The sequence below is a fragment of the Scatophagus argus genome, chromosome 22 (genome assembly GCF_020382885.2).
Source record: "Scatophagus argus isolate fScaArg1 chromosome 22, fScaArg1.pri, whole genome shotgun sequence".
NCBI lineage: Eukaryota > Metazoa > Chordata > Actinopteri > Scatophagidae > Scatophagus > Scatophagus argus.
In genome coordinates, this window is record NC_058514.1 from 13,284,768 (window position 1) to 13,404,485 (window position 119,718).

At 39.7% G+C, this 119,718-nt stretch overlaps 6 protein-coding genes across 17 annotated transcripts; 4 read left to right on the plus strand and 2 right to left on the minus strand.

Moving 5' to 3' along the window:
- Positions 1-2,388: 2,388 nt before the first annotated feature.
- cdc123 (cell division cycle 123 homolog (S. cerevisiae)) lies at positions 2,389-8,707 on the minus strand. Its single transcript, XM_046379228.1, has 13 exons — positions 8,532-8,707; positions 8,210-8,281; positions 7,969-8,032; positions 6,798-6,830; positions 6,440-6,535; positions 6,046-6,152; positions 5,603-5,654; positions 5,261-5,336; positions 4,821-4,943; positions 4,533-4,561; positions 4,345-4,446; positions 4,104-4,241; positions 2,389-3,170 (listed from the first exon to the last, which is right to left on the minus strand). The coding sequence occupies exons 1-13, from the start codon at positions 8,603-8,605 to the stop codon at positions 3,114-3,116; spliced, it is 1,023 nt and encodes a 340-aa protein (XP_046235184.1). The 5' UTR covers positions 8,606-8,707; the 3' UTR covers positions 2,389-3,113.
- A 383-nt stretch (positions 8,708-9,090) lies between these two features.
- nudt5 (nudix (nucleoside diphosphate linked moiety X)-type motif 5) lies at positions 9,091-13,478 on the plus strand. 3 transcript variants are annotated; one of them, XM_046379229.1, is made up of 10 exons: positions 9,091-9,183; positions 9,495-9,568; positions 10,161-10,228; positions 10,306-10,358; positions 10,434-10,541; positions 10,718-10,813; positions 10,938-11,039; positions 12,075-12,083; positions 12,173-12,226; positions 12,303-13,478. In XM_046379229.1, the coding sequence occupies exons 2-10, from the start codon at positions 9,512-9,514 to the stop codon at positions 12,410-12,412; spliced, it is 657 nt and encodes a 218-aa protein (XP_046235185.1). In that variant the 5' UTR covers positions 9,091-9,183; positions 9,495-9,511; the 3' UTR covers positions 12,413-13,478. The 3 variants fall into 3 exon arrangements, with proteins under 3 accessions (XP_046235185.1, XP_046235187.1, XP_046235186.1); XM_046379231.1 differs by having other exon boundaries at positions 9,114-9,216; XM_046379230.1 differs by lacking the exon at positions 9,091-9,183 and adding an exon at positions 9,224-9,390.
- Positions 13,479-13,932: 454 nt separating this feature from the next.
- fbxo18 (F-box DNA helicase 1) lies at positions 13,933-26,385 on the plus strand. Of its 2 annotated transcripts, XM_046378590.1 has the most exons (22): positions 13,933-14,110; positions 14,313-14,331; positions 14,599-14,751; positions 14,951-15,537; positions 15,792-15,928; positions 16,431-16,578; positions 16,653-16,834; positions 16,908-16,982; positions 17,130-17,221; positions 17,742-17,910; positions 19,457-19,676; positions 19,805-19,892; positions 19,969-20,064; positions 20,160-20,296; positions 20,707-20,803; positions 20,901-21,067; positions 21,424-21,520; positions 21,626-21,820; positions 22,611-22,730; positions 22,952-23,058; positions 25,569-25,703; positions 25,925-26,385. In XM_046378590.1, exons 2-22 carry the CDS (start codon positions 14,313-14,315, stop codon positions 26,057-26,059), a joined length of 3,156 nt encoding a protein of 1,051 aa, XP_046234546.1. In that variant the 5' UTR covers positions 13,933-14,110; the 3' UTR covers positions 26,060-26,385. The 2 variants fall into 2 exon arrangements, with proteins under 2 accessions (XP_046234546.1, XP_046234545.1); XM_046378589.1 differs by having other exon boundaries at positions 13,933-14,331.
- On the minus strand, positions 26,295-37,331 carry il15ra (interleukin 15 receptor subunit alpha). 7 transcript variants are annotated; one of them, XR_006842152.1, is made up of 9 exons: positions 37,080-37,306; positions 36,255-36,458; positions 34,629-34,676; positions 33,554-33,601; positions 30,924-31,046; positions 29,060-29,155; positions 28,858-28,948; positions 28,570-28,727; positions 26,295-26,360 (listed from the first exon to the last, which is right to left on the minus strand). XR_006842152.1 is itself a non-coding variant. In XM_046378592.1 (9 exons), the coding sequence occupies exons 2-9, from the start codon at positions 37,156-37,158 to the stop codon at positions 28,652-28,654; spliced, it is 765 nt and encodes a 254-aa protein (XP_046234548.1). In that variant the 5' UTR covers positions 37,159-37,167; positions 37,248-37,331; the 3' UTR covers positions 27,325-28,651. The 7 variants fall into 7 exon arrangements, 5 of the variants coding, with proteins under 5 accessions (XP_046234548.1, XP_046234550.1, XP_046234552.1 ...); XR_006842151.1 differs by lacking the exon at positions 26,295-26,360 and adding an exon at positions 26,528-27,093; XM_046378592.1 differs by lacking the exon at positions 26,295-26,360 and having other exon boundaries at positions 27,325-28,727; positions 37,080-37,167; positions 37,248-37,331.
- Positions 37,332-37,773: 442 nt separating this feature from the next.
- Positions 37,774-46,533, plus strand: rbm17 (RNA binding motif protein 17). The gene is made up of 13 exons (XM_046378591.1): positions 37,774-37,935; positions 38,287-38,432; positions 38,571-38,687; positions 38,965-39,131; positions 39,477-39,589; positions 40,061-40,111; positions 40,700-40,838; positions 40,972-41,123; positions 41,520-41,570; positions 43,772-43,848; positions 43,994-44,092; positions 44,175-44,247; positions 46,250-46,533. Exons 2-13 carry the CDS (start codon positions 38,310-38,312, stop codon positions 46,351-46,353), a joined length of 1,266 nt encoding a protein of 421 aa, XP_046234547.1. The 5' UTR covers positions 37,774-37,935; positions 38,287-38,309; the 3' UTR covers positions 46,354-46,533.
- Positions 46,534-51,512: 4,979 nt separating this feature from the next.
- pfkfb3 (6-phosphofructo-2-kinase/fructose-2,6-biphosphatase 3) lies at positions 51,513-59,847 on the plus strand. 3 transcript variants are annotated; one of them, XM_046378720.1, is made up of 15 exons: positions 51,513-51,762; positions 53,582-53,710; positions 53,892-53,988; positions 54,090-54,156; positions 54,264-54,338; positions 54,428-54,484; positions 54,606-54,730; positions 54,830-55,037; positions 55,133-55,279; positions 55,367-55,471; positions 55,635-55,764; positions 55,887-56,014; positions 56,162-56,350; positions 56,739-56,761; positions 58,387-58,520. In XM_046378720.1, exons 1-15 carry the CDS (start codon positions 51,684-51,686, stop codon positions 58,391-58,393), a joined length of 1,566 nt encoding a protein of 521 aa, XP_046234676.1. In that variant the 5' UTR covers positions 51,513-51,683; the 3' UTR covers positions 58,394-58,520. The 3 variants fall into 3 exon arrangements, with proteins under 3 accessions (XP_046234676.1, XP_046234674.1, XP_046234675.1); XM_046378718.1 differs by lacking the exon at positions 56,739-56,761 and having other exon boundaries at positions 51,514-51,762; positions 58,387-59,847; XM_046378719.1 differs by lacking the exon at positions 56,739-56,761 and having other exon boundaries at positions 51,514-51,762; positions 53,585-53,710; positions 58,387-59,847.
- Positions 59,848-119,718: the final 59,871 nt, after the last annotated feature.

Genomic DNA, 119,718 nt, shown 5'->3' on the forward strand with positions numbered 1-119,718 from the left:
ACTCCAACAATTTGACAATGAGACAAACTAATATTATCATATCATTTCTAAAATAATTTGTAATTTCAGTTGTGCGTTTATTTTGAAGGCAGTATCCCACAATTTCCTGTATCACACTAGATGCGCAAGTCTAGCTTGACCGCGGACCCGCTGCCACCTGCAATTGTTTAAGCGCCGTTAATTGCAACACTTTCGGTCTCAAACTTGCCCATTTACAATGCTATGCTTAGAATCTTTCATTTCCACTCGTCATGTCTTTAAATGCTTTTTATAATAACCCTCAAACCGAGTCTTATTGTGGCATAACATGGTGTTACGGCACTGTGCACATGCTGCCCGTGCACCCTGTCCGACACACAGAGAGATGTGTGTATGTGTATGAGTGTACTCAGGACGTGGCAGCAATAAATTCGCAATGCGCCAACTTGCTGATAGCAGCCATCATGCTGCCATCACTATTTGGAATCCCCTAAAGGCGGCGGTATGGCTTGTCACAGCCGCCCCGGGGATCAACAGAGAGCTGCACGTTCACCTGGATTTAAATGGCCCGCATAACACCTGGATTACAAAGTTTCTGTTTGGAGAGGGGCACTGATCCCCTCGGACGCTGACAGCTGCAGGCGCTGAGGTCAGCTCAGGCCGGGTTACTGCTTACAACACACAAACACACACACACGCGCGCGCGCGGGCGCATAAACATGAACTAGTCCGGACTTTTGGCCTTGTTACTTATGTCTGTGTGATGCTGTAGGGAGACACACGAGGGAGGGGGTGAGGACAATGTGTTACAGCCTCAGCTGCTCATGAGTATTCCGGCTGCAAACTACTGCAGCTCTTCCTCAGCAGCAGCAGCCGCGGAAAACTCCTAAACCCCCCCCCCCCATCCTCCTTCATCCCCCTCTCATCCTCATCCTTTGCTCTGAGTCAGCAAATGTGACCTCTTCCTGATGAAAGGTGATTACCCGGCTGCAAAAAGGAGGACAGAGGAGAGGAGGACATCAGAGGGATGGTTAAAAAGAGGCATGAAGGTCAAAGGAGCAGACTCCCTGGATGCAGCTTAAACACTATCATAAATTTTAGCCGACCTGTTTGTACAGAAATAATCTCATTGGCTGGGCTAATATAAAAAAAAATGCTGTCTACATCAAAAATTTATCCACTGCAGCTTTTTTCAGACAATTTAATCCATATGCTGTTTTGTCATTAGTTTCAGTCTTATTGCTAAGAACACAAGGGACCAAGGGACATTTATTATCAGGCATACTTTGTTTTTGTAGCAGTCTGTGCAAGCAGAAGGCAGCTGAAGACCAACTGTAGATGATGCTTGTCTGCAGATTTGGAAAGAACGACTTGTGATGCACTGCAGTATGTCAGCCCCTATCAGCTAATTACTCTGTTATCCTTTAGACACATGGGATATTGTCAGTTTCATTACTACAAGCAAAGGGGGAGCTAATTTCATCCCATTAACTCATCTATGTGTAGCTCAGGTTAAAGCCACAGATCATGGTTGTTGCCATTTATATGTCCAACAGAGCAACAGTAGCATTTGTATCCACCAGGAGACAAGAATTCAATCCATTTAAGCTCTGTTCTGGTCTCCACCAAATCCCGAGGGAAATCCTGAGCCAAAATGCTCATCGCTAACTTTACCTGTCTCCTGGGTATGTAGCATACATTTGGTCAATTCTAGCTTTCATGTTGCAAAAGCTAGCTGGTTGTGGGCTGTAAAAGGATGCTCTGTAGTAGGGAAGGAAACCAAGCTGGGTGCTGTTTTTCTGGGAATTTGTCACTGGGAACTACTTTTTTTTGTACTTGTGGTGATCTGATCCATTGTTATAATAGACACTGATTAGGACAGCTTTAAGTTACATGAAAACACTCTCACTTTCAGGTTTATATGGTACACTTCAGTCCAATACAACAGTGTTTCTAATATTTTGCCTGTTGTTGTGCTTCTTATCCATCTAGATTGTTTAAATATGAGTTGCAGACATCTGCCTTCTCTCAACAGCAATGTCTCTTTCCAGAAATCAGGATCTTTTTACTGGATGGTACATTTACAGCCAGGTTTCATGTTTATACTGTAATGATGATTAATGGGCAGCTTTCTCCATAATATGCATCTAGTATACCGTTTCTCGTCCACGGCATGTCACTGGGGAAGCTGTAACTCTCATCACAGCAGCTCTTTCCATCCCCCTGTAATTGCTCTATCAATCCAGTGAAGGGAAAAAAAAAAAAAACCCAAAACAACAAAATGAACTACCCTGCGTCCTGCACACACAGCTCATTTAGCTCCCAGCGTAATGAGAGCTGTGGCGTAAATGCACAATCAATTTCTAATGTGCTGGTTTACAGCGCCCACCAGACTGACAGCCGAGCCAATACACGACAAGAAGTTTAATGGTGTTTTTTTGGAGCAACAGTCTACAGCAATGCATGATGGGAAAACAGGACTCTAAAAGAGCGCCCGGAGCGGCTCGGAGCAATGAGTGTGTCAAAACTGCTCAGAGGAAATTGGCAGGGAGAGATGGAGGAGCAGGGATGGCTGGACAGAAGAAAATTAAAGGTGACTTAGTAATGAACTGCTTTAGTGTTAAATAAAGAAGTCTGTCACAGAAACACACATACAATGGAGTTTGAAATTCAGAGACACTATTTGCACCGTAATAAAGACAGACTGACTGTATAAAAGCAGGCATTTTTACAGTGTTAATGAACACGTCCCATTCTCCCATTAAAAAAAAAAAAAATCTTTCATCAAAAACCAAAAAACACCACAGAGGCTTCCCTCCCCTCGCTGAGCCTTTACGATCTGCAATCGGCACTGAGCAGCGTCTGAGGCAAAGAACAACTCAACACAAAATGAACCCTCAAGGAGTCGTTAACATGATCTGCTAATTTCACATGTTTCGTTGGACTAACACAGGAGCTGTTCGGGGAAACTCAAAGTACACGGCGTACCGTTTACAGAGGGGCGTGAGAGAGAACAGGCTGAAATAAAAAATAAGCTTGAAACAGGACAGAGGGTCAAGAGTCACTTCATGCAGGAAACATTAAATACAGAGCTGTTGACAGCAGCTTCTTCAGGTTTCAGTGGAGCCACTGTGTCACTGCGGAGCATTTTCCTCCTCCTCCTCCTCCGAATCTTCCTGTTGGCTTTTCTTCTGTGGAGAACACAAAGAGCAAGAGTACAGATTAAACCTCAACATATATCCCTGTTCCCGATGTTCGTCGGGTATAATTCTGTCCATGTAATGTGTGTCTAGTGGATTCACACTGGAGAACAGGACTTTTGAATTTAGATTTGTGATGATGGTGTCATACAACCAATCCCATTTCCACACAAAAATGTCAATAAAGCAAAATTCTTGTAAAAAATTGTGTCCTTGCAAAATAAAGATAAACAGCTCATTTAAGTTCTTCCCATTAGCTACCAAGTTACAGTTAGGATAACATGCCATTTTAGGCAACATACATATAGTCAAAGGGTGGAGAACGCTGACTGAAATTGTCAGCCTATGGTGCAATACACCGCTCGACAGTCTGCATCCAGCCAATCAGACTAGTGCTGACACATATAGTATGTCTCCTCTTCAAAATGCCCCGAATTTCCAGATTAAGTCATTATGTAATTACATCATTTTCATTTTGTACATCATTTAAAAATGAGGCACAATGAAATCTAAATGCCATCCGGTATGTAGATGCATCGTTTCCTGTGAATCCCCTGTGCATCTCCTGTTTGTCTTGATCAAAAAGGCCTCAACTTTAAGGTTAGAGAGATGACAAATTAACTATGTTTAAGCTTTGGTTAAACGTCAGGCCAGCGATCAATAAACAGGCAAACATTAAGTGCAAGTCTGCGATGGGACATGAACTTCAGTCTCCTGCCCATCCGCCGCCCTCACCTGATGAGAACCAATACTGACTAGTTTCTCTCTCAGGGTCCCTCTGTCCTACATGTCTCTTCGCATTTCTGGAGCTGATTCTGATGCTGGACACACAAAGTTAGCACCCCAGAATTTTGTGCTTTTGTAAAGCAACAAAACAAGCTAACTCAATGCACTTATGAAGAAACACGTGTGACAACAGCCTACCAGTTTGAGGAAGTCAATGAGTTTGTAGGCGTCTTCTCCGGTGGACAGGTCAACAAAGTCCCTTGGGATTCTGTAGCTCAGACAGGGACTGGGCTGCACTGTCACCTCGCTGGTGGTGTAGCGGAACGCCGGGCTTTCCTGCACATAAAGAGAAACCACATAATTACCATAAAAGTGTTTGTCATGTTCCAAATGCTGAAATATATATTTGCAGTAGAACATGTGTGCGATAATGGCTGACCTGCTGCTGGGTGATTTCTCCGGATGTCAGCTCCTCCCAGCTGAACAGCAGCGAGTCGGTCACCTCTCCGAAAGGGTTCAGGTCTATCAGCCACACCCTCCCCTGCAACACGCAGAACACGCATAAGTAAGTGAGTGCAACTCCCTTTGGATGATGAAAACTGGCTCCATTAAAATCAGTGAGCTTACCTGGCTATCCCTGTAGACATCAAACACAACTGAAACAAGAAAAACAACCATAAAGATCGCCATAGTCATTTAACATTTAGAGTATATACACATATCTGCTAGCCTCACAAAGTCAAAAGTTACACAATTAATTATCAAATGACACATATGATCAATATTTCCCTGCGTTTTTTTTTTTTCCCGTCCCAAAGTATTTATTGACTGGCAGAAGCAGAGCAGAGCTGAAGGGGGTGCAGAGCTTTACAGTGACAGAGTGAGAGGAAAGAAAAACATGACGCTGATGCTCACAGTCTTCGTCCAGGAAGTTGTACTGGATGTGCTGGTTGAAGAATTCCTGTATGGCCTGACAGATCTGCTCCTCCTGCTTCAAGATGTGCTGGTAATACTGAGTGTAGTCTCTCTGGGAGATAGCTGGGAACAGACAGAAAGACCATCGGCGAAGCTCAAATTGAATTTTGTAATTGTTTCTAAATTAGCCTGCCGAGTAGATTACAGCTCCAGCATCATTATGACACTGTTACATCACATCAGACGTATTCAGCTCAGTCTGCTGTGTAAAACCGGTGCCCTCTTGCCGTTTTGTGTTGTAAAGCAATCCCAGTGTGTTTCCTTCCGCCTTGATGGCCCACAATAGAGATCTGAGGGTCTCTTTAATTAACAATGACTATTAACATTCAAAAGTGTCGAAGATTTCAGATGATCTGAGGTGAGTGCAGAGATTTTTTTACCGATCAGTTTGTTCTCTTTGACGAAGCAGCGAAACTCTCCACCAGGGATCAGCTCGCTCCACTTTCTCAGGACCAGCTGAGGACAGAAGACGACACAAATCCATCAAGGTGTGAGGGTGTGTAGACACTTATGTACACAGTGAGCATTAGACCACCTACAACATGGAGGAGGCAGTCAAGTTTGGCTAAATTTGACTGAAAAAAAAAGAGCCAAACAGAATGCTCCTCGAAGAAGAGACCAAAAACTTTTACTGCATGATGGCCTGGGTGAACTTGTATGAAACACATATGACATTAATATATGTCATACTGAACACCCTTTGTCCTTTGAAGGTTAAATACCTCATAGTTTATAGCTGGATCTGGGGAGTCCTGGTCACTACACACAAGGAATCTGCACAAAAGAGATGAACGGTGGTTACAATCACTAAACAAATTAAAAACTAAATAAATGTTCTGTAGCATCCCAAGTGTTTGTGCTTTATAATTCGTATTTTTGTTGTCAATATAATTGGAACAGCAAGTTTAACAAACAAATGACACAACAAACAAAGCACATATCATAAAAACAGTCTGTGCGCTGCAGCGAATCCCTCGCTGCACTAAATGTTTGTAAGGCAAAGCAGAAAAGCGTGAGGTATAAATCTAAATCACAGCTTGTGCTTTACTGCAGATTGAAAGCCACCCATGCACACCAAACCTTGTCCTTTTGTTTGATAGTGGTCGTGATCTACATGCAAAATGTGTGTGTGTGTGTGATGATGTTGTCGGACAACGAGGCTTACGGCTGCGTGAGGTCGTGAGTAATGAAGTCGGAACTTTTGAAGAGCAGGAATATATCACTGAGGCTATGACACTGCAGGGAACTGTTCAGAGCAATCCAGTTAGCATCCTGAAAGGGACACGCACACACAAACACACCCACACACACATACACACACTCACTAAGCTTTGCCTCAATTCTTCATGCTGGCAGTGTTACAACAGGCAGTTCTAATTCTCCAATGCACTGGAAAGTACAAGGGCCTTTTGCCAAAAAATTATGTGCTTAAACGACAAATAAAAAGAAGTAAGATGGACACACTCTTTCTAATGTATTTAACTCTCTGCTACCTTAAAATAAAGCAGTCAAACAGGTTTTTTCATTTTTGAGAAAGACAGCTGAGCGCAGTGTTTTACCCGTGGGGCGCTCCAGTTGAGTTTGGGAAAGACGCGTCCACCCAGAGCGTTTATGGCCTCCAACACTTTAGAGGTGAATTCAGGGAACTCAGGAGCCTGTCAGACACAAGGCCGCATTGTCACATGGTGCTTATAATTACTGCATTATTAAATATCTACATCCCACAAGTACTGGGATGCTTGATAAACATTTCTGTAAAATGCAGTATTGCACCATAAAAGTAAGGAAGTATATTTCAAGCTGATGTAAATGCAGCTTTCAGACAGTAAATAAAAAAGGTGCTAAATAAATTCATCAAGTTTATTTTGACCTTGAGAAATGCAGTACATTTGGGCGAGAAACATTGAATGTGCTTACAGTGACAGTGGAGGTTGTTTCATCATCTGACCACTAGAGGGGAGCAGAGGACAAGATGGTTAAAAAAAATAACATTAAATATAGCTTTAACTACCATTTAACCTTTGTTGATGGGATAAGGTTGTGTGTCCACCGAACAAATATTAATGCAGTAATGTAAGTAATGTAACGAGATGATGATAATCCTCCCTGACAGAAGCCCCTGGAAATAGATAAATCTTTAAAACATTTGATTTTCATTCGTCCTGTACTGTTCATTACTGTAAAAGTGAACAGGGCGAGCAAAATGGTGGAGTTTAGTTTTGATAGTTTGATACAGTTTCAGTGCCCCATGATCTGCCTTTTAAGATTCTGAGGCTGTTCCACATTACACACTGTGACTGAAGGAATTATGAAGTCATGTTGTTCAGATTCTTGTGAACATGACATCTCAGGAACACATGGAGGGAATTCAAATTTGGAACAAATGCTCCCTTGGACCCAAGGACGAACTGATTAGATTTTGGTGGTAAAAATCACTGTGACCTCACATAACGCATTTTTGGACACAACTGAAGAGTTCATATGTCAAATGTTTAATAGAATAAATTAATGAAGTGATGAGATTTAACATCCGAAAGGTCAACTTCACTGTGACATCATAAAGTTTTCTGTCCATTTTGGAACACCACAACAGAAGAGCAAATTGTGACCACATTTCACTTTTGTTTACTCTAATCTTGGGTGTCCATCTTGAAACTGAGCTGTTTGTATGGCTCTTCTGTGCTGTGGGGTTGAAGATGTGTGTAAATCACCCACATCTTAGAATTTGTAGCTTCTTTGCAGCTACAACCATATTTGCATTGCAGTCCACAAACTCATCGGATTTGACAATACTGAGCTTCAGAAAATCATCACTGCACCGTGTGTTGAACCTCTCTTTCACTACAGACATTGCATTGAGTCTGGACAGAGGCGGTAATTCCAATACAGTGACTATCTTGAACAGCATTAGCCTTTCATCAAATTAATCAGTCATAAATAATTTCACAAATAACTAGTGTATATTAAAGAAAAAGTGAATTACTCAAACAAAGACTCATTCCCTATCAAAGACATGAGACTAAACAAGAGGACGAGCAGTGAAAAGAGCCTCTCAGTGGACAAACAACCTTAGTCTCTGTTATCGTACCTGAATGTCTTCCTCTGCATTTGAGTCGCTGTTGTTAGTGTGTGTCTGCTGTGTGTTGTGGTCGCTGAAGACAAGAAAAACAACATCAGTATGTGAACATAACAACAGGTTCAACCTGTAACATGGGCTACAAACAAACCCTTTGTCTTTACATCAACAGACTGAACGCAGCAGGTCAAACTTACTGCGAATCACATACTTAAGGAAGTGTGTGTGAGCGAGTTAGTGAGTGGCCTCATACCTTCCAGAGACTACCAGTGTCCCATCGTCCAGTAAATAGTCTATTACATTCTGAGGCAGTGGCAGAATCTGACTGGAATAGAGATAATGGTACATTAAGAGTCAGAGATGGAGGGAAGACTAACACTGAAAGAAGTCGCTCTGAAAACAGTTTACACACAATTACAATACAATAAAAGCTAAACATAAGCAAGGAGATGAAGATGACAGTTATCTGCATCAGACTGGCAGCTAGCGTTAGCTGTTGGCTAAAGGGACATTGTTTTGTGGCAACAACAATGAAAACATTTTCTGGAATAATTGTATAAATGTCAGCCGTCTACCTTTTAATTGTATGTTTCTTGAATATCGGATACCAAACCGAAAACTGACAGTTGACAACTTGCTCCTTCTTCATGCTGCAATATCCTGTACCGGAAATATGTCCATCAGTAAATATCTGCCGAATCCCTCGTGTTTGGGGTCCGCATTATCACGCAATTTCCCAGTGTTTTGAGGGAATATTGCTCTCTATTTGAAGTATTATGAATTCGTTTTAATTAATTTAAACCATTCAAAATTTTATTGCAGAATGTTTATTTTAACAGATTTACGTTTTCATAAAGGGAAATCTTTTAGAGGCGCACATGTAGGCGGGGTCGATGTAAAACCCGCTGACTTGCGCTCTAGATCGTTTATTAACACCAGCAATCACTCTATAGGCTACCTTAATAAACTACAGGCACATTTTTTACTTTTTAGTAAAATACTACTAAATATGACATTACATTTCTTGTTCGTGCTTTGTTAAATTTTCTTTTTAAACGTGTGGTAAAAGTGAGTCCCAAAGCCTTAATAAAAAGTAAAAGTAACTTTCACCTTTCTAAAGACTAAAAAGACTTTTGGGAATTTTACAGAACCCGGAAATAGTGACAGAGTGACTCCTCTTTGCTATTATACATCTCTGCTACTAGTTACACACCGTTGGGATTTCACGTGAGCCAAGTTTAATTTTTATACATTCGAAATGTTTGTTTAAAATGTAAAATACACGAGTGCCGAACCTTTGTGAGACTGTTAAGCGTACAGCAGCTAGCCACCGTAAAATAAACAAAGAAACGAACAGAGAAGCTAAATGTGAAAATGTACAGCTAATTGAGCAACTCATGATCAGAAACGGCTGGTCTCGTCAGCACTGAGATGGTGGTTCTGTGTATTTCGCTTTAATTCTCAACTGAGCTCGTAATGAACTATGGTAAAAACAATTTATAAAAAAGCTTTTTGACACGACTTTCTTCCACTTTAAGTGTTCCGGATATCGAAAATGAGCAACACCGACGAACACAAAGTGACCACCACGCCACATATAGTGAAAGAAGAGGTACGTTTATTTGCGTTTTACAGGCGATCTGTCTGACAAAACCCTGTGACGGCTATCTTAAAATACTCAATTAACTCAAACTTGCAGCTGTAATGCACAAAAATGTAATCCAATTTAAATGAATATCACCTCAGTAAATTAAATCTTCGTATGAGCCTCACAAAGATATTTTTACTGCAGGGTTTTGGATTGGATTGCTTTGGGTTGTGCAGGTCTGCCTCATCACCTGATATCAAGTTTATCATCACCAAGATAAACTAGATGATGATACAAAGCCATACCCTGTTACAATCAACTTGTTATTTATTATTATTATTATTATTAAATATTCTTTGACAAATAAGCTTTAGTTTAGCAGGTTCTGGTTATTGCATTTCATTCATTTCTTGTGAGAACTCTTTTTCAGAACATAATCACACCAAAGCTCCTGTGTTGCTTGTAGTTGGGTAAGATTAGTGGAGCAGTAGTTCACATTGCAACATCAGGGTTTTGTTTACTTGGTGAATTGTTTAGCTGTGAAGTCCTGTGCTTACAGAGCAGCATGTTGGTGCCACATAATCTCAGCTTGGTGCCTTTATTTTCTGTGTTGCAGCTCATTGCGGCGGGAAAATGGGTGAAGCTGGAGAAGACGACATACGTGGACCCTGCCGGAAACACCAGGTACGGTCCTGTCTTCCACTGACACGGCTTCACGGGTTTCCTATGCACAGTTTCAATTCCCGTTTTCATCCCACCAGAACCTGGGAGACTGCGAAAAGGACAACAAGAAGTGCCAACACAGCAGCGGATGGTGAGCATCTTGAGTGTTTCCGTGTTCCATTTATCTGATCAGTGGAGTTTGCACTGTAACCCTCGTTTCCTGCAGGTGTGGGAATCATCGCCCTGCTGAAACGGACGCTCCACAAAGACTGCGTGGTGATGGTGAAGCAGTTTCGTCCTCCCATGGGATGCTACACCCTGGAGTTTCCTGCAGGTCAGGTGGCAGACATCATGCCTCAAAATTTTCCAGTTTTGTTCTAAATTTCACCAAAACCTACTTCGATTTGAGATCGTCTTTCACGTCTCTCATACTTTTTCACACACATCTGGGCTGTCGGTTGCCATGTGTGTGTTTTCTGATACTTAGAATATTGTCTATGCTGTGCTCAGGGTTGATTGACGAGGGGGAAAGTGCGGAAGTCGCCGCGCTGAGGGAGCTAAAAGAAGAAACCGGCTACAAAGGGGAAGTGGTCGGGGTCACTCCAGGTATCGTCGCACAAAGAAACATGGGATATTTGATTGCTTGTGTCGGAGGGGTTCAGGGGGTGCGGTAGCTCATTTTTTTTGTCAATGCACAATGCAAATAGCAATGTTATTGCTTGGATCGCAGTGACCTGTCTGGACCCTGGTCTGTCAAACTGCACCACCGAGATCGTCCTGGTCAACATCAATGGAGATGAAATGGAGAATATCAACCCAACACAACAGCTTGGTGAGCAGACTGATTCTTTTATACACCTAAAAGTTTGTTTATTTTTTTACTCATTTAATTATTAACTCTCCAATCCATAATAGCCAGTCAATTAATTCATTTTTTTTAGAGATAGAGAGTTAAAAATAAACTTTATGAGACCATGAAATAGACTGTTGTTATTTATGATACAGGTGAAGCTCTCTTTGCATGCCTACCCTTTATGTATGGCCACACAGATTTAAAAAACTATGTGTGTTAAACACAGTTTTAGATACCCGTCTCTTTCTTGCTGTACAAACAGCCTTATCAGCATGCAAACAGACAACTTGAGTAATTTGCTGCTGTGTGTCAGTAATTAAATTACAGCTATTACTAGTTGATAAGAATAATATTAAAAAAAGATACCAAGCCCACAGCTGTAATATTAACCCTGTCTGAATGGGGCTTCAGTTGTAAGAGTTATAATGCCTCAGTCTGAATTGATGTTGAGCTTGAATATGTCACTGAAATCTGAAATGAAACTACAATAAAAATAAAGTACATGAAAAGTTAAAGGTGCAATTTGTAAGATATGTCCACAATTTAGTTTAAAGCACTAAAAAAATGAACTAACATTATCAACAGAATGTGAAGAAGCAACCTCAGATCCTCAGTTCCAGTCAGCTACATGGCCACTATCTCGACAGCTAAATGAGCTAATGGTGGCTATAGCTACAGCCAAACATACCTACAGAAAACAGTGTAGAGGGCGATGATATGCTACCCACTATATTTTTGGAGCTATCTGTTAAAATTAACAGCTGCATTCGTTCTGTTCTCATCTGCTGACTTCTCACAGAAGGACATGATGGTCGGTACTGTGAAATTCTTCTTTTTGCTCACTGCTAAAATGTTTGTAGGTAGCCTCAACCTAAGGCTCTTTTCCTGACGCGCGTAAGGCTAATGATCAGATCGGACAGCCTTAGGCCCACTGTACTGTATTTTATGAAAACAGTGTTATTAACATAAAAAGCCTGTTGGATAATCTTGTCCTCTTTTTTTTTTCTTCCACAGGTGATGGAGGTGAGTTATGATCCTTATTTTGTCAGAAATAATCCCCTTCTTCTCCCATAGAGCAAACCATCACACAAGTCTTCCTTTTTTCTTTACAGAATTTGTTGAAGTCGTTCTTTTGCCTCTGGATGAATTCCAGCTGAAAATAGATGGTAAGGTTTCATGACAGAGTGATGTGCACACATTCAGACCACATAGTGACTAACTGATACCCCCAACCGCCCACAGATCTGCTGAAGAAAGAAAATATTGTGGTGGACGCTAAAGTGTACATCTTTGCCATGGGGATGGTTCAGGCCTTCTTTAAGCCGAAGGAGCTCCCTGTGCTGAAGCAGTGAAGCAAAATAAGAGTGAGAGCAACAAATAGTGTTAGCTGTTACGTTGTGTCTCGGGAAAATTCAGAAATGTATTCTATGAGGAAATTGTATGAAAAGCTGTTGAGACCCCACGTAACCTGATATTTTATTATTAGTTTCTATGAAGTTCAGTGACCATCCATAGAGCAAAATAGCAGTTAGAATACAACTGTGTGAATGTGAACAATACACAGAAAGATCGTAGTATGAACAGAAAAATCATGAAATCAAAGCCCTGAAAAAGATTTAGAAACTGATGAAGGAGCTATGTTCATACTACTGGACCAGTTTCTGTTCTCAGTGTGACGAGGACCGAAACATCTGATGGCCACTTGACAATTCTTTGTACACTTAATGCATTGCATGTGACAAATATGTAAGTGGCAAATATTCATTTCCATTTTTTAAAATGAAACTAGAAGTAGTTGCATGAGATGGAATTTCCTGTAATTTTACATAGTGATTATAAGACATTTCTTTATGTGTGTTAACATGCTGTTTGACTGATTTAATAGGAGAAAAAAACGACCTCAACTTCTGTCAAAAACTGGCTGTTACTGAATTAAGTTTTGTTTTATTTTAGTTTGGTGTGATTTTCTCTTGGTTAACTTCAGCTGTGAGTTTGGTGACAGTCAGTTAGAATTTTTGCACTAACATTTAATGCTATACAGAGACATTAGACAGCCCTCGGAAAACAAGAGCAGCTTCTCTGGATTTTTTCTGAAAGCATTCACATGAATCCACCTCCTAACTTTAGCTATTAATCACTGAATAACTCGTGATGGTGATAATAGGTATGGGCTGTGTTTAGTTGGTGTATTAACAACAGTTTTAACAATATGGATGGGGGAGGCGGTGATCTCTTGCATGCTTCCACTGTAATGTACAACAGAGGTACTGTATTGATAAAGAAATTATTAACAGAAAAGAATCCATTTTTTTGCCTCCAACCTCCTTATGGTGCAAATGACATTGGTCCTCTACTTCTTTACTTACCCTAGCACCTACAGATTACTGACCAATAAATACATGTGATAATACCATTGTTCTTACCTGTGTCTATGTTTCTGTCTCAAACTAACAACAGCAACTGCTGAACATACCCATACTGTTTGAATAATATGTAAAAATATATTATAAATATAAGAATTACTGTATCCAGAGAATAAAGAATAAAACCACAGGTAGAACAGTTACACATGAAATCAATACAACCAATATCGGTGTATCTAGTTTTAGTTTACACTGTAAGCTGTTTCAGATAAATGGGACAAAATATCTGATAACTGTCTTTCAGAGATTAGTGCTTACTGCAGAGACAGTGTAGTGTGAGTGTTTTGTAACTTTGAAATGATTGTTTTCTGTAATAAAACTAAAAAGTATTGTTTTAAAAATATGTAAAATACATTGCTACGCGCTCTAGTTCAGTTGGCGGCAGTAACGCACCCCTAAGTTAGTTTGCCAACCGCCAACAGTTTCAAGGAAGAAGAAGAGCTGACCAATCACGTGGTGACAACATTAATTCACCCATTGCTAGCTATTTGGAAAGAATGGTTCATAGTTTTCTCTATGGAAAGCACAACAGAAACTCAGTATTAATGCTAGTTAGTTGGTTGACATTAACGGTAGTGGCACATTTAAGTTTTTGAACAAGTTGATGGATGGGAACTTACGGGAAAAGTATGCAACAGTCGTTGTTTACTAATGTTTACGTTAGCCCTATCTATGGCTGATCGATCTTGTATTTATGTGCAAGTTAAGACAGTGGCCTTTCTGCCCTGATAAGCTTATCTTGGCTTCAGTAAAACATAATCTCCATTCTTAACGTCAAGTTGACTCAATGTAACTTTGTTACTAAAACCCTTATGCGCCGGTCACGAAGATGGAGGTGGCTGTTAAGGGTAAGTTCACTGTCAATAAGGCCTGTAGTAAAAGACACCAGGTTTGCAGCGAGAGAAGAAGGCTAAAATCACAAACTGTTAACTGCTACATTCCTAAAAAGAAATCGTAATAAAGTCAACTGACTAAGCGAATATCACACTCAGTAGGTTCGTTGTTGACTTGGCACCTGAATAAGTGTACATGTAAATATATGTAGGAAAACTAAAGGACAGTTACAGTACAGTTGTTTGTGTTGTGCTGACATGAATAAATGTGTGGTTTTCTAGGGAAGGTCAAAAGGAGGCACCTGAATGCGGCAGAGTGTGATGAACTGAGACGAAATACACTCAACCAGCCCCTCACCGTCAGCCGCACGCAGGACAGCCACGACCCCAACCGAGGGCTTTACCCAAGGACACCCACCAAGCGACGGAAGTGTGGTAATTTGCTTTAAATCTGCTACAAACTCTTTGACAAATGAAAACAGACAGGCCATCATCTGTGCATGCAAATACATAGTTATTATTCTGTCTCATACAAGTCTGAGCTGGCCCATGTTTGCTGATCAGCCTTTGGTAGAAGTCATTAAAATTAATGTCAGACTCTGAATCTTACCTCTCTCACTCCCTATACTACCAGCGTCTGCATCAGGAAGTCCCTCTGGGCAACAGAAGGGCATCAACGACTTCTTCTCCGTGACAGGAGTCATCAGATCCAGTCCGCGCCAGTCTTTCCAGCCCTGCTCCTCCACATGCACAAATGGACTCAGTAGACAGCTTTATTCCAAAGAAGAGCCAAAGCCTGTGAAAGAAGAGGAGGAGGAGGATGATGATGATGATGATGATGATGATGTCAGCCTGTTATCTGCTGTACTGGTGCCAGAACCTGAACCAGCAGAGGAGGAGGTTGATGATGTTAGCCTGCTAACAGCCACAATGGTGCCAGAGGCTGATTATTTGGAGGGGATGACAGCTGAGATGTTTGGGGATGATTATGAATTTGACCAGTGCGACAGTAACAGCGAGCATGAGGAAGTGGAGGCCCTCCCTGATGTCCACTATGGACTCCTAGGTAGCGGCAAGGACCTGCTGCTGCCTCAGGGCTGCATAGATGACCTTCCCGAAGAGCTGCTGAGTCAAGTACTGTGCCAGGTCCCAGCACAGGACCTCTACCGCAGTGTCAGTCTTGTCTGCCATCGCTGGAGGAACATCGTTCTAGACCCCAAGGTTAAGTAAACCGCAGCGTTATATTAAGTTATATATTGGCAGCTGATGTTAAAGTTAAGTTAATGAGTAGAGTTAAAGTGGAGGTAATCTTACAAAAGCAACAGGGTTTTATGTGGGGAAAAAATACAAGTTTGAGAGTGTTTTCAGCGAGTATGTCATCCTTTTCTTTTGTTTGAACGTTGTTCTAATTATCCTTCTCAAACTCAGCACATTGCAATAGTTGTTGTGTTGTTGTTTTTTTTTCCATTATGCAGTTTGTCCCCTGCAAAAAACAATACTACCGCTACATGATGAAGGAGAAGGCTACAGAGCTGGAGATCTGCTGCCTCCTGAAGAACAGTCGCATAACAAGTCCAACATCCTCAGAGCATAGCGTACGACACCTTGTTGTGTAAGTCTGGCAATTAATATAAATGTTTAGACTGACAACTTGATTTTTCAGGCACATCAATGTGTAGAGAGCCGTCCCAATTCCTACAATAAACAAAGCATCCATGTACTTTAAATTTGTTTGTAATAACTTTATTTTTTAAAATATGAGGACTAATTTATATTCTGTTGAATGGATTAATGTTTACCAAAAGCTCTTGTACTCCACAGTTTCTAAAGTGTGTAAATAAGGCTGGGTGGTTTGTCAAAAAAATGTGATTGTGATAATTATTTTTTTTGTATTGATTAATTATTTCCGTATTTTCTGTGCTTTGTATTTAGATCAAGTGCAAAGTCATGCCAACTTGATTATTTCATTTGTAATTTGAAGCCTTTTTCTGATTATGAGGCACTTTGATCAGAACTCTGTTTGGATGACGATTATATAAAATGACCAGTAATAAAAGTACAGGAAGCTGGTGTGCATAGATTCTTAAATCATTTTGTCTGTGTGTTCTTGTCAGCTTAATGGCCCAGTATAAGGTGGGAGAGCGGGTGAGGCCGGAGGACGTTCTGGAGTGTGTTAAGAAACATCGCCTTTTTCCTCAGGCTGAGGCCTCCATCAGATTACGTATTCCTGACATTCAGACGAGCTTTAGCCTTGGCCTAGAGGTATGACTGATACACACAAAGAAAATGGGTTTACATTATGGAATTTAAAGTTTACACATAATTCATTTCTGCAGGGTCCTAACCCGTACGCGGCCATGGCTGTCATACTGATCCTCAGTGAGAGCGTTGGTGACGTGCAGGCCTTGGTGTCTCTGCTCACCAGCTGCATGTCAGACACCGCCATCACGGAGTACCTCAGCTACATGGCCATGATGTCGCTCGCCTTAAAGAGGAGCAATATCCAGATTAGTAACAGGTAAGAGCTTCACATGTCAACATAATCATCATCAGCCTCCCACCCTATAATTTATTCTCTTTGGCTTCTCCAGGTTGCATTACAACATCTACTACGTACTTCACTTGATGGAGAACGGCCCCTTTTCTGTGCACTCCGGTCAGAGCAGGTAAGGGTTATTATTATCACATTATTATCCTTAATTTCTTCATAAGATCAGATCCACCTAAGGGTCTGTTTGGCAAAAGAGATCAAGGACTGCAGACTGCGTACGTCGACTTCCATGTGTGCGTGTATGTGCATGTGTTTCTGCCAGACGGCCTCAGATCCATCTCACACGTGAACAGCAGCAGATCCTCGGCCACGACATCCAGCACGACCATGTGGTCAAGATCGTGGCTTTTGCAGGTACAGTGGCAGCTATCAGTGCGTACAGCAACATAGCAAAATCATTTTTCTTAGTTTGGAACACAGTCACAGCATTTACTCTGGAGCATAAAAATGCTGTTTTAGCTGTTGAACTGTAGCGCTCTGCCACATGCTGTGGATGTTTGTAAAGGTGACACTAGTTTAAATGTAATGTTTCTGAATCACCACTAGGGGACATTCTTTTGCTAGATAATTATTTTCAAGACTTTTTTTGGGGGGGGGTACATTATCATCTGTTCTCCAGCTTTTTGTTGCAGTTCGCCTCTAAAGTTGAGTACGTTAAGTAACACAATGTGAGACAGTGTTTTTGTCATAACATTTTGTTGTTTTCCTTTAAACTCTACTCACTCTTCAATGGTGCAATAAAATATGTGAATGAAAAGTTTCATTTTGAAACTTGAAGGCAGCCTGTTAATGTTGAAGTTCATTCTAATCAGTGTTGCCACTCAGATCGGGGCTTATCGTGTCATGGCTGACGGCTTTGTGCTATCTGCCACAGGTACGGGCAAGACGACCACGTTGGTGAAGTACGCCGAGCGGCGGCCACACCTCCGCTTCCTTTATGTGGCCTTCAACAAGTCAGTGGCCAGTGAGGCGCAGCGCCGATTCCCAAGCAATGTGGACTGCAAGACCGTCCACTCATTGGCCTTCAATGACATTGGGAGGAGGTGAGAGCCTTTGTTTGCCCTTAGCCGTGTTCATAAATACGGACTGTGGACAAAAAAGGTTTTTCTTCCGTGTGTTCTCTGTAGACGGTATATTATGAAACTTTAGCGTGTTATTTAACTTTAAGTGTTATTGAAGCAAGTGAGCATAAAGGCCACAACAGAATGTACATGTGGAGCAACAAAAGGTAACATGAACTCGGTATTTTCCGCTTACTGCATTCCTCTCACTTTATACTTTTTTCATTTTATGCATGCACAAATTTGAATACTCACTTGTTTTCGAGGTGGGGGTGTGGGTGTTTGACAACTCATAGGAAGTTTGGGGTCATTTCCTTTCCTTTTCCAGTCCTTCGCACAGCATCCTACACACTGAGGAGGGAAATTTTTAGCATGTTTAAAAAAAACATACATGTTAATTAATTGCCATGGAAATCAGGACATTGTAAACGATAGAAGGGTGAAAAACAAACAAACAAGAAGTGCTATAAGTCTTGACTTTGAGTTTGTTTAGTATGTCCAACTTATTTCTATTTCTGTTACTCTGACTTGTAGTAATTCTGAATGATATATTTTGTAACATTTAGCTGTAGTTTTTTTTGTGTATGTGTAATTTTATTATTTATCATATCAGGTTTGAACCCTCACTGCTCCGACGCCATTGCATTTTGGAGCAAATCAAAGGGTGGAATTATTTTTTCACTCTCATTAACATTTGACCTTCACAGAATGAACAGCACACATTTTAAAATCCAGCAGACGGTAGTGAAATTCAGTAGTGACAAACCATGGGCAATTATAGATATACAATGACTCCCACACAGACAGGTTTGTTTTTTCCCTATCATAGCATAACAATGTTCTTTTTCTTTTTGAGAATGTATGTATGGAAACATACATACACACTTATCATACAACTATTTTTACTGTACTCATATCCAAATGTGAATTGTCTGAGGGCCATTCTAGTTCTAGTTCTGGCTCCTACTCTCTTCTATCTAAAAATGTATCCAAAGTGACTACCTAAAATATGAAGTGAAAATTTAAGAAAGATTTGGAGCATGTGCTAATAATTCATCACATTTCAAATGCAGACATAAGCAGACATAATCTTAAATCTTAATATTAAGATTAAGATTAATCTAATCTTAAATTAATGTTATGGATGTCAGTTTTGTGGTCTAAAGGGAAACAGGAGGGACCAAGGTTAACAGAGATACACATTTGATTCATTAATTCAAAATATGTATCAAACTTGTGTGAAATGTTCACAATACTGTGATATCTGAGCCTGAGTCTTAAGCTTTAGAAGTAAATGAAACGTCTCCTGTCAGACAAGGCTTTAAACGCATGTTGACTTGGTTTGACTACCGAAAGAACAAGCCGCGCTTCACTTTAATGTATGAACCATCTCTGATTATATCCAGGATGTTTTCAGTATAATAACCTTTACCTCGGCTAGTCATTTCTGCCGAACTCCTCTTTCTTTAGGTGTTCATCGAGTGTTTTTCATTTTAAAACCACAAACCTTGTTGCTCTTGTGTGGCAGCTACCAGAATCGTCAGAAGCTGACCTTCAACCTGAAACCATTTGCCCTCAACTCTGTTCTGCCGGAAGGCCGTGGTGGCTTCATCAAAGCCAAAGTGGTAGCCACAACTCTCAACACCTTCATGGCTTCAACAGACCAGACTATCACTAAAAGACATGTCCCCAGCTACCGGGTAACCAGGAAGGGCCAAAGGGAGGAGACGGACGAAAGTGAAAAACCGGTATGGACACGTTAATATATACCATTGACCCACTGCATACTTCTAGTGTGAGCAAATAATAGAGCACGAGCATTTGCCTGCAACGTTGCCTTTAAAGTAATGTTTTTTTTTTTATTTTGAACTCCTAGTTGTTTGTCCATGACGCACAGACGATCTGGAACAAAATGAAGGACCTCAATGAAAGAAAACACGAGGCCTACTACATGACTCATGATGGTACACCAACAATGAATGAACATGAGTAATTCTAATGTTAGAAACAATGCTGCACAGGTGAACTTTTCATTCCCAGGTTACCTTAAGTTATGGCAGCTCCAAATTCCACCGCCTCAGTTGTCTGACCAGTATGATGTCATCTTCATCGATGAGGCCCAGGACTGCACTCCAGGTAATGATACTGTAACTGTCCTCCAGCATAATTGTGATTATTTTTGCTTAACTATGCGATGGTGATTGCATCCTCCGTCCTTCCCTTCCTCCCAGCTGTCATGGACGTACTCCTGTCTCAGCGCTGTGGGAAAATCCTGACTGGAGATCCTCATCAGCAGATCTACACCTTCAGAGGAGCTGTCAATGCCCTGAACACAGTGGACCACACCCACATCTACTACCTGACACAGGTATACGCAGTTACACACAAACAGAGGTAACACTCCTATCCAGAGAATTCTGATTTATATCATATGTTCTTTCAAATCCAATAGTACAGGTTGCTCTATTTAAATATTTGTCTTCACACTTCATGAATTATGAACATCCCAACTCAAACAAATATATAAAAAAGTGTTCCATGTTTCATTACAGCTCTGCAGGGGGAGGCCACATTTGACTATATTTTCTGCTTTCTTGCAGTAATTTTGCTCCACCTCATTGGAACCATTTAAATTATACATATTACAACTATTATTTGTGCATAATATTCTAAAAATGATGGCGACAATAGTGATTGGTTATCTTAATTGTAAATCTGTGTATTCCTTTGCCTCTGGCTGTATTAATCATACACTCTGCTACTGATGTCTTTGTCCAGAGCTTTCGGTTCGGTGCTGAAATCGCTTATGTGGGTGCCACCATCCTCAGTGAGTGCAAGAATGTGGAGAAGATTCTAGTGGGAGGAAAGCAAAAAGGTGAACTACCGCAAGCAGTTTCATTTTTTATCATGCTGTCTACTTAGAAAGTTCTTGCAAAATATACATGTTATGATGTAATACGTCTGTTCTCTAGGCGGTGTGTGTGACGACACTGCAGACAATATTAGAGCAGCTATTAAGACGGGTGTCAGTCATTGTCGGGGGAAGACGGCCATCTTGTCAAGATGCAATCTCAGTGTGTTCAGCGAAGCCGTGAGGCTCACCGACGCCAACCCGCAATGCCGGGTCCACTTTGTCGGAGTGAGTGTACACACGTAATATATTCTTACAAGGCACACGCAAAGCCAAGGCGAGCTGTCTGCTAGCTGTATCATTCATATTCAGCTGACAAAAATAAGAGTGAACTATTGTTAAATTTAAAGTTCAGTCGGTGGTGTGTAGCAGAATTTCCTTTTCATTAAATAACTGTCTCATCCTGCCTTTAAGAGCTGCTTACTGTTAGTGTCCAGTGGATTTCCACCTAGATATGAGGAAGTGTGGGAAGAACATTAAATCACAATAGTAGGCACTAGCAAACTTAAGTTCAAAATTGACTAGCTTTAAAAAAAAAAAAAATCAAATTGATCAGACACTTACAGGTATCCTTTTTCCTGTAGGGTCTTGGAAGTATCGGCCTGAATAGGATCCTGGACATCTGGCATCTGATGCAAGACTCAAGAGAGGCAAAAAGTGGGCCAGACCAAACAATAAAATGTGAGATTCTTACAAATCCATGCATATTTTATCCTGTGAGTTATTTCCTTTAAAAACAAAACAAACTTTTCCTTGGACGTTATGTTGAATTTGCCCTGCCTTTAGTCATCAGGGATCCTCTTATTCGCTCCTTCGCCAAGACAAATTCACGTCCTTTCTGGGCCCTGAAGATGTACGTCACACAGACTGAGGACAGGGAGCTGGAGGCTAAACTCTGCATCGTTGAAAAATACAGAAGTCGCATCCCTGAACTTGTGAAACGCCTGGAAAGCTGCTTTGAAAATGACTTTAACAACGCAGGTATGTGGAATATTCTCAAATTGATTGCTTAAATGAAGGCCTTAGCAAGTTATTTGGCTTTTGTTCAGAAGTGACAAACATATAAAATGACATTTTAAATATCAAACAATTAAGATCACCTTCTAAAATGATACAGTGTAGCTTTGCCTATATACCATTATCTACAACCTACAAATATGCTGGGATTTTTCTAAAGCAGAATATCACCCGCCACTTCATTGGAAGCACCTGTACAGTTTAAGCTCTTCCAGAAATCCTACCTTTCCCAAGATAAGATGTTCAGTTTTTATTGACACTGTCAGTTACATGTTTATTACTGAAGCTGTAGTTTGCAGTGGCGTTGAACTGGACTGGATTATATTGAGACTGACATACATGTTAACGGGCAGAATATTAGAAACAGCTTTCAATAAAATGCAGTCTAGTACACCAACTATGACCTCAGTGATAAACATGAAGTAGAATTATTAGCTTTCTGACAGTGCCAACAAAAACAGAAAAATTCTCAGCTTCCAACCGGTCAAGGCAGATGGCCGCCCACCCAGAGCTGGGGTCTGCTCCGAGGTTTCTGCCTTCTCGCCACTGTCACTAAGTGCTTACTCATGGGGGAATGTTGGGTTCTCTGTATTACAAAGTTTAATTAAAGAGCTTGGTCTAGACCTGCTCTAATTGGACCTTGCTCTAAGTGTCATGAGATAACTTTTGTTGTGAATTGGCGCTATATGAATGAACTGAATTGAATTGAATTGAATAAAAGTCATCCTTTGTTACTGATTGATTGCTTTTCCAGACTTCATAGTTGGAACAGTCCACAAGGCTAAAGGCCTGGAGTTCAACACTGTGATGGTCACTGATGACTTTGCCAAAGTTCCCTGTTCGAGACACAACCTCAGTCCCAACTTCTCATTCGGTGTGTTTCAAACCTTTTTGTATACATTTTATATTGTAGCTTTTTGGTTTACACCTTTATGCTATCCTTTACAACAGATACTTCATCTGTCTCGGGGGTTGCTTTCCTGTTTGCTAGTCAGTTCTGTTGTTAGAGAGCAGAGCTGAGGAGAATTTTTCAGTGAACTGAAGGCAGTCTCAAAAGTTGTTAATATATGAACGCTTCTCTTCACTGCTGCTCAGCTAACATTCCTGATGACGAGTGGAACCTGCTGTATGTGGCGGTGACCCGTGCCAAGACCACACTGATCATCACTGAGACCATCTTTCGCATCCTCACAGTGGCTGGGGTAAGACACGCCTCTGCAGGTTCAGTTATATTCACATATTTAAAGACACTGGTGTATTGGATATTGCTGGAATGCAGGAGGAGGAGGAGCAGCCCTCTGCACATCCATAACAGCTAGCGCAACATATTAAAGCCTTTCTCTCGTTTTATTCGGTCTTTCCGCTTGCACAGGCATAGCGTATAGTTACATGTACATGGCGCAACTGTTTTTAGGGCATGTCAAGCTCCCTTTTAATCTATTTAATCTCAACTTTGACTGACTATCTAAATTGCAATCTATTTAAAATATTGGTGCAGTCACTCATATGCAGTCAAATGATGTTGATGTTGGTGTTGTTGTAGGTATTGATGGGATAGCTTAGTCTGATGATTTTAGATCGTGATCAGTCTTGAAGTGTCCACAGTCTGCTTTTTTAGGCAATTGCAGAGATTGCCATATGTTCTCTGACTTCTGTTTCCAAACGTCGCATAATTTTAGTGACTCCGACAGATCCGCACAACGTGAACCGACCGGTAGAGTTATGTAGCCAATGAGATGGCTATGCTGATTGGATGAATTACTTCACGAGCCTCCTCTTGGGTGACTTAAATAACGCAACATGAGTTACAGCCAGCCAGCAGCATGTCGAATGTGGCGTCGAAAAAGATCTATCGTTAATTCTCATATTGTGTTTTAATGGTGAAGATGGAGAAATTCTTAGGCTGACTAGTTAGCTTGGCCTTCTGGTGTAAGAAAGTCACGACCACCTCCATCACTCTTCTTTTATTTATTTATTTTTTTTTGCCATCTTCTCTTGTTGCTGTCAGAATGTTGTGGTGTTAATGACGAACAGGGTGACTGCACTTTCATGTCTCACTTGTGTACAGCAATATGATGTAGATGATGTCATTGGCAGTTTCACTTCCTCCACTTAACATGTGTTAAGTTCTTGGTGGGGGAAGGAAAAAAAGGAGGATTCATTATGTCATATCAGCATTCATGCTGCTCCATTTGGAATAATCACTGAGCTGTCTGTTTTGTTTTGTTTGGTTGAGGCATTTCTTCATCAGGTCTTATGACTTGGGTATGTCAACTTAATGAGCCTTCCTTCCTTCCTTTTTCTTGGGTAGGGTCGGGGATTTTTCTCACTGTGACATCTTCCTACTTTTAAAACATAGCATATTTGTAGTGATCAATGATTAAATTAAAGAGAAGGAAAATGTTAATGGGGTGATGCTCTGTGATCCTAATAACACCATTTTCCCCCAGGAAGTAAGTTAAACACGATTTCTCAACCAAGAGATGCAACCTTGGCCCAATCTGGTGTCCAGCCTTTTCAGAATTATCAGGAAACAGTGAGCATGCAGACTGATGGTGACATCGTGGTTAACTAATGTGGTTGACCTTTTTTTTAGGTTCAAGGTTTTTTCCTCACCACGTACAACATTGTGTTAAGACGTATATATCCTTGACGTGTATAGCTTGTTGTTGCCCACTGTTGTGGTTTGCGTGGGCTCTAATGGAAGATTGTTAATATTATTAGTAACACATGTGCCTATGCTACTATGACAAGTGAAAATTCTAAAAAATAATATTAATTGTAATAATAAAATAATTCACTTGACCATCATGCCCTTACTATCAAAACTATCTAAATAGTTGCTTGATAAATTTGTCACTGGAAAGAGCTCACCCGGGTCAAAGCCTTTGGTGTCTGTCTCCAGCTGTCCATTTAAATAAAGCAAAAATGCGCCCCTGCCAAAACAAAAGCAACTGGACTGGTCACTTAATCAGCTTATCATTGCAGCTCTGCTCGGAAAGAAAATGGACTTCATTCATACTGACGTGGAACATTACTGTTGATTAATGATTGTTTTTGTTTCTTAACTAGGATCTTTGCATGACTTAAGCAGACACTGATAATGTAACTCTGTGTGGGAATGTTTTTTTTTTCAATATACTTTGTAAAACTAAATATGTGAAGTTGGCTAAATCTGGCTTCGAGTAATATGCTGCCAAGGTTTGTTTGAAATGATCCAGGGAGACCTATCTTTAAACTACTCTTGAGAATGGCTTCTGTTTCATGTTTTATGCATTTAGAAAAATATGTTGATTACATCCATGCCTTCTTTTCCCACCATATCTAGGCTTGTTAAATATGGGTAGGGTAGCTAAAGGGTAGCTTTTGTTGTGTATTCCTGTATTAGGGTTTCACTGCACAGTGCAACCCTAATACAGGAATACACACTTGTATACACACTTACACACTTGCACTTGCAATGATTCATACATTCTCTATTTTGTGCTGTAAAGCAGTCCGACAAACCGTGTCTGATAGGCATTTTGATTGTCTTGTTTGTTTTAAGTTCAGAAGAATACACTAAAGTAGTGGTCCTCTGGGTGCACTTCTTGAAATTTTATGAATAAGTGCACTAAGGACATAAACTAAATTATCTTTAAATCTGTGCCAAAACTGAATTGTCCCCCATTTCCTCTCTCCACCACATCATCAATTTCCTGTCATTTTTCAGGAATGCTTTCTGAAATCGGAGATGCCCAGCTCCTCGCTGAAGATGGGCGAACCCATCCCGTGCACCATCACGGACTGTCCCAATTGCATCACGCCCAGTTCGGCCTTCATCATGTGCAAACGACAGATGAATTACGTAAGAACATACCATACGCCTGCTAAGATACAATAAATCAATCTTCTAATGCCTCCAAGTGCTGTTTTGTCTTTCAGTTGTGGATAGTGGAGCACAGTTGTTGACGTGCCATATTTTCAGGGTGACAGAACGCTTGCAGCTCAGAATCAGGGGTCTGTAATACCGTTTAAGACTTTGCTTGCTCTGACAGTTAAGCCCTCCCCTCTTCTGTCCTTGTCCAGACTGATGGTGTGTCTGCTGGAGGCCCGTTGTGTGAGAGGTGCGTGTGGACTCGCATCGGGCCAACTGCCTTCCTTATGACTGATGATGTGCTCTCAATGGCCGAAATCCCACAAAGGCTCGGCCCAGTTTTCTAATGCTGCTTGTCTTGAAATGACCTGAAATAAGACTTTCTTCTTTTGTGCCTTGCTGGAAAAGAGGAATGTCAGCTCTCCAGTCAGCCAGAGACACTGAAACAGACTAAACACAGGTGTTTTTTAGCGTGTTTGTTTGTTTTTTGTAATTGAAATCACATGATTGCAATGTGCTTGTATTGTTTTAATGTTTTTGATATTTTAAAGAGAATTGGATGTTGTAATTACTTACTGAGATGTCTTTTTGAAAGGTATTTAGCAGCACAGTGGGAAGGAGTGCTGTTGAGCAGCTTGTCTCGTTTTACTTGAAAGGAAACAACAAAACCACATTTTCTGAGTGTCTTTCTTCTTTAACCAAACCTTCTAACACTAGCTAAGTGTTAGAAGCTAACACTAACTAGATAAAACTAACCTTTCTTTTCAGGTCATAAATAATTTTGGTTGCAGCATTAACAGTTCTTCATATTGTGTGCAAATCAGATAATCTACTCATGGCTGCACTGGAGTTTACAGAGTTCTGTTCACATTCTCCCTGCCAAACAGCTGTAACTTATCACTCTCATAGGAAGACTGTGAAACGGGACTTTTCACAACAGCGCAATGCTTTTCTGTGGGGAGTCAGCCTACACTGGTGTACATGAGCAGCTGTAAGTATCAGTCTGCAGAACAGAAGAGAACAGGAACTTTGTTGGCAGGACTTGTTGCTGAGCAAGCTTTTCTGTACTTCATTATCGAGTTTATTTAGGATGTGGAGCAGTCCAGGAGAGATGACCAACAAAAAAGTGATAATGTTATGTAACCATAGAAATCACTGATTTCACTGCAACATGTGACTATTTGTTTTTTTAATACAAGTACTTTTAATTATATAAATTGACAGAGGAGAGCAACAAGAAATGCAAAAGAAAAAGGCCATTAAATAAGTGATTTCCCTTAAAAAAAAAAAAAAACTCTTCTGATCCATGACATGTTTCATGAGCTGAGAATCATTCATCATGGTCTTTGATGAGGTATTTTTCACACTGGCCATTATAAAACTATAAAAATGGAGAGTAAAGTTCATTAGTAAGTGCAAAGAATTGATGAAAAACAACCGAATTTTTAAAAAGCATGCATTTGTTCACAACTATCAGGTGTCTTGGCAAAAGAGTTCAGTAATATAGTTATACAGACAAACTTTAAAACAATACAGGTATAATACAGTAGTATATTCTGCATACAGTTAGTTGTTAAAACTCTTGACTTGTGATCAAGGTATACATTTTACATTATGGGAAAACTGATGAGAAGAAGAGGATTTTTTTTTTTTATGCTCAGTGTGCGACAGTATCCACAACAAAGACAAAGTGAATCATTTAGATTTCGTCTGGGGAAGTGTGGTAATTAATGAGTGTGCATTGTGTTCGCTCTAACCACAAGCATAGGCAGTTCTATTGAAGAGATCACTTCTTTAATTCGTTAGTATTCTTTTTTTGCCTATGGTGAAGAGGCAGATAGAAAACATGGTAGAGCGAAGGGTAAGACGTAACAACCCACAAGGAAGTGACTTAGAAATGTATGTGCTGTAACCTTTTGGCAACCAAGGTGCTAAAGCACAGTTTATATTCTGTAAACTTGTCCTTTAAAATATTTTTCTACACTTATTCCAGTAATTTACACCAGGGTGGTTATCATTGGCCCTGCTGGCCAGTAAGCTTATCAGCTGCAAACACACCATCAACCACTGAACACGTCACAGAGAATGTGATAAGCAGAAAACTGATACTGTCAACCACGGAAACTTTTCCAGTGAAAACAATTAACAGCAAAGTGTGGGTCTGTCAACTACATGAGGCGTGTGAAAAGTCAATTTTATTTTTAGCTCTTCATATGTAATTTTTTTTTCTTTTTTAGTGCTTTTAACAGCACACGCAAAATTCCATTCACTCCCACCGAATTGAAGTGGTGGCAAAATTTGATCTCAAGAGATAACATTAACTATCTGCATGGCTAAACTCTGATCAGATGAGCTAAACTCTGATGTGAGTGAACTAACCCTTCCACAAGACAAAGTTGGACCATTGTCTGTATATCTTTATGTATGTCAGTGGGCTGGACACACATAAGTACTGGCAAACACGTTGGTGTTCCTGGCTTACTGCTAACCCGTTGCTTCAGCATATATTTCTTATTTTATTTCTGTAGCAGCTAATCAAACACCAGCTTGACAAATACTTAGCTCTGCAGTGAAGTTAGACAATCTCAGTAAAAAAATAAATAGAGGATATTATGAAGCCTGGCATTAACATATATATACATATATATACTGCATATATACTTTTTTTGACAACAGTTTAATATGTGTCGTATATTCATATTTTAAGGGATATATTTTTAGGAGTGTTAAGATCTGCCCAGAAAAAGGTTGTGAATTCAAATTCTAGTTGCATCATGCCAGCCCTTATGTTTTCCAGTAACGCTCACAGTACTTCAAAAGCGCTGTTGAACAGAGACGTCCTGTATGGAGGAAATACCTCATTCTTCAGTGCGTTGACATGATTAAATGACCTTCAGCATGGCTGCTGCTCCCCGGCAGGAAGTCGCAGGGAATAATCTCTACAACTGTTTAGGTTGAACATGATTCATTGGCATCAGTTCTTCTGGCTCCTGTACAACCCTGTTTGTTGACCTCCTACAGCGTAAAAGAAACAGCAATGAAAATACAAGCAGTAAAATGTTGGGTGGGTACTCACACAGATACTTTTTCAACACAGAACTATTATCGCTGATGGATAAAAAGTGCTTTTGCAAAATTGTCTTACCTTCTATAAAATAAGAAGCTGATACCACTGAAAGCACAGATGATCACCAGTGAAGCACAGATAATCACCGGTATTGTCGTGCTGTTAAGTTCTGCCAACAAGAGATAAATACTCAATACAAAATGTTCCCCCTGTATGCGCTTAATTGTCTTGTGGTTGGAGATTTGGTACAGTTAGGCACAATGACAGTGTCAAGGCTTACCAAATACACGAAGATTAGCTGTACTGTTGTTTGAAGGTTCAGCGGTGGTTGAGGTTGATGTTGTCCCATCCGTTGCTCCTGTCCTCCTCACAAAATCTACAGCATCAGCAGGGAGAAAAAAGCAGGTTGCATAAGATTTTCCTATAGGCCAATAATTCAAATACAGCTACAATTAACCACAACCCTTATGATATTTCCAGTGTCAGCCAGGTTTCTGTGTTGTTCTGGCTGTGCATTTAGAACCCATGTGTTAAAACAACTCATTCCATTTATGTGCAGCTCTCTTTGTATCTGTATTAAATATTATCAAATATAAATGAAAGGAGCAAAAGTGGGACCAGTAGACAAAATATGGACGAGGTCTTATTAGGTGACTGCAGGACTGATTCATATGAAGCTGCTCAGAGTCAAATTAGGTCTTAAGTATGTCAAAATTTGAAAAAAAATCACCTAATTTTTCTCTTAGAGTCAAGAATCGGAGTGTTAAGACTTTATGTCGGCTCTCAAATCATCATCGTTCTCTGACATCATCGCCAGACACAATAATGATGCATGTGCCTTATTTCCTACAGCTGACAGACAGACAAACCTTCCTGTGTCTGCAGCCCCTGAACTTTCATAGATTAAAAGTCATGTAATGAATTTTCCTCCTTCGCTGATAAAATTCAGAAAATTAGACAAGCTCAGTTCATCAGTTTTGAAATAAGACAAGGGGTCTGTTATCCTTTTATTCACCTTTAAATTAGGATGATACCATTTTGTCTATGAACATCTGTCTATCAGCTATGAAAACTTTGTGCAACATCTGAAATCCTCCTCCTGCGGTCTTGACATTCTGCCTGCAGGCTTTCTCAAACATGCAAACAATGAACTGTTCTCTCCGCTCAGGCCATTTCCAACGTGCCCTGAAAACTCAGTTATTAAGTCACTCTCTGAAGAACGAGCCAGACACCTCACTAACAAATGATTAGAAACCCGTATCAAACCTCCCACGTGAAAAGGTAACTGAAAAGGACTGTTTTTCAACAATATAAAAACATCTTGGCCCTAAGCAATTGGCCCTGTTTTCCAGTCAGAACCACAACACCAAGACTGCTCTTGTTAATGTCTTCAATCACATTCACTTAAAACACAGACAGTGGAAATTTTTCAGTCTTGATATTATTAAATGTGCTGCAATTGACCCTGTCAACCTCAAAGCATAACCAGATAAACTGGAAAACTGGGTGAGACCTTCTGGTACAGTGTCAAACTGGTTTGAATCCCATTTGAAGAACAGGGTCTACTTTGTGTCAACTGATAATTACACATCTGAACAAAGAAAAATAGCTCCCCAAGGCTCCACTCTTGAGGCTCTTTTATTCTACATCAACATGCTCCAAACAATGCACATTATGAAAAACAACAAAACACCATGTGACTTTGGTCCCATACAAACACTGTACGACAAGTGCCTTTAACAAATCAGTGACTGAATGTGCAAAAATGCTCCTTCCAGTTAAACAAAGATAAATCTGAAATTACTGTCTTTGGACCCAACGAAGAACCATTAAAAGTCAGCCCAGTATAGCCCAGAACTCTTTATGTTGTATGGACTCAGACCTAATGTTTTACCTTCCTGTGTCATAGAACTGACTTTAAAATTCTTTGGTTGGTTTATGAAGCTTAAAGTTTGCTACCACTCTCAGTTTTTTAAAGTCGTGACTAAAGACTTTTCCGTTTGCCACTGCATTTATATTTAGGACAATTCACTTGTTGCACTTCACTGAAATCATCAGACTGGATAAAGATCAGCTTTCAGCAACAATATGGTGAAGGACCGTTGGGAAAATCCTTGCTGCGTGTTTAACCGTATGGTATTTACCATGTGAGTGATCTGACGGGACCCACAGAACACTTGAGGTTGGTTCTGTGCTGTGTGATTCTGCAGTAACTGAAGCTGAGATATTGATATGCTGGGTCATCTGTAGGCTGGTGGAGGCTGCTGCTGATGAAAAAAAAAAGAAATTTACTTCTTCTTGTATTGTTAAAGAGCATGACTAAATGTACCACAGCAAATACTAGTTTTATTAAAAACACTACCTCTGTTGCGTCTTCTATCTTTACTGCTATTTGTAAAACTACCGTTGAAGAAAACAAATTCATACTGTGATTTGGAGAGTCCAGGTGAATGGATGTCTTTACTTGCGCATGACTGTGTGGTAAAGAAGTACTGTAAGTACACTGTAGACACCGGTTATGATTCTCTGATTGATGAGCATGACACATAATAATAAAAGAACATGCAAGGTTTTGTGTTAGTTTCTTCAGTATTGTTATGACTGATACAACTGCTGTTAATGCATCACCTAACAGTACTAGTGCCACTCCTATAACCACAACTACAAACACCAACAGTCACCAGAACAACTGCTATTCTTCTTCTACTTATATCACTATTACTACCTTTATTACTCCCACTACTATTACTATAAAGTGAAGAATTAATAAACAGAATAGTCTATTTATTCCATTTTCAATTTAGATGTGCCAGTTATTAATGCAGTGACTAAAATGCAGCATTTATTAAAATGAATATTTACAGTAGTGCTTTTCTGAGTGTGGCATGCCAAAATGTCTGCCATGAGGTGACCCTAACATTATTCACATCAATGCAACACAGTACTATTTTGTATAGACTTCTTTTAAGGTAGCATTAAATGTTTTTGCAAGCTGAGGACAGAAAAACAAACTAGTTAAAAAACACAATGATTTATCACCAGCTTATGAAGTTGAGAATGTAAACCTGTCAGCAAACAGAAGCCTGGCAGAGCTAAATAAGCATTTGGTTGGAGTTACGTTTAATGTCATGTTACAAATTATGTTAAGGTCTAGTAGTCACTCTCAATTTACCTCTGTTTTGGTCTCCACCAATTCCTGAGGGAAATATTTGTCTCTTTACCTATGCTTCACTATGCTCACTGGCTAGATGCTAACTTTGATTGTATGTACTGTATTTCTCTGTTGGTTTGTCAGTGTAAGTCACTCCTTCCATGTTTTATGCTATCATTTGCGCCATTGTGAATAAGAAATATTGATCAGAGCAACTTTGTCGTTAGAGTATGTTTATCCTCATTCATACCACAGGTGCATGCGGTCAGTATAATAAAATCATTGCATCCATTGAGTCTGGTTCCACAATAGCTAAATGACCGACAGGACTAGATGATTTGTTTAAGCAGTAAATATAGACCAGTTTCAGATGTCAGTTTCAGTTTCAGGTGTAACTAATAACATGAATAACAGCTGAATTTCATTTCGGTTTTCTGTGGAACAGTCCATCACTATTATTAGTTACACCTGTGTTTTTCCGGCTGCGAGCAGTCAAAGGGATGAAATGAACACACATACATGATAATAGTTAAATGGATCCTATATATTATTTTGTTATCCTCCCATATGGGGACAAAGAATATAACAAAGTAACTTTTACTCACAGACCATTTGAATGAGTTATGTTTCGTAAGGAGAAAAAGTAAGAGGAGTTTTAGTTGAGTGAAATTTTGCTACTCCTTTTCCCCTAACTCCGATTACCGCTGCTTCTACTTGTACATTGAAGTTACCGGTACAACTACAGATACCATTGCTGCAAGTGCTGCTTTTAATCGTTACAGTACTGCTGCTGCCATTACTACAATGCTAATAATCATGCGCACAAACGAGAAGGTGAGAGAGAGTTTAGTCTAGACCAGGCATGTCCAAAGTCCGGCCCGGGGGCCAATCACCACATGAACGTAACAGAGGAGCCGGATAAAAGCAGGTTTGGCTAAGAAAATGCTGAGCTTATTCGATTCCACATATTTGTGTGAGCAGACATTCTCCGTCATGAATTTAAACAAGGTCAAGACTAAGTGGCTCCCACTTACGTGACATTTTACGCATTTCAACCACTGCCCTCAAACCAGACCTGGCCTCTTTACTGAAATCCAGATCTCAGTATCACACTTCTCTCAGCCTGAAATAGAGTGTTTTGATCTGTAACATTTGTCACCATTAACAGTAAAAAGCCAAAAGCACACTTACGCACTTATGGCACTTATTTTATTAAACTCTTGAATAAGATTTAGTAATAACTTTTGATGTTGTGTACTGTTACTGTTACTATAGACGTAACACAGACTATTACTTTCTGAAAGATCTTGTAAAAGACAAGAGCAAAATTCACTTGTTCACATCTGCCTGAGTGGCTTATATTTGGTTACATTGCCATTTGAAAAATAAAAATAATTGTGACAATAAAAATTGTTTCATAACAGTGTGTATTTGCATGCAACTTTTGTGGTTTAAGAAAATAACAAGAAACTATTGGCTCCCGGGCATCTTCATTTTATCAAATCTGGCCCTCTTTGCAAAAAGTTTGGACACGCCTGTGCTACACAGTTAGGTTTTGTTTTTTCGTTTCAGCGTTAGTACTTCTTTATTAGTATTCAAAATTCATGCAAATACAGAACTCACTGACTGCGGTGGTAATGGTGGAGTCGTGGGGAATATCAGTGTGACCCTCTGCAAGATCAGACCAACATTCATCGTAAATGTGACAAAAATACTTCTCTCTGCCTCATAGTTAACACTAAACATCACAGTAATCACTTTTGTCTGGAGAAATAATGTCCCAGGAATAACTGAAACATACAACATACATTTCAAGACCACTTTACACCATCAATATCATGATAATATAACAACATTATAATTCAAGCACACCCATGACATATTAACTGTTAATTCTTCTTGGAATTGGAATATAAAAAATATTAAAATATCCACGATAAATAAAAGCACACAACCAAAAAACAAACGTAATAAATAAAATGAACTCTTATGCTGCGCTAACAAAAATTTGTATTTAAAATAAATATTAAACAGATGGCTAGAGAGTCATTAACAACAGGCAATATACCGCTGCTCCAATTTCTCAATGGTGCTTTGTTAACAAAGAGTGCAAAGTTGACAAGCCACTTTTTGTTGCAACTGTTCTCGAACTCAGCTGACATTTTTCCCATGACTTAACCCCAAAATGTTCCCACACTGGAGCTGTAGAGTTCAGCTTTGAAATTAGGTCCAATTAGAGCTTATCTTTTACATCCTTCTTTCTGGAACTGTGCAGTCATTTGTATCGTCACCTGGTTTTCTGTCGCTGTGTGTGTGTGTGTGTGTGTGTGTGTGTGTGTGTGTGTGTGTGTGTGTGTGTGTGTGTGTGTGTGTGTGTGTGTGTGTGTGGAGGACCACCCACAGGGAAACTCTGATGTAAAGTCAGAAATGACAGCAAAACATGTCCCAGCATAGTTTCCCCCCATTTTCCCTTCTTCTTTCTTCATTCTACTGAGGCACTGATTTTTTTCTGACATTGTGTTGACTAAAATTCTTATGTAAATAAAAACACATGTAGAAACAAAAGGAAATATCGAGGTCAGTAAAAATGACCAAGGTCCATTGTCCATTTATCGTACAGTGTGTCAGTAACGTAATAAGAGTGAAAGGCCTAGCTAACACGATTCCCCCCAAAATTCATACATAAAGATACACTTACTTGTTACTGTCACTCTTGGTAGCTGTATTACGGTTCTTTTTGGGTCAGCTGAAAGACAACAAATTGTTTGAAAAACAATTGTTAATCATCTGTCTGAGATAATATAATAGATAATATAAGCAACCCCCTGTACAGTGTTAGCCTTATAAAAGCAATCATGTAACACAAATTATAATTCACATTACACAGTCAATCTTGAACTTCGGCACATATTACCGAGGTTATCAGTCCTGTATCTTAATTAATATAGTTTTGGACATTATTATATGTTTATTTAGGTGAGTGTAGGACATAAAACGTGGCTATAAACTACAACTGATGTTGGGGAAAGTTGAGTCAATGGCTGAATGTACCCCCAGAAGTTTACATAGGCCACATTTGTGCAGAATAACCTTTGCATTTACGTACTGTTTTCGGATATTCTCCAGATAAGATCAACATGGCAAAGTAGCACAAACAATAGAGGCTGAGCTTTGTAAGATGATCTAAAGAGAGCAGCAAGGTAAGAGGGGACGTTAACGCCGAGGTAAAACAACAACACTGAAGAAGAAGTTCCCAGAACAAGTTATGCCAGACGAGCAAAAGCTCATCAAATTTTTGAAGATAACATGCAGTTTGGGCTTTCCAGCCAGTCAGGATACTTGCAGACCAGTTTCCTGGACTAGAGCCAAATGGGTGGTCCAGCTCCACTTCTCTGGATCCAAAAGTTCCAGTTATGGTTAGGGAATGGGGCTGGACTTAAACTGGGCTGTTTCTGGACCTAGAGGTGGAGCTAAACTAGGCCAGGCTCTGCGGTGAGCAGCCCCTCAGCAAAAATAACATTTCTGTTTATGAACCGAGCAAAAGAGAACACGTTGGTTCTTATTAAATAAGTAATTTTTATTACACAGTCACACTTTTTTGGCACTTTGTATCTGGTATATTTGTCCTGTCACCCAGCAGATACACAAAGCACAAATATAGGTTTGCTGACATGCTTGGAGTTACACAAGTTACTTGCTGCGTATATTGGCTACTTGTGCAGAAAAAAAAATACAAAATGCAAAGATATAATATTGTATCAGACCAGTTCATAGACTTGCATGCTTGCTCATACTGGATCCAGCATTGTAACCAGTATTTCACCAGTATTTCAGCATCTGAAATACTGCTGTCAGAATCTGAACAATTTACATGTTCAATTCAGTGGACCTTCCACTATCAAAGGCCAAGATTTCCCTTTGGATTGTGGATGTTACGGACCATTGCTGCTTATTAAAGGCTCTTGGCAGTATTAGAGTGCATATATAGAGTGCAATGCCATGTGGTTTCCTGTGCTGCAGATCACTTGTGCTGCAGCTCTACAGGCACAAGCGCTTGTGTTTTCTTTGAAGTACTCACTAGTTTCAGAGAGATTGCATGAATCTGTGCTCTCAATTTACACTGCTGGGTGACAGCACTGCTCTGACAGCTATGACACTGTCTTAAAGGGTTTTTTTTCTGCCTGTAGATTATGTTACAGAGGGGGAAGATAGTCCTGAGCTCTATGGATACTGAGTGGAGACGTATACTGCTTCACTCACAGATTTCCCTTGTCTCATAGAGTAGTTGGAAGTGATATAAAGACCAACAACAAACAAATCTTACGTATACACTGGAGTGAGGGCTCTGTCCACTGTGGTGCAGCACTGTTAATTTGTTTGCACTTGATGAGATCTGAGGTTCCCGCCTTCCTCACATAACCGTCTAAACACTTGTAACGAAAGATGTGAGTAATATTGTAGCAGGTCTTTGGTGGAAGTTCAGTTAGATTCCTGAGAGGAATATCTGTGCATGAGCAGTTAATTTTCCCTAAAAGAAAAGAAAAGAAAAGAAAAGAACATAATGTGGCAAAATTAATGTATGGATGCAGATATTCATACAGAGATGGCAACAAGAGAAATTTAAATTGACTGATCTCAGATTGTTTTTTTATTAGTTAGTTTCAAACGTCAAAAGAAAAAACTTTGCTATTTGAAACTACAAAACAATTGAAAATGAATCATCTTGGAATTTTGCAAGTTTTTTTTTTTTTTTTTTCTGAGGAAACTCTACTCATAACAGTTTTCTTTTTCACTTTTTGTTTTACTGTAAATCCATAACCTGTTCTATGAAACATGCTTGGATTTATCAGTAACACGTGGACACAGGTGAACAAAGCAGTTCTCACTTCAAACTCAGTTTACCAAGATTCAAACGGATCCATACTGTTCTGCATACTGTTTGTTCAATAAAAAATAAAAGAAGACGCTCGTCTCAAGGTTTAGCTCTCATGCTGAAAACTCACGGTGCAAAAATGAATCTGAAAGTATTATTCACTGTAGAAGTAAGGTTCGCCTAAGTCTCATAACCTAAAGTAAAACTCAAGATTCTTCAAAGGGAGTTCTGAACATAAGTTTACGCGTAATGTGAGGTGAATTTATTTGCACTTACCGCCGTTGGAGTTACGCGTAGCTCCGAGTAGACAGATCATAATAAAGCAGACAGACAATAGTGGGGAACCGAGCTCCATCTGACAGCTCTGTGGAGATCATTAAATCATGTTAGCTAAATAAACAGCGACCGGTAAGGTCATCATCGGTATACGAGATCCCACTCTACCTGTGGTTCTGTTACTAACTTTCACTTTCACTGACAGTCATACTATTAATGATATGCAGAGAGTGGTTCATGGTAAATCACATGGTCTGTCTTCTGGGCGTTATTTCTTTTCCCACCCATATTCCACGCAGACGCACTTCTACTCTGACTCTGATTGGCTCCGACCCTGATAGTTTTCTGACCATTTGCAAGCAAGCAACCCAGATGCTGTCCAGGCCATAGACATAATAAAGATCTCACAGGCATCTCATAGACATAAAAAGATAATCTCTTTATTATGTCTATGGTCCAAGCGACAACAACACTAGCAAATCCGGGAAGAGTCTTCTCGAGTACGGGTTTCTGAAGACACCATGTATTACGTTGGCTTAACAATTTCTTCTTTCAGTTGAACATACATTTCTATTATACATTACATGATACACGGCGGAACAAAACTGCCATTAAAGGGCATTATTCTTGTGTGTTTTTATGGTAAGAGGAATAGTAATTGTGACGATAAAGTCATCCAGACGCTAGGCGGCGTAAGAACGAAAAACGTAGCTGAATGTTGTTGACTGTCGCGCTTAATTTTGTTGTTGTGCTGCCTTCCGTCTCGCACAGCGAGGAGCTACTATCAAATGTGCTGTTAAACCTTTTTACTTTATAGACACTTATATTTAGTTAATATCCAAGTATTTTTTAAACGGTGGGTTGAAAACAAGCTTAAATAATATGCATGTTTTTTCATGACTGGTTTATAAGTAACCGCTTAGCGGTTATGTTAGCATTAGATAGCGTTAGCCAAATTACTAACCAGATTTTCCTGGCTTCCTCGGGATTTCAATAAGTTTGCTTGCCTAAATATTCCTCGGAGACAAAGGTTGTCACATGTCATTGCATTTAATGAATAAAACATTGGCTTAGAAAAAAGTGGCCCAGCTTTTCAGTGAGGTTGCTTCCAAGTTACAACAACCTCGTCAATATGTGTTGCAGAACGAACTGATGCTCTTGAAGGCATTTAGATTGTATCAAATGTAACTTGTCTGTGTGTCAACAGGAAACAAGCGCTGACGGGCAGCAATGTCGCTGTATGATGACCTCGGTGTGGCTGCCAGTGACACCAAGACCGAAGGCTGGTCAAAGAACTTCAAGCTACTGCAGTCCCAATTGAAGGTGAAGAAGGCGGCTCTGACCCAGGCCAAGGTACGCACTTCCAATACAAGTACAGTACACAAGCATATTAGGTACATTACGAAAGTTACAGAGAAGATAATTACAACTGGGAACAGTTTAAACCTAATGGGTTTAATATACTCTATAATTTTGTTAATATTTGTGTAGACCCAGCGGATGAAGCAGACCACTGTCTTGGCTCCGGTTATTGATCTGAAGAGAGGGGGCTCCAGCGATGAGAGACAGATCACAGACACTCCACCACATGCTGCAGCTGGACTCAAGGTCTGTCTCATCCAGTGAACTGGTCATCAGTGCTTATGAAGTCCAGGTCTTCTAACTTTAGAAAATGCTTGAGTTTTTTTCTTGTGATTTGATTCGACTGGGATATACTGTGAAAGTGTTGGTACGTAATGCTAATAATGTGATACAGAGCAGTGTGTGCAGGGTTGTGATTTCATCTGCTGCAAATACATGTAACTATGCTGATTAACACCTCTCTATATACCATCTCTAATTCACTCTCTGATTTTGGGTTTGTCTTGTTTATATTTGGCTTCAGGACACTGTGCCCAGTGGTTTCTCCTCAGGCGATGTGCTGATCCCCTTGGCAGACGAGTACGATCCAATGTTCCCCAACGACTATGAGAAGGTTGTGAAGCGGCACAGAGAAGAACGACAGCGTCAGAGGGAGCAGGAGCGGCAGAAGGAGATCGAGGAGAGAGAAAAGTAATGCCCGGCTCTTTAAGAGCTTAAAAAGGGATGTGGAATTAAACATAAGAGACTGTAATCTATTTTATAAAAGTGACAAACATGCTGATAAATACTTAAAATTATATAGCCAATTTACTCTTTATGTTTTTATTTTTATGGCTATCTGGAATCTTGGGGGATCTTGATGCATCTGTAATTGCATGCTTGTAGCTGTAATGTGCCACCAAACCCAGAAAAATGCTGTAGGCTTTTAGCTTTCCTCATGTAATACAAATGCGGGAGAAAGTAAGTAGAGTATGTACCACACTGGATAGTTACAGAAACACGGGGCTGATGTTTAAATTTTGAACTTGGTTGCAGGAAGAGGAAAGACAGGCATGAAGGTGGAGCTCCAAGTGGTTTCTCTCGTTTCCCCGCAGCAGAGGGCGATTCAGATGAAGAAGAGGAGTATGAAAAAGAACGCAGGAAACGAAGTAAGTATTTTACCCTGCTTGAGTGCCTGTAAAATAATCACCTGTCTCTGTATGTTCATATTTTCTTCATTCCTGCTTTGAGTCAGAGCTGTAGCCTGAAGGCCAATAAATGTCATGATAAGTCATCATGTGATGTTAATGATCCACTTTTAGGAAAAAAATTAGTTTTAGTATACAAATACGTGCTCATCCTTCCTTGTGGATTTTCTGTGTGAGCTTTACATGCTTTTGGTTGGTATCATGTTGAGAGTTTGGTCAACTGCAGGAGAATAATGCACCACTCAGGGACTTAAAGGAGAAATAAAACTACATCAGACATGTTAGCATTGATGAATAACATGACAACATGGAAACATAGAAGCATACATTAAAATCATCAGCTGTGTATGACACTCATCACATTTCAGCCAAAATAAATTAAAAAATAATACTAATACCATGACGCATCAGATCTCTTTCTCTCTCTCCCAGGCATGGGGGGAGCAGCTATCGCACCTCCTTCATCACTTGTGGACAGGGATGGTAAGTCTCATGCCTGCTTTATGGTAATCCTTGATGAAAAGATGGGGAGACAAATTATCCTTTGACATCGCTGTCTTCCTGAAATCGCAATCTCGTTTCCCAGAGCGGCCTGTTACAACACCAACAAAAGAAAAATACAATTTAGACTCATGTAATACATGGTGTTCTCAATTAAGAAAGATAATTACAAGTGTGATGCTTGTAGCTATAACATGTTCAAATGAAATAAGAGAATGCAACATCAGATATTTCAGTGCTTGTTTCATTCATAATATGTATTTGAACCTACTTTTGTAGATGTTAGTGTTCTGTTCAGCTAACAGCAGGGGGCAGCATTGTCTGTAACATCAGAGTTTGAGGTGTCTTTATAGCAAGGAAGGACAATCGAATCCAGGCTTTCACAGTCAAGGTGTTGCGTTGCAGAGCTGCTGTGTTACAGCAATAAAAATAAACTATGAAACTGAAGAGATTACAGCATAAAATTACAGTCTATGAAAATATGAATTTTGTTCTGGCTGACAGCAGTGAATATCTTGTTGTGCCCTTTAGTGCATATCGAGAGTAGTGGTGTTTTTCTGTGTTTCTTAGGCTCATCTTCGTTTTCCTACGAGGATGAAGGTCGTCCTGCCAGAGGCACAAAGGCAGCCATCCCTCCTCCTATGTATGAGGACTCAGACCGGCCACGTTCACCGCCCGGACCAACCAGCTCCTTCCTGGCCAACATGGGGTAAGTGGGACACACACACAGACAACAGGCAGGCAGTTTATGTTTTTGTTTTACAAGTTAAACTGATTTCAAGTGGAATTTAAAAAAGGTACAGTCTGTTTTCAAATTGCTTTCTCCATATCCACTATTACAGAGGTACGGTGGCCCATAAGATCATGCAGAAGTATGGCTTCAAAGAAGGTCAGGGCCTGGGGAAGCACGAGCAGGGGCTCAGCACCGCGCTGTCTGTGGAGAAGACCAGCAAGAGAGGTGGAAAGATCATCATAGGTGACGCTGCTGAAAAACGTAAGTTACCTACCTACCTTTGTCTGTTGTCTTTGTCTAGGAAATATTTTTTGCATGATCATGCTGCATATATGTCACAATCTTGACTTTCTTCCTCTGCTTTTTTAATTTTTCATTTCACTTTTCTTTGAGTCTTTTCTACCTGTCAGGTGCATGACTTGACCTTTGCTTGTATCTATTGTTTGGTCCCGGTCTGTGTCTAAACTGCTTTGGCTTTTATTTGCGGCAGAAGCTTTTGGTTTCATATTTGAGCTTTAAATGTGCACTTTAATTCATGGTATCATTCCAGGATCAGTTTGATGTTTTACTGTGACTTTGTGTGCATGTCTTTGTTCTTTTTCATTTTGTGTGTGTGTGTGTGTGCGTGCGTGTGTGAATGTGTGTGTGACTGAGCAGCAGGGTCCAGCCAGTCAGGTGCTCCTGAGACTTCATGCGGAGGCTTTGCAGGTTGGCCTCCTCTCCCATTTTCTCTCTGCCATTACACAAAGTGTATTGTCCAACTTGTCTTATTCTAGAACTTATTCTAGAAGTGTGTGTGTTTGTGTGTCTGCATGTGTTTTATCCATGCATGTGTTCATCTACTGTCGCACACTGTCACCAAATTGAAAGCTCTGACGCTTTGTGTCTGGTAAAAGTTAAGCAGTTCCAAAACCTTGCAGTCCAAAAGAGTCCAGTAGTAAGATATGATTTGGCAGTGAACAGAATAGTTTGCATCGATTAATGGTTTAGCATAAGAAGTGTCGACAAATGTAAAGAAATTTTCATCACAATTTTCCCAAAGTCTCTTCATTTACTATCATAGATGACTTTAGGAAGCTGGAACCAGCAGTAGTCTAAATAGTTGGTATTTAATATTCTTTCAAACAACTAACTGACTAATTATGGCAGCGTTAGTTTTGTGCTGGATGTGTGCTCGAAACATCCACCCTTTTTGCTCATTTTGTAATTTTGTTCTTTCATATCAGTCTTCTTTGAATCGCTGATCTGACTGGCCTGCACTTTATATTTCTGATTCTTTTAACCATTTCTGGTAACTCTGAGGCAATATTGAAATCAAGCAAAATTCACAAAATCAACACAATTGTAATAATCTTAATTGCCACTGTACATGATTTGATTGTCTCGTACCGTGTAACCTTTAGCCAAGTGAACCCTGGCCCATAAGATTGCTCATAAAGTGTTCACGGAGTAAACTGTTCAGAGTCCTGTTCAGGGGTCATCAGTGCAGGAAAATGTAACACTTTTGTCAGGTAGTGAAACAGGAGATCAAGGTGTCTCTGATCGAATCAGTTCACGAGGAACAAATTGAACCTGTGGGAGTACTGGGAGATGACTGCTAATTGGTAACAGCCAGAAAAAGCAGAACAGACAGTTTGTAGGACGGTACTCCTTTTTGTGGCCAGGCACAAAAACTCCCTGGGTTCAACATAAGACTGTGATGTCTGAATGATATCACTGACAAATTTAGCCTGATAAAATGTTATGTCTGTTTGTTCTCTGTGCATCTTCACTGTTTGTAGCATGTCTTTACTATATGTATCTGCTACTAATACAACCCAATACAATCTGGATGATTCAAAAACTCTCAAGCGCCAACGTTACTCAAGAATAGCTGAATGCAAGCTTTGGCCAAAAAAATTTACAGCTGAGTCTGCTTGTTAAGTGACGTTGCCTTCACTATATTTACCCTGAACCTAAAAAAGTGCCATTGTTTTTTTAACACTGTGTGCCAATCTATGCTAAGCTAAATCAAGCAGCTGCCGTAGCTGTAGCTCCACAATTACAGCATGCAAATGAATGCGTTACCCATCTACTCATTTAACTGTCTACCAGAAAGCAAATACATGTGTTTTCCCAAATCACAAAGTTCGGCTGTTCATTACTGGCACCGACTGTGAGAACAGAGATGAAGTTGCTTAACAATAGGGGCTTTTTGTTTTTAAAGGTTTGAAATGAAATCCGTTTACTTTTGGCCACTTGATATCAGAGTTGGATGTTGGGTTCATCGCTGCTCTGTTTTCACTGCTGTGGTTGTATGAGTTCTTTGTTGAAGGTGTAATACTGTACTACTATATACTGTGTACTTTACTGAATATGTTAAGAATTGGACAACAACTCACACTGAGACATCCTCTCCCTATTGTTAAATGGGAGTAGAGACCAGGACGCCAGGTACCAGGAACACTTTATGGCCCTGGTTTGGGCCCAAAGTGGTCTTACTATCAGAGTTTAACTGAGAACTGTTCGAAAAGTTCTTCTGTAATATACACTGTGGATGTATATGCATACATTTGCAGTGTTCTTTTGAGCTGACATCTATCCCTCTGCGGCTTACTAACAACAGTGTTGCACGAGTGACCCTTTTAGAGTGTTTTGTCGGAAGCATGTGTCACACAATAAAATCAGTGTTCAAATGTGGCGAAAACAGCCAGACGTGACAGAAATAAAGTGAATATCACATCAGCTCGGCAAACACAGAACAGTTTTTTTTTTTTAGGAGCTTTTGAACAAAACATTTGCTGAATTGTTTCATTTATCACTCTTATTGAATCGCGCTCAATACAATACGATAACACTTTCTGTTATACACTGTTGTTAGTTGCTCCATCAGGCTTCTTTGACCTTTGTTTCTGTTTCAATCCAACCAGCGGACGCTTCCAAGAAATCGGAGGCCAACCCGCTCACTGAGATTCTCAAAAACCCAACCAAAGTGGTCCTGCTGAGGGTATGTGTGTGTATATCTGTGTCTGTCTTCAGCTCATTAAAAACATCCAGTTCAATATCAAGCATTATCCATATTCAGCAGAAGACAATATAAGACCTTCTAATGCAGTTTGAGTGCAAACTTACAGTCTGTGTTTGCCTTGTAGAACATGGTGGGCCGGGGAGAGGTGGACGAAGACCTGGAGGGGGAGACGAAAGAAGAATGCGAGAAATATGGCAAAGTGGTTAAATGTGTGATTTTTGAGGTGAGAGGAGAGGGTTGCACAGTGTGAATTGAATGTTTTAATCAAACGGGACAGTCACAAAACTAACCCTTGCTTTTCTCAGATTGCAGATGTGCCAGATGATGAAGCTGTCAGGATATTTCTGGAGTTTGAGAGGGTGGAGTCAGCCATCAAAGGTCAGTATTCAGCCGTCGTATGGGCACAAAACCTGAAAGAGAACTTATTGGCGCACAGGAAAACGTAATCGACGCAGGTCTCATGACAGTTAAATCTTCATCTCTGCCATAATTCCTGCATTGGGTCATGTTGCCTCTTTACAAAAAAGTCAAATGTCAGTTTTTGTGAGCTGCTGAAGCTCACAAAAACTGTGGACCTTTTGTTGACGCAACAAACTCGAGCATGCATTTGTTGTCAGTGACTGAAAACCGTCGTCTTCCACATTTCCGCTGAGATTCTGCTTGCATACAATCATTTTGCAGTCAGAATGGCATTTTAGTGTGTGTAAGAAGCTGTTTTTTGGGGGGGGGCGGTTGGCCATAAACTTTATGTAATAGCATCAATTTCTTCCTACTTGTATAACTGCTCTAATAATTTGGGTGAAAGTGTGTCCCATTCTAAATGGGTTGGCCCAGATCAGAAACCAGGTGAGACTCGGCTCCCTGCGGTGTTACATCACACGTGGCCCAGCAACCCAGCCGCCTCCCTGCGGCACCAGCGGCACCGCCCTTACATCACAGCTCCCAGAAAGCGGGACAGACGCTCAAAGAATGATATGGGGAGCCTCAGTCTTGAGTGCCGTAGCGCATGATCTATTTCTAATAATGATGAAACATTTTATTGGCTCCAGAGGGTAAAGTCAGAGTTCACAGGTCGGATGTGACCATGCAGCTGCCAACACAAGGGTTTGAACCCGGATTCCACCTGATTTCCTTCTGTTACTGTGTCACTTTTCACTCTCAGGTTGACATTTGGTCATGTTAGCTAAGAATTAAAGTTTCTCTTTTTTGCTATGATCACTCCAGTGCTGACAGGATATCAGTGTAACAGCTGACCTTGGCCTTGTTTGAGGAATCCTTTGCTGTAATGGTGGTGAACAAGACTCAATTTGCTGTTTAAATCATTAGCTTAGCTTAGCTTGGCTTCTCCACTGGTTTCCTGGCTAAGTGGCTCCTGGCTGTAGTTTTATATTAATCTTGCAGAAGCTTACAGACATGAGAGGGGTATTGAGCATCTTATCTAACCTTTGCCAAGAAATGTATTTCCCAAAACTGAACTGAAGGATATATTGTCCCGCTTTACTATCTTTGCCTGTCTAATCTTTGCAACATAACACACTTTGTGTCGAACATCAAGTGTCAGCACACTGGAGCTGATGCGTACACACATAAATGAAAAGTATGGTAGGAAGTGTGCCGACTTAGGGGATCGTTACGAGGACAAGTGGACTGGACGTGTTAGCTGACAGAAGCAATATGAGTTAATTTTATTGATATAGCTAAGACCACAGAGGACAGAATGAACACTGTGTCTCTCAGCTGTCCTTTCAAATGGAAGGTTACCTTAGTGTGTGTGTGTGTGTGTGTGTGTGTGTGTTGGAGAGAGATAGAGAGCAAGAGCTTTAGCACAGGATGGATGTCATATTTTTCCTTTTTTTCCCAGAAGTGTGAGAGCCAAAGTACAGTTGTTTTTCTTTCTGGGGCTTTTATCACTGGCACTTAGGCCACACTGTCAGCATCAGTCAGCTGCTTGCCACAACAGTTTGTTCCACACAAATCAAATCATTGCTTTTGAGAACAAGAGGCCAACCACAGAGGTTAAAGGAAAATCTACCATGAAACAACTGAACTTTCCATTTTCAAGCTTCACATACTCCAGGCTATGGCGGCCATGCCAGTGCTACAAAATGAAGTCAAAGGAACAAGAAACTAAGCCCTTTACTGAATTACTGCATGTGTGCAAGAGTTAACAGAGAACACTTCCATATTAAGAGGCATTCTGGGACACTGGGGGAACACCAGCTCAAATGAATACTAACACTTTGTTATGTAATGTCTTACCACGTTTATGTATCTGAAGGCAGATTTAGTGGTTTTCTGTAATATGGCAGCACTAATGATGCCATTGAAAGGTTTATGTACTCTGGTACAGCCTGACCTAAACTGTCTCTGTCCTCTGCAGCCGTGGTGGATCTGAACGGACGTTATTTCGGTGGGCGAGTCGTCAAGGCCTGCTTCTACAATCTAGACAAGTTTCGGGTTTTGGACCTCGGCGAGCAGGTCTGACGTCTCCATTGAGCACACATCATCTCCCCACTTGTACATAAGAAACCTTTTATATATTTCCAGAGCAGCAGTGAAATGTCTGTATGTAGTGATGAGTCCATCTTGTAGATTTTTGAAGTTTTTTTTTTCCTGTGATCAAATATACCTTTATGTCGAGACTAAATAAAGGATATGAGGTTATCTCCTTCTGTTTGTCCTTCTGTCTGTCAGTGCAACAGGAACACCTTGAGGTAATTTCTTCAAATTTTAGCACAGACACCAGCTGATAGTATAGATCTTCTGTGTTGCTGGGTTGAAGATGTATGTGAAGCATACATGTTTTAGAATCTGTAGATTCTTTGCAGCAAAATGAAGATCTGAAGCTTTGTCCACTACAAGCTCATTGGTTTTGCTGATGCTGAGCTTCAGGTGAATGTCATTTTAATTAAATAACAATTAAATAAATAATTCCCTAGAAATCAGTTGAGTCATGCTGACTACACTAGAGATGTTTTTCAGCTCCAAATCAACAAAATATTTCATCATGATATAAATATTTTCCAGCAAAGTCATAAATTGAACTCCAAACTTGCACACATCGTGTCATGCAGCAGCTCCTCTTATCCAAGGAGCCTACTTTTCCTCTGAATTTTCTCTGACATAACTCTGGTTCCTCAGTAGTGTTAACACATCCCCAGAGCCCCACTGTCTTAACTTAGCCCTGATGGATTATGAGAAGGGGACTGGGACGGTGAAGGCAGCTCTAGCCTCGTTCAGAACTTATGTAAGTGAGCCCAAAGGGCCCTGGAGGTTCCAGTGTAAAGCGTCAGAAGGAAGGATCCCACCGGGGCAGGTTTAATTCAGATCAGGGAAAAAGGTTGGCTATGGAAACAGAAATGACAAGAGAGACTTGTTTGAAAGATCTCATTCCTTCATTTACAGTATAGGTTTGCAGGGGTTAAAGGTAGAGGGAATACAGATAGAAAACTGACCGATGCACGTTTCCATGCTGGCTTTCAGGGTCAGCAGCAGGTTTGTTTTGGACCAAGTCTGGCTAGCAATATGTGTAGTGTAAATGTAAGAACCAGGTGTGACACTGATGGTTAGAGCGTATGCTGCACATGCAAAGCAAAGCAGAGCGATGTGATTGGCTGATGTCAGCGGCCTATTAACCCTGACCTAAATACCAGTGGGTGTGGCATGTGACGGGGTCAAGAGGTCACAATGTGTGTGGCCTAAAGTGGCTGAAGGGTTACTGAGTGTGTGTGTGTGTGTGTCTGTATGCGGTGACTGTAGGTTGACCTGGATATGGTGTGTCCACAGATTAATGGTTTGGTATATGAAAAGTGAAACATGGCTGTCACAGTCTACTGGGGCCCAAAGAGATGTCAGCAAATTGCTTCCTTTGACCAGCCAACAACAGTACAACAAAACCAGCAAATCGTTACATTTAAGAAGCTGGAACAGCAAATGTTTGACGTGCTTGGCAACGATTAATCGATTATCACAGTGGTTGGCAACTAACTAACCAATCGTGGAAGCTCAACTACTTCACATACAGTTTGCCTCCGAAGGGTCGCATGATAACTCTGAGGGATCCTGAGCTGATTCATGGAGTTAAACTGCACAGATCTTTAGGTTTTATGTTTGGGGCTTTTCTGTACCTAATAATTAGTAATTGTATTTATTATGAAATAACTGATAATTGTACCTCTTTGGATGTGGAACAGCAGCTCAACCAGGAGCGCCAATCACACTCAGCTTTTTTTGTAAAATGCCACTGGTTTAATCTTCAACAACATATTTAATTGCTTATAATTTTTTATGTAAAAAAAAAAAAATAAAAAAACATTCTGAAAAGAAACCATAACCATAAATGCAGTGGGGTACACAATACAATATTTTCTTCTGAGATGAGACGTGATGGAGTAGAAGTAGAAAATAAAATGGAAATACTCAATTTAAATACAAGTACTTCTTCACAATTGTACTTAGGCTTAGTAGATGAAGTGCATGATTAAAAATTATGGCACTACAGCATCAGGAAATAAATTCATGACTATCCATCCATCCATTTTCTATACCGCTATTCCGTCAGGGTCGCGGGGGAGCTGGAGCCTATCCCAGCTGACTACGGGCGAGAGGCAGGGTACACCCTGGACTGGTCGCCAGTCAATCGCAGGGCCAACACACAAAGACAAACAACCACACACTCTCACACTCACACCTAGGGGCAATTTAGAATAGCCAATTAACCTAATGTGCATGTTTTTGGTATTGTGGGAGGAAGCCGGAGTACCCGGAGAAAACCCACGCAGGCACAGGGAGAACATGCAAACTCCACATAGAAGGGCCCAGACCAGGATTCGAACCTGGGACCCTCTTGCTATGAGGTGACAGCGCTAACCACTGCACCACCGTGCCGCCCAAATTCATGACTAAAGAACTATAAACTATAAAACAATATATCCTGTAACTTACAGCAAACCTAAATACTGTATATTTGAAGAGGGAAATTTGTTGGGGCCCTTTATCTGTTTCCATGTACTCTGTTCTGAGCAAACCAGGAAGAATCAACCGTTTTGTGTTGTCAGTCAAGTACATTTTATTACAGACTAAAGACTTAATCAAGTGTTTTCTTCACTAATATTTTAATTACCTTAAACTCCGCCTAGCCCCATTTGGATTCACAGCTATTTTTATAGAAATTCGGCCAAGACAGACTAGCAGTTTGTCCTCCTGAGACAAAATACATTCTAAATAACCCTCATACTCTGCATTGGTGGTAAAAGTAATAAAGTAAGCCAATGCAATCTTTTATGTGCTTGGAACAGTAATACATTTCAATAAAATTGCAACAGCCTTTACTGAAACGCCAGCAGGAATTGTTCCTGCTGTGAAAATAAGAGTTGTACTGTAAGTTAAAGGAAGGTGATAATCTTATCCTCTAAAACCCCTGTAAACTTTATCGTTCCCTCTCTCTTTTTCTAAGAAAAAGTTTAATAAGAATTTCACTATCAGGACAAACAGCTGATACAAACCAAGTACAGTTTCACAACCACAGTTTCTCTGCACGAACACTTTGACTTCAGACTGTGACACGTCTGGATCCTTCGGTCACATAGAAAGATCACGACCCGACCTTGTACGACTTTCTTTACAGCCTGCTCGTGTTTAATAAAATAACTGCCGTTGTTGCTTTTAATGTTTAAGGAGGATGTTTGGACACATAAATATCACAGCGGTTCTCTTCCGTCTCAATGCTGCCCTTTGTTCAGGTGCTCAACGGGAAACTGTGATGAATAAACTCCATTAAATAAACAGGAAATGGCGGGTTATACAGAATGAGGTTTTGGGGGGAAAGGTTGGAGAGGGGTCAGAGGGATTTAAAGTCCAAAGTGAGGCAACCGAGGAAGTGCAGTGTGTAGAAATGCAGTGGCTGGTGAAGTCCTTACACTGCAGGAAATATTATACTACTGATGTAGACAGAAGAGTACGTAAGTCATGTAGGGTTTAATGAGTAAATCTTCCTCTGTACAGTATAAAACGTTATGAAAAGAGATTACAAAGAATTAACAGCCAGTGGTGGAAAGTAACTAAGTACATTTATTATTTAGCACTGTACAATGAGGTACTTGTACTTTACCCGGGTATTTCAGTTCTCTGCTACTTCATACTTCCAATCCACTAGAGTTCCATGTTTAAAATTGTACTTTTTACTCATCTATATTTGTTTGACAGTTTTAGTTAATAGTTACTTTTCCACAAATTATATAACACACTTTTAGAATAAAAACAGTTAACGATTAAAGTAGAAGTTTCCAATGATTATGGTTTACAAAGTCTTACAAAAAGCAAGGTCACATTTCAGATGGTAAATAGTAATTTTTCCCTCTAACCATCACACATGATTTCATTTCAATAAATGTTAAAATGACCAGTACTTTTACTTTAATACTTGAACCACATTTTACTTATGCACTTTTTCAGAAGTAGGATTTTTCATGCAAGACTCTTACTTGTAATATGGAATGGAATATTTTTACAGCGCTGTATTAGTACTTTTACTCAAGTACACGATAGTAGTAGTAGTTCTTGCAGTGATAGGAAAAAAAAGAAGTAAAAACTCCAATTGCGAACAGAATGAAGTCATGACAAAGACGGTAATGATCATCACAAACACAAGAGCTGACAGCAAAACATTATGATTCACTGAATGTCTGAAAGCTTAAAGTTTGTTCTTTAACTTTGAGTTTGAAAAACATTACAGGCAAATAGTGTGATGGGATTGTTTGTGTGTGTGTGTGCATCTCCCTACCTAAACTCTGCAGCCGGGTGTCACAGGGGTCAGGCTGAAACTTAAACCCAGCATAAACTAGCTGTTATATTTAGTCTCTCCTCAGATGCTGTGGTGAGCTGCACGCACTGCACGCACCCTGTAAATGAAAAAGAATTACATACACACAACTAATTTATCAACTGTGATGTCATGATTTCTGAGATCTGCTTTTACTGAGCAAGTGGAGTTCAGAAAAGCTTTCCAGGTCTGGGAAAAAAAAAAGGAAATTAGTAATTCTGAGCTTATTTTTAATTTATCAAGGGAGTCTGGCTCTCTTACATCATTTCCCCTTAAAATTCTTTTCTGCGCTTGTGCCGAAAGATGTTTAGCCAATGTGGGCTTTTTGATGTTGATGGCAAATCACTATGCAGGCTAATCATACCCACCATGACTCAATGGGACAGCCCAGTATTAAGAGGAAGAGAGGTGATGTGAGACTCTGCACGTTCCCTCCAGGTTTCAGCTCAGCCTCACACTGAACACACAACAGCGTGTTTCACATGTTGCAACCGTACAAGAAACGATGTCAACTTGTCTAAAGTGGAAGGAAGCAAATAACTCTTTAAAAATAATAAATATAACCAAAAAAAAAAAACCAAACAGAAAGTGCAATGACACTCAGAAAAAATCAGAAAAGATAAGTGACATCAATTAAGATAAGTATTGTTGCGTATGTTTTAAGATCGAAATACATGTAATAATAGGCGTGTAAAATTATCATCCCATTTAACAGAATCTACCACAGGGTGGCGCTGCGGACGCCTCCTTGTATGTACGCGTGTGTCTGTCTGTTTCTCTGTGCGCGTATTTGTATTTCGTCACCGCAGTCACGTTGCTTCCCGGCCGGGTGGGGTTAAATAGCGGATGTGTGTCGCAGACCGGCAGATTAGCTCGGCTCAAGGCGTTCTGCATACGTTGTGAATAAGACCGGTTACCGAACGAAAGAGGCTCCTGCTCAAATAAACTTTGTACTTTCTTCTCGGAATCTGAGCGGCTCTTTACTCTCTAAGGAATGCCCAGAGAGCTGACCCAGAACAGGATCCAAAAGATCTGGATTCCCACCAAGGATGACAAGCCGGTATCCCGCAGAGGTAAAAAACCTGTAATATTTCTGTAGTACTTCTACAGGATCACAGTCATTGTATTAGCAAGTATGTGTGTCTGTCGTTGTCTATCCTTACAGTACCTATAAATGAACTTTAAGTGTTGGTAATTTGACATGGCAGTGGACTCATTTTATCTCATGGCTTATGGCGTTCGGTACTAGTCTGTTGGTGCTTGTAGCAACACTAGGCTACTTCCTATAACCATAGCCTATTGTCAGTAGAGATTTAACAGAAACATTTTCACTCGAGTATTGCTGCTATAGCTGTAAAGTTAGCTACATAAGCTAAAGCTCTGCTGTGAGGTATCAGTCTTCGCTGCACCTGTCCTACACGGCTCTTCTGACTCATGATTGAACTGACTGGTGGTCCTCATCAGCACGCGCGGCACGTCACATCCTTTCAACTAAAGCATATCGAGACTGGGGTCTCCATGGTTACAGTACTGCTCCACAGCTTGTGTGTGACGTTTTTAAAGCAGTACAGTTTTCCAATTGGTGGGCCGGCAGCGCGTGTGCATGGCGCGATCCCGCTGTTGGCTTTATACCATAGAGACCACTACGGGAAAGACATTATTGATGAGGAATGTGTGCTCAGAATACAGGGGCTATAAAGTTTGTTTGCCTTATTTTTGTTTTTTACGGTTTATTAAATCTGCTATTAAGGTGGACAGAGGTCAAACATCTGCAAATTTAAACCAGGAAAGAAAAATAACAGCTTCGTAGCTCCATCCGTCTCAGATGTGCCCAAATTGTAACAGCAGAGGAAGATTTTAGCGGCTTGTTTTTGTTGTTTTTTTTTTTAGCGCTGAGTATTTTAATGTTACACCTAGAGAGGATTTAAATCTAATGAGGAATATCAGATCAATTATATGAAGACATGAGACAGAAGGAATTTTTCTGTCTCTGAAAGAATTCCATTCAGACAGAGTAGATACGCTTCTGGATTCACTTGGCTAATGACTGAGGTCTGATTCAGGATTTTGATCAGACTTTTACCAGATGTGTTGCTAGTATTTTTAGATGCGGAGTCTAGTTTAAAAAAGAAACTACAGGTTGGATGAGATGCTGTACAGTAGGTGAGATGGATAGAGTGGGGAATATTGAGCCAGATGTGTAAGTGATGTGACCTTTGTGGTATGAAAAGAAGATCAGCAACATTGTGAGGAAGTATGAATTCGCTCTCAGGCATGAGCATCATGAGTAATCACTGCTGATCCTTTCTCCAGCAGTAAAAAGAATCCTCCACACCCTTAAAAGACATGAGCAGTACTATCTGCTACAGTAATTTATTCACAATTACAGAATACATTTTCCTTGCAGAATTATCACCCCGCGCCCCCCCTGCCCATCCACCCCCTGTGTGATTCCAGGGTAGCCTGCAGCGACACTCTGTATAATATACAGTAACCCCAGCCCTGAGGACATCTCAGGGCTGGGGTTACTGTGTATGGCATTTGAGCAAGTGAAAACAACTCATCCTGGCTCGCGTAAGCCGGTTCAGAGCACGCAGAACTGGGTCAGTGTGCAGTGAGGTGGAAGTAAAAAGAGAGTCTGGTGGCAGCAGTGTGTCAGCACGGAGAGAAATTAAAATCATCATCATCATAGTTACTGAGGTGGTATCAATAAATAATTAAGGCGGGTTGCAGGTCTTGGTGAGCAGTCCTTTATTGGTGCCTTATGGGCTGCTGCTTATGAACCTCTCAGGTTGCAGAGCACAAGATGTGAATTCAAGATGTTAATTCTGTCCTTGTTGCAGTTTTATAAACAAGCAGAATTTTAATAACATATGTCCCCCCCCTCCTCAGCAGCTGGCGCCCCCCACTTTGCCAACCCTCCCACAGTCATCGTGATGGTGGGTCTTCCAGCTCGAGGCAAGACATACATGTCCAAGAAACTCACCCGATACCTCAACTGGATCGGCATGCCCACCAAAGGTGCACAGCACTCACAAACACGCACCTAAATGCTACCATAACTTATTCAGAACCCATTAGTGACAGGATGACATGGCGCTTTCTTGAAATGTTTTGCCTGGCAGCGTCAACTCATGTTTCTGCCTCCACAACAGCGTTTCATGCTTCTTGCTTCTTCTCCTCGTTTGTTTTTGTGTTGTAGTCTTTAACGTTGGAGAGTACCGCAGGGAGGCGGTCAAAAACTACAGCTCCTATGACTTCTTCAAGCCTGATAACGAGTGTGCCGTGAAAATCAGGCAGTAAGTTCTGCACAGATACTTATGCACAATTACAGTCGTCTACTGTTTATGTTTTAGTGATAACCCGAAATGAACATCTCCACTGTCTTCATCTTCTTTAGGCAATGTGCCTTAGCAGCTTTGAGGGATGTCAAGTCCTATCTGAAGGATGAAGGAGGCCAAGTAGCGGTGAGTTTGCCATCATGCCCATCATGTGCTTTTCTAAAACTTTTGGCCAATGTGGGACATGACAATTAGCTTCACTCTCTTACAAAGCTGCTTCCTGTTTGTTTTAGGTCTTCGATGCCACAAACACAACAAGAGAGAGGCGAGAGATGATCCTCAAATTTGGCAATGAGAATGGCTTCAAGGTAAGTGTTACTATGGTGACCCGAGGAGTCAAGGTACGACCTCGCTGACAGAGCAGCGAACTTGAACTACTCTTCCTTTTTGTGTGCAGATCTTTTTCATCGAGTCCGTGTGCGACGACCCCAGTGTCATTGCGTCGAACATCATGGTGAGTTGCGAGTATGACATCATAATGTTTTCTGATACTGTGTGAAACAACACTAAATGTTCATAACCCTCTGGCATCAGGCGTGTTTTTTGCCGTCTGACAATCTTCCCTCCCCCATCAGGAAGTGAAGGTGTCGTGTCCAGATTACCGGGACTGTAACAAGACTGATGCCATGCTGGATTTCCAGAAGAGAATTGAGTGCTACAAAACCAGCTACGAACCTCTGGATCCTGATCAGCATGACAGGTAAATATTCAGCATTGATTTTATCAGGACATCTATCAATTTCCGATGCAAACCGCCACAGTAATTGCTCATCCCATCCTGTTTGCTCTCTGCCTCCAGGGACCTCTCCTTCATCAAGGTGATAGATGTGGGTCGGCGTTACCTTGTGAACCGCATCCAGGATCACATCCAGAGCAAAATTGTGTACTACCTGATGAACATCCATGTCCAGCCTCGAACCATCTACCTGTGTCGGCATGGGGAGACCACAGACAACCTGGAGGGACGGCTGGGCGGCGATGCAGGCCTCTCGCCGCGAGGCCGGCAGGTACGAACAGCCACTGATAGAACCAAGGTGACAAGACTATCACCACCATAATGGATCAGCTTCAGGTGCTGAATCCTGTTCCCTTCCTGCTGTAGTTTTCGACTGCCCTGGCTCGTTTCGTGGAGGAGCAGCAGCTGAAGGATCTGAAGGTTTGGACCAGCCAGCTGTGTTCCAGCATCCAAACAGCTGAGCACCTGGGAGTCCCCTACGAACAGTGGAAGGCTCTCAACGAGATAGACACTGTGAGTATCAGTATAGTACGTCCCATCACACAGTTATATTTGTTGTTGCCAAACTCAAGTATTATGCTTTGGTTGTGTTCTTCTTAGGGAGTGTGTGAAGAGATGACGTATGATGAGGTGAAGGAGAAATTCCCGGAGGAGTTTGCGTTGAGGGATGAAGATAAATTCTACTATCGCTACCCTGCTGGAGAGGTACACTTACACACTATAGCCACTGGATCTAGTAAATCTAGCCCTAAAACTAACCCAGATGATCATTGCAGATAAAAGTATGCAAGCCTACCTCAGATGTATTTGATATAATTACAGTCAAGTTAAATAACAATAACAAACAACCCCACCCTCCTGACTGCAGTCCTACCAGGACCTGGTCCAGCGGGTGGAGCCAGTCATCATGGAGCTGGAGAGGCAGGAGAATGTCCTCGTTGTCTGCCACCAAGCTGTCATGCGCTGCCTGCTGGCCTTCTTCCTGGACAAGAGTGCAGGTTGGTACTACAACTCACAAAAACCTTTTGTGTCATAATAATAATAATAGATAAATACCAAGTTATAATACTCCATTCTGATGCAAATGAATTTATATTTTTCCTTGGATTGCTTGTTCCAGATGAGATGCCCTACCTGAAGTGTCCCCTCCACACCGTGCTGAAGCTCACCCCAGTCGCCTATGGGTGCAAAGTGGAATCCATCTATCTAAATGTGGAGGCAGTGAACACCCACAGAGATAGGCCAGAGGTAATGCTTGATAAATTGGAATTTTCTGCTTTGCCCTACGGAACTGATGCCAGTGCCCCATCCTGTGTACTATTGTGTGACAGTTCATCACAACTGCTTGATTTCTCAGTCTAAAGTGCTGAATGTATGACATTTCTTACCCTGCAGGAGGTGAAGAGGGGTCCTGGCACATTGATCAGGAGGAACAGTGTGACTCCTCTGACCAGCCCCGAGTCAAATATCAAGAAACCCCGCATTGATGACCTAGACGAGGCTCCCATCCAAGAGCTGCCTCCTTCGGTTGCCTCTCTTGCACTATGCAGTCCCTCACACCTCCCTCTCTCACTGGCAGGACAGGTAGGTGTCTCCTAAACACGCATAAACACCCTTTAAAACTTAAAGCATTATAGATTTAGAGCCACTAGGATTCAGCTCACATGGATTTCATCAGGTCAGAACCAAATTATTTAGACTCAAGTCACAAGAAGCCGATGTCTCATACTGAATAAGACAATTGTTATTCTAAGGGTGTGTGTATTCTCGTGTTTCTGCAAAGAATTCTCTTCTTATCAGGATGATAACTAGACCTCCCTGAACAGCATTTAGGACATTAAGAGACAAACAAAACATGTCCTTCATGTGTTTCCTTTCTGACAGCCTATGTACAGACTTCATGTGTGTTTGCTCTCTTGTTTCCCGTCCTCTTTTCCTCTGCTGCCTTCCCTTCTTCCTCTGCACCTTACAGCACTGGCTGGGCAAAGTGTGCCTGTAAGTATTTGCTCAGTTCACTATCTCTGTCGGCTGTTGCACTCTTTTTATCTCACCTCTCCACTCTCTTTGTGTTGCTGTATCTTTGTTTACGTTGTGTTCAGTGCTGGCATTTCTTTTCCCTTCCACAGTACTGAAACAAGAACAGAAAAAAAGTACATTTTACTAGTCTATTGGGTCTAATCTCATTTATGAGTATTTATTATAATAAATGCAACAGTTAACTGACATTTTATGCCAGAATATGTTATATTAAGTTTTTATTGATTAAGACACACACATGAAATGATACTTTGTACTGAGAAGGAGGAGGAGAGCTGTTTCCTCTCAGGGAGGGAAAGGAAAACAAGTTTTTTTCATAGGAAACTTTCACTGTCTGGTTTACATTCCTGTGATTCCTGTCTGCTGTCGTCTTTGTGGTCGTCAACATACGTTGCTTGTTGTACTGTTCTAATTCACGCTGACTGTCATGTTCTTGTCTCTGTGTTTGGTTTATTTTTGGCCTGTCTTTTCCCGCCTTAAGACGAACCATCCTCCAATATCTGAAAGTGATTTCACTCTTAGTCTTTCAAAGGTAAACGCACTGTAGAGGCCTTGCAGTTGCTTCATAGTTTTGCTAGCAGCCCACATATGACATGATCAACCTCACATAAATATCTGTCAACTATTCACTAGCCAGCAGTGTCATTGAGCAAAAACAAACAAACAAAAAAGAAATCAGTGATATAGGATATTTATTCATTCAATAAAAGACAGGAATGTTAGTCTTTTTACAATGAAAAATTAAAGTATTTTAAGGAGCCAAATTATTAACTAGATAACTAGCTAGCAGGCTCATTTAGCCAAGACACAAATGTAACACATGCTAACACACAGAAATGTTTGGTTTGGTTTTTGAGATGGATAGGGGTTTAGAAGAGCAGCTGTTCACTGCTACCAAATATTCTCCTAAATGGCTGCCAAAGTGTGAATTGGGCCCACAGTGAAGCTCTGTGGAAACCACATCAGATAGCCACTTTTCTCTGAGTTTCTCCCCTGTTTCGGTTTACCATTAGTTTAACATCCACCTCTTTGTTAAACTCACTGGGCTACTTCTTGTGAGAGTGACGTCGGATTCGACCAAAGTTGGGTCACTGCTGTAAACCATCAAATAGTTTTCAAATACGCAGTTAAATGAGAGCAAACCTTCTTAACTACATGAGGGAAAATGGCATGTCTGTGCTAGTATTGCTGGCGCAGTGGAAAAGGGTGGATAACCATGTTGTGTGTGTGTGTGTGTGTGTGAGAGACGATCCTGTCAGCTTCATTCATGATCACCTGAGGATTAAGTCGGTGCAGGCAGACACACTCAGCAGCAGTAACCTATTCATATACTCATGAACTCATTGCTAGTTTGCACGGCCTCTAAAAATATCAGGAAAGGAAATCAGGGCCTGAGAAAATGCAGGTGATGTAACTTGTAGTTTAGGGATTGCACTAGACGAGACAGTATCATTTGGCCAAACGATATATATATTGATTTATTTTTTAATGATAGTCCACCGTCTTTTATGTTCATGTACTTCTGCATAGATAATATTTTTTACAGGAGATGTTTTAACGTTATCGGGGCATTCTGTTTACAGAACCTGAGGAGAAACTCATCTGGCCGCCATGATGTCCTGCAGCCCTGCCAGTGAAACTGCACCAAAGCGTCACAGGGATCGCTGACTGAAACAGCAAGGAAAATAATTTTTCAAAAAAAAACAACATTTATCAGTCTGTCAGATGTGAAGGATCAATTCTGTAAATGTTGTATCTTTTTGTCAGCTGAGGACCCAAGTTATTGTACTTTTATTGTTCAAAAAGGACTGAAGTTATTTATTTGTTGTCCTATCAGATATTTATTTTCAAAGGTATGTCATTTCAAATTAAGACTCCTGTTTTTGCTACTGTTAGACATTTTCTTTCTCGGACTGATTTATCTTTGTTTTCTGAGAATAACATTGTGTAATTTATTCAGACTGAAGGAGGCAAACTATGACTCATTTAAATCAACAGTCGTTCCTGTTACATCTCACAGCTCAGATGGATGGGAAACCAGGTTCATCTGGTCCATTGTGTTTTTTGCGACCAGCCCTCATGCCTCGATAAAACTTACAACTCATCCTTCTTTTCAACTCATGGTTGCACTGTTAATTTAAAAAAAAAAGGATGTAGTATTAAGTTTACATTGTAAACTCTTTGGCACTTCTTTGGAAGCACGCTAAACAATAAGCACTTATTTTGCACAGTGGGAATACATTTTTACTTTTGTTTGTTTTTTGTGTCACTATGTATTTTCCATGTCACGTTACTTCACAGTAATGGAGGTGATTTTTGCCGTAGAGTGCCTGTAGTGCTTGTTTTGCAAGCCTGACGCCGCTTCTCTTGCTATTTCTCTGGAGCTGATTGCTGGAGGAGAGGCACCACATTTCACATAATAAGTCCACATATCATTTCAATTTTACTTTTTACAGTTTGAATATTTATTTTTCATTGTGTTTAGTTTTGTTAATACAGTGTCTGCTGTTCATTCAATAGTGGTCTCTAAACTGATCGGAAACATAATTTTCCTTGACTTCCTTTTTGCTGTCGTTGTCTGCTACGCACAAATGTAAGCACCTATATTTTTATGATAACAATGCGTGCTGTTAATAATATCTTTGTAAATGATAGTGTATATACAGTATAACTGGATATCTATGGGAGATGACTTGGGAGTCTTTTAATGAAAATGTGTGTGTAAGTGTTTTTGTACTGATGTGTTTGGACCGAATGGAAAGCATGAACTGTTGGGAAAGAGGCTGCCACTTACCTCTCTCAGTAAAATTTTTGTTAACATGTTTGATTGAGATACTTGAAATATGTTTTTTGTAAAAAAAAAAAAAAAAAAAAAAGAAAAGAAAAAAGGTTTTATTATATCCTTTATTTATTTTTATGTAGTTTTGGGTGACTGCTTGGTGGAAAGGCACTTTGTTTTAATCAGAGGACTGTGCATGAGAGGACAGTATGTTGTATAGTTGATTTTGCATCTGCTGGACCAATAAATTAACTCCAGGAAAATATAAAGTTTGCTGTTTGTATTTCCATTTATGGTGCTAATCTACAGTGTACACAGCCTTCTCTGGCAAGCCTGCTTTCACTGTCTCACCCATTCACAAAATTCATGAGTCATGCCTGCTGCTTATCTCACCAGTTGTGACTGTTGCTGTGAAATTGCATCAGAGTGGATAATAAAAGGGTCCTCTCCAACAAGATTGAGCACAAAATGAGGTTATTGTAGTGGTGAAGAATTCAAGTTCTGTGACAGATAAGAAACACTGTTCAGGACAGAGTGGTGAAAATGTTGACAGATGATAACTAAGTTATTTAAAAGAACTATATCTACATTGTGTGTTTGAAATGACTCAAAGGTGCAAAAAAAATCTGGCTGCCAACGTGTTAAAAGCAGCACTGCAGGTATACATCTCTAAAACGATATATATATATATATTAAATTAAAGTAGCAACAGCAAAAAGCAGTAGCACATGGTTTGATTGTCTGATTTATTGTATTCGAGGACTGCTATGGAATTTTGTACCTCAGGGTTGACTGAGGTACAAAGTACCTCAGGTTTATACCTCAGGGTTGTCCATATTTGTACCCGCTTCAACGTGCTAAACTACACTGTAATGCTGCTACTTTCAACATTTTTGAATAAATGATGAATATACATAATGTAGTTTGAGATCACCACAAATCTGACCATAGAGTTGATACTATCGTATTTAAAGCAGTGTGGAAACAGATGGACCTTCGACCTTCATAAGTATACGGAATGATATAACGTCATAAGCGTTCTGTGGGTGCTCTCAATCTCAACGTCTACAAGCCACTCGTGCTGTCTGGTGTCTAAACCATACAGATGAACAAACTACATGAAGATGTTGGTTTAGTGTTTAGAATTGGGCCCTGAGATGTATTGTGCTAATAGCACATTGATGTCAGTCAGGATCATTCAGGAAACTCCTTAAAGGAGTTTTACTCTGTCAGTACCAGTGTCTGTTTTTCAGTCCTGTCTGTTATTATCATTTTAACAGTTTGCATGTTGGCACACATGCTAACACGTTATTGTAGTTAAAAAAAAAACAGCTGGGTCAAACATACCCATGCTATTAAAATACAAAAATATTTGATGATGTTTTCCATAACTAAGTGATATGTTTTCACTGCTTCCTGCTTTGCAAATGAAAGCATTAAAAATTTTTGCTTAACTGTTACTGCTGCAGAGAAGACTAATACAATGAAGACTGATGCAGGGTGGGGGGGCAAACTTGGCTGGTGGGCCCCACTTTGGACAGCCCAGGATTAGCTGACCTGCAACATCCTCTCCCTGTCTGATTACTCACTCACTCAATAACTCACTCTCTCATACATAGACACTCAGCATTAGCAAGTTGAATGTGGCATTTCTTCAAGTCTGAATCATGGGCATACTGAGTGCCTTGGCTCAGACTGGTCATCGTGTGGGCAGATTGGTTATGTGACTGCGGTCAGGTTCACCACTGACTGCTAGGAGTTCCTCTCTCTCTCTTCCCACACACACACACACACACACACACACACACACACACACACACACACACACACACGTGTATGTGACTGCTCACAGGTCTACTTTTTCCTCCTCACTCCCAGCATCAGCGAACCTCTGAAACCTACTTTGCATCCCATCTTTGTATACTGTCATTGATACTGGGCCAATTTCCCTATGTGAGTGTCTCATTGTGAGTATACAGAATGTACTGTACTGTGCAAATACAGTATTCTATTGACATTTATATTTTACTTGCTTTTATCTTTATCTTGCTTCATTCTGAGATATGAGTTTAATAAAAAGCAGCTCAGCTGTCTAAATACTTTGTGTTACGTGTGCTCAGCCTAAAGTAGACTTGCATATGGTCTGGTGTTGGTAAGGTGGTTAGGCTTGTGTGTATGCATGTATGTGTGTGTAATCTCTGTGGGAGAGAAGAGATGCTGTGTCAGGCATATGAATAGTACGTGGACTTGTTAACAGGCAGCGTTAAGCCAGCAGCTCCACAAATAGCTGTCTAATACCGTGTTGACGAAGAATTGCGCAGACTTGCAGTCATTCAGGTTAAAGGCATACAAAGACAGCAACAGGGACTGGCCCAGTATCAGGTCTACCTTGCTTCAGCATGTGGTAGTTGTGATTAGTATGAAAATAAGGTTGTCTACACACCACGTTTCAGACAATGATTCACCTTCACCAGGTGACTGGGAATCATGTCTCACGCTCTATTTCTGTTGCTCCTTTATCACAACTTATCATGACTCAGCAGCTCGTCCTCCTCTACCTGCTTATCTCTTCCTTATTAGCCGGTCATGTGTCCCTGTCTCATTTGAGCTCAGAGTAATCTTGGCTAATTGTACCCGTCACATACAGAATATACTGTGTACACACATGTACAGCCATGTACACAGACACGTACACTCAGACATAAACTCTTTGACCCATACGGATCCTACTCACATTCACGACAATCTACATCACTAATGAGAAAAAAGGAAAGGATGAAATTATTAAGCTAAAAGCAACAGATAAAAGGTTGAAGTGGTTGTTGTATGAAAGCAAATTTGATCAAAATTGTCTTAACATTACCAGTTAAAGTATTTCAATAATATCTAGCCTATGCTTATATTATTCATGCTTAATAGTATATTATATTCAGAGGTTCATGTTTGGAACTTGATGGGTGGTGATGAAGAGATACTTTTTAAAAAAGGGTTACAAAAGATGAACCTACATACAAAGATGAACACCTTGACGCCTCCATTGTGTCACTACCAGTAAACACACATTTATGTCTTTATGGCTGCTGGACATCAGTAATTATGTGTCTTTGTCAAACATGCCCATTTCCTATTAGGGACACAGCAACGTCACACATTCCTCTCAGCCTCGTGAGTGGAAGTTTACTGGGCCAAACCCCTGGAAATCCAAAAGACCAACTCGCTGCCCACCAGAGACACTGTTGGTCTTTGCTTCCAGATGACTCCACCTCTCTGAACCAGTAAAACAGTGCTATGGTATTTATAAACTTAAATTTAATATGTAAATTGACAAAGCAGCTATGGTTAAAGGATAAACCTTTTAATGCTGGTAACTTATGATTCAATATTTTAAAATATTGAATCATAAGTGCTGTGCACTGTTTTGTTGCCTAAAGGGGCCAAAGTCAAACTATATCCTAAATGGAATGTGATATGTCATTGGCCTTTTTTTTGGTTAAGTTTCACCGTCAAAAGGAATACTACAGGCTGTGAAACTGTCAAAAGTCTATTCTGTATATGAACATGACGCAGAGCATTACAACAAAATAGTATACGCACATGCTCAAACTGACCCTGTGTTTTTTTATTTCTGTGTGGTGGAGTGAAAACTCATCCCTCTGTCTTTGTGTAGAGGCCATTGATGGGGAGATTTTGCACTGAATGGACAGGATAAGTCATTCAGCGCGCCTTGAATGGAACAGAGCAGATTAAATAGACCATGTGTTACCCCTGATTACACTAGTGCTAACATAAAAGCTCTTTTACGTGAGCCTCTGCACAGCTCCATCATTGTTCACAAAATTCTCTTAACATAGTGTGAGTCATCCTAACATTTTAGTTTGTGTCACACTAAATTGGTAGATTATGGATTTCATAGACATAATCTGTTTTCCGGTGCTTTGATTCTAATGCAAAGTTATGTTTAGTTAACAGGGCTCAGAAAAAAGATCTGGTTCAGACCCTTTTAACTTTATTTTGTAAAAAATACTATTTGATGTCATTTGCATTAAACAGTTGTTTTTTATGTTTGAAATACCAATAAGTAAATATGCTGGTTCTACATGGGCAGTCTGTGTGCTAAGGCATGCTGAGCTCTGGTGAAACTTGAGGGTTTGCTTTGCAAGTGTGTCATCAGACCAGAAGCTATAAACCAGGAAGTCACAAAGAAATCTAGAAACAAACAAACAAAAATAATCTTAGGCACTGGGAAACAGAGGTTGATACTTTTGTTACCTTAATTGTGCTCTTTAAACCTGAGCATAACTTCTGATCTAGTTTGGGAGGCAGACACTCTTTGCATTTAAGAGTAGGCTTAAACATTTCCTTTTATGATAAAGCTTATAGTTAGGGTTGACTTGGTCCAGCCTTTAATTATACTGCTATAGGCTTAAAGTGCTGGGGGGTTGGGGGGAATTCCCATGATAAACTAAACTCCTCTCTTCTCTTCTTCTGTACACATTCATGTCCTATTACTGCATGATACTAACTTCGCATCTTCCCCGTAGTCTTTGTGTCGTCTCATCTTGAAGGTTCCCACATATATGGTAGTTGGACATCCTGTTGCGGTCTTGCTTGTTGGTACTATTATTACATTAAACAGTATGGTCTAGATTTGGCTCTGTTTGGAAAATATCATTGGTTCTGTTCTTATTTGTTGCTATATTCATAAAGTTTACTTGATTGACTTCACCTAAAGCATAAGTAAACATATGACTAATATCACTAGAATCATGAAGAAAGAGCTTTAGGAGGAACTCTTGGTTGTTCTTTTTGGCTGTGGTGTACAGTCAAGATCAACAGGAAGTGTATTGAAGGATAGAAAGATGAAAGGTGACAAAGGTCCTTGGCTGGATTTGAAGGATGTTGCGGTTACATGGAATGTGCTTTACACTGCGGGGAGCCCAGGACGCCCCCACCAGAAAGAATTTCAAACAAACACTGGTCTGGGTGCAATGGAAGGAGAAAATTCTATCAACTGGGTTTAAAAAACAAAACTAACTGCTGTTCTGTTTTAGCTTTAACTATTAATGTTGCAATGTACATATAAGTTATTAACTGATTATGTACTCTGAGTTAGTCCCCCTTCATTTGTGCTAGTTTGTGAAACTAAACTTATGCGGAGACTTGCGTGACACTGTTATGCCTCAAGACACAAATTTGCTGAGGCTGCTGCTTGTGTTTATCACCCATCTGTAGTGGAAAGAAGAACTGAATCACATAGCAACAAGCTTCATCACAGTGTGATTTCTCATTGCCTGTGTGTCCATATCCAAGTCCCTAAACCTATTTCTGATGGACTGCTGTGACTACTGCGAACACCACACAATCTTGTCTAAATTAGACAAGCAGCTAGGTCAGATGTTGGTGCCAACTGCTAAATCGCCAAAGAAGGAAATTCGCCAAGGTGGCTAGAGAGCACTCTTGACGTTATTAGACAACAGTGGCTTACTTCCTGTTATACCGGACTCCTGACTCTTGCTAATTCCACGTCCCGTTAATGGGTTAGAGATAGCTCGCTAATGGGATAGTTCCGAGCTGCAGACACGGCAACATTGGGGCAGAGGGGAGGAGGTGAGACAGGAGAGAGGAAAGGGAGGGAAGGAGGGAAGGAAGAAGGAGGTATGAAGAGGTGAGAAAAGATGAAATGTTACTGGGGGAAAAAAAGATGGGTTGCATATGAAAAGGATAGAAAGAAGAAAAAAATGGCGTTTGTTCAGCGTGAGCAAAGTCACGTCCACCTGAACTCGTCTGCTCTCTCCTCCTTCTACCCATCTCTTCATGCCTCTCTCCTCCTTCTCCTCCCCTTTTTCTTTTCCCCTCTACATGAATAATTGAGAGAGTGATGTGTGAAGGCTCACGTAGTCCCAGCATGACAGAGAGAGAGAGAGAGAGAGAAAAAAAAAACCTTCAGGGCAGAGAAGTACCGCTGGTGGGGACGGAACTACAAACAGCAGCAGAGATGGAGTTGCTGGGCAGCTACATGTTGATACATCTGCTTTTTCCACTCTGAAGTCAGAATTCTGAGGAGAGATGACGAAAACACATGAGGTTTCAACATGCATGGTAATGATGTACAAAGACAAACTACTCAGAAGCCGTTGCTATGTTATTGTGGTTTCTCCTCATTTATGTGACAAATTGATACAAAATGGTGTCATCCAGTGGGAACAAGCTACTCAAAAAGTCCATGGAATCATTTAGAATAAGTTAAAGCTCTTTGATAGGAATGATCTTATTGATCCAGTGAAGTGGTTTGGTGTACTTAATACCGTTTTGCAGTGAAGATGGACAATAACTAATTTGTAAGTTTTGTACACTTTGTACACTTTCTGCTCCTATACAAATTTCCATTCAGTGGCACCACATGCAGCTTCTGGTCTGGTTAGCAAGTTCAACCCAGCGCCAGTATATTTATGAGCTAATGTTGGATCAGAAAATAATATTACAGTACACCAGAGTGCCAGAGTGCTTATTTGAGATTATTTCTGCCTTGGGAAAAGTTTGCATATGAAATTACAACCGGTAGTCAAATGGCAAATGTTCCACTGTCACCAGATATTTTACTGCGGTTTTTATATAAAGGCACTGATGGACAACCTTAACCTCCTCCATGCCACACTGTCCACTCAGTTCCACTTGATGCATACTTTTATTAATTAAATGTATGCAGCAGTGTGTCTGGACAGGACTCGGTGTGTGCTCAGTTAGAGGAAAAACACTGGAATGAACTGAATTTGCCTCGTTTGGTGACCCAGACAAACGTGTTGGCTCAATGCACCAAGAGCTCATTGATTCTGAGTGGCCTCCAGCTATTGTGTCTGTATCTGTGTGTGTGTGTGTATGTGTGTATGTGTTGTATTCCAGTGGCAAGTGCAGGAGGAGGCCAAGTCCATGGATAACATGACATGCAGGTTAAAAAAACAGAAGAAAATAACATTTTCACAACCAGTAATTAAAGCATTAAAACATGATTGGAACTGCAGTGAAATCAGTTTAAAATTTATTACAATGGCCTTGTAAAAATGTAATTAAACATTATCAAATTCATGTGTGTTTATGGAACATTATGTGTACATAACTAAATGAACTCCTTGCCATAGACTGCCCATCATCTCACAACTTCTTTCCCATAATCTACAACAAATCCTCCTCATTTTCCTTGCCTTATTGCTTCGACTTTCTCAGTCGGATCTTTTTGTTGACGTGTGCTCGCTTTCCCACATGAACCAATAACAGATGGAAATCAATCCAAAACAAACAGCTCATCCTCCCCTACACACACACACACACACACACACACACACACACACACACACACACAATGCAACATGGGTTTTCACACGGGTTTTACTGAAAGGACACAAAAATTCGTACAGTGGTGTTAGGGAGGGATGTAACATTTCTTGTCACCATAGTTGCTCTAACCCGATCTATAAATACACAAGAGGGTGAGGAGCACCCTGGGGTGAGGCTGGCTGGCTTATGTCACAGGTCCAAAGCACCCATGGAGCCAATCGTGCCACCCGGTCGTTCTGTGTACCAACAAAGGCAGGCTGTTTACACTCCAGGCTTTTAGTTAATGATCTTATGCAACTATAGAGTGACAGGAGGTTCCAACTGTGAGAGTCCGTGGGGTCACTCTTTGACATTACTGGTAGGACGTGCACTTAGACAGTATAGAACTACAGCTAAGATTGGACAGGCAAATCAAGTGTTCTCCAGGTGCTGCCTGTCCTACACCATTTTGTCAAATTAACATAGCAGGCAAGCATTAAATCTCAACGCATAAAACCTTCAATAAATAACAAAACTTCTGAGCACTGACTGCCGTCATTTAAACAAACTTTACTTCTAAGACTTGAAATCTTGCTGTGTTGAGACACTAGGGAAATGTTGAATGTGTAATCAACTTCTTTATTTTAAGATTGCTGTAATTGGATTTTGAAACACCGTTTGGTAAACGTGATCAAACTGTAGTTCACAGGGCCCTTAATTAAGCAACACTTGTCCATGTCATATGTGAGGAAGAAATGCATTGTAGAAAACATAAACACGGTGATGTATGGTACAACTGCTGTGAAGTTCCATTCAGTCCTGCAGCCCAACATTTGTAATGCATACAAGAAACTGCAAAGCAACGTGGATCAACCTTTTTTTTTTGTCTGATATGCTCCCACAGCGCTACTTTTAGCCAACTATTACAACCATCTATTGCCATTTATCAGTTATTTTTGGTTAACTGTTGCAACCCCTATCCAGACTAGATCAAGTCAACTAGATTTCATACACGTGTCAAACATTAATTTTTCAAATTAGCCTCAAGTTTCCAAACAATCTTGACTTCTCAATCATTCCAGTGCTCCTTGGCAGCTGCAGAAATACCCCATGTGGTACACTCTGGTTTGGTATCACTGTTGTAGATAACTGTGCCCAACAAGGGTTCAAGATAGGTCAAAACATCATTCACGGAATGAATATTTGATGAGCGATACAACAGCATTCAGACTGAGGGAAGACAAATGGCAAAGATGAGCACTTATCCACCACAAGATTAAGCTGCATTCGTGAATTGTTTTAATTGTAGGATTCAGTGGAGGAGTCAGTGGAGCTACACAAAACAGGTTCAGGGTCAGAAATGCTTTACTGCCAGAACTGTTTGTCCCAAACATTCAGTGATTTGTCAAATTGAATTTCTCATGTCTGGCGCCACAATACCTGATACCTAACTTGACCTTCAGTTTGTTGTCGCTGCCTGCGTCACACGGCACAAATCCCCAAATCAATCTGATTCATTACAAAGGAGATGCATTGTTCTCAAATACAATGCGGCATTAATAAGTGTAAGCACTTCATCTGAAGCCCTGAGAAATGCAACAGTCATACTGCACAGGAAATATTCCTCTGAAATCATTTGTTCCTTGAAATATGTTTGCAAAAGTACAGTTTCTTTTTATAAACAGAATGACAGAAATGAGTGTCTCCAGTTGCTCTGCCAAGTTCCCAGTTTTGCAACAACTCACTTCTGCAAATGTAATGTTTGTAGAAGCCCTACACTCATTGTGACGCCTTTCACTTCACAGCCACCTATCACCCCAAATTTTCTTGAGAAAATGTATGTCACGCAGTTTTATCAAACCATTCCAAAGATAGAGTGTATTGTGAAAGTACTGGACTAATGACATCTATAATAACTGTAGGCATATCAATACAATTCCTGACATAGCTCCATCTTTAACAGATTATTTGGCTTGTTAGGCTGGTTGGTTGGTTGATATCAAACTGCTTCAGCGTCACAGCAGGTAAATATTTCCAGGAAGCATTTAAACTCTCTGATCCTCTGTCCTCTCAGCTGTAAGGCAGCTCTAATGGTCTTACCCAGGATCCTTTACAAACCTGCTCTCTATCTGCATGTCTCCGCTTCGCCATCTCAACCACGGAAATCAGCAGTCTGTGAAAATTACTTCTGGCTTTGCAGACCAAAACATCTTTTTTATTCACAATATCTGTATTTCTTTTTTAATTATCTGCAGCAGTGATTTATCCCGTATCCAGTTAATGAAGGCAATTTAGTGATCTAAATATTTCTCTGACAATGACGTACTGGTAGTTTGAGCCAGCGTGGACACTGAGAGTAAAATACCAAACCAATTGTAGGTCTGTGGCTCTGCAGTTAACTGCTTCTTAATCCATCAAAGCACTGTGTGAGAGCAGGTTTAGTACTGAACATATCATCAAGAGTATCTGCTCTTAGCCGCTGCATATCCTCTTAACTTTCAGGATGCATGGCCCACTAACATAACTCTGATCTCTACACGAAGCATTAAGTACAACATACAGTGCATGTCGCCATATAAATATCTCAGTAAGCTTTAATTTTTTGTGCTGCAATCACTGCTCTAAAGTTATAAAGTGGCACAGTTTTAGTGTCACAGCAAAGACCTTAAAAGTCTCTCAGACATCCAACTTACAAAGGCCCAGTCTTTTAGGATTTTAAATTCATGGGACAACTGTTTGTATATCCAGATACTGCAAAAATATATTTCTCATTAACGTAACACATAACATTTTTGTACAATTTGCAAATGTAAAAAGGGCTAAGTCAGTTCATCTAGAAAATAACACACAACATTGATTTCAACTTAAAGTTTGGGCATAAAGGTGGAGTTTGTGTCCTCTGTGAATTACTGACATTTCATAGAAATTGTTGCTAACTTTCAAAAACATCACATACTTTGAGTGTAAACCTTTACGCTCTAAATCTCCATCCTGGTAAGACAGGAACTCTGCACTGCACTGTGGTACGTCTCCTGTGCAGTATGAACCCAGAGTTCTCGTCTGCATGTGGCTACATAAGAGGAAAGCACCTCATGCTTTTCTTCAGTAAGTAAATAAAAGTAGTAACAGAGTTTGACTTAAATCAGCACTGGCAACAAGGCTGATTTTCAAAAAAAGAGCTGCAGGAGTCATTAATAATTACCTGACTAGTTACATTTTTGCCCATACATCCACTGTTATTGCAGATGTACTGAGGCATCCGGGGAAATAAAGTAGACAAAGCAGGTTGAGTGGGTTCACTATGTCACATTAAAAAATGCACTGATTGTTCCATATATAACAATGCTAACACAACGTGAGGACAATTTTACATTTGATACTTTGCCAGGCATTATCAAACTGACCAGCCACCGTCCCCTGGTCTCTTTTGCATTACATTTGTTTTTTTTAAACATTATATAACTGTTTGTCTGGGAGTGGTAGTGATGAAGAAACACCAGCTCTTGGAAGCTGACATAGTGCTCTTCATTATGTGGTACGTGATAGTCAGGCTGCTGTGTGGGATGATTGAAGGTGTGTGTGATAAACACATGAGAGTTTGAATGACCAAACGTGATTGATGAGTCATGCAAGTCCTCCAGCGTCACTTCTACATCCTTCATAAAATTTAGATTTCAGTTCCTTCTCATTTATTTCTTTTATGTCCTGGTCAGTAAAGTAAGATGCTTTGAAGTTAATAATACTGAGAAACACTTATATGACTCTCATTTAACTCTTGCAAGAAAGCAAAAAAAGCACAATTCCCAAATTGTTGAAATATTCCTTTTTTGAGACAGTGTGTGCTTGGATTCTTTAAATTTACTGTTAAAGATAAAACCTTATGAATCCAATTTATGGCATTTCACAGGCCTAATAGTTCAGCTTCCACCTTCTGAAAAGAAGTGACTCTAAATCCAGAGCAAGCTTATTTGCGGAAAAACTATGTAATTTGGTACTAATTACAGGGAAAATGGAGACAGTGTTAGCACATGTCCAACTAAATTGTTAGTGTGTATTGTGCTGAGCATGCAAACAAGATGAACTGTCAGTAGCCAAGCATACAATTCAAGAAATATGGAGTATAAGGTTACAAATAATATGAGAATAATGACAACTGCAGCTGGACAGACAGAAGCACGTTCAACCTGCTGCTCAAAATCACACATCCACATCGTCTACCGTGCTGGCACTTTACACTACGCTGTGGGTCAATGTGCACACCAATGATTTGTGTGTATGTGGGTGTGTGTGCGTCTGGAGCGGTTATGGTTAATCTGTCTGTCTGACTGTCTGGTGGTCTGTCTGTGTTGGGATCACTGTGTCCTGTTAAATTCATAAAACTGTCTAATCTGAGCCTTCCCTCACATTTGCTAAACTCTGAGTTCATAAAGGTGGAAAAGTTAAATCAAATAATGTAAAAAACAAACAAAAAAAACAACAACCCACTAAACACACACACACACAAAAAAAATGTTGGAAAGATTCCCGGCATGACGGCATCACTGACCACACAGATGAGTGAGTCAGAAGATCATGTGACATGTGAAAAAAGAAAATCAAGCCTTCCCCACATTTCCCCTGAACTTTGCATGAACTGATATGAAGAGAATGTGCGCCCTCTTCAGGAGAGAGGCTGTAAAAACACATCAAAAAAATAATATCTGACATCATGATCTGCCAAACATTGCTAATCCACCGATGGCAGCATCCAAAAAGCGCAAAAATCCAAACCATATGTTACAATTTATTCAAACTAATAAAACAAATGTGTATACTGACACTAAAATTTACTGCAGCATGTTTTAATTGCTGAGCTTAATAGAGCTGTGGGTGATCCAGTGAGTTTAACAAAGTGCTTTCCAAGCTGCAGCATGATAACAAACTGTTCATTTTCTGTTACAGCGTGAACGTCACATTTAGTCAATAACTAACGTGAACATTCTGCTGAGAACTGAAAAGAAATCAGATATTACATTTAACTGAAACAACAGTGTCATGCGATGACCTTCAAGTAGAGCACGTCAGTGAACACAACCTCATTTGAGAATGAGGCAACATCCTGCAAAGCTGCCGTTGCTGTGGCAGTATGAACTCAGTACCAAGGTGACTGTGCTGTACTTGGGACACAGACAGAAATGTAAACAGGAAATGTGCTAATTAATAGGATTATGAGTCAGCTGCATGGAGGAGTGCAGTGCGTGTGGCTGTTTCATTCCTGTTACTTTGGGCCTAACACTTTCAGCACGAGAATATGTTATCAACATTTACCCGTAATTTAGAATGACAGAAAATAACTGTAAAAACTGCTCTGTTACTATGCCTCCATTGCTTTTATGTGCATTTCTACAGTTACACACAGACACTGCATAGCAGATTATGAAAGAAGAGAATGAACATTTGTTTCCATAATATCTGCAGAGGCACTTCGCCGGAGCTGTTTAATATGAGTGTGCTGCTGCTGCTGCATTTGAACTCAGTAACCTTCCCTGCTGTGTGAAACAGTCCAGCTGTACAGCAATCATGCCATCTACTGGACATAGAAAGTAATACTACTTCTGATAAATCACATCTGAGGCAGCAGAATTTTTTCACTGAGGACGTTTTGACATGTCACAGTAGAAAAAGCACAGGTGTAAATAATATTATTTACCAGATCCAGAGCCCTTGCATTGTGCAGGCTTAATGGCACGGCTAGAACAGACTCATATTTAACTTAGTTACAGTTGGAGTCTGCTGTAAAATAACTGCACTGAAGAAGGTGTTTTACTTGCAGTCCGGCATGGTTTTCACAAACTTAAAAGTGTGGTGTGTTATGTTACATGTGAAATATATAGATCATATTAAAGGGATAGTCCACCCAAAGACGATCTTTTCAGTGTGGAAAACTTAGTTTCTGTAGGCTGCAGCAGGAAGTGGCTGCACAAAGTTTAGTTTAGTTTTTTTTTCACAGAACAAAAAAATGCACAGAAACTTCTATAAATATATGTCTAAATAAACAATGTTCATAACTACCAAATATGAATAGGACTGATGTTTAGATGGAGTTAACTGATGAACCAACTGGTGAACCAAATCTTGCACAACTGGATGCTTGGGAGAAGGACACATTTGTTTTGGTGATGTGTATGTAATGTGCATAGCATATGATCTCATTTATAGTTGGAATGTTGAAATAAAGTCATAAAAACTCATAGAAACGGAACACACAGACTCACCTAAATCAACTTAAACATAATCATATCCACTAATATTCCAGTGAAATTCTACTTAGAAGTAAACGTACATAAATATTAACAACAAAATGTGTTTATAGAGTCAACAGAATACACTTTACATTTCTCTGTGACTTTATATTTTATTCTGAATGATTTTCATAGATTATTTACCAGTTGTCTCATCTGAAAGGTGATCAAAAGCTCCAACCAAAAGTCACAAGTCAAAAAGGTTGGAAAGCACTGATTTAATCACATTTTGAAGCTCATCACATGCTCTTTAAATGAAATTTAATATGCAAAGTGACTTGTAACTGTAGCTGACAAATAAGTATATTGAAATAAATCATTTTCATTTTCAATTTTACTTCCCTCTGATATGTAGTTGATTAGAAGCAAAATTGAATTTATTTTCTGTGCAGATTAATATTGATATTTATGGAAAAGTTTTAATTATCCTGTTATGTGACATCATCAACTTCTTCACTCTGCAATATAAAACTAATTACACTGTTAATAATATTCATCTGATAAAAAAAAAACAAAATCCCCAAATTTTCAAGGGATGGGAAAGAGAAAAATGAGTAATTATTGTAAGTATACACTAGATGGTGCTATAGGACTTGAAATATGAGCCAGAAAAGGTTTACATGAAAGAGAACACAGCTACACACAGATAATGATTAAAAAGACACACACATAAAAATAAAAATGTCATTTAAAACATCTCACTTTAACAGACAAGGTGCCACAAACAAATGAGGTAATTCTGTGTTATGCTGAAATTAAGGTAAGAGTAGCATTCGGAAAAGTCCTGAATTTAGAATTTTACTTAAATATGAGTACGTACAAATGTTGGCAGCAAAATAAACTAAAACTGCCAAAAGTAAAAGTACTCATCATGAAAAACTGCCCATTTCAAAATAATAAATTTTAAGTTATAACATCATTGCAATAATGTGAATATTATCAGAATGACTGTTCTTACCATTTACTCAGCAATCTGTAGACAGTAAATGTAGATCGGTACAAATCAATAGAAAATAATCTGACATCTCAAATAAGGAGAAAATTATTATTTGTTAAAGATTCCAGCCCTTTGTTTTTTGAGTTTTACATTTAAGACAACTGAACCAAACTAAGTGAGGTGACTTGGACTTGATTTCTCATATAAACACAATGAATTTTACAGCTTCATGATGGTATCAAGAAAACTCTGATGCCAAAACGAAACGCTGTTTAATTCCTATTCCTCTGCAACCTTTAAATCAATGTGGTGCGATCAAGAGGTTTACTTCCAGGAGGACAGATGAGAGGGTCAAAAACATTGTTCTGGCTGTCAGCAGAATTAATGTGCTTTCTATTTCCAATATGATGAGAGCACATTAGTTTAAGGTTGTGAGAACAATTTTGAAAGTTCAAGTGATGCTTACTGTATTTTAAAGTGATGTTTTGATATTCTCTCTTTCTGTCTGTAGGGCAGGTGTGGTCAGTGCTGTGTAAAGAGGTGAAGTAGCTGAAAGCTGGCATGTACATTTATTTATATGTACATGAGGACACTGGCTCTTTGTGACAGGAAGATACATGCAGTCTAACTGGTTATATATAATATATGTTATAATAATCATACTCTACTGTTAAAGAAATACTGGTGTGAATATGTATACTGTGTGATAAATACATCGTCACAAAGCTGAAAACAGGGCAGTTTCTCTGAGCTCACAAAAAGTCGACTTTTTAGAGATACGTGGTTTTCACATGATGATTAACATTAACATAAGTCAACTTCAGCGCTGCAAAACACTTTATTTTATATAATTTTTGAGAATCATGTGAATTTTGTATCAGATCTCTATAACGTTAACAAAACCTGAAACATCTTAAATAAATCTCTAAAATTTTTCTTCCTGACTTTCCAAGCCACAGTAGGGTGGGTACTGTGGGTCATTGCTTGTAATGTGCTTACATTCTCTGGACATTAAATGTGAATGTATATCATGTCACTTTTACAGTGGACTTTATAAACCTGTCAGTACTCGCTGTTGTGTCTTCTATACTAAGGATCGTGTTTATTGATATAACCCTGGGAATTTAGTACCTTCGCTTGGATCACTGCTCACTGTAAAACAGTAATGGGCCTCTGGAAAAGCTTAAGTCAGTGTTTTAAATGTACATATGGTGCTGGGAAATGAGGGGCCTCTTCCGTCCCAGACACTGATGTTTAAAGACTACTGAAGTTGCCAGCTTGAGACCCCTGAAAATGGTGTAAAACTATTCACTTTCCACCCTGCTGAATATGTGGTGGCATATATACAAACATTCAAACATACATTTAAAGGGATACTTAGTTAACTTGACAAGAGGTAGATGAGAAGATCAGTATCTCTCACATTTAAACATGCTATAACAAGCAGTTGGTTAGCTTTACTTGGCATAAAAACTGGAAAGTGGGAGAAACAACTAACCTGATGCCAAACCTACCACTCAGCGGGAAATACAGTCCCATACATGTAGCGGTAAAATCAAGAATCATCATTTACAGGTGCTAGTAGTTGTCAGTGTCAGGCTAGCTATTTTATCCTGTTGATAATGGGAGAGCACAGCGTATTAAGAGAGGCTTCTGAGTCTAAAAAGTGAAGTGAAAGTGAATCTAATATGGAAGTGACTTAAACAGACATTCTTTAATGTCCAGCCGGGGCAGACTTTGCTGGTATGAAAAGAAAGCAGATTGCAGACTATTACAATACATGCAGCGTTTATTATGTCTAGTTTTGGCCCAAAAGGTAGTAACAACACTTTGTTTTGTTGTTGTTATCTATCTAACTATATCTATGTATCTAATCTATATCTATATCTATATCTATTAATCTTTTGATAGATAGATAGATAGATAGATATTGAATGTTGACTGTGTGCATGTATCTGGTTTGATCTGGAACAGTAGTTAAATCTTACATGATCCTGTACTTTCCGCCCAAACAATTTAAACTAGATTTTGTTTAGGTAGCATTTTTCATAGTCATAAACATTCTAAAAGTTGAATTTCACTCTAATTTCCCAAGACCCAAATCTTCAACAATCTTAGTAAAGATTGAAAACCCCTGTTGGGCCTGCCTCAAGTCAAATGCAGCATTTTAAAAAAAATCTTTTCTTCATGTACTGCTGCACAGAACAAGTGGCAGGGTGAGCTTGCATTGCTGACAGATATATTGCCTTTGGCTCTGAGCCCACAGCTTCCTACTGTATTTCTGTTGGGTAGTAATGACTCAGAAATAGTTGAATGATGTCCAGTAGAAATACGTAAATGACTTAGTCCCTTCCTGTCTCTTCCCATCTCTTCACATCAATTCCAAGAAAAAAAAATGGGGGAAATAAAGCAGTCTGTTATTTTCATTATTTTTCTCTGTGTACAGAGGACCAAAAAAAGATATTTTCCATAACTAGGCCTTAGGATCATAAAGCAGTAAATAAAGCACATCAGGAATAGCAACAATGTGAAATGTGAACATGGCAGAGGATAAAGTTAAATAAAGAGATAGTTCACTATAATTGGAAAAAGGTCGTAGAAACTCATCACCTTTTCGATTAGTTTATGTTTGCTTTCATCAGAAAGGTCGAAGGCTGTTGTGTTCACATGATGTGGAGGGAGGAGTCGTGTCATTTAGTTTAAGATGATGTGACTGGTATGAAAACAAATGACTGTTTAAAGCACTGATGCCTCGGCTTGTTGTCTTGGGGAAAAACACACTGGCACAGAGCTGCATGAAATGCATGCATCAACAAGCATTGTACTGACGGCTCTGTCACACAGCCACATGCTGCACCCATGACATCAACAGCATATTCATGATCACTCTGTAGCACAGTGACTAGTTCAAGTGGTTCTACTCATATTTTATTGAACCTGAACCCTCTCATAGCATCTTGTTACACATTTCCTTTCTACAAACTCATTAGTGAAGCCCCCTGTGCCAGTGGACCTCCACTCACTGTTTACTCTCTATGTATTAGTGATGGGTAATATGCTCGTGGTTAAGCACAGTTTTATTTAGAAAAATGCTCAATGCAAGCACTGCATAATAAATATTTACTAGGCACTCCTCTACAAGATGATGCAATAATGCAGAATCCACTCGTTTCAGGGTTTCCAGATAATCCAATGAAAAGGATAATTGCTGTATGTTTAAACAGGAAAGCACTCCAGTAAAATTTGGAGATTTGCAAATCAAAACATCCAAGTTAAAAAAGTGGGCAGCATTTGGTTGAAAAGTGAAACTTTTTTAGATTTTTAAGTTACATAATACTGTTTAACTTACTTTTCAATGACTGTGGTAACACTGTAGCGACCCAGTGTCTGGATTTATTAATAAAAGGATTACTATCACTTGGAAAACCCCTTTCAACAAAGGCAGTCTTTCTATCCACTTTAACTTTTCCCCTGGACCACAGCTGTCTCCTAAAGGGTACCACTGTAATATTAACTACACCTAAAAGCAGTTTGGAGAGATGAGCCATAAATAAAAGTGACTTGTTGGTCAGCCGGTTTAACCACCAAGCCTCAATGCACATTTTAATGAAACACTCTTTATTACCAAGTGTAACCTTAGTTATGTAACTTGCAGTCTTTGTGAACAGTGACCGTTTAACCAGTCTGGACCACAAGACAAATGTGGGAGAAACTTAGCATCTAATCTGGACCAAGTCTAAGGCCAAGCAATTACAGCTCTTTCTGTTATCGAATCGACTGCAAAGCAAATACTCGCCAACCTGAACAACAAGTGAGAAATGAAAAAGAAATCTTTCCTTCTGACTCCTGCAGAATTTCAACAACAGTAAACCACCTTCAAATTAGACTGACACATTCAAATTACATCTACATCTATGACTGGGAAATATATTTTTAAGTGTGAATTACTCAAACAAGCTTTGCTAATGGATGCGCGGGCTAGCATGTGAGTTGTTGCAGGAGTTTAACCAGGCTAGTTGTTGGTGAATTCAAATGAGAGCTAGAAGAATTTCTGATGTAATTCAGATCTATTGTTTGTGATTTCACATTAAATTAAAATAGAGTGACACATGGACAAATAGCGGGGCATTGGATGAAAAGTGTGTGCTTTTAAAGATATGTTGTTTTTAAAGAAAATAAATAAATAAATAAAATCTTTGGGCGCGTTTCCAGAAATACATGCAATCAACATGATAGTGAACATTCTAAAAAGTACTGCAGATTGTGAGTCCAATCTGTGCCACACAAGGTCAGGTCATTGTGTATAAAAGGTTGGAAGGTCGCTGGAGTGTTGCTGCCTAACAGTAACATTAGCTTAAGGTAAGGCTGAGTTGTTAGTTGGGAGATATCAGAATTTTTAAATTAAAATTTTAGCAACACCAATAGCAATACAAGAGAGGGGTTTGTTCATATACCATTAAAAGCCTGTTTTACATAACATTTACGACCAACAAAGTGGTGAGAATAGATGGATGTGCTTTGCCTTTCTGATAACTCTCCTGCAACATCTTTTGTCAGACATTGGGTGGTGCTGAAGCCGTGGATGTTTGGGCATCTACTTGTTTTTGTTCAGCCTCCTTCTAACTTCCAGGGTGTTGCTGCTGTGTGGCCCTTTCATCGTAGAAATAGTGCATCTTGCTGTAGTTTTACGGACAGTTGAAAAATGTTCTGTCACAGCGCAGCTATGATGTGGAAGTGTCTCACAGGGTCCCACAGTCATGCCACACAGACCGGGTATATGTCAGGGCTGGGTTGGCACTGTTAGCGTACTGAAAAGGTTTGGAAGTGATGCAACCACCCATGTTTTGTGTATAATTTATAGTGTTATTATGTAAGCTCAACTAAAATAGAAATGCAACACTTTAGACAACCCGATTATTGCACAGATGCAGCTTGGACTGGTCATACTGGAAGGTCAATCTAAAATGTACAGTTTTGTGTAGAAAACTTTTGGAAAACTGAACTACGGTTTTCACATGACTGTGGTTACAGAAGAACTTTGCGCGTTCAGTCCGAGAGAAATAAATCTTTTGCGTGCATAAAATGTTTTAAATCTCTCAGTTCAGCTTTTAAAAATGGTTTACACTAACAGAAGTGTTGGGTTTATATTTTCTTATATTTTAGTGTATTAATACAGAAAGCCCGCTGTATCATTGCCTTTATCATAGGGAACAACAGTCCGTATGGTCCAGACCTTTTGACGTCATGTTAGGGAGGCTCCCATTGGGACAAATGCTAGAGGATATTGCTGTGACGTGCAAACCACTTTATGAATGGACGTCCGTTGTTCAGCGGATGAAAAGGCCTCGTAATCCGCATGTCCAATTTTATACAGATCTGATATTAAACCCATCCAAATCCACTTGATCTCCCTCTTCCTTCGTCCTCTTCATACTACTGTATTTCCTTCTCGCCGTGTATCCCTTCACTGGCCAGTTTTCCACTTCATCAGAGTAGCGAGCGTCAGAGTAAAGCCCAAGCGGATGTGTTCACTCACACTGCGGGGGCAAGAGGGGTGAGTGGTGATGGTGGGGGCTTCCCTGATGATGTTGTAGGAGGATTAACGGCCTGCTCTGCCACCTCTCTGATAGATTATGACTTTGGGATTATGTCTGCTTTTACCAAGGGGGAAAAAAAACATGACCTGATTTTTAACCCCTTGTGGGACAGCTGTGACTTATTTAAATGAGAGTCAGCTGAATAGGCTTTTGCTGGTTAGATAGCTGTGAGGAAGTCAATCGAGTCTCTCACAAGAGACAGACAGTTGCTGTCTTTTTTTTTTATAGTATTATGTTTTGTAGACAGTAAATACATTACTGTCTACGCTACATAGACAGTAATGTATATATCTGTTATTATTATCTTATCTTACTTTTAAGACTCTGCATATTGATTTTAATATATGATATTATTAAAATGAATTGAAACTGGAAGGTAGGAAGCAACTGAAAATTTATTTTCTTTGGTTAATGGTACAGGATCTTAAGCATTCCCAAATTCCTATTAATGGGTTAAAGTCTATACATTTGTACAGTGAAGCAAAATGTATGAACATGCATGTGTGCGTCCATATTAGAGTTTGTGCGTGCGTAATCTGTGCGTGCAGTCAGAGGAGCAGTGATTAACGCTCATCTGTATTTCATGCTGGATTAGTCTGCGAGCATCGTGTGCATTGTCACGACAACGGCAGGAAGATGTGACCCCACCCCCCGAACCCCCACCCCTTTAAGCTTGCACTTTTTACATTTATGTTGCTGTTGAAGATTTCTGATAATTACTAAAGACTAAATATATATAGGTAGTCAGCGTTTTATCACTGCAGCAGGATTACAATTTAGACTCTTTTTCTTCAACAGCGTGACAATCCATGATTTCACGCTGTGTGATATTAGCAAAGATGCTAAAATGTGTGCCCCGTAGGTAAAACGTGAGAATTGACCAGTTATGTTCACCAGTGACATTCTCTCCTCTCATCATCACTTAGCTCCCGGAGGCCTGTTTGGTGTCTGCTGTGGCAAATCTTCATCTGGCACTTCATCTACTCGCGACCATCCTAAATGAAGGGCTGGCTGTTTTTATGAATAATAATAATAATAATAACAATAATAATAATAATAATAAAAACCACACGGGACTGTCTGTTTGCAGGTAAATCCAGCAAAGTGAACACCGGACAATAAAGGTGGGCCTATTTCATTTTGCTGATGCAAAACGTCATTTGAGGATCCAATACTCTCATAAAACAGTCAGGTTCATTGATTTGCACAAATAAGAATAAATGTTGGCACAGCACTTTTGATATGTTGAAATCTTGTGTTTCAGTTTTCAATTTTATGACAACAATATCCTTAAGGTCTGGTTAGGTTTAGGCACGAAAAAGACATTAAGGTTTAGGTTAGGAAAAGATAATTTGCCTTAAAATACATGGTTTTGTCACAACCAACGTGGCTGGAAACTCTGTGGGACACGTCATTCAAGATATCTTTTTTTTGCTGGCACAAAGATAGCTACAAAATGTCCCAACAGTAGCTATGATCCAAGTTATTGGCTGAAGTGGTCTTGCCCAGGTGTCATCCCACTACCATCCTCTCATCAAACAGCTCATTCTGTGCCAAATTTACAGCAATCCATCCAATAGCTCAGAGAAAGGATATTCAAAATTAGAAAATTTATGCCACATGTTGGTGCTAGAAAGAAGGAGATCACTAATAAAGGGATAATCAGGGGATGTGGTCGGCTGTCACAAATTTTACTTTAATTTGAATACCTCAAAAACCTTGATAGATTACCTTTTAGTGTGTGATGGAAGCCTAAAGTGTCATTTAGGGTGACTTCAGTCTCGCTAAGCCCATTCCAATCAACAGATAGGGACTATCAAACACATCTTGTGCACTTATGACAGCCAGCCATCCCCATTGTGGGCTTGGTAATCACACACTGTAGGTTGTCCTCATGTTATTTTAATGGGAAAGATTAATGTCACTGAAATGTAACACATCTTCTGCATTGAGAGAACATGAACAGGAAAAATCATTCCTCTAATTGTGGTGTTCATCCTTCTATAACAGAAGAACAATAAAATTCAATAGTTCATTCTTATGTGAGTCACTCACTATCAGTGACACATGTTGTTACATGGGACTACTAACCCCCTGGGGAGAATTTGATAAGCCTTGCCAACTGGACTTTTAATAACGATTAAGTTAACAACCGCATGTTGCAGCCTAGTAAAGACAAAAACTAAACTATAGTCATCAGACATTTAAATGGAGATAATTGTTTTAATATAAATCCAATGCATAAAAACTTTGATGAGAAACACAGAAGAGATGGATATTTACATTTTGACATGAAAAACACTAGAAGTCCTCTTCACTCCTGAAATGACCATGTAAGTGACCTTTGACCCCAATTCTAAAAATTACTAACAAACATTTTTAACAGGACCAGCAAAAATTAATGCATGTGATAGCCATCTCTAACCAACCCCGTCTTCCCTTGGCCCTCCATACAATAAATGGTATAACAAAACCTCTATTGGAAGATAAATTTAAGTCTCACAATAAACATTGTCTTATCCTCTTATGTTCAACTCACATACTTGACTGAAATTCAAATTCAAACATTCAGCCACCTAAATTTTTCTACATGGTCAAATGATGGCAAAAAAGAGGAGAAAAAGGAAAATGGCTTTAGGTCCATCAGAACTGACAACAACCACACAGTTTAGGCAATAACATTTTGTTGCCAAAGTATCTATCTTTGGTGTGTCTACCTCTGTTGTTGTTTATGTGGATAAGTGGAATCAGCATCCTATCTGATGACTAAGGAAACGTTTTATTGCCAGCGTACTGTAAATGAGCTCTTGGTATGATCGCAGCCTAAGGACAGTTCTATGGCCTGCATGTGTTCATGAAAGGCGCTTCTTATTGCAATTTTGATTCCGTAACACTTGTTCCATTAATGTCAACCAAACCACAGGCACCAAAACGGTTTCAATAGTCTCATGTGGTGTGAAGACGGCATTAAAAACAATTTTGTATTTATGAGCTTAGTGAGATCTTAGATGGGTGTTCAGCCCTTGAGCACTGGGGTGTTGTTAGGGCAGGAGAATGTGTCGCACTCAGCAGAAAGAGACAGAAGGAGGTTTGAACACAGAAAAGACAGCGGGGCAGATAACTTAGGCCACTTTTGTTCTTCATTATATCACTAGACAGAGGTGGTGTTGAGTTTGCCAGCTCTTTCCCCTACATGCCTGCTTTGAAGAAGGTGGGTTATTGAAAGACTGGATTACACAACACTACAACACAGTCATTATTAATGTGAATTCATCCTATTATACTGAAGGCATCAGTTGAGATTTAAAGGGTTCCTGTGACACTCTGAGTTTTAGAGTACAGTTTTACTGCTGCTGTTATGTAATTCTGAGCCTGTTTAACACCATCACGAGGTCCAGTAATGGTTAATAACAGACTCTTATTGTAACAGCTCAACAGTAGGTCTACACTTATCTGCTGAGTCCATTAAGCTCTGAACACAGACGAGGCTTGACGTAAATACTTAAAACTCATCTGGTGTTTGTTTTTATTATAACAGGCATCAATGAACTTTAAATTCTGCTGTGACTGGAGAGCTTAATTTAGAGACTGAACTACAGTATGCAAATGACTAAGTTTAGCTATTTCAATTGATGCACTTTTAGATAAAGGATCAATTTTGGATGAACCTATTGTTTTGTTTTGTTTTGTTTTATCCCTGACTGTAATTTAAAGGGGAAATATTTATAATCAAAGACTGCAAGACAACCCTTGCGTGTTGTGTCAATCAGGAGGTTGTGTTGCTGTGTTAAGGGATAAAAATTGGAAAATTTATCTTATTGTTTGATGAGTTTAGATTTCTAAAATCTACAAAGTTTTTCTGATGTGTGTGTTTAGTTCATCATCATCATCATATCTGACATCATAGCTGAAAGACAAAATAATGTTTGGGAATTTCAGTCCATTTTCCAGCTAATTAAAGCAATACTATAGGTATCATGTTATTGCTTCATATTGTGATAGTACTTTAACACTTTATTAAAGCCGAAGTTACACATATTTTTATATTAGCGATACATCAAATCACTAATTTGAAAGGTACTGCTTGGGAGATACTGATGCTTGTGAGAAATTGACTCTACAATTACTACAGCTGTACAGTCATTTTATCATTCTATTATGTTCAGTGCTGCATCTCTCATCACAAAAAGTAAAATAAAGAGAAAGATATTTCCCTCAGAGGTTCAGAGCTGTGTAGCTCAGGTACATTTATATATATATATATATATATATATATATATATATATATATAAATGTAATTATATATATAAATGTTATATATAACATTTGAATCTTGGACTTTCACCAGAAACACAAATCCAAATAAATGCTACTGTAAAAAAAGCCACAACATATCAGAATCAGTCAGAAAAATCAGAATATGATAATTTATCCTTAATCTGCTGCTATAGGCTGAACTTTAGGTCACCTCTGTCAGCAGACCAGTTTGATCCTGATTTAGTGAAGCACAGGGCTTTGCTCTATATGTGCACATGAAAGAGGTTCACTATTTAAAAACCTGATTATGTAACAGGGACTGGACAGGCTAGAGGCTCCAAAAAACAAAATCTTAGGCCTCCTTTATTGCCAAGATGTCATAGAACAATGAAACATTTGGTATCTGTAATTGAACACTAAACTAACGTTGACACCACACAAGAGCTTCACAAAAACTTCTCAGAAGATCTTTCAAAATGCTTGACGTCACCAGATTTTCTAATGTGACAAGCCCTGTCTTTCTATTACTGCATGTGTTACATTCAGGGGAATTTGGAGGGCTCAGTGTTGAGTGTTAAGAGCTTGTTTGTATAATGATGCTGTTGTCAACCTAAAAAAGTTCTCTTTTCCAAGGGGTCAGAGACAGTTCATCTGTGAACAGGGCGGAATTCAAAGACTTCAGAAGCATGGATGTGTCCTGAAACAAGTTCAAAGTTCATTTACACACACAGGCTTGTACAACAAAATGCATGCTGTACTCCTTTTCTAAGAAACACAAACCAAGAAACTATTATTCAGGGCAAAATTTTAATGGTGACCTTAAAGGCTCATCTCTTTAGGAAAGGAACTGAAAGGCACCTTACCTCACCTTTATCACTGATGCACTCTGCATCCAAGAGTAGACTTAAAGCTTTCCTTTCTGATAGCGCTTATAGTCATGGCTGGACACTGGTTATGCTGCTATAGACTTAGACTGCAAGGGGATTTCCTGTGATGCACTGAGCTTCTCTCTATTCCTCTAACTCTCCTTCCGCACATCTTCATGCTCCATCAATGCATGTCACTAACTTGACTTCTTCCCCGGAGTTTTGGGCTTTCTGGTCTCTCAGGTTCCCACGGACCATGTGCAGACCTCGTGTTGTGATCCTGTTTGACACCGACAACTGTCATTACCGCCTGTTATATTTCTACATTATTATTATTACTACTGTTACTACTACTACTAATACTACTATCACAATTATTAATGTTAATACTGCTCTTTATCGTTGTAGCACTGTGTTATTACCGCTGTTGCTGTGCATCTCTATCTCTGCTGGGTCTCTCTGTTCCAAAAATTAATTAATTAATTAAAGAGTTTGATCTATACCTGCTCTAGTTGCAAAGTGTCATAAGACAACTTTGAGTGTGATTTGGCGCAATATAAAATATTGAACTGAATTGATAATATCTATGTCAACAGTATATGACCATGACACATGCATAACAAAACAGCGACTATGCCCAAAGAGAACAAAGTACACCCGCCAACACCTCTAAGGCTCATTAATTAACATAGCATGCCTAGCAAGAAATAGCTTGGCACATGTTTTTATAGTTATTTGTGTGGATTAAACAATCAAGGTATTTAGTGGTAGCTTCTTACGTGCATATCCTGTAGACCATAGCAAGAAGCCTCTTATTGCCTTGTAGAATTTGGCAGCAGCAGCTGAGAGAATGTCAACCATCTCCTGCAGCTTTGTCGGTCAATACAGAAACAAAAATGAAACTTGCTGACTTTAAGGGCAGGGTCCTTGGCCCATGGACAAAAGAATCAAATGAATCAAACCAAAGACAATTAAAGCTATTAAGAATGTTAGTGTCCTTAGTTTGGATATAATATCTCTTTAGCACGCACACACGCACTCACACAGACCATATTTCCCTGGCACACAAAGCAGCAGACACTTAGCTTGGCAAGTTAGGAAACAACAGAATGGCCTCATGCTGGTCATCTACATGGGAAAAAATTTAGCATCTGTTCCCAGGAGTCCCATTACTTGTCTTCCGTTATGTCCAACTTTTGACTTTTAACTCAAATGGCAGGGATGAACCAAGGTGTCTAAATGAAAAGAAGAAAGTCTCCAGATTTTATTGATTAAGTTTTATGTTTCTGATGTGGTGTGGTAATTGCCGTTACTAGTTGTGAAGCACTTGAGAAATGTAGAATTGCTTAAACGAAAGCAGTTGTTCTGCTGTTTCATGTTGCAAAAATATTTTGATGTGCAATCCAAATGACTGTCAACAGTAGGAAGAGCTCTCAGCTAGCTCCCAGTCCCATAGCTTCTTCTTAAAATGCTTGCTAAAGTAACATTTCTCTCCTGGGACACACATGTCATCTTCTCGTGTAAACGCATCCACAACAGACTACTTTTTTACACATATTAAAGCAGATGTAAACTGTGTTTTACAGTTGTTGCAGAGGCTGTGTGGGTGTGTGTATTTAAAATTCTAATGGCTAGATTCAAGTAACACTTTGAACAGACTGATGTAAGGTCAACGGCCAAGCTGATTGCACAAGCTCAAAATTCTATGGCTAAATGCTTAAAGAACAACACAACTAACGCAACTTGTGAGTGGAAAGAAAAGGGGGGATGAGTTATCATGGTCTTGTCAGTGAACACTGACTCGTTATTAACTAATGTACCACTTTAACTTACATAGCATATGTGACGTAGGTAAACTTATTTTAATGCAAACCTTGCCCTGTTTTTTCACCAAGTGGTTTTTTTGTGCCTAAACCTGACCAAACTTGACACAGATAACAACAGTCACATCACTTTTCTGCATATAAGTGTCATACCATAAAACGTGGACGGCATTAAATGATACCCAGAGAGTTTAAAATTGGTTGACACAACACCCTCCCATGAGATCACAATGTCTGAACACTCCCATCCTTTATGTGACATGATGAATTTCTATTCACTGCCAATGTACAATGGGCACTGCACATTGTGCCTCTCATTGTAGAGAGAAACGTGGATAGGCATGTTGCATAACTCATTTTGTTGCAAGAAGCTGATATTCATATCCTGTCACAGTCCTGCAACTAACTTTTGGATATTTATAAAACATAGCAATATTCTTTTACAAGTGTTTCAGCTGCCTAATCGAACCCCACCTCAATCATAGTCATGATCCTACCCTGGTCTTAACCGTACTGTAGGTCCACTAAGCCAAAATTGAGGGGGAAACTGTGAATCTAAAATGTTAGAATTAGAATTAGAACTATAGCATTACAGAAGGTATGGAAATCTCTAATCCTACAGAATTATGAAGCAGAATGTTTCAGTAATCAAGGGCTGATCTGACAGATCCGGAATTCAGTGTTCTGTTCCTGAATGGAATATTCCAACATTATAGAATGGAATGCTGGGTCTGGAATGAAATGTAGTAAAATTCTAGAATGGAATTCTGGAATGAAATTGACAAATTAGGAATTCATTGTATATCTTTTCCGGAATTCTGTTATGTTTTGGAATGTTCTAATCCAGAGTGGAGTATTCCAATGATGTAGAATGGAAGAGAGAGTGTTGTAATATTCTATGCCGGAATGTTCCAGGATTCCGGAATGGAATCGACAGCTCTGAATTCAGTGATCTGGTCTGGAATGGAGTTTTCGATTCCTGAGTAGAATTTCCCAACATTTGAATATTGAAGGTTCTCTTTTGGAATTGAATGCATCAACACAGCCAGAATGGAATGTTGTAACATCCTAGAATGGAATGTTCTATGATTCCAGAATGGAATTGTCACTTCTGAAATTCAAAGTTCTGTTTTGTAATAGAGTGTTCTATTCCAGGAGGGAACATTCACTATAGTTACTAGATAAGATTGGGAGATTGTTGATTGTAATCCTATTATAACCCAGGAAAGTGACAGATGTGGTGTTTGATGCATAACTTAATATGGAGCATTTACAGTCATGATTTTTTTCCCTTATTGGTTTCCGACACACACATACACACAGTGAAAAAGGGTAGCTTCTCTCAGGGCATAACACTATACATTAGATTAAAAAGAAAAAGGTTCATGTTAAGGACAAAATGATGAAAAATAACTCTTTATCGTCCTGTCTCCTATTCAGTTCCTGGCACTCCAGTCTGGGATGCAAATTCAGTAATTGATCCACAAACGCTGAGGTTACTCACCCTCCTCCCTCTGCATGTTTGCTGTGTGTGTGTGTGTCTGAGGTTACAGCCCTTCTTGTTCTGAACCAGGGATGTGGAAGAGGAGGAAGGGTCACCCCCTGGGAAAACAGAGAAGGAGAGGAGGAAATTACTAAAAGAGAAGAAGAAAGAGAGGAAAACAGAAGTTTCTGTGACAGAGAGCTGAGCTGTCTGGGTTAAGATTTAATGCGAGACTGCAGAATAGTAGGAAGAGATGAAAGAGAAGAAAAAGAAAATTGAAAAGGAAAGTGTTTTTAAAAATGGCATTAGTTGAGCTGCCCTGATGACAAAGAGGTTTAAAGATATCAATCATGAACCATAATGTCAGCAGTTCTGGCTGGTAACTTTGTTGCATCTTGTTCCCCATATATCTCACCTTGTTTTGTGCTATCTATTTTTTAGTGGCAGTAAAATCATTAAAACCCCAATAATATTTAAAAATGGAGAACATGGTGGACAGTTGGCTGTATATGTCTGAGTTCAAAGAGTTATGTGGGAGTTTTATATCAGCCTTAAAACTGTGGTTGGTAAAGTTGCAGACATGAGTAAGAGATTGCAGGCCTCCCTCCAAGGCCAGTTCTCTGAAACACATGAATGTGCACTGCCTGACTTCAATACACTGACTGCCCCATGGCTTCAACTGGAAGTTATGTGTGAGCAGCAAGTTTGCCAAGTTAAACATAACTGAGAACAACAATTCATATATTTCTGACAAAAATATTTACTGGTAAATTTAATCCATCTTGCCTTCTTTCAGCCTTTAAAATAAAGTTAGCAAACAAAGTTAGTAAACAAATTTCGTGGAATATTAGCCCCTTCAATACAAAAGACAATGGCATTCCCTTTCCACTTCATCCAAATCACACAATGCACAAAAAAACTGAGTATAATTCTCTTGCCCAGAGAGAACTGTGTGCTTATACGACTGCAGTATTTCCCACTGTGCCAGATCCACACTGATCTGACGTTAGGACTGCGGGTTACTGCTTGAAACAGAAGGCAGCTGAAGGATAATGGACAGAGTCAAATACAAAGGCTTCATAATAAACTCACGTGAATCGCTGCTTGTTATGTTATTGACGTGAATTTTTTTTATTACAGACTAGACCTGAGGCTTAGATAAAATGCATGATAATCATAGGCTATGCAGTGATTGATGATGATCAGTCCAAACTACACAGTCATTTTATTAATAATAATAATACATTTTATTTATGGGCGCCTTTCTTGACACTCAAGGTCAGCATACAGATAAAAGCTACACAATGAAATACAATAAAAAACAAATAAAAGACATATAAACATGGACAGTAGTGGCAACATCAACCGCCCGTGTCATCGGTACAGTCATCTGTTCAGGCTCCCCTACTCATAGAGAGAAGGAAAGCCTGAACAGATGAGTTTTGAGTTGAAATTTAAAGGGAGTGGGAGTGAGTTGATGATTTTGCCCTGATGTTACAGGTCACTGAGGTTTCATGTTTATGATCAGATCTCTGCCGCATTGCAGCTTTTGTTCCAAATGCGCCAGTGGATAAAGAAGGTACTGTTCTTTTTCAACAACATATACTAATCATTTACATCACCACAAATGACAGCACGATCACATATTTTTATTGAGATGGAAGAAATTTAAATAACAGGCATTGCATTAAATATCGGGTGCAAGTATCAAGGGTTTGTGCTCAGTAATTGGTTGGCTGAACCTACATATGAAATTAATTTCCACTGACCTGATCATTTTTTTCATGCTTTGCAGCAATGTGCAGACCAGTTAGTAGGCATTATCACGGACATCTTCAACATTTCCCTGAGCAGTGCCATATTCCCAAAACACTTCAAAGGAGCCACCATCATTCCTGTGCCTAAGAAGTCACCAGCGTCCTGTCTCAATGACTACAGACTGGTCGTACTCACGCCCACCATCATGAAGCGCTTTGAGGGGCTGGTTTTAAATCAAGGGCCTCCCTGGACCCTCAATCGTTGAACGGATGACGCCATCACCATTAAGCTCCATCTGGCTCTCACACAACTGGACAATAGGGCAACTTATGTTTGAATGTTGTTCACAGAATTCAGCTCAGCATTCAACTCCATCAACCCTCCGCAGTTGCTTGGTAAGTTGAACCTACTGGGACTGAACAACTCGGTCTACAGCTGGATCCTGGACTTTCTAACTGAGAGACCTCACACCGTTTGCAATGACTGCTCAACCTGCACCTTACACTGTTAAACTGTTTACAAGAACGGTCCTACCTGCACTTATGGCTGTCTCACACGCTTACAGAACTGTGTTCTGGTCGGTGCTGCTCTATTTGTGTTCACTGTTCTCTCTTGCACTGTGTATAGTCTTTGTGCAGGATGCATAGTTAGTGTTGTTTCAACTATGTACAGTTACGTACAGGTTGACAATTAGGGCAAGTGTTTTTTTTATTGTCATTTCATAATTGTCATAATCTGTCAAAATGTACATTAAAAATGTTTTACATTGTCAAAAGTTGACATGTTTTTGGCCCAGGGGCACAAGACTCCAGTTATGAGTTGTCCATGCGCAGTTCACAAGAGCTAGAGGAGCCTGTTGGGTGCGTTATTATTTCAGCAGCCACTTGGCATTTATTCACAGCCACCCACTGGGTGGCAGTAGAGAAAGATTCGCTTAGTGTATAACCTAAATCACATGGTGAGATAGAAGCTCAATGTGTGATGTTGGTCTTTTATGATGCTATTAATTTTTTGTGTTATACAAAAAAGTGGGAGACACACCTTGAAGAAGACCATACATGGATATGGACTCACCATTTACCCTATATAACCCAATTTCAAGTTAGTAAAGATATAATAGTATATTATATATATATATATATATATATATATATATATATATCATAATAAGTATAATTAGAAAAACAGACTTAAATTATTCAAGTAAACACAATGCTTCACAAAGAGGAACTCGCATGCACACGTGGCTGGACTGACTACCAAAACAAAGAACAGAGAAGCTCAACACACACACACACACACACACACACACACAGAGTGTGACTTCATTCTCAGCTCAGATGCCTTTAGTCTGGTATATCTTTGCATTACAAACAGTTGTTTGCTGATACCTTATGCTCAAAATTTCATCTGTAAAAACTTTAATATCACATGCTGCAGCATTAAACACTCATGATCTAAAACAGCAGATTATTGCAAAGCAGAAATGTGATCCACACTCACTGAGCATGCCTGGAGGAGAGATCGGTGGGCTGGGTGAGAGTCACATTTAGGGTTGGAGGTTATATGGTCATCTGCAGGGGGAAAACCATCTCTGCTTCACACACACATACCCTTGCTGAGCACATTTTTGTACTGAAATTAAGACCCCCAGCACTTTCTTTCAACTGTCCTCACATTCTCTGCATGCATTTTGTTAAAACTGCACATGAAAGGAACTGAAAAGGCATAGAGAAGGGTTGTCAAGATGAATTAAAAGTAATAGCTATTAGATGAGTCAATAATTCTGGTTTCAATTTACTGATTTTGGAAAATCTGTTTCTGGTATTGACCAACATCTGCGTGTGTTTGACGGAGAGGGACGAAAGAAAATCCTGACAGACAGCAAAAATAATCACAGAGGTCTGAGTTGAGAAGCACCGTTTATGTTTCATATTCATGTATTCACATGCATGCTGTGGGTCAAGCAACCAGTGCCACACAGACAGAAAACACACACAAACATTCTTCCAGCAGGTCAGCACCTCAGCTTGGTGATGTTGTGGTAATTTCCTTGTATGTGTAATAATACCTCAGAGGGTGTTTTTTTAAGTGAGCTTGATAACTCCAGAATTTTCTTTTTCCTGCTTCTCATAAATATCCCCAATCTGATAGCATGCTGTGATTTTATCAACCAACGTCTGAACATGTGTTAATGTTAATTTAATAACTAATGTCTTATCATCAGTCATTTTATGACACAGCATGTACAGTTATTTTTATTTGTGGTGGTTTAACTTCAAAACTCTTTCATTCATTTCCTTGTATGGCTGTATAATTTGAACATAATTCAGAAAGAGGATCTGAGATAACAGCAGAAAGGCAGACAAATAGTGGAAAAAGTGAGATGCCAGTATGTCTGCTTTTGACAGATGAAACCCCGAGCTGAGAAATGTCTGTTTTTCATCATTTCAGCTCCAGTTACGGCCCAAGCAAAGCTTCACGGCAGGACTGAGGGTAAAATGTCAGCAGCCGGTCAAATCATAAGCAACAAAACCCCACAGAGCAAAGCTGAGAATTGACAAGAGTAACTGGCTAGAAGTCATAAAACTGCAGGGGACCTCTGTTCACACAATAAAGTAGAAAGCATTGCAACATATTTATCCCCATCTGTCCCTGTTCTTTTTAAAGGCTCAAGTCTAGACTGCCATAACTGATCAGCTACAAGAAAAAATGGTTTACTGTCTCATGGGTTAAGTAATTTAGGTAAGCACTGGAATGTGATGAGATACCATACAGCATATGAAGCTAGAGCCTGCATATGATTAACTTGGCTTGGATTGGATTGGAACAGAGGAAAACGGCTAACCTGGCTATGTACAAATGCAGAAAAGAGAGCACCTCTTATTTTTACTATTTAACGTGTTAGTTTAGTTTGTTCACAAACAGAAACGTAATGAACAGTCAGGCTTTCCACCTGCATGAAGTTAAGCTGGCTGCCCACTGACTCTAGCAATATCCACCCTCTCATCTAACATTCAATGACATTATGAAAAAACGCAGTGATTAGAGAGGCATCTTTCAAAATTTTACATGTTTCCATGCGCACATTTCGCTGCAGCAAATGTCATGGAACGTTCAAGCAGGAAACTGTAGCAGAGAGAGGAACCTCCAGAGAAAACAGAATTAAACTTTTAGCCTGTCAAATTGAAATTTTTAGACAGCACTGACAGGATGAACACAGAACGTTAATTAACATTAGATCTTGATCATGTTGGGACACTCAAATAATCAATAAACTTAAGTTGGTCTGTTTATTTTTCATTAAAAAAAAGTTAAGCGGACATGATGAAGCAAAATGAAGTGACCATGTTTTTGCATGGTGCATCCCCATAAGTATTAAATGCATAAGTTTCCAGTGCTTGCAACAATTTTCAAAAACATATCACAAGTTTTTAAATTAATTTCCCACTTTCCAGTCAGATATGGGTTTCCACTGGTTTCTTGCAAAAGACAGTTTGTTATGGTGAGGTGGTTGTGACCAGGGATATTTTTCTTTGTTTTGCTCTGACACATAAGGTTTCAAATTTTGCTGTCAAAGAGAAAGCTTTTTAATGCCAGAAATGACCACATTCCCATTAACCTTTCCACAACACGCAATCTGTTCACTTGGTTTGAATTTCTCAGTGCTTTCCAGACAACAATAAGCACTACAGTCTTCAAATGGCGTGACTCCAGGCTTCAGTATTTGTTGACCTCCACATGATGAACAGCGAAAAACTTCGTTGTTGTCCTCATTTTAGGGATATGGACAACAACAAATTGACAAAAGTCATACTGAGTCAAAAATAACACTGATCTTCAAGCTGGGAGACCTCCCATGCATTTATCCTGTGTGTTACAAGCAAACTGTTTTATTACAACACAAAGTGCCTCTGCAGCAGATAATTATCAAACAGCTCCATGTGATGTCTGGCTCCTGGAATAAGTAATATTTGGTGGCTCCAAATTTTTCAGGGATGGAGCAAAAACATAGCAGCTTCTCAGTGAGCCGCATCTGTAAACCAGAGCGCTGCATGCTGAGGAATACCGCACAGCTGCCAACCTGAGATGAAAAATCTGATGTTACAGGTTGCACCAGCCGGGCTGTTTTTCCACCTTTAAGAAACACTGCTAACTTCTTCTAATGCTATGATGGCACCAGGCTTGTAGCAAGTTCCAGGTGGTGGATACATAAGGCAAGTTTCTGTTAAAAAATAAAAAGGGAAGTTCCATGTATTGGACCACAGGCTCTCCAACTCCATGTTTGTTTGCTGTACTGATGTATGACAGGGCTGTGAAGGCTTTCAGGCAGGCCACTGTCAGGTCACGAGCTGTCAGCCACAGCTCAGTCTCGAATATGCCTGTGCCTCTGCATGCTCTCATCAAACAAACAGAGGGAGGATGTGAGCACATCTTCAGCACATCTACACCTGTCTCTGGCCAAGATGACTGCAATGGCAGGTCAAACACTCTGGCCTAGAGTTGACTATAACAACAATATGTGAACTCACCATTTACCTTGGAGGTCATCACTGTTACAACAACGTGACTTACTAGTCAGTAAAACAAATTTGATGCAAATTTCCTGCCCATTCGCCTCACTTCCCTGATCAAATCTACTCATTGCTGTGACTTTGTTGAAATAAACTGATCTCACAGGAATATCATGCAGTTTTAAAGGCTGGTGTTACTGTTTTCTGAATGCTGAATGGTAGACAAAAGCTTAAATAAACAAACATAATGCAAAAATAACCAAAACAATTACAAGCGAAAATAAATGTACCTAAAGCTGTACCAGAGATAAGCTGCTCTGGATCAGGGTTTGAAGTACTTCTAAGTGTTTTCTGCCTCATTGAGAAGAGCAGACAGGCAGATGCACTCAAGACATGCTCTGCTCGTTCTGGTTTACAGATTGAGATGATGAGATAACATTCAACTTAAATGTACTGAGCAGTTGCACATTGTTCTCAGTGGGCCACAGATGAATATGTGTGGAGTGGTTGGGGTTTGCCTGCAGAAGGAGGAATGTGGAGGAGTATTGTCAAAGAGTTTGGAATTTGTCTGCATCTGTGGACATGTCTAAAAGCCTCTGTTGCTTTTGCCAGTGTGTGTCTTGTCCAGACTGAGTTTCATGTAGAGTCTAACCAGCAAACCAGCAACTGAGGAGTCACGAACTCATTACCGCATTCACAGTATTTGAGCTCAAATTTAAACATGATATGACATGTTTGATATGACATGACATGATAGTGTTATCATTCATCACAAAGACATCATGTTGAAAGCAGTTGCAGCGCTATGAAAGCAGTGACTGTGAACCAAAAACGTAAAGGTGTGTGTTGTACACCCAAAACTGTCTGAATGCTAAAAGATGCCCTATATCCCTCATAAAACCAAAGGGAAATGCAGAGCCTGGTGATCTCTGTAGGTTCATCAACACAAAACCCCTTTCACTCAAAAGTAGTCATGTAGTCCATTGTTAATATAAAAATATTAATTGTAACTACAAGTGGAAAGTGGCAATTTACCGTTTCTTTTCACAAGCAATTTTCTTGAATGTTAATTCCATGTAAATTTTTACAAATGTTTTAAGTTTCAGTATTCAAGAGGGGATACGGTTTTCAATAAACAGCTTCAATGTTTTAAATGAGACACGTGAACCTGCATGGTCCCTGGAAGAAAGGCGCATTTCCATAAAGCTGTCATTTCCCCTCAGTCAGGACTCCATAAATCCAGCCTGTGCTCTTTGGCCTTTCAGGGCAGCACATAATCATAGAGGAGTTCAGAGGACACAAAGGAGGTCACTGATTCAGCCAGCATTACACACACACACACACACACACACACAAACAGCATGCAGCATTGCCAGGCAAGTGTATCTGGGTTGTACCGTGTGGGCAGAGAGATTTCAGCTGTGACTTCCCCTGATTAAAAGAGAGAGAGAGTGAAAAGGGGGAAAAAATGACGCAAGTGAATGCACAATGCCTCATCTCCCTTAATCACTGATAAGGAGCAGTGTTGCAGCTGTGTGTGTGTGTGTGTGTGTGGACTCAAGGTCGATCACTCTATCTCTCTGTTCACCCTCTTGACTCCATGTTTCTTTCTCAGCATCCCTCCCATCACCTCTAGCTCTGCTCTCTTTACTTCACTTCACTCTAACTGACATTCAGATGTTTATCAATTAATTGAATCTTCACAATAAGCTACTGATAATTTAAAACAGTGACTCCCTCACATGGTTCACCTGTTGTAAGGCTTAAGGTCAAAGATATCTTGTTGTCATACGCTGGTGGTAATCAAACATCAGAATCACTTTGTTGTCTCAACACAGCAGGAACATAACATGATGAGACTGGTTCATCCAGAGGGACTCATTTAACCTTGTGTGATCTAAGAGAATTTTCTGCATTTTTACATATGTTCTCAGATTCACCTTTTAAAGGTTCTTTCGCACATGATATCCTTGTGCTTTATATCAAAATATGGAAAATCTTGTGGAAAAATCTCAGCTTTCTTTGCACACATTGGTCTAAAGCCAATGTGTAAAGAGATATGTTGGTTCTGAAGTCCCCCTAATGGGACTTGACCTCATATTACCTATCAAGCTTCATGGGATGTGTGCAAACAAAAAATGTCTGTGAACCATCTGGAGTCATACATGTCTGTGCAAAATGTTATGCTCAACCATTTCTCAGACTCATGTTGAGATATTTAACCAGGATTAGTGAAAATGTATACCTGCTGGTGGTGGAAGAAAAGTATTGGAGCATTAAAGTCAGTAGGGTTCATCCTCTTGACTACTTTCCTTTAAGATTAGACCTAGAAAGGTATTAGAAAGGTATAAATCAATAACAGTCACTGTGAACAACTGAGGTGTTCAAAGTTTAGCTAGTTGTTTTAATAAAGTTTAAAAGAAAAGGATGATTTCTATGCCATGAAAAATTAAATATTTTGTTGCTAGTGAATACATTAATTAGGGCTAACAGAATACATGATGCGACAAGTTATTAAAAACTGTACGTTGTACAAGTTGCACAACAAATACTTCTCCTTTGGTTTTAGTTACTCCATGTTTGCAAATAAAAGATAATTGTGCTGATTATGTATCAGTCTTGACATTATTCTTTTGAATATACAGCTGAAATGGAACCAGCATGGACCACTTTGGAGGATTTCCAGAGGAATATGTGCTGCTCACGCCCAGCTTAGACTGGGAAGAACTCTGTATGAGAGGTGTGGTGGTGCTGGAAAAGACTCACTGAGTAAATAATGCTTGAAAAGACATCTGATGATGTTACGTAAAAACTCTCCATTGAGGCAAATGCAGCTCAATATGAAGGTCCAACCGGCTCCTTTCAGTAGCGATGAAAAAACAACAAAAAAGGTTTTTTTGGGGGGGGTTCTTTGTGCCTTCAAAGTCAACTGCTGATGGAGGTAAAAAGACGGTGGAAAGAAAATAAACTCTGTCTGCTTCTAAAAAAGCACTCCAGATTATCTCTTGTCAAAACACAGCAGTGAACACAAAGTGACAGATGATAAGCCACAGAGAAAACATTCTGGTTTAATAGAAGCATAGAGGAGATGCTAGTCGACTTAGTCACCAGGTGTATTAGACCTGTATCAAAGGAATTCCAGTCACGCTCACACACACGGATCTACATGGTATAGTGATAATTATTTTAGCCACAAATATCAGGCTGTGGGTAAGACACAATTAAATATTACTGTGACTGCAGTGTACTCTGCTGCCTTTGAATACTATGGCATTGGAACAGTACATGGATGATTACTGCTAAATGACTGGCGAAAGGTTAAATCACAAATTAATAACCAACCTTTAGACAGTCAGCATACATATTTCTGTCCAAATGTTGCACATTGTTACTGTGCTCATAAAAATGTATTTTAATTTCCATGAAGAATTTCATGATGTCATGCTAAAATGCTAAAAATTTCACTTATGTGGTTGATTTGACAGTATTGGTGATCATCAGCAGTTACTGGCTGAATTTATGGAACACTTTAATGCTACTGATGTGTGTAATAGTTATTTGGTGTTGTAAAGAGCCTCCAAAGAAATAACTGATTCTATATTGACTGATTCTAGGCATTATCAAGCTACAAATCAATCACATAATAATGACCTACAGGTAGAGATAGTACAGTGCATAGAGTTGGATATCAGTACTTGATACTTTTAAGGTATCAACCAAAGTAATCCTGTACCAAGTATACATTGTACATATTGACAAAAAGCAGTTATGTTTGGTGGCAGTGTGACAGCGCACAAAGCTCCCCAAAGCAAAGCAACACTATATAGACAAAAGTTTTGGGACACCTTACCATTACACCAACAGGGACTTTAATGACATCACATTCTAAACACACAGACAGCTTTGAAGCAATAACAGCTTCCACTCTTCTGGGAAGGCTTTCAACAAGAGTTTGGAGTGTTTCTATGGAAATTTTTGCCCATTCATGCAGTAGAGCAGGCATGTCAAACTGGTCCACAGGAGGGCCGGTGTGGCTGCAGGTTTTCTTTCCTTTGACTCATTTAATCAACTGATCTCCGTCTTCAGACAGTTGATTGGTCAAACAGTGTGCTCTTGGTTGGTTGGCACAAAAACCTGCAGCCACACCGGCCCTCCTGTGGACCGGTTTGACACATGTGCAGTAGAGCATTTGTGAAGTCAAAAAAGGTCTGACTTGCAATCTCTGTTCCAGTTCATCCCAAAGGTGTTTGCAGAGGCTAAGGTCAGGACTCTATGTGGGCCAATCAAACAGCCTTCCAAAGAATTATCCAAAATGTCTTTGTATGCTGAAGCATTAAGATTTCCCTTCACACACACACACACACACACATATATATATATATATATATATATACACACGTGATGCTATTGTTGCTTCTTATTAGTTACAAATGACTGTCACAATACAGAGATTATTGGCTATTTCATCATGATGCATTCATTTTGAATTTGTTTATTCATAATAAATAGAATATATTTAATCATTTTGACATGGGAGAGCCACATAAATAAAACATTTACAGTCCCAAACGTACTGATTTAATAATAGTTGATCTCTTGTGATGAGCACAAAATGGACTTGTGAATTCATAATTCAGCTGTGCAGGTAAATGCATCAACAAGGTCTCAGCAATAATACAATGCAGGCACTGACTTCAACTCTGTGACCCCTCCTATACCTTGAGAGTAAATTTCCTGCTCCCTCTGACCCTCCAGCAGGTGAAAACACTGCCATGAGAACAAGAGATGGAAAGTCAAGTCGACAGTGAAATGAAAGCCTGTTCAACTCTCTCTTCCTTTCTTCTAAGGTCAACATTCAGGGTAGCAGCCTCTGTCTTTCCCTGCTGTATCACTTTACTCTGTTATCTGGGAAATGCAGTTGCTTCCAGTTTTAGCTCCACCTACAATTCAGCAACTTTACTATCGAAACTTCACCTCGACTGACGGTTCATCCACCTGGTTCTTCCTGATCATCATAATCGTGCTGGCAGGATGCCATCCAATCACATATCAAGTCCATTATCTTGCCTTCTCTCCTAAAATAGTTTCTTTCACCCCCCATTTTTGCTCTGTTTAGAAAGGCTGCTGTGCTGTCAGATGTATTACGTCATTATAACAGTTAAATATGAACATAAACAATACATAATATGAATGAATAACAATACAGCACTCTTTCTCAGCGGTATATAGATATGTTGTATATCAATCAAAGTTGCACAATTGTTACTGATTGTTGAAAGAAAATTTTAAGTTATTACAGTAAGAGTTAATCTTATTATCTGATTGTGGGTGTTCCAACATGTTAAACAAGTGAACAAACAAGTTCAACTGACAATAAAATTAAGGTTATCAGTACATGTATCCTTTGTGTTTTCATTGACCTTTTTTTTTTTTTTTTAAATTCTCCACACTTCCTTTGAGTGCTGTGCCAGCACTGGGGGAAGGTCTGGCTGCGTCCATTATCATTCTGGAATAGTTGAAATAAACACTCTGGCTGGTTTGTTTTTCCAGTATGTCCAATGCTCTGTCCCATTCGTGATTTTAGCACTCCCAACTGAGCTGCCAATGATCATGTGATAAAATAACACCTGGTGGAAACTGATGCTGATGTTGGCAAACTAGTCCCATTAGTTTTCACTTCAGTCTGGAGAGGAAGCTAGTTAGCTTTTACTCTACTAGTGGAATGCAAACTTAAAAACATGATGAAACAAATGTTGAATGTTGTAAATACACACAGATTAATTTGCATAGGACTGATAGTCCACACAGTGTGGACTTGTTGAAAAAGATAAATAGCTCCTTTTACACAGCCGGTTCACAGTGGGACTGTTGCATCTTTGTTGGGCCTCGCCATTTTATATTAACATTTTGAAGGCGGGAGAAATCACAGGGGATGGGGCAGGGGGAATTGTGTTTGGTCAGCATGTTATGTGTGTGAACAACAACCCATGGATTTAAAGGAGCCACACAAAGGAGCCACTTGACCAAAAGGAGCTATCAGCAGTTAAATCAAAGCAGAAGAAAAGCAACAGAAGATGAGCTCAGTCACCATATAACAGGGACAATAAATGATTGTTATTGCCATGTTATACAATGTTAAGAAAGCACTATGTAAAGCATCATGGTAGACACTGACACTGCTGCTATGGGAAACATCCGTCAAAAGGTTTTGATGCTTAGCTCGGTACATCTGTACTTATTAACATAGGATTTAACCTTATTCTTCTGTTACATGTGTTGTTGTTGTTGTTGTTATTTAAAGTAGCTTCACTTCACTTAACTGACATAAATGCTACATGAGCAACATTATTAAGGATTTTTAACACAGTGACAGCACATCACACGCACTCCTTGGGGTGACAACCCAATCAGCCACACCCTGCAATAGACCCCAGATGGTCGGCATCACTCACCCTGAGGCGACGCACAAACCAATAGGTGCTGTGTGCACAAGTGTACTGGAAACGGACTTGGTTTACTGTCACTGTGTGAGTCTTGTAGACCTTTTAAGTGACTTTTCAAGGAAATGCTTAAGAAACTATTTTAAGAAAAAGGAGGAATCTTTTCCAAATGGTGTCACCCTACTTTTGAAAAATACATTTTGAACAACAAGTTTCACAATACCCCACATTTTGATTCCCTCAAATCTATAACTAACCCAAAAACAAATCTACAGCGACACAGAATCCTGACCTAAAACACTTACATTTTATAACTTTGAAGGTTAGGAGTTGAGGCCCAAACTCACTCAGCAGCCAGTGAAGATTGCTGTCCTGTATAATACATTGTACTCTAAGAAAAGAAACACAACAGGTTGGTGGGTGATCACATTCAATAAGTCACTCCCTGTCTGTCTTCAAGGGTCAAGGCTGCATAACATACTTTGTCCTCATGCATTACACCCTTCCTGTCTGCATTTACCTCTACTGTTGATTGCCTACTGTTTTGTCACTCTCAATTCCCACATAATTCTTCACAGGCAACACCCTTTTCCTTTCCATTGTATGTTTGTCCCGTTCTCAGCATGCAGTCTATGACTTGTTGCTTAATCAGAACCAGTGTCTTTTGTATGAAAGCATGCAGCTGTATGTTTATGGTGATAGTAAATACTGGTGCAGTTACTGCCAGTATAGAGCAGCTGGACAGTTTTAAAGTGCTGTGCTTTCTCTGCTCCCATGGATCTTTTGTTCAACTCTCCTGAGTTTAAAGATCAGACTAAGATATAAGGATGACAAATTGATGACAATTAATGCACCTCTTAATCATTACAATATGTAATTTCTACTTATTGTTCCTGTATGAATCTGCCCACAGGAAGCACTGTAGATTACCTTGAGTAGGTATCTGAGGTCATGATTTCTGGAAAAAGACATTGCTGTTAATTTTTCAGATATTTATTTTTGGGCACTTTGAGCACCACAAGTCTAGTTTGATTATAGTCGTAAGAAGACAGACATCTCTCTATATCTTAAAAAGTCAGCTACTTAAAGCAGAACAATTAAGATGCAATTAAAATGTATTTTGCATTCTGGGCTGAACTGTTCCTTTAAAAGGAGCTCCACTTTGACCATGTTAAAACAACCAAATGAACACATCAGTATTGCGTCATAATTATATGCATAATTCTATAAAGGGCCGTATTTGATTCTAATACTACATAGAATTTTGAACTCAGAACTTTTTACTTTCTTACTTTCTACCCAGCGATATTGCTTTTTTTTTTTAAAGAAAAGATCAGAGTACTTATTCCACCTCTGTATTTTTACTTTATTATGATTTTAAATGCAGGACTTTCACAATACATGCTGATTCTACCTCTGTTGCTCAGAAAAATCAAATAAAGTTACTACAACTAAGGGCATTTACTTATGTGCTGCTATTGTGCCTACTGTATGCAGAATTTGGAGGTACTGCATGAGCACATGAGTGTTTACATTATGAGTATTTTATTTTTAAACCTTTTATTATATTTCATCACAGAATATTCCACTTCTCTTTTCTTTATGTAAGACTGCATGTGAGTAACTTGCAACTCCCAAGTAAATCTCTGGCATGCAAAAACTCCCTCATTTTTTTATCTGCTATACAAATTAGTTTGAAGGCCCTCTTATGTCCTTACTTTTGCTGTTGAAATAGGATGTTGGGGCAGGATGTATTTCGATCTTTTTTTTCTCCCCCCTCACCATGTTGTACGTTGTGCCATTATACAAGTGAGGTACTTTTTTGTTGCAACAACAAAGATACACAAAAGTTTAACTGTGATGTGCGTGGTGGAGATGGTTATCTTAGGAAAGCAGCTGCGAGAAGTAGTTCGGTCATTAGTGATATTTGTGGCGGCAGTAATAACAAAAACAAAACGACAGACAGCAGAAAAAAAGTGAGTGGAATAAGCAAATAAATGCACATGTTTGTGTGTGTTTCCAATGGTATGTCAGCCCACAAATTCATATGGTTCATTATGGTTCATTGTGTTTGATTTAATGTCATTTCTTTGAGTTTGTTGTGGCATTAACTCACTAGCAACTCAAGAGATTGAAGAAGTTTTGAATACTTTTCATTGAATTATTTGAAGATAAAAGCTTGCATAATTTTGACTGACATTTATTTGAGTTTAATTGGACTGGCTGGGCACTGCGTCCAAGGGGAGAGCTTTGAGTGTTGTGCAGGCCAGCTGGATAGACGGCGTCTTTCTCAGCCAGGCTTTTGAACTGGCCAACACAGACACATGTGAGCCAGTCAACACGTAAAACACGAGTTATTTGTCCTACTTGAAATCTGTCGATGTTCCACCTTTTCACATTTTTTGGAACAGGAGCATTTGAAGTGAGCTTTGTTTGTCTAATTGGAACTCTAGTCTTGGATTTAGTCGTGATGCTTTTCCCTCATAGGTGTTGAACTGGCCTGCGTCTCGCTATATCTCACACCACTGATAAACATCATGCATTATGCCTGATTGGTTAATCTGGAAACAACAGGACTGATTCAGATATGTCAACAAAAGATAGAAGATAGACAATAGACCAAAGTAACCAACTAGTTGAAATAAAGGCTTAAAAATAACATGGGTTGGTTTTCATTCTGTCCTTCCCTCTACTGAAGAGAATGAACTTTTCCTGAGTTCGTAAGAGAATCTGCAAGTATCTGAAACACATGTTGTGGCTTGGCTCAATTTGCCAAGGACGAGAAAAACAATTACTCACAGTGCCTGACAAATGTATTTATTAAGAGGACAAACTTTTCTGCTCTGTTAACCTTATTGCCCTGGCCTGTCTTCTGAAATAAATAACTATTAAATGTCAAAACTTGAAAAAACAAATCAAGGTTCTGCTTTTCATTATCTGCTTTAACAGCCTGCCAGTCAAACATTTCACCTGAATAAGCCTTTCTGTGCTGTGACTTTGCTCTGAAATATCAGATTAAAGCATTTGCATTTACAGCAAATGTACAGCTGATTGTCACATGCAGTTCATTTAGTCTTTTGACGTGCGTGTGCACTTCCCTCTGACACCAAACACTTTTCACTTTTCCCTAAGAAATGATATTCCTCACTAGAGGGGCTGTGATATAGTGGTATTGCAGATAACCGCAATATTCAGAAATGAAACATTGATATGGGTTAATAATAGACCTATGATAATGTTCAGCAAAAAATGCAGTGCAGAAATGATAGTCCATATAGACTGCAATAATATTGTTATTGTGAATTCTTTTGGCCACAATAATTGTGCTGTAAAAATCTGCTATTGTGACAGGAATAAGAGCAATGATAAATTATGAGGAAAGATGGGGTACATGCGCCATCTTTATCTAGTTCATGGTTCCAAATCCACACCATCTGACCATTCTTAAAGATGGTCTTAATCCTTAAAATCATTTCTCTATAGGTATGCTCAGACAGAAAGAAAAATTTCCCCTTCAATATTCACTAGCCTGAATTTGACCACTAAATCTGTGTTCATTCACACCAACACCTAATGTACCTCAAGGTACATACCTACTCGAGGAATGTCAGCTGTAAGCTAGCTAGCAAAGATCTCAACAGGAAATCCAACTATTTCTCTTATGTCAGTCGAGTCTCTTTTTGTCTCTGATCCCATCTCTCAGTATGCTGAAGTAGACTCATAAACAATGGCACTGTGCCAATGTCCTGTCCATGGTGCTGAATCTGCAATGGTTTGCCTGGGCCTGCACCAAAACACGTACCCTAACCACAACCCGACCCTAAGATACTAGCGGCACAAACTCCAGGGAAAGCAGGTATTTTAAAGCATTTATTGAAACACTGGAGTTTCACAGTAAAGGGCTATCAAACCATTGGGCAGTTTCTGGGCAAATTTGTGCTGTGTCTTTCCATTGATTTTGAACACATTCATGCTACCTCTAAATTTCACCTTAAGCTCTTTGTGAACACACAGCGAGCCTTTTCCTAACCTACACTCACACAGGATCTATTCTCTGCCTTTGTTTCACCCCAGGCCTCTTGTAACAGTAATCCTGTTTTAATTAAGATGACTTGATTTAATTACAAATATGCTGTCTTTACTACTTCTGACTCCTATAACTAGGGGCCCACTCTGTAGCTCACCTCAGCTCTATAAACGTTTCAATTGCCTTCGAAATTCCTGTTCTTTTTGTCATTGAAGAGAAGCCTTTATTTATTCCAGGAGGACCACTTATTCTTGTGTTACCTGTTACCTTCCTACTCTCATATGGGAACTGCAGACTTATCAGATTGGGCAATCTAACCCGACAACTCTCTTGTGCTCCCGTACCCTCTCGTACACTTTCTTACACACACACACACACACACACACATAAACAAACTCTCTCTCTCATATCTGGCAGAGTGATCTAATGCAGCAGTTCTCCTGCCGTCTGGCTGCCACGACAGGTAAACTATACCGACGGCTTTGAATTACCCTCCTTTTCCCCTCCTTCTCTCCTGTCCTCTCCTCCTCGTCTCCCCCTTCCCTCCTTCCCCCCTCTTTCTGTCCTCTGCCGGTTTCTGTGTCCTGCTGCATGGTCTCACGCTTTAGGTTAGCGATGCGTGGTATTGGACTTGTCCTTACAACAGATGGCCTGTGTGTGTGTGTCTGTATAAATAAGTGAGAAAGAGAGAGGGAGGGAGAGAATGAGGAATAATGGCAAGTGAGACGAAGCACATCCTCACTTCTTAAGCTGCAATACTCAACTCTCCTCCTCTAAGAAGGTTTATTGTTAGCCTTGCCCTCCATAGATTTTTGTCTTTGTTTTGTTTATTCTGTGTAAAAGCATTTTATTGAAACCATCTGATCCTGGTAGAAGTTAATTGGAGCATTCAGCCTATAATGCCTTTGCTTTCACTCAGGCATAATAGTTGTTGGACTGGGGTGGATTTAGAGAGATATTCATGGGATGGAAAGAGGGTGGCAATGGGACTTTAAGGGGTTGCGAGAATACATTTTTGACATCTTTAGTTAGCACGATCTGTTTATCTGCTGCAGTAATAGTGTGTTTCTCCTTTGGGATTTGTTTGCAGCTGTGTTCAGAGTTTAGTAAGCGCTCAGCTCAGCAGCACATCCCTGGTTTGGGCAGGGTGACCTGCCTGTTTTGCCATCAGGAGATCATTTGATAAAGACAGCTAATCATTATAATCATCTTTATAAAATGTTTTGGAAAGACTTTTATGCAGGCTAGTTTGCATGATATTGAAATTTTGATGCCCTCAAAACTCTCAGCCTCTAGCAACAGAAGGTTTTGTGTGTTTTATGTTTTATTCGGTTTTAATTGTTTTTGTTTTCTTTTGTTAATCCTTTTTTTTTTCTTTTTACAGAAACTGAAAGAACTGTTGGGACTGAATACGCTTGGAGAAAAAAAAAGGAGTTGATACTTGAAAGAGCAAGATGATGAGCATAATCTGAGTTTCATTAATTCAACTGAATTGTCTGACATGTCCCAGAAAGAAGAGGAAAGGACAATTAGCTTCTGGTGGTGTCTGCATTTGATGAGAAGGCTATTTAAACCTTTATAACTTTGAACGCACTGCAGACATGAGACACTAAGCTGATCTGGTTCTGTTTACCCCTAGTGTTTTTACCCTGTGCATCCTGAAAATAAACTGAATGTGAACAGAAAAGATTGAATTGCTCTGAGGGGACCGTCAGAGAGAGAAGAGACACTGTGTGCGAACGCCCCGGCCTGGAGGCCAGAAAGCCCCACTGCAGTGGAAGATCCCTCTGATCATATGAGTGGATGCATTTGTAAAGAATCTATACACGGTATTCATGTGTGTTTGTCACTGTGTGCTGCAACACAGCAGAAGAGTTTGAGCTTTTGTTTTGAAGTATTTGTGTTTCAGTTTGTGGTCGCAGTATGCTGGACGTGTAAACAACAAACAGATTGATATCAGCTTTTAATGAGATGCTGTGTGTAAGCAAGAGTGGCTTTTTCCTCATAGATTAAATATTGCTCATGTAAGCAAGAGCATGTGTGAGTGTAAGCAAAAGACAGAGACACAGAGATAAAGGCAATGTGTGTGTGAGACTGAGAGAGAGAGACAGAGGGAGGGTGTGTTGGCAGGGTGTAAATATGAGACTGAGCCAACAACTGAGCTGAGGAATCGAGAGGCCCAGAGGGAAAAGTCACAAACTTCTCCCTGGGAAAACTTCAACTGAGCATTAGTACTGTACAGGTGTGTTTTATGTTTCATTCAGTTTTAATTGTTTTTTTTTCCACTTCCTCAAGCTTCCTTTTTCTTGTTGGTCCTATGTGTGTATATCTTTTTTTTTTTTTTTTTTTTTTTTTTATACACACATGAATCATCTGAGTATCCTATTACACAGTGGGCTTGTACATGAAAATGAACACTACTGTCAAGGGTTCAGTGCGTGTGCATGTGTGTGTTTCTTGTGCAATATGTGTCAGGTAGAAAGCTGAGCGATGACCCATCAAACTGGATAGAAATCTGGCCCAGGCAGGAGCAATAACTGGTCTTCTTCTCCTCCCTTTCTCCCTCGCTCTCCTGACTTCGCCTCACCTGGTTTCTCTCTTTCTTTTTTCGTCCTCCCCTCAGCCATGCTATATCTCTCTTCCACCTATGTATGCTTCCTTTTTCCAACTTCATCTTCTATGCACCCCTCCACCCTTCCATGTTCCTCCTGTCCTATTCAGCTCCAGGCTAAGGATCGCTGTAACACACACCCACACACATACATACTGAAGAATGCAGTAAGAGGAGAAGATGGTTGGAGGTAAGAAAAAAAAAAAAAAAAAGCAAAGATGTGGAGGTTAAGATAAACTCATCTCTCAGCCATATTGTGTCAAGCTGTGTGGAGGAATGATGACTGTGTGGCTTGTCTGTATTAATGTATTTATTTTGTGGATGGACACATTGTACAGCACATGTCCTCAGTGACAGACTCGGGATGTGTGAAGATCAGGGCCAAAAAAGTAAAATGAGCGTCACATGTAGTGGGGCACCAGCACACAGAGCCACGATGCATTTAGGGAGAAACAGTTCTAAACCAGGGTTAAGGTTTGAATTGTTTCAGGCTTTGTCCTGTTCTTTCACTATATTTACCCTAATGTATACACTGCAGTATCACCTCACTTATCACGTGCGACTGTATGGATATTATAGGAATGTAAGCTTGACACACTACCTGAAAGTAACACACACACGATGTGTTCACATGATGCATACTGTCTTTGCACCACAGTCTCTACACTATTTTTATCTGGTCACTCAGCACTCACTGAGTGAGTCTAGAGTTGCACTATATTGTATTGACTGCTGTAGTGTGTCATAAAAACTTGTTCTGTAAATAGTTACCTACTTTTGAGGCTATTCTCTGAGTAGTTTTCATCTGCTCAACCCATATCAATGGTTTCAGCTTAGTACCACCCACTTCCAGTTGAAAGCCCCGCCTATCTGAGTATGGATCTGGACACAAATAATTTAGGTGGTTGAAAAGATGCGGATGATGGTGTCCTTGCCGATCCTAAAAAAGTATGTTACTGTAACTGCTTTGGGGTTCATTCTTAATGTAAACATTGATATTTTAAGAATGCAGCAGGTCAAATGGTTCTCTATATAATGTACAGCATTATGTCCAGTGATCTAAGAATTGTTTCCATTTCCAAGCAAAATTGACTGTGTAATTCAAATATCTCTAATTGAATTTAAACTGAATCTAACCAATTTGCAAGTCAAATTGATTCAGGTAATCTCAACTTGAAAAACACTAGAAAACACCAATGGGCATGAACAGTACATGTGTGTACTGGTCAGTTATGGAAAGTTCACTCAGACCCAGCATTTTACAAAAAAAATTAACACAAAATTTTAGCACAGCATGCAAGCTAATATATGCTAATCACTCTCTTCCCTGATGCCAATATGTTACATCTTTGGAGAACTGGCAATAAATAAATAAATTATTAAAAATTCACTGTGAATAGTCAGAAAGAGAGGCCTATGAGCCGATATAATCTCAATGAGTGATGGCAAGCAGAATTACATGCTGTACAAACTCTTTTATGGATGCAATCAGATGACTTCTGTCTGGGTGAGTTATGGTGACCTTAGGGCTAAGACACATAACAGCTAAACCCCAACATTCCTGGTTCAGTTCTGGCAAGGGACCAGGATGCATGAGGCTTCACTTTTTTCTTTTTACAGTTGAGTGTACAACAGTATGTAAAAAGCACAAATGGAACTGTAGTTCTGGTCCATTTACCACATTCAAATTCCATAACACTCCTACAGATGGAAATTTGTCCATCAGAAATGTTCTGCTTTAATTGGCTGCAGATGTTGACTGACACGGAACATCTACTATATCTTGTTACACACAATGCATTTTCCAAAGTACAAGAAGGAAATCGCCTACACAAATACTAAAATCAGGCTGGGCAGAGTACAAAAGACTGTTTATAATAAACCATTGATAAAAAACAGATAGTGAGGCCAGCTGAGTACATCCAACCCAAGCATCCAGGACATTAATGAAATCAGAAGAGTTGTTTTGACAAGAGTTTATATCTGGATGGAGTTTCAAACCACTTGATTACAAGATCATCTGAGTTTATTATCTTGTCATTGACTTTGACACCATCTTTGTGATTTCAAAGCTCACTGACTATTTATTGAAAAAATAAAGCTTCTTGGATGATAGGCAATGTCTACTTTTTCAGTGTTCACGCAAACACTTCAAGACCTCAAAAGACATCCTGGACTGTGAGAAGGTCATGGTACCCACTGGCAGTTATTTTTTTTTTAATTTATTGGTTACATGGATACTGACTGTCAAGCAACTTTCAAAATACTGCTAAAAACTCATTAATGATGGTGACCTGTGGTGAAGTTCAATTCAAGAACAAGAGAATCATTTTGTTCAAAAGAGTTATAGAAGTGGGGAAAAGAGAGCTTATTGTCTTGTCCCACTAGTGACTGTGGCAACAGGACAGTAAGATCCCACAGTTTATTTTCCTGATGGAGTTGTACCATTGAATCTCGTCATCTTGTATGAAAACCTTTTAATCCAACTATATTTTTGCAAATCATTTCTTGTTTCATTTCTCTTTCTGTCAGCTCACATGATAAATCATACTTCAGAATCAGAAATTAGAGTTAGTGACAGGACAATAAAAATAAGAATGAAATAAAATATCTTCTTTGAGGACAAAGCTGTTATGGTCAGCTTTGACCTCTTAAGTCATTCATTGCCTCTTGAAGTGGCCTTATTCCTGAGTCATAACAGATCTGTTACATGCAGATTTTAATCTTCTCAGACCGGACTAGCACAGGTGGTACACAGAGTAGCATTTACTCTGTGTACCTTTTAATACCAGAGATCTTAATTCAAATCCCTGTGTCCCAGTTTTAATTAGCAGGGTCTACAGGTAATCAGGTAATGTGGTTATTATAGGCTTTATGCAGTAACTTGGTACCTAGGCACCTGTCAATGTGGCCATTCAATGCATCAGCATTGAAAATTCATCTTATACAAGAATAAACAAAGTACAATCTGTATGAGTTAGGGAATAAATCAACAAACATGCCAAGGGCTCCACACTAATAGTTGCTAGGGGAAAATTAACTTAAAAAAGTGAAATGGTTTGTGCAGTTGTCCAAGCAGGTGAAAAATAAATGGAACGTCTAGTGTAGTGCTATCATTAAATAAAGTGTGTGTTGTATCATTGACGTAAAGCATTCTAGATGAGCTGCATGAGAGAATCTGTGACACCGCTAACAGCTGAACAGCAGCTGTGACACACAACACAGAAAGATGTTATAATGTTACATAATCTTACTATTATATGTATGTATGTATGTAACATATCTCTCTACTCTCTCTCTGAGAGAAGATAACCAATGTGCCATTCCAAAAAGGGTTCTGGTGCAATCGTATCCCTTTCACAATCCCTCTAATCTCGCTTTGATCTGCAGTGCCTTTTTGGAGACTTTGGAAAATAAATCTGTCAACTAGCACTGGCACAAGGAGTGGCTGTCACGTCATTTGACATGAAACAGTCTTAGACACTGGAGCTGAGGCAGGTCTTGCGTGTTCCTCAACGCCGATCATTCAACATAGTGCAACAACTGACAAACAGAGGCATGTGTAGAATCTGCCTCAACATTCAGGAGAAAGGTACTTTTTAGGGGCAAACTGTAGAAAAAGGATGATGGTGTACTAGTTGTCCTATTCTGAGTAGTTTTTACTGGAGTATGTATAATGCTGAGAGTATTATTAATGGGAAATAAAAGATTTAAAATTCATATAATTGTGTAAACCTGTGGGGTGTATAAAACTGCACTCCTCTTAGTGTTAAAATCATCTGTTGCATTCTGTCCTGCACTGCAAATAAATCAGGTTCTGCTCTTCTATAATTAAGTTGCTTTTGCCGGGTGATGAAGGACCACTGCTTGTTCTCACTGAAGCTTAATAAACCTAAGATTAAATGGGCATAAAAGAACTTGACTGGTCCGCACAGAGCCCTGACGTCAACTTCATCGAACACCTTTGGGATGAACTGGATCGCAGACTGTGAGTCAGGCCTTTTCGTCAAACATCAGTGCCTGACCTCGCAAATGATCTAACGCATGGTTGTGCTAAAATTTCCACAGAAACACTCCAAAATCTCGTTGAAAGCCTTCCCAGAAGAGTGGAAGCTGTTAGAGCTGTACGTCTCATTACTTTTGTCTATATAGTGTAGCTTTGCTTTGGGGAACTTTGTACGCTGTTACATTGCCAGCAAACATAACTGCTGTTTGTCAATATGTTCTAATACTCTATCGGTGTCTGTCAGACAGGGTGAAGACCAGTTTATGCTGAACAGAGCACTGTTATTTCACTCTGCTGTGGGTGCTGACATGATGAAAACACACAGACACACAGAGCAATGCATGCACATGAACACGTGCACAAACATACATACCTCCTGCTCTCTCACATTCATTTCTGAAGTAAGTCAAGAGATTCTGCCACAGCACAAAACCCATTGGATTCCCATCTATTCTCTGAAGAAAAGTTTGTTTTCTCACCATGCAGCTGCTTGTTGTCTTAATCCAACTTGTCTGACTGGGCAAATAGGTAGGTGGAGTGGGAGGAAAGTCTTTTCCACTCTCTGTTCATGTTTTGTTGTCTTTGACATGCAGAGCTACAAATGTTGCAGGATCTCAGTCAAATAAATGAAAGTCTTGACTGATGGTCTGATGGCATTTATTTGTTTTCTGTGCACCAATGGATGAGCTGAACAGAAAATAATAAAAGAGGAAAAAGGTTAAAAAAAAGAAAGAAATTATAATTCTGTTGAATTTACATTTTTTGCACATAATTATGTGTTAAGTTCTGTTTGTGATTGCAGCATTGGTCTTCGAGAATCCACAAACTACCCTCTTCCTTGGCTTTTTAAAGGATCTTGCAGGGATAAAGGAATATTTTGCAAAACCGCTAACAGTTCAATAGTTCTGACCTTGTTTTCTTGCTTATGCTTATTGTTTGTTATGATTAAATACTTATACTGCAATTTCATAGGCCTTACAAGGACATCAAATACAAGATTCAGGTCATCTCCTTTAAACTGTTTGGAACATTAAAGGAACAATCTACTCAAAAATGATTATCTCCTTACCTCCACGCAGATGAAAGGTCAGATGCTGTTTATTTGTTTCACAGTAATAAAGCTTCTCCCAAACAACTGAAGAAGTTGGAGACTTGTTTTAAAACATAAAAACCAACAGAGCCTGTTGTCGCTAAGCTAAAAGCGTTAGCCCTCACCCAATCTAAAATGGGTGCACAAGCCTGAACATGCATACATAAGCTGCTTGATGAGATCATTGGTTACTATTGTAACCCAGAATTCTATGAGCGTAGGCGTAGCCCTATGGAACAACTTTTCTCTGGTAAGTGTGACACAAGCCTCAGGGTGGCAGGTAAACACTGAGGTATGCAGAGACTGTAAATTCTCACTGGTCTCGTCTAGTGGTGGACGTTCTACAGCCTTTAAAAAGGCCGTAAATAACATCTTTTCAAATCAATTTGGGAATTGGGAGCTGCAGGTGACTGGGAGTAGATGAGCTGTATGGATCCACGGTGTCTTTAGTTTATGCTGTTTTTTTTTTTTTTTTTTTTAAAAAAACAAGTTCACAGTTCATGTTGGAGATGAGACATATATGAAGACTTATTGTCCCAAACATGAATTCAGTTTGATTAAATTATAACTGGTTCCTCATTTATTCAAGTCCTGTGTATTCCTGTTAGAGCCTCCCCCAGTACAGGAAGGAAACACCCTTGGCAGCGCACCAGTGTGCAGAATGCACTCTGCAGTGTATATTTTAATATCACAAGCATGTAATCAATGTTGTATCACAACTGTAAATATTGACCTTCATGATGATTTTTAGGGAGCAAATTAGTTTAGGTTTTACAGGCAATATCTTTCACTTGGTCATTCACCGTTCACCCTTTGTGTGTGTTTGTATGTCTATATTAATTAAATTAGCCTTTATTGACTCAGGGAGCGTTTGTTTAGCACAAACGCTCCCTTAGCAACGCCCTATTTCACACACGTAGACTGCAGCCCAGCTTGGCCGCAATCTGATGTAGCTGAAGCTGCTTCCTTGAAGGAGTTCAAGGTTCAATGCCTCGCTGATGGGAACCACAACCGTGAGGTCATTTACAAGGTCTGGAATGTTGTGGCATGTCAAAGTGCCTTTTCTTAATAAATTTCTACTAAAGATAAGAAAAACAACACTGTGTTGATAAACTGCAAACAAAATGGTTTCAGTAGGATGTCCAACAACTTTAATGTGCTGCCAAAGTAGGTGAGACCTGAGCCACACAACCTTCTGTCCCTCTGTAACAGACTACACATGAATGCACAAGAGGCCAAACAGTGGGAGGAGAGATAAGATGTAAAATAAGGCAACAAAAGCTCAAATTCTTGGATCAAAGTCTCCACGCAAAAACTTTGCAAAGATTTACATCACCCCCACCAGCAAATCCCCTAATCCACAATTGAAAATAATTAATATCACCATGAAATTTCACCCTTTTTTTACACGCTGTGAGACCAGGCCATAAAACTTGATTACACATAATAGGTCTACTTGGAAATGGTCCCAGAAAAGAAGAAGTTCAGTAAGTATGCAGTAAAAAAAAAAAAGATCTGTTAAATATCTGTAGGTTCTCAGTGAACTGAATGTAGTTTACTAAAGCCACATTCACAAGAAGAAAATAATGCTGTTGTAAAATCTCATGAGAAAATGGACTGCTAGCAGCTCGTTCATCCAAAAAAAGTTAAGAGGTTGGTTTCCAATGAACTGAAGACACTTGACTCTTGAAAAATTCAAAAGACTTTATTAACTTTGGCTAATTCATAACGCATCGTTGCACTTTTCCACACAGACCTTCTTTGAGTTGTAGCATTTCTTTGGAGTTTTGCCTGGAGGCTTACTAGTCAAATTTAATTTAAACTGATGTGACTTCTTCAGTTTTTACATCAAAATGTCTTATTTTTGTAAAAATGGATATAGAAATAGCAGTGATTTTAACAATTTAAAAAAATTAATCAGTTTTTGAGGTGTGTGACTGCTTCATTCGCTTCATTTCATGTTATTAATGACTTCATGATTTGAATCCTGAAAGAAATTTTTCAAAATTAAAAGAGAAACAAGAGATCTGTTCATAATCATACAGTTTATAAAGAAGGGAAAACTGGGTCCTTAACAGAAAAATGTGTACACATTTGCTTCAGTTATTACTTGAAGAATTCCATGTAGCACTTTAAGTTAAAAATCAGCATTGCATATTCTCTGCCTTTCACTGAAACTGTCATTACAGTCATCAAAGTGTGGCTAACCGCTTTAAGTGACCAGCCTTGTATGCATATCTGCTGAAGTGGCTGCTGAGCCAATGGGTTCATTTCGGTGTCTTCACAACAGGCTGTAATTTGGATGATGTCACCAGCTGAAGCTTAGTATACTCCATTAGTCTCCAGAACACACAGAAAGATTGGCTGAGGATTATAGATTTTGTTGGAGGTGGTAATAGAGTTTGCCTGAGGAATATTGTTGAAAATTATAGTTATAAATTTTGTACTGTAATGTTAACTCAGTCTATTTCCTACTATTGATTGGTAGTAATACAGGCTACACACAATAGTGTCTGAAACACTTAATATGGCAATGTTTGATAGATTGTCTGCTATACTGTAATCGAATCTAATGTTTGTAAGAACAAACATTTGTAAGTTTGCAAAAATGGAGGCTGAAAGATTCAAACAGGCCTGAGCACATCAGCATAAGAAACACTTTGCTCATGAGCATATAAATCTGCCTAGCTTTTTGTGTTCAACTTTGATAAACTATGACCTGTTAATTTGCACTAGTGACAACCTGCAAATTACACTGACAGAGTTGACCTTTGAGGGAACTGGGAGCTGGAGTGTTCTGAATTTAAGAAGCCACTGTATGTTATTAGCTCTACTGCAACACGCACTTTTGTGTAGCCCTCAGTATAAACTCCTGCACAAAGCAGGATTGGTTTTCAGATAACTAAGCAATAGGATTCAATAATATGTACACATCCTTTCAATAGTCTGTGTGAGCTTATAGTTCCACTAGTAACCAAGCTAGGCTAATGAGCTAACATGCTTGCTAACTGACCATTAGTGGTTAGCCAGCGAGATGCAGCAGTTGCACCAGCTGACAATGTGACTGGCTGTCTAGAACCAAATGTATATAAAATCTAAATTAATTTAACTGTGCCACTTGCTGGCGTCACTACTTGATTAAGCTTGGAGAAATACTGTGGATAAGATAGGAATAAACTAGAAGTGACTGTAAAGAAACTATTTCCTCAGTCTTTGAATGCAGCACTTTCTCTCTTCATCCTTAACTTTGGCTTGTCCTTCCTCCTCAGACCACCTCTAGATCTCTTCTTTTCTTTCAATCTCTCCTGTCACACTGATACTCTTTCCACTTGTTCACTTCTTCCTTTTACCTCTTCGTGCTTTGCCCATTTTGCCCTCTTTCCACCCTCACCTACTTTTTTGCCATCTCTCACTTCATCACTCCTCTTGCTCCTGTCTTTCTCCCCAGAGAGCAGGATGAATAATGCAGTGTTCTGCTCTGATAATCATCATCATTGGTCCTTTCTCTGATTTCTCTTTTTTTCCTTTCTCTTTGACACCATTTGTTATCAAAAATGACTTCAGACAAGCAAACGATCGTAAAATACTGCAATAAAACAGTACGCTTTTGGATCTGTTTCCAATCTGATTTGAAGGTCAAAAGGTTGTGTAATGTACAGATTGTAAAGCCCTGAGAGACAAACGTTTTCGCTCTATAAATAAACATGACACTATTTCAGGGGGTGAAGCTAAAGCTACAAAGGAGAGATGCGGTGTAGCACCTTAAAGATGTAAAGGTGAGGGCAACTGATGCTAAACCCAAACTAATTATCCATTTCTTAAATTTGGATTTTGTATTTCAAGAGGGCCATTGTATGTGTGTCTGGGTTAGGGTGGGCTGTTAAATTCCCGAGTGTCAGCTGTGTGTATGTTTCGGCTCCATGCAAACATACATGAACAGACTGTACAAATGTAATTTTCCCAGTGTGGGATTAATAAAGTACTATCTGTTTTTCTACTTGTCTATAATATACTGACAACTCACAAAAGCATATGATAAATATTTTTTTTGCATTCTTTGCTGTCTCACGTGTTTGTATTTATTTTGATCCATCCATAATTCCATACATTTTGGAGGCCTATTAGATCCGTTGCCATATCTATGTCACATACAAAATGAAACACACAGCTTTACATCCTGAGTCACGTGCTATGAGACGTTTTCAGAGAGATAAGGAACTGATTTGGTATTGGTTTACCAAGGAAAGACCAACTGTGGCTGAATGAATTCCACTCATATCAACACTCATCAAATAAGAGACTTAAAAAACAAAACAAACAAAAAAATTAAGTTACTCACTACTCAAATTGATTAGGTAAAGTAACTGGACCATATGCATCAGACCAGTCTGCCTCATGTAGACTGGTCTGGTCTGTGCAAAGTATCAATTACTTCACAGTTAACAGCAAAGACACCATCACGAGAAATCCAGTTTGTTTAAGTAAAGTCACTTACAAAAAGTAGTTCAAACTGTTTTGTGAGAGAACTGAGAATGTGCATGTGAAACGAAATCCTAAGGAAACATAACACAAAAATGCCATATGCCAGCAAAAACTGCCCTTCAAATGAATTTATTGCAAACACGCTCACAGGTCTTACACAAACCCCCCCCAAAATATGCACTATTCTGAAAAAAATCGCACTCACAAAACACACACTGTTCACACTCGTCCCTCATGACCAGTAGCCTATAATCAGCACCAACATGGCGCCTGTGTCAACACAAACAAACCCTCTCCCTGTGAGGTCCGTGTGTTCTGAGATGTTCACCTACATGGAGGCTTCCACTCTGTCAGAGCGACAGGTCGTACGTTCGTTAGCACACACGTCCTGTGTGTGCGTGTAACTCATAGCCATCCCTCTCTTTGTCCTCTGTTTATTTGTCTAAATGTCTGAGAGGCAGTAGAGCACAGCGGGAAAACCCCCCCTCACCTTCCACACTCTCTTCCTTCGCTACACAGATCTTCTCCTCCCCATATTTCCTCCTTTTTGTACCATTTATACCATTCTTTGACTTTTTAATTCCTGTCGTGCCTTCCTCCCCCCCTCTCTCTTCTTCTCTTCCTCCTCTCCTCATCTTCACTCATTTCCCTCTCACATCTCAATTCTGTGCATGCATGCGTACGTGTTTTGGCTTTCTACTGGAGTTTAACTAAATGTGCGTGTGCTGCATTCATCTCTTTTTAATAGGTGTGCGTCCGTCAGCACTGCTGTTTGATTTTCCACGGAGCACTATGCAGAATGCCGTGACAAAAAACACTGTCCCATCAATTACTCCCTGTTGATATTTTCAACAAAAACAGTGTTTGCTGTTGGTGGCCGGGATTGTTCGCTGATGCCTATCGCTGTGCAAACAAAGAAGTACGCGCGCTGCTTTTGAACGGGCATGCTTGGATTTCAGCAGAAATCACACGGAATTTACTGTGAAAACATATCTAAGCCGTTCATCTAATTTAGGATGTTGCTTGTGATCTCGTTAGGATTTAGTCTGTCAGAAAAGACTAAGTCTTCTTGTTTAAGGTTTTCTGGGCTGTCTCAACATGGCATCATGTTTCAAGCTCTACCGGACCAAGTCCACACTTGAAATCTGGACTCCAGTCAGGTTAATACCAGTCATATTTATTTATGAGGAGGTTTAAACAAATAGAAGGAGAGACAAAACAAAAACTAAAAGACACAAGACAAAACAAAGGCAGAAGGCACGGAATTCCCACGGGAAGCCACTTTGTCCCCTTCATTGATTTCACTGCTGTGTGCGTGCATAGCTTCAGACTTAAATGCAGGAAACTTTCATTCACATCCGATCACACATTTGTCAGTCGTCCGTCTCAGCTGTCTGTGCAGGACATGTAATGGCTTGCTTTCACTCATTCACCAAACACAGGTGACCTGCATTCAGTACTTTTCTGAGCAGATCTGACAATGGAGGACTGAAGCTGTTGAATTCACTGTGCAGTCAGTTTAGTCACTGTTTAAGTTTAACCATAGTCGATTTGATATAACCACCATTTTCCCCGTCAATTAAACATAAACATACTCTATATTGAGAATTGAGAATTTGTTATAAAAGTAAAAAAAATAAATAAATTCAATGAGCACAACATATTTAATCGCAGGGTAGGCAATTTGTTGACAAAATATAATTTAAATTGTCACTGTCCACTGGCCTTTCAATCTCATGGGCATGTTCCCTTTTTAATCCATTCATGTATTATTTTAATGTTTGTTTTATGGAGTATAATGTTTTTAGGTGACCTGGTAGTGTATGTTGCAGTGAGAGAAGTGCGTCCTGCACCTGAACCAGTTCACAGGTTCTGCTTTAACTGATGATGGTTTCAGCAGTGAAGGAATTACAGTTCAGCTTGGTTAAGAGGAACGATCGAATCATACATCACTCTCATTCCCAGGCTGTCAGTATTCGAGACAATCAACTGTTTTTTCTCATAGCTAGTCAACTGGACAATCATAATCCTGCAGAAAGCCTTCCCAGAAGTGCGGATGCTGCCACAGCTGCAAAAGGGATACCAACCCCACACCGATGTTCATGTGCTTAGAATGTCACCAATGTCACCAAAGTCCCCATCAATGTAATGGTCAGGTCTACATAGTGGATGTGGAGACTAGTTTCTGGTCACTTGGCAAATATCCAGTCTAGTACAGTCAAATATTCCCTCTCTTTTGCCTTTTTCTTCTCACCATCATCTTTGTAAAAAAAAAAAAAAACAACCACTAGCGCTTAAGCTGATAAATGCTCCAATTTGTTGTTGGTCATAAAAAGTACAGTGAATTTCAGAAGGACAGTTCTGAAATTATCTTCTTTAGTCTCTCCTTTCTTCTCTTTCTACCTTTCCTCCTCCTGCTTAATCACTTTCTCTCAACTCTTTGTTCACATCCCTTATCTACCACTTCATCAGCCTCCTCCTCTCTCCTGACTCCTTTTCTTGTCCTCTGCCTCTTCATCCTCCTTTCTCCTCTAAAACTTTTCCCCCTCTCCCTTGCTCTTTTCATATTTGATGATTTCGCTACAGTCCAGGATAATAATTACACAGTTGTCATGTCATGTGGAGAGCCCAGAGGAACTGCAGGAGATGTGCA

What these genes read in the sequence shown, in the direction of transcription:
- pfkfb3 (XM_046378718.1), top strand. Translation starts at nt 51,684, where the DNA reads ATGCCCAGAGAGCTGACCCAGAACAGGATCCAAAAGATCTGGATTCCC. An exon ending in TCATTGCGTCGAACATCATG is followed by an intron (nt 54,485 to 54,605) that starts GTGAGTTGCGAG and finishes CTCCCCCATCAG; the next exon opens with GAAGTGAAGGTGTCGTGTCC. An exon ending in CTCTCAACGAGATAGACACT is followed by an intron (nt 55,280 to 55,366) that starts GTGAGTATCAGT and finishes TGTTCTTCTTAG; the next exon opens with GGAGTGTGTGAAGAGATGAC.
- rbm17 (XM_046378591.1), top strand. Translation starts at nt 38,310, where the DNA reads ATGTCGCTGTATGATGACCTCGGTGTGGCTGCCAGTGACACCAAGACC. An exon ending in CGGCTCTGACCCAGGCCAAG is followed by an intron (nt 38,433 to 38,570) that starts GTACGCACTTCC and finishes ATATTTGTGTAG; the next exon opens with ACCCAGCGGATGAAGCAGAC. An exon ending in CCAAAGTGGTCCTGCTGAGG is followed by an intron (nt 43,849 to 43,993) that starts GTATGTGTGTGT and finishes TTTGCCTTGTAG; the next exon opens with AACATGGTGGGCCGGGGAGA.
- fbxo18 (XM_046378589.1), top strand. An exon ending in TTCAATGACATTGGGAGGAG is followed by an intron (nt 17,911 to 19,456) that starts GTGAGAGCCTTT and finishes CTTGTGTGGCAG; the next exon opens with CTACCAGAATCGTCAGAAGC. An exon ending in AGTGGGAGGAAAGCAAAAAG is followed by an intron (nt 20,804 to 20,900) that starts GTGAACTACCGC and finishes TCTGTTCTCTAG; the next exon opens with GCGGTGTGTGTGACGACACT.
- nudt5 (XM_046379229.1), top strand. Translation starts at nt 9,512, where the DNA reads ATGAGCAACACCGACGAACACAAAGTGACCACCACGCCACATATAGTG. An exon ending in GACCCTGCCGGAAACACCAG is followed by an intron (nt 10,229 to 10,305) that starts GTACGGTCCTGT and finishes TCATCCCACCAG; the next exon opens with AACCTGGGAGACTGCGAAAA. An exon ending in AGTGGTCGGGGTCACTCCAG is followed by an intron (nt 10,814 to 10,937) that starts GTATCGTCGCAC and finishes CTTGGATCGCAG; the next exon opens with TGACCTGTCTGGACCCTGGT.
- cdc123 (XM_046379228.1), bottom strand. Translation starts at nt 8,605, where the DNA reads ATGAAGAAGGAGCAAGTTGTCAACTGTCAGTTTTCGGTTTGGTATCCG. An exon ending in ATGCAGAGGAAGACATTCAG is followed by an intron (nt 6,831 to 7,968) that starts GTACGATAACAG and finishes GCTCCCCTCTAG; the next exon opens with TGGTCAGATGATGAAACAAC. An exon ending in TCATTGACTTCCTCAAACTG is followed by an intron (nt 3,171 to 4,103) that starts GTAGGCTGTTGT and finishes TGTTCTCCACAG; the next exon opens with AAGAAAAGCCAACAGGAAGA.
- il15ra (XM_046378592.1), bottom strand. Translation starts at nt 37,158, where the DNA reads ATGGAGCTCGGTTCCCCACTATTGTCTGTCTGCTTTATTATGATCTGT. An exon ending in TACGCGTAACTCCAACGGCG is followed by an intron (nt 36,459 to 37,079) that starts GTAAGTGCAAAT and finishes CTTTTCTTTTAG; the next exon opens with GGAAAATTAACTGCTCATGC. An exon ending in CCCGTCAGATCACTCACATG is followed by an intron (nt 29,156 to 30,923) that starts GTAAATACCATA and finishes CTGATGCTGTAG; the next exon opens with ATTTTGTGAGGAGGACAGGA.